General features: G+C 39.8%; 1 protein-coding gene across 1 annotated transcript; it reads left to right on the top strand.

The window, feature by feature from the left end:
* Window positions 1–8,019: 8,019 nt before the first annotated feature.
* Window positions 8,020–110,563, top strand: LOC126234359 (uncharacterized). The gene is made up of 9 exons (XM_049943047.1): window positions 8,020–8,087; window positions 17,444–17,569; window positions 18,829–18,955; window positions 33,803–33,924; window positions 50,482–50,622; window positions 93,885–94,016; window positions 94,129–94,182; window positions 109,610–109,749; window positions 110,256–110,563. Exons 1-9 carry the CDS (start codon window positions 8,033–8,035, stop codon window positions 110,280–110,282), a joined length of 924 nt encoding a protein of 307 aa, XP_049799004.1. The 5' UTR covers window positions 8,020–8,032; the 3' UTR covers window positions 110,283–110,563.
* Window positions 110,564–121,896: the final 11,333 nt, after the last annotated feature.

The raw sequence follows: 121,896 nt of genomic DNA, 5'->3' as shown, positions 1-121,896 counted from the left end.
ATGGTAAACACTATCAGTGACTGGTTTTCTGTAAATGGTTGCACCATCAGTTTTCAAAGCACACACGATATTCAGTTCTGCACAACTGGGGGTACAACACCAATGATAAGTGTAACACAGGGTGAGGAAATAAGAAATAGGGTGGAAACTTCAAAATTGTTAGGTGTCCATATTCATGAGAAACGGAAAAAGCACATTTTAGAATGCCTAAAACAATTTTCAGCCACATTTGCACTTAGGTTCATTTCAAATCTTCAGAAGAGACAAATCAGTAAGTTGACATATTTTCGTTCAATAATGTCATATGGAATAATTTTACAGGGTAACTCGTCTTCGAATAATAAAGTCAGAAATGTGCTGTAACAATAACATACGGTGCCCACCCAGAATAATTTTATAGGCATTTGTTTAATGAGTTGAGCATTCTGACTATTGCTGCAAAATATATTTATCCTGTCATGAAGTTTGTTGTATATATTCCACAGCATTTTAAGAGGAATGATGAACTATATAGTTAAATTACCAGAAGGAAAAGTGACATTCATTACTCCATATTCATGTTGTCTTAGCACAAAAATGGGTCCACAATGTTACAACTAAAATTTTTTATCACTTACCCACTGATGTAAAATGCCTGAAAGACAGCAAAGTAAAATTTGAAAACAAACTGAAATAGTTTCTTCTTGACAACTCCTTCTATTCTGTAGAAGAATTTCTGTCGTTACAACTCAGATCTGTATTTTAAAAAAATCTTACAGATTTTTCAACATGTAGCTATGTTTAAAAATTAATTTGCAAATGTAAAATGCCCCACATCATTATGATTTATCATGCAAAATGATCCATAGAACAGGAAACTAACTAACTAACTCATTTGTAATGCAATCACTCTTAACAAAATATCATCAGGAATTGATGGTGTACCAATTATGTCATAAAACAATACATTAACAACATTTCAGTTCATCTTGTAATTGTAGTAAATTCAACTTTTCTGAAAGGAATATTTCCTGACTGTCGCTTTATTAAGAAAGGAGACAAATGTAATATAGGAAACTATACACCAGTCACCTACTTATCTGGTTTTAGTAAACTCATAAAAAGTATTATAACTGGTTAATGAAATTTTAGACAAAAACAAAATCCTCACTGATACTCAATACGGAATTAGGAAAAATATATCAACAACCAGTGGCATCTACGATTTTACACAAAATGATTTAGAAACAGTGGACAAAAACAAAACCCCAATGAGAATTTTTTGGACTTAAATAAGGCTTTCAGCATTGTGGAGAACAGTACGCTGTGGGAGAAGCCCCAAGTATAAGGCATGAGAGGCATGGTACTAAAATGGTTCCACATCATATTTGACAAACAGGAAATAGAAAATGCAAATACATGTGAACCAGAGGAAAATACTAGGACATGTTTTTCAGATGCAGAAGTGATGAAAAAAAGTCTCTCAAGGATCCATTATTGGGCCAGTTCTCTTTCACCCATATATATAAATGTCCTAAACCTGAATATTGAGTCAGACACAAATCCGTTTTTTGCAAATGACATAAGCATCTTTACTGCAAGAAATACCTCAAATAAACTGTAAGCAGTTACAAATAAAACTACAGTGCACCTAACTGGATGGTTTGAGGGGAGTAAGGTTCTGAAGCATACATAAGAACAACATTCCTAAATTTCTGTTCAACAGGCACTGATGTTACACCAGTGTGACAATAAACTCCAACAAAATTACATCTTCTTTGGAAACGAAGACTTTAGGCGTTTAGCTGCAAAAATATTTCAAATGGCATATATATATAAACAAAACGATTCAGATGCCATATAAAATTTGTAGTAGCGTACTTCTACTCTCTGTTAAAACAAGTTTTCACACTGTCTGAATTGCCTACTTTTCTCAATTCCAGAACATCCAACGGCTGTAACAGCAATGTAACATGCTTGACAAACATATTCTTACAAAGCCATCTTTCAAACGTCATCAAACCACACACTTCCCAGTATATATACACTACAACTTTATAATTCAGTTACAAAGGATTCAAAAGACATAACAATTTATTACGCATGTGCATGATACAAGGCAAAAGGAAAAGCTGAATCTCCAGTCACTAAGGATATCAGCTTTTGAAGCTTCCACTACAAAACAGTGCAATGCAAATGTACATTAGCCTTTTACATATGGTAAAAATTGTTTCATCATTCTCAGTTTTTTGTAAAATTTTAAGTGTATTATTATTAAATCATTGTGTCCAATCAGTAGCACAGTTTTCAGAACATCTGTTTTTCAAGGAGCTCCTTGTGGGTTGGGGGACAGGCTATGTATGTAAAAAAGAGTATTCCATTTGAGTCCATAGGTGTATCACAGCACTGCACTGAACACATATTTGAATGTTGTGCAGGGGCAGTTGAATTTAGTGAAACTAAACTTCTAATTGTTGTTGTTTATAGGTCCCCTAACTCTGACTGCAGAGCATTTCTGCTCAAGCTATAGAGGATTCATGATTCACTTTGTAGGAAGTAACAGAAATTAGTTATATGTGGTGACTTCAATATAAATTTTGTATATGATGGTGCAAGAAAAAGAATGTTGGTAGATCTCATAAATTCATATGATCTGATGCAGACTGTGTTGATCCAACTAGGCTGCAGGAGAGCAGTAGCACAGCCATTGACAATATTTTTATTCATTCTTCATTACTAGATGGGCATTCTGTTAGTAAAAGTGTGAATGGCCTTTCAGACCATGATGCACAAATTTTAACACTAAAAGGCTTTAGTACTCAAACAAATGTCACATTTAATTGCAAACTATGTAGGAAAGTTAATCCGGCAGTAATAGAGGGTTTCTTTAAACCCTGTCAAGGAACAAGAGTGTCAGGATGTTTATAGTTCTGATAACATAGATGATGCATATAATGCTTTCCTTAAAGCATTTCTCAAGCTCTTTTAGAGTTGCTTTCCATTAGAACTTTCTAAACGGGCCACTAGCAGCAATAGCCAGCCTGGGTGCCTGACTAGTGGGATAAAGGTATCATGTGGAACAAAGTGGGAATTATATCAAAGTTACTGAAATTGTAAAAGTTGTGTATGTAGGATAATTGATCATCTAATATCACATAATTTGTTATCAAATATACAGTTCGGCTTTAGAAGTCGTTTTAACAGCTAAAAATGCCACATTCTCTTTTGTGTTTGAGGTACTTGATGGGATAAACAAAAGGTTTCGAATGCCAGGCATATTTTTTGATTGAACTAAGACATTTGATTGTGTTGGTCATGAAATATTGCTCCAGAAGTTGGACCATTACGGGATATGGGGAGTAGCTCACAATTGGTTCACCTGTTACTTTAGCAACAGACAGCAAAAGGTCATTATTTACAATGTCGAGAATGGCTGTGATGTGGATCTGAGTCAACTCAAGTGGGGGGGGGGGTGCCCCAGGGATCAGTGTCGGGGCCACTCCTGTTCCTTATTTATATAAATGATATGCCCTCTAGTATTATGGGTAACTTTAAAATATTTCTGTTTGCTGATGACACTAGCTTGGTAGTAAAAGATGTTGTGTGCAACATTCGCTCGGTATCAAATAGTGCAGTTGATGACCTAAGTTCATGGCTTGTAGAAAATAAACTAACGCTAAATCAAAGTTACACTCAATTTTTACAGTTTCTAAAATGTAATTCAACAAAACCTGACGTTTTAATTTCACAGACTGGGCATCTTATTAGTGAAATTGAACAGTTCAAATTTCTAGGTGTTCAGATAGATAGTATACTGTCTTGGAAAGCCCATATTCAGGATCTTGTTGAAAAACTTAATGCTGCCATTTTTACTATATGACGTGAGTGATCGTTCGACACGAAAATTAGTCTACTTCGCTTATTTTCATTCGCTTATGTCGTATGGTATTATATTTTGGGGTAACTCTTCTTATTCTAAAAGCATATTTTTGGCTCAGAAATGGGCGGTTCGGACAATAAGTGGTGTAAGTTCACGAATCACTTGTCGACCCCTGTTCGCGAGTCGGATATTTTGACATTGGCCTCTCAATACATACAGTGCTTGCTGTCATTTCTTGTTAACAATATTAGCTTATACCCCAAGAATAAGCAACTTTCACTCAGTTAATACTCGACAGAAATCAAACCTGCATTTGGATCGGACTTCCGTAAGTCTTGTGCAGAAGGTGTGTAGTATAGTGCTGCATCCATTTTCAATAAACTACCAGTCGAATTCAAAAAACTTAGCAATAATCCATGCACATTCAAATCGAAACTGAAGAGTTTCCTCATGGGTCACTTCTATTCTGTCTAGGATTTCCTTTAAAAATTAAGGTGATTCTTGTTGTATAGTTGTTTGCGTTTACTTAAACTTGTGGACTGACTTTTACGTTGTAATTTCATGTACTGAGCGCGTTCCATGACCTGGGAGATTTTCTCCTCAATTTTCTCCTATGGAACTTGACGTGTAAATAAAATAAAACAAACAAGAGACCTGAAACAAGTCAGTGCTGTTACTGCAAGTACTACAAGTTATTTTCTTGATAAATACGAAATTCACTTATTTTTGGAAATATTAGTGATTCTGTAGATTTTGTAAAAGTAAGTGTGTCCATGATGAAAAAATAGAAAAATTGGGATGGCCTAACGCTTTGAAAACTACTTTAAACAATTCCTGTTCCATGTGTTTACATGTTAGGAACGTTGCGTTTATCTAATAACACACAATCCCAAATCACAGTCTCATGCGGAAAATTAGTGATACTCATCATTATAATGCAATATGTTAAACGAACTTCTGTTTCAGATTGATGAATATCGTGTTTTGTTGTGTCAGAACATTGCGTCCTTGGTAAAATAAAAAGCTATCCAAGAAATTAAATAAGTAATTATTTAAAACGGATAAGAAGTATTACAAAGGCGCACTTAGCACGTCTGACTTCCTCATAAATCAAAAAGTAAACATCTTCATGTTTCTTAATAGGGAAAATTTAAAACATCTTTAATTGCAATATATAAAAATAACCAATTTAATCGATTAATTCTTTAGTTCGGTACCTTTCACCAGAACAACTTTCTAATCACTGTCTCAATGATTCGCCACAAAGAAGTACGCTCTTTTCTTAACAGAAATGAACGGTAAGTGACGCTTGATTCATCATGCGTTTTCCTCCAGGGGTATAAACGAAGTGCAAAAGCTGTGTAGATCACATTTATTGCGAACTGTACCGAAACTCATGTACAGTTCACACTTCCCGTACTGTTAACATTACATAAAGATTTATTCCACTAGTTGCAAGAGCTGTTCTGCTGTTTCACTTACAGCATTCTTAGCTTCAGCAGGTTTTCTTGGGGCAAACTTCTAGCTTTGCGAGGAATTTGCTAACGTATATGAAATTAGAATGAATGGGAAACAATATGCCAATCCTTCTGCATAAAATTTTATCACTGTGGGTGCGTTTTTCGTCATATTTTCCGTATATTAGTACGATTATCCAATCCTTCTATAGCAAAAAACGTTGTAGAACTAAAATTAATTTACGAATTTATAACGATTCGGAAAACCAAATGTTTCACTAACTACATATCGTAAAACTGGTGAATCATTTTGCTGGTTTTGGAATTCTGTTAAAGTAATATAGTCTATTTGCTATCATCTTTCATTTGTTACTGGTATGAAATTAATCAAGAAAACACAGTCAACATTTCTATTGTGCTTAGAAGCAGCGCAAAGTAATATGTTTTCCACCATCCTGAATGAAAATCTCATAATTTACAGCGTTGAAATATCCATGGCTAAAATTTAAATTTCGTTAGGATAGTATCGTATCCACTTACCTTTATATGACTCAGAAACGTAGGTCCCAGCATGGCAAATTAGACATTGTGCTCCATGTTCCTTTTTTCATGATTGAAACATTTTGAACCTGTTTGATAAAATATCACAGAATTTACGTTTCCTTTTAGGTATGCTTCGAAATGAGACGTCTCAGTATTGAGAGAAACGATAAGCAAATGAACATTTCAAGTAATCTTCGTTCTCCATAACCCACGAGCAACGATGTGACTCAAAATTTGTCATTGTCGGCCTTGAACAATGAGAATGGCCGTCGATAACTCTATACAAGTTACCGAATCACAGAGTAGGAATATTTGTGGCTTGGCATAACGTACTACGTATGTCGCCAATATAAAATCAGAATTGTTGCACTACCTCAATACAGCGTTGTATGTTCGCATTTTGGAAACTCTAGACATACACTTTTTTGCCCTGTATTTACTCATTTATTAGTAACTTAAACGTAAATTCCTTCTAGAGACACTGGTGGGCCCATCGCGTCCGACCGACCATCGTGTCATCCTGTGCCAATGACGTCATGCGGTATAGAGGTATAGAGGGGCGTGAGATGAGGACACCACTCTCCCGGCCGTTATCAGTTTTCGTGACCTGAAGTCGCTGCTGCTCTCCTCAGTTGGCTTTATAAGCCCGACTACACGCCTTTCCAGTCCTCCCAGCAAGGAAAAGACCCTGGCAGTACCAGGAATCGAACCGGGGTCTTCTACATGGCACTTAGCCATGGTGACCACTCAGCTATGGAGCCGAACATTTATTCGTAACAGCAACGGTAAATAATTATTTCTGCTATGGATGCAAATCGAAAAATCGAAACACAAAAAAGAAGGAAAAGTTGTTGTCAAATGACTGTTATCGTATTAATAAGGAGCGCTCTATGTGTTGTAAAATATCGAGAGACAACACAACTAGTTGATATCGTGTATCTAATTTATGTGACTGTATTTATGACGGAACAACTTTTAGGCAAACCTGTTAATTTAAGAGTGTGCTGCCAGTCAATTCCTTGAATTGTGTGAACATTCGCCCCATTGTATTATAGACCTACAGCTCTCCAAACCATTGTGCTTATTTTAACGTAGTCACAATAGAAACCTACAGCACTAGTACCTACGACGTGGGGAACGAGTACGTGCGATTAAGACGTTAGTTCATCAAGGATGTTGTTGTTGTGGTCTTCAGTCCCGAGACTGGTTTGATGCAGCTCTCCATGCTACTCTATCCTGTGCAAGCTTCTTCATCTCCCAGTACTTACTGCAACCTACATCCTTCTGAATCTGCTTAGTGTGTTCATCTCTTGGTCTCCCTCTACGATTTTACCCTCCACGATGCCCTCCAATGCTAAATTTGTGATCCCTTCACAGCTCCAAATCGATGTTTTCCTCTTCAGCGTACTAGGAAGTCAATTTGCAATGCCGTCACATTATTATTTTTTTTTTTCTAAACGGAAACTCGACAATACCGTGATATCCAACACAGAACCAAAAAACTAGCGATAGTCGTTCTTTCTTTTCCTGCGAGAAAGAAAATTACTTCTCTCAGCTGTGACATTTATGACAAAGAGTCGAAACGCACTTGCGTTTATCTCAACAAAGCTTTAAGCCAAGTACATTTCGGATAATAAATGCAAATTATTTGTATGGCTATGACACTCCTGCACAAAATCCATGGCAGTTTTGAACGAGATCTGTTGGCACGAGCGATGTAATGACAGTCAAAATATACACAGCGCTTACTGGAAAACCTTTGACCGTGCCGAAGCCACTTGCGTTTGAAGAAAAATGTAGATTGTGGACACAAATTCTGTTCTTCACATCTGCACATAAATTCATCCCCTGTGGACCAAACACTCACTGGTCGTGGTTTGTACGTATAACCACCATAAGTAGAGTTTTTCAAATTTCTCCCGGACAGCGGACATAATGCTAAGATTTAGGATATGTTTGTTATCTTCTGGACTTCTGGCAAACCTACCCCTGGCCCATTCGCTACTTCAAAACGAAGGAACCAATATGTGAACGTCTCAGTAATTTGTACAATACGGACAGAGTCGCCGACACAGCGTGACGAAACCGTGCCGCTCTGAAGGGCCGAGTTGAGAATCATATAAGGCGACGAGCTGAAAATTAGCGCTCAGTTGTCGCGGGCGACACGCTAGAGATGCATACGAGGCACGTTGTGGCCGTCTTCCTGCTGGCTGCTACTGAACTATCAGGTAAGTCAAGCTGTAGAGCGGAAAACTACGCTTATTACGGTCAGTTCAGTTCTTCCGAATACAGTCCAGCTTATTGCGTTGTGACATCATCCATCGCAACACGCCAATTTCTTGGACAACGGCTATTTACAACTATGAACCCTACTGAAGTGTACAGTCGTCCCAAAACATATCATGCATATTGTTTTCCTTTATTTCCCAACCAACCGCATGGCGATAATAATAACAATACTGTCGTTAAGCCATTACAACAATAGACGTTTAACACATAGTACGTTAGTTCCATTAATAAAAACAAAAGTACGATGGCTTACCTACTGAAATTACACTACTATATTGCAGATAATTAATCATTTCCTGCCCTGTCCTTCCTTTTAAATACAGAAACAATTTCGCTGCGTAACTACAATTACTGCGTGACTTTAAAGATTCGGTCAGTATTCTTTGTTTTCTCGGAAAAAAGTAAGTTGCCAGTCCTCGAATTCGACATGTGATATCGATTCCGTCGAATACTAATTCGCTTCACGATATCGTAAACAACGTCACGAGTTCGTGCTTTCGTAATTGCATGGACTCGTAGAAAAAAAATAGAGTTAGAAATCGTAAAATCTCTGACAATAACAAAAACTACTTTTCTTAGACTGTCTTCTATGGATTTTTATAATTTGACAATTATAAGAAGTTTCAAGAACTAATATGCACTAAATAGTACGCATTAAAAAGACCACGACGTCGATTTCGATTTAAAATATGAAACATTGATGTTTACATCTAACCTCCTGCCAGTATTGCCAAATATTTCCTCAGAATAAAGAAGCACTGTCCCTGCACGAATAAAAATTTTATCATGATCTGATTTCTGATTACACGTCTGATTACATATTTCTAAAACTCCCAAATTTTTCTTAATATGATTCGGAAACCCTTTTCTTAGGTTTTCTAACCGTACTTTGTAGTGGAACTCTATTTGACGAACTTCCATTCATTGCATTACGTCGACCAATAAGTGATTTAACAATGGCAATAAATGATCCGCCGTTAAGGAGTGCCTTTCTGCGAATGGAAAATGTGCTGTAGTTTCGCTGCCGCGGACTCGCTACCTTCTTGTGTCACGTGTACCTTCCTTTATCATCAAAACAGCGCTTTATTAATTAACTCAGGCATCGTGTTCAACTAGCTTGACCGCACGCTTCTGTTTCTCAGCAGAGTGATCTTTACAGCCAATATTTAATCGATGATTTCAGTAAAACGAAAGAGTTGCAATATTAAGATACAGAGGACAATTACACGCTGTTTATTTATGTAGCACATGCTGTGCAATCGGTGCTGTCAAAGGACCATCATCCTCATTATGTAGCTTTTCAGGGGAAAATTAAACGCCAACAGTTTTGATTTGAAAATAATAATTGTGATTAGGATTATGTGCGCTTGATTTTGCCGTTAACTTCAAAGCACCGGAAATAATAGATCATTTAAGTAATTTTTTAAGGTTTTACTTCTACATCTACATCCATACTCTGCAAACCACTAGCAAGTGCATAGCAGAGGGTACTTCCCATTGTCCCACATATTATGATTTCTACCGTTGCATTTGCTTAAGGGGTGCGACTTCTCAAATACCTCTGTGGTTAGTACAGTGTGTTCTTCAAATCTCTGTACCTCTTGGTCAAAAGAGGATCTTGTGCATTGGAGTCTTCAAAAGTAAAAGCTATGTCTCGAGCGAAATAGTGTGTGTACCATCGTGATTTACAAAGAGACCTGTACGTCTCTATCTCGTCCTCAACATCTTGTAGATCGTCTCAGCATCGAAAGGCTCCACAGTTTCGCGCAATTCATCACTAGTATTCTAGCTACGTTGGGCCATATGGTACTAATTTTTCCACATGTGTCATCTATATCTATACTCAACAAATCATCCTGAGGTGCATGGCAGAGGGCATGTCCCATTGTACCAGTTATTAGGGTCTCTTCCTGCTCGATTCACGTATGGTGCACAGAACGAATGAATGAATGCGTCTGTGCGTGCAGTAATTATTCTAATCGTATCTTCACGATCCCTATGTGGTCGATACTTAGAGGGTTGTAGTATACTCCTAGAGTAATCATTTAAAGCCGGTTCTTGAAACTCTCGGTTAATAGATTTTCTCCGTATAGTTCACGTCTATCTTCAATAGTCTTCCAGTTCAGTGCCTTCAGTTCTATGTGATACTTTCCTAACGATTAAACAAACCTGTGACCATTCGTGCTGTCCTCTATATATGTTCAATATCTCCTGTTAGGCCTATCTGGTAAAGGTCCCACATACTTGAACTATATTCTAGAACCGGTCGCACGATCGATTTGTAAGCAATCCCGTTTGTGGACTGATTGCACTTCGCCAGAATTCTACCAAATAACCGAAATCTAACACCTGCTTTACTCACGACTAAGGTATGTGATCGTTCCACTTCATATCCCTATAAAGGGTTACACCCAGGTATTTGTATGAGTTGACTGACTTAAACAGTGATTAATTCGTAGTGTAGTCATAGGAAACTGCGTTTTTTTTTTTTTTTTTCATTTTCTGAAATGCAAAATTTTACATTTATGAACATTTACAGCAAGTTGCCAATCTCTGGACCACTTTGTAATCTTATCAAGATCTGACTAAATATTTATGCAGCTTCTTTCAGATAGTACTTCATTAGAGCCAACTACATCTGCAAAAAGCCTGATTTTACTATGAGTATTGTCTGCGCGGTCATTAATATACAACATAACAGCGGGAGTCCCAAAACACTTCCCTGGGTCACACCTGAAGTTACTTCTACATCTAACGATGACTCTCCATCCAAGATAATAGGTTTCGCCCTCCTTACCAAAAAGTCCTCAGTCCAGTCACCAATTTCACTAGATACTTGACAACAAGCTGATGTGTGGTACTGAGTCAAATGATTTTTGGAAATTCAAGAAATACGGAATCTACCTGACTGCCTTGATCCAAAGCTTTCCTTGTGTCATATGGCAAAAGTGCGAGTTGGGTCTCCATGATCGATGTTTTCGAAATCTATGCTAGTTGGCATTGAGTAGTTCATTCTGTCCAAGATACCTCTTTATGTTTGAGCTCAGAATATGTTCGAAGATTCTACAACAAATAGACGTCAAGGATATTGGACGGTGGTTTTTTTAAATCACTTCTACTATTCTTACTGCAGGTGGGTGTGAGCAGTGCCTATTTCCAAGAACTGGGCACGGTTTTTTGCTCAAGGGATGTATGACAGATTATAGTTAGTAGAGGGGCTAATTCAGCTTCAAATTTAGTATAGAATCTGACAAGGATTCCATCAGGCCTTGCAGCTTAGTTGAATTTTAACGAGTTCACCTGTTTTTCACTGACACTAATACTTCATTCTACTTTTCAGTGGTACTAGCATTAAATTGGGGTAGTTCTCCTGGGTTTTCCTTTGTAAAAGAACATTTGGAAATGGAATGATGCAGTTTAGCTCGCGATTTGCTACCCTCAATTTCAGTTCCTGTCACATTCACTAGGGACTGGACAATGACATTGGTGCCACAAACAGTCTTTACGTAAGACCTGAATTTCTTTGAGTTCTGTGAAAGATCGTTTGACAATATTCTGCTGTGGTAGTCACTGAAGGCATCTCTCATTGCCCTCTTGACAGCCAAACACGTTTCATTCCTAGCAGCTTTCAACCTATAGCCCTACGCTTTGTTTTACACCTACTATGAGGTAATCCCTGTTTCTTTATAAGCTCCTTTACAGTGACTATATACCATGGAGGTTCCCTCCCCGTATGAACTTTTCTACTGGGTACATTTCTATCCAGTGTAAGGTCAACTATTCTTTTAAACTTGAGCCAGAGTTCCTCTACATGCCCCTGCCCTTTGCTGAAAGTTTCGAGATCACCATTGAGATATGATGGTATTTGAGATATGATGCTATTGATTTTTTATCTAGTTTACTGAACACACACACACACACACACACACACACACACATATATATATATATATATATATATATATATTGTTTTAATTGTCGTTTGAACTTTGGTAATTTTGTCACAACCGCATGATGGTCACTGGTACCAGTTTCGGTGCGGGCATCCTCAAGGATGTTAGGACTATTTGTGACCATTACATCCAATATATTTCCTTTGTGAGTGGGGTTCCCAATTATTTATTCTAAGTAGTTTTCAGGGAAGGCATTTAGTAAAGTCAATAAGGAAGCCTTATCACGCCCATCACTAACAAAACGGTAATTTTCCCACATAATTGTTGGATGATTTAAGTCTCCACCGACGATTACAGTATGATTGAGGAACTTATGTACAAGTGGACTGAGGTTTTCTTTAAAGTTTTCGGCTACTTCAGAAGGTGAGTTTGGTGAGCGTTAGAACGATCCAATTATCATTTTACGCCCACCCTTGATATTGAGTCTTGCCCATACAGTCTCGCATGCAGCTTCAATTTCTTCCTGGGTGGATCTGAGTTTCTCGTCTACTCTGAGAAGTATACCACCTCCATTTCCCATTTGCCTTTCGAAATACGCTTAAATTTTCCCGAAAAATCTCACTACTATCAGTTTCAGGTAGCAGCCAGCTTTCCGTGCATGGTATTATGTGAGCTTTCTACGCTTTTCATGTGGGCGTTTGGCACCATAAAAACTGTATTACTCTCGCTTGTGGGTGGAATTTCCTGGTTTCTACCGCTGTCGTTATCTGGATTGGATGGAGACTCGCCTAATCTTAAAAAAAGAAAAGAAGAACCTTCTGTGCACCCCCGAGTTGCAACCTCCGATGCGTAGTGCACACCTGACCCATTTAGGGGGACCCTTCAGTTCTCAACCCTATGGCAGAAGCCCAGGAAGTCGCAACCTAGCTTGTCACAGAACTTTCAAAGTCTCTGGTTCAGTCCTTCCATATGGCCAAAGGGCCACGACCAGATATAGGAACAATGCTGCAACATGTGAGCTTCGTTGAAACTCTATACACAAGCTTAGTCTTCACAACCTTCTCTGCCAGTCGCTGGAATGACCCAAGAATGACCTCCGAGCCCAGATGACAGGCATCATTTGTTCCAGCGTGTGCCACAATCTGCATTTGATTGCATCCTGTTCCCTCCATGCCTGCTGCAATAGCCTCTTCATATAGCGTGATGAAGTTCAGACTTCTTTGTGACCATTTCAGTGGGACTGAAAGTGCTGAATCATGCCCAATGCAACAACCTCGAAATTATTCATCAAGGAACTCAAGCACCTGAATGGCAAAGTGTGCTGAATCACGGCCCTGCCATAACCAAATAAGGTCCCTGATTTCCTTGTCTTCAAGCTGGGGCATCAACGTCGGAACATGTCAAAATACTGTGGCCAGTTTTTAGGACATTGGGTAAATGCAGTCACTTTAGATAGGAGATAGCTTAAAAAATTCTTGTCCAATTTATCTTAGAATATTGCTCAAGCATGTGGGACCCATACAAGACAGATACAAGTTGTTAGCATGAATGACGACAGGTTTGCTTGATTCCTGGGAGAGTGTCATGCAAACACTGGAAAACCAGAACTGTGAGAAGCGTGAAGAGGTATGCCAGGTGCCTCACCAGAGCCTACTTACAAAGATTAAATAACAAGTATTAACCGAAGAATCTACAAATGTACTTCAGTGTAATAAGTATCGCTCTCGTAAGGACTGGGTAGAAAGGATTATACAAGGGTGTCTAGGAAGACCCTGTACCTGTCCTGACTTTGGACTAATGGAACGAATGGAATCCCTGCTTAGAAGACGCCAAAAAGCATTGTTATCTGTAGTGTATAGTTTTGTTTCAGAACTACATTTTACACTGCTGCAACTGTGGAGCTATGGCTGTTGTGAGTTCGTACAGTTCCACTGCTGAAAACTGTTAAGTGTCATTTGTGTAGGTGCACGAATGCCTGTAGACAGTGCAAAAGATGACTTAGGTAGTCAGTCTGGTTAGCAATCACTTTTGCAAGGCCCCGTCTCGTAAAGCAACCCTACTTGATAGTGAGGAATGTGCAGGAAACGTCTAAGACAGGTACACAGTGAACAGAAGGAAGCATGTACCACCAATGCAGTCTCCAATAAAATAATAAATTAAAAAATAAATTTTACTGTCATTCAACTGATTACAGCTATAGACAACGTCAGGATTACAAAAACATAAACAAAGTATCTTACATAACAGCATTAGAGAAATTATGGTACACCCTCCAACAGTTACTTCTATGACATCAAATTTTCACATTCATAAAATTCATTAATTGAGTAAAAAGGATTAATCAATAACCAACTGTACAATCGGTGCTTAAATAAGTCGAGTGTAGTTTCTACCCATTCTACAGGCAGTTTGTACAACATTTTCATACCAATAACTTCACAGCTCTTCAATGTTTTCGATCATCTACAGTAAGGTATGTCAATATTCCTATTATTTCTAGTGCAGTAGGAGTGTATATTCTGTCTAAGCTGCTATTCTGGTAAGTTATTTTTTTGTAGATAAGAAAACAGTGTAAATGTATAACTTTATTACAGTTAATATTTTTAGGTCAATAAACAATGGCCTGCAGTGGGCATGATTTTCTGAGTTTGCAATAATCCTAATAACTTTCTTTTGTACTACCAAAATATCCTGAATGTGCGTACTATTACCCCAAAATAAAAGTCCATACGATATGATACTGTGAAAAAAGCAAAATAGGCTGTTCTTACATAAACCAAAGGTACATGATATTTTAAATTTCTTAACATGTACACCACTCGAGACAACCTTGCACTAACATACTTAATGTGTGGCTCCCAAGACAATTTACTATCAATGACAATACCTAATAACTTTACACTACCTAGACAATCTTCTACTGGCAAATCTCTTAAACTAAATACTGTTTACTGAGATGTACTCCCATTGAGCAAAACTCCATTAGCTTGGAACCAGATGCTGCTTGCAATAGTGTGTCTTTGGTCATATTTTGAAGGGCATCAAAGTCTGAATCAATATTGAAAAAAGTAGTATCATCAGCATAGAGGATGGAGTCAGTATTTATATAAAATGGTAAATCATTTATCATTAGAAAGAATAACAAAGGTCCCAAAACTGAACCTTGTGGCACACCCCACTTAACGTCAGCTATCTGCGATCTCTCATTCTCAATACACGCCATTTGTTTACGGTTATTAAGAAATGATTCAAATATGTTATCTACATTATTGTTAATGATTCTATAATGAACTAATTTGTTGAGAAGTGAACTGTGCTCTACATAGTCGAAGGCTTTGCTAAGGTCAGAAAGAGTAGCCTGAGCAAAGTTCTTCTCCTCATACGCACTAGGCACCTTTTTTATCAAAGAGTCAATAGCATGAACAGTACATTTGCCCTTCCTAAAGCCAAATTGTGGAGCAGAAAGAATGTTGTTATGCTCCAAGTAATCAAATAACTGGTAGTAGATAATGGATTCTAAAACCTTAGGAAAAACTGGTGTCAGAGATACTGCATTCAGAGATAATGCATTCACAAAAGTGCAGTTGAACTCCAAGAACTGTGGTCAACAGTGTGTGACCATGTATTAACAAACAGGAAACGAAAGTATTTGCACCAATGTTTGTGAATGTATTATGTGACATCTTAGAGCAGGGGGCTTATGGTCTTATATAATTTGTTGTCACAATTTCCAAATGCCGTGTCTTGCTCAAGAGTGATATTTCTTATGCATGTGCAAGATATCACTGTTCACACAGATCTAATGTGGTTTTCTGCTCTAAGGAAAATCTCTGTTATGTGCAAAAGTTGGACAGGAACCCACCTCATGTTACAGTTTGGGTCAGGCTGACATCACAATACCTATTCTGACCATCTTTTTTTGAAGAGCATTTAAATGGAAATGCTTTGCCTACATCTGAACCAGTCTGATTATTTCACTCCATATCCCCCAAAACTTGTTGGACCCAGGTTTTGTATGAACTAACTAACTTCAGTTGTGACTCATAGATATTATAGTCATAGAATACTACACTTTCTCATTTTGTGACGTGCAAAATTATACATTGGTGAGCATTTTAAGCATGTTGTCAATCTTTGCACCATGATGAAGTCTGATTGAGATGTACTTGAACGTTTTGCAGCTTATTTGAGATTGTGCTTCATCATGTTGCGTGTTTCAGATAAGGTATTTCAATCTGTAACTTACAAAATATTAAGTGAAAAGAAAGACAGGCATATGTAAGAAACATTACTCCTCCTGTGGAGTTATGAACACAGTTTATTTAGTTATTTTACAGAGAGTTACAGCAACAAATTGTAATTTTTTAAACAGAACACAGTTTTATACCATGTCTATGATGGATTTAAACCAACTGTGTGCAAGTTGTATCAGATCTAATTCCTGTCAATTTTAGTTAGGGTACATTCAAAGTTTTGGTTGGTAGATGCACCTTGCTGTACACAATTGAGTGTCTTTAGATGGATCTTCTAGTGGTGAGAAGTACATTTAAGATGGGCGTGAAATCAAATGCTCATTTAGACATTTCCCTGAACGCGCAACTCAAAGTGTCTCCTAAATGACGTACAGATGAAATGGAAAGTTGCAAGTATGTCCTCTCTTAGACACATAATGATTCATTCATTCAGGCACCAATCCCATAGAAGGAAAAGTTTTTTCAGAGGGGTTTTTTTCTTTTTTTTTACCAGTCTGGAAATCCAATTCTGTACGACAAATGCTGTGATGTTTTTGTAAAGATAGCGCTCCTTGTATTATTCATATAACTAAAATTTCTGCTTAATAAATAAGATATTTATCAATATCGTCAATGAAGTATTTGATGTGTGGATTTCACTTGTGCTATGACACAGGTATCTGAACCCTGTTCCTCTCAGCATCATGTTACTACTTCTGTAATTTGCGAATCGTCCCTCTACTGCTCTCTCTAGTACCATGAAAGTTTTCCCCAGCTGTCTTAACAGATATATTTAGAAAGTTAAAAAGTATCTCGGACATGCAATGGATCCATGGACCTCCAACTGTGGGCAACGAATGATCATATGTTGAATTAATCCACAGGAGTTTTGTTTTTGGGCTTCTGCACTCTTAGTTGTGGCCATTTGAAATAAATATCTCATTACAACCGATATTTTTGAAATTCATGCTTGTTGCCTTGAAAGAGGTAATTTTGTTTGAGATGCCTCATTCTGTCTGAGCTTAGGATATGTCTGAGATGCTACAACAAATGGATGTCTGTTTTGTGGATCAATTTCATTATCCTCCTTGTATAGGGGTATGAGCAATGATCTCTTCAGTTAAGATTGTTTGTGGATCCATCTATACAAAATACATGTTTATGTTACAGTTTCACAGAACAAAGAATGTTTTCCTGACAAGTGTCACAACTATGCCATGTTGAGGTACTACCGGGAACTGACTTGCCATCCTTATAACAACAGTGATGCCTGTTGTCCAGCTGCCTTTGACTGTAGTAAGTAATTACTCATTAATAAGGGGGAATTTGTGATAATAAGAGCAATTGTATTATAATGTTTGTGTCTATTTGTGATAAATGCACTGAAACGGTAAACAAAACGTGCATCCAGTTCCTAATGGTGCCCAGTTATATGGACATAACTAAGTGTGGTTTCTCTCTCTATCTATCTCTCTGTCTCCATGTGCTCTACCCCATTTCCTTCCTCCCCCTCCAATCATTTCTCTTTTTACATTCAGCGGCCATTTGCACTGTAATTACATTATAGCCACTAATCCTAAGTTATTTATTGGCTTACTTGCGTCTGTTGTGAGAGTTCTAAAATATTTCTGTCATGCCTAGGTAGTTGCCCTAGGTCAAGGCAGTTATCAGAGAGTGTATTCAATATTGCTTCACAAGATGTTTTCTCTATATTGTTAGAGGTTACCGAATAATAGCCTCAGTCTATACTCAGTAGTCAACTTCAGGTATTATGGACTAAATATGGTATTTCCTTGTAATTCAAGTTAAACTGTCCTTCATTGATTCTGCACCTTTTATAATTGAATCTGAAAGCCAATAAAACATTCAGTTACTAATCTTAGTCCATCTTCTCTATATCTCAAAAAAGACAAAATTTGCTAGTTCTGTCAACATAAGGATATATAGACTGTCGTCTAAACCTAAAGTGGCTGAGAGCATACACACCAATATACAGGGTGTTTTATTATTAATATAAATGGGTCAAAGGAATATAATAATAGAAGCAAAAATGTCTAGTAAACATAGGTCTGCAGATGAGCCATTTGCAAGATAATTGTGAAGGTATGGTTATAAGAATGAATTATTGTCCTAGTTAGTAAAAATGTGTTTGAAATTTAAAGTTTCTGATTAGGTCCCCATCTGAGTGAGCTTGTATGTAAGACCAGAACTACAGTTTTCAATGATCTCGTAAATAGCTCACTTGAAAACTCATGTCCGACAGAATGTTTTTGCCTCAGCAATCTATACTTTCACCTGTGTCAGTTTTTCTAATAATTATGATTCGCTTCTAACCTCATATCTGTGTGCAATAGACTCGATTTAAAATTTCATGCTCCATCTGCATAACTCTGTAAAATTACTGTTTTATGTAACAAATCGATATGTTACCACATTTTATTGGTGTTGTGGAACACAAATTATTTTGAACAAAAAAATCATTTGACTTAATTTAGCCTGTGCCTATCCAACAGCATTTATGTTTAACAACATTCTCACACTTTTTTCTGTTCCAGGTTTTCTTGATGTAATAGATGACAAAAAGTGCCAGTACAAAGGAATAGTTTATGAGAAAGGAACAGTTCTTTATGATGAAGTTGAAGATCCATGTGCTGCAGAATGCCGCTGTACAGAAACACTGAAGTATGTAATAACAAGACAACAAAGTGCCTGTTCTTTATCATTTATATTTGTATATCTCATCAATACACTTACCAGACAATGAAGTAAGAACAGTTACAGCAGTACTCACCAACACACAAACTGCATATGAGGATTTCTTTTTTTCCCATTACTCAGAAAATTATTGTTGTTGTTGTTGTGGTCTTCAGTCCTGAGACTGGTTTGATGCAGCTCTCCATGCTACTCTATCCTATGCAAGCTTCTTCATCTCCCAGTACCTACTGCAACCTACATCCTTCTGAATCTGCTTAGTGTATTCAACTCTTGGTCTCCCTCTACGATTTTTACCCTCCACACTGCCCTCCACTGCTAAATTTGTGATCCCTTGATGCCTCAAAACATGTCCTACCAACCGATCCCTTCTTCTAGTCAAGTTGTGCCACAAACTTCTCTTCTCCCCAATCCTATTCAATACCTCCTTATTAGTTACGTGATCTACCCACCTTATCTTCAGCATTCTTCTGTAACACCACATTTCGAAAGCTTCTATTCTCTTCTTGTCCAAACTAGTTATCGTCCATGTTTCACTTCCATACATGGCTACACTCCATACAAATACTTTCAGAAACGACTTCCTGACACTTAAATCTATACTCGATGTTAACAAATTTCTCTTCTTCAGAAACGAATTCCTTGCCATTGCCAGTCTACATTTTATATCCTCTCTACTTCGACCATCATCAGTTATTTTACTCCCTAAATAGCAAAACTCCTTTACTACTTTAAGTGTCTCATTTCCTAATCTAATTCCCTCAGCATCACCCGATTTAATTTGACTACATTCCATTATCCTTGTTTTGCTTTTGTTGATGTTCAACTTATACCCTCCTTTCAAGACACTGTTCATTCCGTTCAACTGCTCTTCCAAGTCCTTTGCTGTCTCTGACAGAATTACAATGTCATCGGCGAACCTCAAAGTTTTTACTTCTTCTCCATGAATTTTAATACCTACTCCGAATTTTTCTTTTGCTTCCTTTACTGCTTGCTCAATATACAGATTGAATAACATCGGGGAGAGGCTACAACCCTGTCTCACTCCTTTCCCAACCACTGTATTTTGTGTATGCCAAATCATAGAATCCAATCCAAGATAGCATTGTGTGATAACAATAACATATCTGTTTAACACATCATTCAGATGCTCTGGCCACACATCTTTATCCATTCACTCCCATTCATGATGGGAATGGGAAATAGGGCATGCAGGTTGTGAAGTAGATGATAATGCATGCCAGTCTCCAGAACTATATCTAGTACTATATACATATCAGCTCCCATAATTACATACCTGCACTATATGCTGAAGTCCAAAAGTCCAAGAATAAAGACCTGTGATATTCATATCCCTTACTTCAATGTTATTTCCAAAATTTATAATCCCAGTCACCACAGGCATAGTGTCATTTCTGTTTTCAAATCCTTCACTGAATGCACTTTTTACTCAGTTCACCAGTAGGCCTACCTAAAATGTGCTATCCAAAGACTACCATCATTTTTCCCAGAACACAAAATACTTTCCTACTCGCCTGAAATCAGATCGTTAATCTAACACTAATGAGTGTTATGAATACCATCTGAATTTGCATCAGAGTTGTGCTCAAGCATGATTGTACAATGGTTTAGGCAAATACAGAAGAATATAGGATGATGGTGATGATGATGATGTTTGGATTGTTGGGCACTCCACCGCGCGGTCATCAGCGTTCTTACAAAGTCCCAGTGTTGACAAGTCCATTTTTTTCACAGTCCAATCTAGCCATTGTCACGAATGATGATGATGATGACGATGGTGAAATCAGCAAGTTGCAACTGTACTATTCATATTTAGGTTTTTCATGATATCAGTAGATTTGCTTAGAATGGACAGTGAGATTTTACTTTTCAAAAGGCGACAGCCAATTTTGTTCCCAGCTTTGTCCAATGCAGTCATGTTTTACACCTCTAATGACTTCATTGTGTATGTGACATTGGACATCAGCCTTCCTTATTTATCTAAATTGTTTTCAGTTACCTTTTTGACTGCCATAAATTTTGTTAAAGTAACAGAATATCCCATTTTGAGGTACAGTCTTGATAACAAAAGTAATTTCTTCCCCTCTGGACCTGTTTATGGATTGCCTGTAATGGATTTCTTGAGAACCTAGACTGAAGATAAAATTCCACTCAGTGTGAGAATGGAAGTGAGGAGGTGGTTAGGTAAACTGATTCCATGACATTATACAAACAAGTAATATATTTGGTGTGTATGCCAAATCATAGAATCCAATCCAAGACAGCATTGTGTGATAACAATAACATATCTCTTTAACACATCATTCAGATGCTCTGGTCACACATTTTTATCCATTCACTCCCATTCATTTATTCATTCTTCCACCATATTCCATGAGTCCCACCATGAAAGATAAACTTCAAGGAGGCAGAACAAATCTTGCCATACATTAACAAAAATGAAACAGCCGTTAAAAGCTGTATCAATACATTGTATCACCAACAATTAATATTATTAATAACATTTAATATCATTATTAACAATAAACTATCACTATACTGTCATATGCTGTTCTCTTTACATAGTTAATTATAGTTGTTGGTGACTTCCATCTATCTACAACATTTTGGCAAAAAAAGTATTTAAAGCCATCAGTAGGCATAAAACAAAATTCCAAAATAGTACTGAATGCTTTCTCAGAAAATAATTTTTAGCATGAAGATCAAACATCCAAACCTAACAAAAATAAATGCAAAATTCTTCTTTTTAGAAAAGTAGATAATAATTTACTCAAAGCCTTTCTAAGAGTAGGTCTTCACTCCTTCCAAACTGACTATGTAAGCATAGACCAGATATTGTTTGAATTCAAAGAAATAGTATCAATGGTAGTTGAGAGATATATACCAAATAAATTAATAGGAGATGGTACTGATCCCCTGTGGTACACAAAATGTGTCAGAACACCATTGCAGAAGCAACAAAAAAGCATGCCAAATTTAAAAGAACACAAAATACTCAAAATTGGCTAAGTTTTATGAAACATTGAAATTTATTGGGAACTTCAATGCCAGATGCTTTTAACAGTTTCCAAAATGAAAAATCTTTCCCAAAATCTGGCAGAAAATCCATTAATTATTATCATTACTATTATGATTACTATTAAAGAGATTCTGGTCATATGTAAAGTACACAAACGGCATGATGCAATCAATATCTTCACTGCATGATAACAATAGTGATGTCACTGATGACAGTGCCATTAAAGCTGAGTTACTAAACAAAGTTTTCTGAAACACCTCCAGCACAGAAGATGAAATAATTATTCCAGAATCTGAATCTAGAACAACTTGTTAATATGAGTAAATTAGAAGTAGACATCCTCAGTGTATTGAAGCAGCTTAAATCATTTAATAAGAGTCCAGACTGCATACCAGCCAGGTTCCTTTCAGGGTATGATACAATAGTTCCACACTTAGCAGTCATATACAACCACTCGTTCATTGAAAGATCTGTACCTCAAGACGGGAAAGTTTCGAAAGTCTCACCACTACCCAAGAAAGGAAATAATCCACTGAATTACAGACCCATATTGCTAATGTCAATTTACAGTAGTATTTTGGAACATATACTGTGCTCAAACATTATGAATTACCTCAAAGAAAACAAACTATTTATTTATTTATTTAGCATCTGTGTCAAAGTACAACGATATTGGACTTGTCTTACATAGAAATTAACAATATGGAATATACAAAATGAAATTGTCTACAATTGGATTTCCCATACACAGAAATTAAAATATAGAATGTACAAAATGAAATTGTTTATAATAAATGACAGCAAACACAGTTTCTTTCCACATAAATGGTTTATAGTAATTTGTTTCTCAGTAACAATATATAACTAGTACTCTAGATGGTAAAGTATAATAAAATCTGAAACAAACAAAGGTAGAAAATTTTGGAGGTTAGTTTGTAAAGTCGTTTTCTTGGTCTTCAAGATATTCATATATTGAGTAGCAACATTTATCAATTAAAAATTTTCTAAGTTCCAATTTAAAATTTGTATTGTCCTTTAAATCTGTAATGTACTGAGGCAGTGCATTATAGAGCTTAATTCCCATGCAGCTTCAGTGCTTCTGACTTCATGTTCTAGTTGCGACAGTCTGCATTTGCGTGGAGAGTACTTAGATTAGCTTTGGTTAAGAGTACACATTTAGGTATATAGACTGATGGCAGAGTAAGTATTCCTAACTTTTTGAAAAGAGGCCTGCAGTGAGTTTGTGTTGGACTGTGGGTAATTATTCGAACAGCCCGCTTTTATAAAATAAAAATGTCTTCCAAAATAGATTTTGAGCTGGCACAGAACACTGTTCCAAATGAGGCAAAAGAATGAAAGTATCCAAAGTATGCCATTCTGATGCCTTCTAGAGTGCAAACGTTTGCAATAACTCTCAGTGCAAAGCAGGCTGCGTTAAGTCTGTGTGTAAGAAATTTTACATGGTGTTTCCAATTCATAGCTTCATCTATATGCATTCATAACACTTTTGCAAAATGCACTCTCTCTATTAGTCTGTCATCCAGTTCTAGATTAATGTCTTCATCATTAATCATTTTACCAAACTGTACGTAATTTGTTTTCTTTGGATTGAGTGTAAGTTTATTTGCACTGAACCAAGTCTCAATACTTCTTAGGATTTTGACGGTAGTTGACTGTAACGAGTTTTTAAAGTCACTCACTATCAGACTTGTGTCATCTGGTTTGATTTGATCTATTATTGGTCCTGTAGTTCATACAATTTGTACAGCAAAGCACATCACGATATGTTGTTGTTGTTGTGGTCTTCATTCCTAAGACTGGTTTGATGCAGCTCTCCATGCTACTCTATCCTATGCAAGCTTCTTCATCTCCCAGTACCTACTACAACCTACATCCTTCTGAATCTGCTTAGTGTATTGATCTCTTGGTCTCCCTCTACGATTTTTACCCTCCACGCTGCCCTCCAATGCTAAATTTGTGATCCCTTGATGCCTCAAAACATGTCCTACCAACCAATCCCTTCTTCTAGTCAAATTGTGCCACAAACTTCTCTTCTCCCCAATCCTATTCAATCCCTCCTCATTAGTTACATGATCTACCCACCTTATCTTCAGCATTCTTCTGTAGCACCACATTTCGAAAGCTTCTATTCTCTTCTTGTCCAAACTGGTTATCGTCCATGTTTCACTTCCATACATGGCTACACTCCATACAAATACTTTCAGAAACGACTTCCTGACACTTAAATCTATACTCGATGTTAACAAATTTCTCTTCTTCAGAAACGAATTCCTTGCCATTGCCAGTCTACATTTTATATCCTCTCTACTTCGACCATCATCAGTTATTTTGCTCCATAAATAGCAAAACTCCTTTACTACTTTAAGTGTCTCATTTCCTAATCTAATCCCCTCAGCATCACCCGATTTAATTTGACTACATTCCATTATCCTCATTTTGCTTTTGTTGATGTTCATCTTATATCCTCCTTTCAAGACACTGTCCATTCCGTTCAACTGCTCTTCCAAGTCCTTTGCTGTCTCTGACAGAATTACAATGTCATCGGCGAACCTCAAAGTTTTTACTTCTTCTCCATGAATTTTAATACCTACTCCGAATTTTTCTTTTGTTTCCTTTACTGCTTGCTCAATATACAGACTGAATAACATTGGGGAGAGGCTACAACCCTGTCTCACTCCTTTCCCAACCACTGCTTCCCTTTCATGCCCCTCAACTCTTATAACTGCCATCTGGTTTCTGTACAAATTGTAAATAGCCTTTCGCTCCCTGTATTTTACCACTGCCACCTTCAGAATTTGAAAGAGAGTATTCCAGTCAACATTGTCAAAAGCTTTCTCTAAGTCTACAAATGCTAGAAACGTAGGTTTTCCTTTTCTTAATCTTTCTTCTAAGATAAGTCGTAAGGTTAGTATTGCCTGACGTGTTCCAACATTTCTACGGAATCCAAACTGATCTTCCCCGAGGTCCGCTTCTACCAGTTTTTCCATTCGTCTGTAAAGAATTCGCGTTAGTATTTTGCAGCTGTGACTTATTAAACTGATAGTTCGGTAATTTTCACATCTATCAACACCTGCTTTCTTTGGGATTGGAATTATTATATTCTTCTTGAAGTCTGTGGGTATTTCGCCTGTCTCATACATCTTGCTCACCAGATGGTAGAGTTTTGTCATGACTGGCTCTCCCAAGGCCATCAGTAGTTCTAATGGAATGTTGTCTACTCCCGGGGCCTTGTTTCGACTCAGGTCTTTCAGTGCTCTGTCAAACTCTTCACGCAGTATCTTATCTCCCATTTCATCTTCATCTACATCCTCTTCCATTTCCATAATATTGTCCTCAAGTACATAGCCCTTGTATAGACCCTCTATATACTCCTTCCACCTTTCTGCCTTCCCTTCTTTGCTTAGAACTGGGTTGCCATCTGAGCTCTTGATATTCATACAAGTGGTTCTCTTCCCTCCAAAGGTCTCTTTAATTTTCCTGTAGGCAGTATCTATCTTACACCTAGTGAGACAAGCCTCTACATCCTTACATTTGTCCTCTAGCCATCCCTGCTTAGCCATTTTGCACTTTCAGTCGATCTCATTTTTGAGACGTTTGTATTCCTTTTTGCCTGCTTCATTTACTGCATTTTTATATTTTCTCCTTTCATCAATTAAATTTAATATTTCTTCTGTTACCCAAGGATTTCTATTAGCCCTCGTCTTTTTACCTACTTGATCCTCTGCTGCCTTCACTACTTCATCCCTCAGAGATACCCATTCTTCTTCTACTGTATTTCTTTCCCCCATTCCTGTCAATTGTTCCCTTATGCTCTCCCTGAAATTCTCTACAACCTCTGGTTCTTTCAGTTTATCCAGGTCCCATCTCCTTAAATTCCCACCTTTTTGCAGTTTCTTCAGTTTCAATCTGCAGTTCATAACCAATAGATTGTGGTCAGAATCCACATCTGCCCCTGGAAATGTCTTACAATTTAAAACCTGGTTCCTAACTCTCTGTCTTACCATTATATAATCTATCTGATACCTTTTAGTATCTCTAGGATTCTTCCAGGTATACAACCTTCTTTTATGATTCTTGAACCAAGTGTTAGCTATGATTAAGTTATGCTCTGTGCAAAATTCTACAAGGCGGCTTCCTCTTTCATTTCTTCCCCCCAATCCATATTCACCTACTATGTTTCCTTCTCTCCCTTTTCCTACTGACGAATTCCAGTCACCCATGACTATTAAATTTTCGTCTCCCTTCACTACCTGAATAATTTCTTTTATCTCGTCATACATTTCATCAATTTCTTCATCATCTGCAGAGCTAGTTGGCATATAAACTTGTACTACTGTAGTAGGCATGGGCTTTGTGTCTATCTTGGCCACAATAATGCGTTCACTATGCTGTTTGTAGTAGCTAACCCGCACTCCTATTTTTTTATTCATTATTAAACCTACTCCTGCATTACGCCTATTTGATTGAGTATTTATAACCCTGTAATCACCTGACCAAAAGTCTTGTTCCTCCTGCCACCGAACTTCACTAATTCCCACTATATCTAACTTTAACCTATCCATTTCCCTTTTTAAATTTTCTAACCTACCTGCCCGATAATGGATCTGACATTCCATGCTCCAATCCGTAGAATGCCAGTTTTCTTTCTCCTGATAACGACGTCCTCTTGAGTAGTCCCCGCCCGGAGATCCGAATGGGGGACTATTTTACCTCCGGAATATTTTATCCAAGAGGATGCCATCATCATTTAATCATACAGTAAAGCTGCATGTCCTCGGGAAAGATTACGGCTGTAGTTTCCCCTTGCTTTCAGCCGTTCGCAGTACCAGCACAGCAAGGCCGTTTTGGTTAATGTTACAAGGCCAGATCAGTCAATCATCCAGACTGTTGCCCCTGCAACTACTGAAAAGGCTGCTGCCCCTCTTCAGGAACCACATGTTTGTCTGGCCTCTCAACAGATACCCTTCCGTTGTACTTGCACCTACGGTACGGCCATCTGTATCGCTGAGGTATGCAAGCCTCCCCACCAACGGCAAGGTCCATGGTTCATGGGGGGATCATGATATAGGACAAGTCCGTTTGAAAAATTATGTTAAGATGGTATATGACGAGAGATGACAGTAGTGACACATAACTCACATAGCAGAATACATACAGGATATATAGACAAAATATAAAAAAGGGTAGTGTGTGATGAGAGATGATGGTGATGCATACTGCACATAGCAGAATACATATAAGAGATATAGACAGAATATGAGTAAAAAAAACAATAATTAAATTATCTTACTAAGTTGAAATATCTACAAGTGAATATACAGCTTATTACAAGTAATTAAAATATTTTGGTTCATAGTTCACATAGCAGAATACATACATGAGATACAGACAGAATATAGATAAGATACAATAATTAAATTATCTTACTAAGTAGAAACATCTACAGCAGAATAAACAGCTCATTGTAAGTAATTAAAATTTTGTTTCAAGAAATTCATGTACGGAATAGAAACAGTGATTTAGTAGCATATAGTACAATTTTGGCTGTATCATATTGTAACTGTAAATCATTGACATATAAGGGAAAGAGTAGTGGCCCTAAGATGCTGCCCTGGGGTATTCCTAAAGGAACTATGTTTGCTTCTGAAACTAACCTTTTTTTTTTTTTTTTTTTTTTTTGAATTTACAGTGGTGAGCTCTACAATCTGAGATCTGTTTTTGAGATATGACTCAAACCACATTTTAACTCTTCCTCTAATACCTACTGCTTCCATCTTATCAAGGAGGATTTCATGGCAGACCGTATAGAAAGGTTTAGATAGATCTAAATTGATTCCTACTACACTTTTGTTTTTCTCCAAAATTTTAATTATTTCTTGGGTGTAGTCTATGACTGCAGTTTCTGTGCTTCATTTTGCGTGGAAACCATTTTGATTACTATTCCAAAGTTTATTATTGTCTAGGTAACTAGTGATTCTCAATTTCATCAGTTTCTCGAATATTTTGGGGGAAGCAGGAAGAAGTGATATGGGATGGTAGTTTTCTATTTTATGTCTGTCTCCATTTTTAAATAGTGTCCTCACTTTTGAGAGCTTCAGTCGCTGAGGAAACACACCTTCACTAAACAATAAATTTGCAATATGTGCTAAAGGTTTTGCAGTCTGCACTGCAGTCCTTATTATGATTGAAACTGGTACATCATCAACACCTGCTACCATTTTTGGTTTTAAGCTTCTAATCACTCTAATTACTTCCTGTTCATTTGTTGAAGGAATATTAATGCTGCAGGCAACCCTTGGAGCATGTTTAATTTTTTGTTTTGTGAAGTTTAAGTTTAGTGAACGTGGTACATTTAAAAAATAGTTATTAATACAGTTTGACATTTCCTTCTTTTCTATATTGCAATTTTCACTGCTTTTGAGTATAATTTCTTTCTCTTCTCCCAAGGTATTATAGACAAATAGTCAGCACAAATTCAGTAAATAACATTCTTGTGAAACATAACTAGTTCTTTATCCTCGTGAAGTAATGAGTGCTATCAACAGCAGATGTCACACTGAGCACACATTCCATAAGGCTTTTAACACTGTTCCTCACAAGCAAATTCTAATCAAATTGTGTGTTTTTGGAGTATCATCTTGGTTGTGCGACTGGATTTGTGAGTGCCTGTAAGAAAAGTCTCAGTTCCTAATAACTGACGGAAAGTCATCGAGTAAAACAGAAGTAATACCTGGTGCTCCCTAAGGAAGAGTTATGGGCCCTCTGCTGTTCCTGATCTACATAAAGGATATAGGAGACAGTCTGAAGAGCCCTCTTAGACTGTTTGCAGATGATGCTGTCATTTACCATCTTGTAAAGTCAGCAGATGATCAAAACAAATTACAAAATTATTTAAATGAGATATCTGTATCACATGAAAAGTGGCAATTGAATCTAGATAATGAAAAGTGTGAAGTCACCCACATGAGTACTAACAGAAATCCAGTACATTTTGGTTACATAATAAACCAGATGAATCTAAAGACTGTTAATTCAACTAAATATTTAGAGATTACAGTTATGAATAACTTAAGTTGGAACAGCCACATAGACAATGTTGTGGGGAAAGCAAACCAAGGCTGCAGTTTATTGGCAGAATGCTAGAGTGCTTACACCACACTTGTCTGTCCTCTTCTGGAGTATTGCTGTGCAGTGTAGCATCCACATAATATGGGACTGATGGTGGAAGCTCAAAGAAGGGCAGATCATTTTCTCTTATCATGAAACAGGGGAGAGTTCCATGGGCATGATACATTAATTGGGGTGGCAATCATTTAAAAAAAGGCATTTTTCATTGCGCCAGGAACTTCTCATGAAATATGAATCATCAGCTTTCTCATCCAATTACGAAAATATTTTATTGGCATCCAGCTACATAGCGAGAAATTTTCAGCATAATAAAATAAGAGAAATCAGAGCTCACACAGAATGATTTAAGCACTTGTTTTTCCTGCTTGCTGCTCAAGAATGGAACAGCAGAGAAATAGCTTGAAGATGGTTTGATGAACCCTCTTTCAGGCACTTAATTGTGAATTCCAGAGTAATCATGTAGATGTAATGTAGGAAAGGAACAGGAAATTATTGCTTTAAATGAAGCCAATGATTTTTTTCACTTAGGCCTACATTAAATTGCTGCTGTTAATGTACTTCTGTTTGCTTATTTTTTACACAGTTTCACTTCCGTTCTTCTAGAATAACATTTATCAACAAACCACAAAGATAGAGATGGGTTTACAATAGATACTGACACTTGCAGGAAACAGTAATCTTGTTTTATGCATGATTGTAGCTATACTTTGTTTTTAAATGTTCTTTTACAATGGAAAACTCAGGAGCATATTCCCAATTTAATTCTCATACCACTGAACAGATGAGTGAAATAATAGTGTCGGTAGCACTGAGAAACAGCTGCAAACTGAACAAAGTTCCTGGACCCAACGGAATCCCTATTAGTTTCTATACTAATTTAGTGGCTGAGTTAGCCTCCCTTTTAGATATAATCTATCCCAGATCCCATTAACAAACAACCATGCTCAGTAGTAAAAACATAGTATCCTATGACTATATTATCAATGAGTTACTGTTGGAATCAGCTAACTCATACAAATACGGCCATAACACTTTGTTGGGATATGAAATGGAGTGATCACATAAGTTCAGTCATGGGTGAGGCAAGTGATAGACTATGGTTAATTGGTAGAATACTGGGGAAGTGCAATCACTCTACAAAGGAGATTGCTTACAAATCACTTGTGTGACCAGTTCTAAAATAATGCTCAAGTGTGTGGGACCCATTCCAGATAGGACTGACAGGGGATATTGAATGTATACAGAGAAGGGAAGCACAAATGGTCAGAGGTTTGTTTAATACGAAGGAGAGTGTCAAAGAGGTACTGACAGAACTGAACTAGAAGACTCTTGAAGGTGGATGTAAACTATTCCCAGAAAGTCTTTTAACAAAGTTTCAAGAAATGGCTTTAAATGATGGCTCTATGAATATACTACAACCCACTATGTATTGCTCACATAGGTATTATGAGGATAAGATTAGAATAATTGCTGCATGCACAGAGGCACTTAGACAATCATTCTTTCCACACTCTGTATGTGAATGGTACAGAAGGAACCCTAACAACTGGTACAATGGGATGGACCCTCTGTCATGCACCTCACAGTGATTTGCAGAGTATACATGTAGATGTAGTTAGAAGAAAGCAGAGGTCACACTTTGCCAAGAAGAGCATGAAAGTGATCTACAGAACCACTGTCTAATGAGTGTATGGAGTATCAAGCACTATTCAAGACTGAATTGAGGATTTTTTGGTATGGAGGTTGCAGAAAATTATTCTGGATGAAGAATTATCCCTCGATCCAGAAGTAACTTTGGGTATTCCCCAGGGAAGTGTGTTGGGACCCTTACTGTTCATGTTGTATATTAATGACCTTGTAGGCAACATTAATGTGCACCTAAGACTTTTCACAGACGTTGGAGTTTTCTTTAATGAAGTACTATCTGAAAGAAACTGCATAAATACTCAGTCAGAGCATGAAGATTTCAAAGTGGTGCAAAGATTGGCAGCTTGCTTTACATGTTGAGAAATGTAAAATTATGCACTTCACAAAATGAAAAACTGTCATATAGGAATTATTACAATTTCTGTGAGTCACTGTTGAAACTGGCAAACTCATACAAATACCTGGGTGTAGCACTCTGTAGAGATATGAAATCAAATGATCACATAACCTCTCTCATGCATAAAGCACATGGCAAACTTTGGTTTATTGGTAGAATACTGGGGAGATGCAGTCAGTCTACAAAGGAGATAGCCTACATATCAAGTACTGACCCATCCTAGGTCTCTTTTTGGTCAGACTAAACTTTAGACATCTGTACTTTTCCTGCTTTGTTTGCAGAATTTTTATTTCTCCTTTTGTCAATTAAATTTATTATTTCAGGTGTTATTTATAGATTCCCACTTGCTTTTTTTCTGTCTCACTATTTTTTCTTCTGCCTACTTCATTATTTCATCTCTCAAAGCTACTTATTCATATTCTGTTTTGTTCCTTACCCCTAGTTCAGTCAGTAGTTGGTTAATACTTGCTTTGAAAGTCTCAACAAACTTGGGTTGTTTCAACATACCCAGGTCCCATCTCCATGATTTTCTACCTTTCTGCAAGTTCTTCAGTTTCAAACTGTAATTCATGTATGATAAATTATGACAAGAATTCACACATGCTCCTGGAAATGTTTTGCAGTTTAAAATCTAGTTTCCAAATTTCATGTTTTCCTTAATTCATTCTGCATATTACATAGACTTCATCATGAAACAGGGCTTTCAAGAAACAGAACTTTCAAGGATATCAAACAAGGCAGATTAAACACTAATGAAAAAAGGAAGTATTATAAACTGCATTAATAATTAACATTCTGTGTACTGTTTAGCTTATTCATGCTAAATTCAACCAAGTAAAATAAGAAAGAAAGCTTTTACTTTTTAAAAAAAAATAAAATTTAAATTTAAAAAAAATTATAAAGTAATTAAAAAAGCACAGGTCCTTCTTTTTCGTTAACTAGCTACAGTTATTCTACTACTTCTTGCATATTGTTTACATAGTTACACTAATATTAATTCACCTATTCATCCATGAGGATGTTATCAGTTGACAGAGGCCTGTTTGCAATGAATATTACTACTTGCTATGCAACTGAAATTGAGCTTCAGTTCTAGAATCAATAAAATGTGTGATCAAAAAAATACAGTGAATAATTTTATTAGAAACAAAGTAATAAACTTACCTGGAATTTGACTTACTCTATTTTAAAATATTGTTCTTGGCTAGTAATACACTTATCCCAGTGATGAATGCATGACCGTAAGCATTTCTGGAAGGCTTCTTTTAGAAGGGCATTCATCTGCTCTGTCATGGTCCTCTCAATGTCAGTAATGGTGTAGAAATGTTTCCCTTTAAGCACAGTTTTAATTTTTGCGAAAAGCCAGAAGTTGCATGACGCTAAATGTGGTGAGTAAGGTGGATGTGGACAGACGGGAGCACTTTTTCCAGAAAAAAACTCAAGATGTGGCACAGCATTTTGTGATGAAGAAGGAAACCATTGTCCCATTTTTCTTGTGTCTTTCTTTGCCCATCATTTTGAAAATGTTGCTGTACACCCCTGTAAAATTTGGCATTTATAATTGTTCCCCTTGGACCAAACTCTGATCACACTATGCCCTCAATATAAAAAAAGAAAAACACTGAGCATGACTTTGATATTTGATTTTGACTGACATACCTTTTTAGGACAAATAGGGTCCCATCTCCAGTGACAGTTTTGGAAATGAAGTCCAAATCTGGATGAAGATGATCCATCAACTCCATGAAAACTGACACATGATTTTCCTTCTGTTCATCACTCAAAAGTCTGGGAACACATTTTACACTAACTCATTTCATTTGCAAACCATCAGTTAAAATGCTTTGCACAGACGTATATGTGATGCTAAGTTCTTTAGTAACCTCTCAGATAGTTATTCACTTCTTTGAACAAACAATTTTTGAAAATTTTTTGCATGTTTTCTCCTGTTTTTTGAGATCGATGGACGTCCTACTGACTCATTTCCATTTTTAAATTGCCTATACCAACTACAAACAATCTTCAGAGTTACAGTATTATCACTATACACCAATTTCAACATTTCATAAGTTTCATTGGCACTTTTTGCAAACTGAAACAGAACTTGATATCCGCACATTGTTTGAAATCCATGATGCACAACAGACAGGGTAAACTCAACCTCACTATAGCATATCTGGACCTTTATTGACAACTGAGAACATATTCCAACTTGCACCTCTCTGTGTGACAACCTGTTTCTCAGCGTTCCCCCTACATGGTCAGTGATTGTCCTTTCTCATGTCATTTTTTATATTCCACCTAAGATTTTCTCTCATAAAATAAGACTGGTTTTTCTTACTTGGCAGAAACTTGTTAAAGATTAAAAGCATCAGTGTATTACTTCATGAAAAGTAGCAGCACTGAGAAGTAAGGGAATACCAGTACACGAGTTTAGTCAGTTTTGTATTCTCTGGTTATCCTTTATGATATCATCATTACTAAGTTAACTGGTCATGCATTTTTTAATTATTGTGTATACCCATACCCAAACCCTAATTTACTCATCATGCTAAGTACTTACAGATAAATTATTGTTTTACAGTGGTGTTTCTTTTGAGTGTACAGGAGTTGTATGTCCAGAAGCTGAAGTTTATGGACAGCTACCACCCAACTGTTTTCTGAAATTTGATGCAACTCATTGCTGTGCTACAGGATTTCACTGTTGTAAGTAGTAAGTTAGCAGTTTGTTCAGAAAGGAAAATTATAATTGGAGGCAATGACAGTGGTAATGTAGTAAGAAATTCACTTAAAATAATGAATGATGTCCATCTAATTTTTCTTTGTTTTACAACAAACTGTAGGAATGTCAGTCAAAAAGGAATTTATAATATTTAAAAAGTAATATATACTACCTAAACAAAGATGTTGAAAGAACATGATGAAGCAAAGATATGAAACAGAATAGGTCATTACTCACCATATAGAGGAGGCACTGAGGGGTGGGGGGTAGAAAGCACATATGCAGCTGGAGTGGAACAGGGAAGGGGATGAAGCAGAAGGAGGAAAAGAAGTCCCTTCCATACAGCATAGCCACCCCTGGTTGTCACATCTGCAGTGACAAGCAGTCACCTCTAAATATGCCAAGGGTCTCGCTGAGGCCTCCACAGACTGATATTACCTTCACCACCTTGTCCAGATACAGATCTCCTGTGCCTTGTCTCCCCACTCATTTATCATACACCCAAGGACCAGCCAGTGCAAGTTAGGGATGCTAATGCAAAGAGCAATATGTTGGCGGACATGGCTTCGGTCGCACATGCAAACAACTCTGTCCATAACACAGTGAGTGTAGTGGGCAGAAGCTTGCTCCCAGACACCACAGCACACACTTTTGATGTAGGGGAGAAGCCACTGACATACACTAGCTGTTTTCTCTTGGTACCTGCCCCCTACACTGCCAGTGCAAGCAAAAGCTGCGTCGTGGATGAGACACCTGTCTCACGTGAATGTCACAGTTACTAGCTGCAATGGGGCTCCTGAGGCTGCTGTGATCACAGCTGTGGTGAGTAAAAGTCTGGCATTCCTGAAGGGGGGTATCAGACAGTGATGGAGATGGAGGCAGCCACGAGGGGACAATGTGACGCAGACGCATCCTCTGGGAAGCGACCTGAAGCGTCTTCCAAGGAAATCTCCATCAAGAAGCCTGCCACCCCAAAAACCAAAGCACCTAAGGTGTACTGAAAGAAGAAGGGCTCTGCTATGAACATGAGGCAGCCAAGGGTGACCTCGCCACTGAGGATGGCTTCCAAGTGCGACCAGGAAGCACACTGCCAGGACAGCTGTGCTCACACAGACACACCAACAGATGATAGTAACATACAACTAAGTAGACCAAAGATGGCCACTCCTCCTCCTATTGTTATTAAATGGTCAAGTGATTTTATGAATTTCCAGCAGCTCTTAAAAAATGTAGTCCAGTCCAAGTCTCTTGTCACAGTTAAAACAGTGTACCGAGATACTTGTAAGGTCACTGTTAAATCTAGAGAGCATTACCATGTGGTCATGGGTGTGGCTGAGGCCCAAGGTCTGCTATACTATGCGCGTTTGTCATAACCACTCAAACTGCTCAAACTTTTGCAAACTACCTTTTGAAATGGGCCCAGCCCAGCTCAAAGAGAAGCTGGAAAAATTAGGTTTTGGCATCAGATCGGTCTCCCATTTGTTGACACATTGTGCAAATAAACGGACTCTGCTGTTTATGATAATTCTAATAGATAATATTGAAAACAGGAAAGTATTCCACTGCAAAAGCATTGCAAAAATCACTGGAATACAAGTAGAAAACTTTTGCAGCAAGGGCCAAAGAACACAATGTCTTTGGTGCCAAGGCCTGAATCATGTAGCAAGATTTTGCACTTGCTGCCCAAATGCATGAAATGTGCTGGATCACATGAAAATCATGAATGCAAAGCAAAACCAGAGGAAATGCCTCAGTGCTGCATTTGCACCCAAATGCATCTTACTAGCTATTGCGGGTGTGACGCATTCCAATAGGCTGATACTAAACAGTGCACCACTAAGGCTCTGGCCTTAGTTTTAGTAATGTTGCGTGTGGAAAGTGTGCCAACCATCCCCCTCTTCCCCCCAACCCCCACCCCCCCCACCCCACTCAGGCTGTACCAGCACAGTCATATATGGAAAAGCATGCTAATGGTCATGGCTCACACACCACCGTAAAAAACACAGGTCAGCAGGTTGGAATCAATGCCGCACATTTTGCTCCCCCTTTCTGGTAGGATCTTCACGGTATCCTTTAGTTTGAAGTACCAATGTGTTGCATTTTGCCTTTGGTTTCAGGAGTTTCTTGTTACTTTGGTCTTGGCTGTTTATAATCTCTTGACGGTTTGGGATGTTTTCCTTTCCTTGAGTATATCATTTGGTATGTCAGTGTTCTTACCAATCAGTGCTGCTTGAGTTTTTCTTCATGTAACAGATCAGGTCATTTTGTACTTGGCATCCAGCACAATTGCTAACCAAGGGAGCTGATGTTTTCATTATTTGATCGTGCATAATTATCATAAAAAGAATGTGCTGCCTTGATTCTTTGTTTAAGAGGTTGCCCTTCAGCTGGATCATGCAACTGCTGCACTGGATAATCCATCTGGAGTTGTAGTGCTGCACAGAGGGCTCTTTTTTGAAGACACTGGAGTGTGTTGATGTGGTTATCCATATGTAGTGGCACCACCATTCAGGATAGAGAAAGTTAGTTCTGTGCAATATTCTGAACACAAGTTACAGCCAGGTGCGGGCCAGATTGTAGTTGCATGGTGCAATCTAACGAGATTCATTCAAGTGTGGCAACTCTCCTGGACGGCGGGGCATGTCACACTAATGGCTACACACAGCAGCAGATGGGGCACCAGCGTTCCAGTCCACGGCGGGTCGTTGGTTCTACCCCCTGATGCCGATGCGGGGTCCGTGGCCAGCCAGCCAGCGGCAAGCCACTCCATGGCTCATTACCACGGGCAGTCGTCCTGGCTTCCAACACACTGGAGACATCCCGAGGTGAGAGCCGCAGATTTGGACACTGGATCATGGGCGCTTGTCTTCGCTGCGTCCTAAGCCATGCCGGCTAGAGAACACGGCAAGGACTATCTTGCAGTTGTCAGTGGGCCGCTCGGCAGCTCCTTGGAGTGGCACGGAGGCAATGAGGATGGGGACAGCTGAGTCAGCAGGGACACAGACCGCCAAGTCAGTTGTGGCATCCTGACGACGACGCAACTCTGCTGGTGTACAAGGCCAGCTTGACACAGCATTGCATTGCACGGGCCACTGGGGTGCTTCCTCAGCATTGCGGGCCCTGTCACACAGACCGAGGTGTACGAGGGCACTGTGGTTTGAAACAATAAATCATTTGGATAGTTCTCACCATTTAATTACTTTTGTATTGGTTTATGATGATACTGAGTGTGATGATACTGAGCTGTAGGAAGTCAGGTTGTTCTTGTACTTAAATGTTTTGTTTCGGGACTAACTGGGAACGAAAGCAACACAATGGCAGAGCCAAGGAAGCAAGGTGTGTCAGAAGCAGAAGCGGTACAGATTTTGTTGGAAACAGTAGCATAATTGACAGCAGACAATACGCAGTTGAGAAATGAATTAAAATCTAGAAGTGAACGGGAAACCGCATCTGATCAGTCGTTGTTGCCTAGGGTGCAGGAGATTGATCCAGCTGCCGCGAGTTTGATTATTCTGTTTTCTGGCAAGGCATCTGAGGATGTGTGTTCGTTTGTGGAGGACTTGGAAATTTCAGTGGTGGTGAATGGTTGGTCTGATGAGCAGTTGTTACATATAGCCAAGAATAGATTAATGCCTGAAGCGAAGACATATGTAAGGTGTTCTGAGGCCTTAAGGAAGGCAGGACAGTTTAAGCTGTTAAAGGAATGGATTTTACGAAGGTACAAAAAACAGAATAGCGCTCGGTACTTTAGAGAGAGGTTAAGTACAATGACAAAGAGACAGGGGGAGATAATGGAGAAATTTGCGGACAGGATAAGGGAAATTAATGAGTATACTTACGAGTTGGGTCAGAGCGATGAAGCAAATAGTGTCCTGTTGCAGGAGGCCAAGCAGAGGGCACTTGATGTATTTTTGAGAGGGTTACCGGCACATATGTCACGGAAAGTGCGTGAAGGGACTCCAAAAGATTTGTATTCAACCATTCAGCTAGCAATTCAATGTGAGGAAATAGACATGGCAACAGGGGCACTCGAGAGGCAAACAGCAGTGGTAGGATCCATAGGAACTAAAAAGTTTAAGATTCTGTTGGATACAGGGGCGCAAGTGTCAGTGGCTACTGAGAATATAATGGGACGAAGGAAGCTTGACCCACCACGTTATACGTTGCGTGGAGAGGTCACGCGTTTAGAGTCGGTGACAGTTGACCTTCGAATAGAAAAAGTCCGATTTAATGCATGCATGGAGGTAGTACCATGGGTAAGCGAGGAATACGACATGATCCTAGGAGTAGACTTCTTGCATCAACATCTTGCCAAAATTGACCTTGGACAACGAACTTTGGAATTTGTTGGAATGTTATTTCAGCTAGGGGAAACTGTTGTCAATGCAGAGCTGTCACAAGGGACGTTCAACATAATGAACAAACCAACTGAAGCGTGTACATTAGCATTAAGTCTTAATTCACAAGCCAGCCAGTGTGGCCAAGCGGTTCTAGGTGCTTCAGTCTGGAACCACACGACCACTACGGCCGCAGGTTCGCTTCCTGCCTCGGGCATGGATGTGTTTGATATCCTTAGGTTAGTTAGGTTTAAGTAGTTCTAAGTTCTAGGGGACTGATGACCTCAGATGTTAGTCCCATAGTGCTCAGAGCCATCTGAAGCTTAATTCGCATGAGTGTGTGTCTAGTAGCACTGGGAAGTCGCTTTGGGTAAGTGTGGAGTCAAATCTACCTGTGGGTACAGAAAGTGTTATTGAACCACTGGAGGATAATGAAGTTTTGGGTTCACTGGGTTGTTTTGTGAAATGTAGTGTTGTACACGTACAAGAGGGGAACGACGGGCGAGTGGTTTCCCTGAATGTGGATAATTTTAGCGCTGCAGATGCGAATTTGTGGAAAAGAGTTTTAGTAGCAAATTTGGATGTGCCAGATGATAAAGAATGGTGTTCGAGAGGTAGGCGAAGCGATCAACCACTAACTGCCGATAGAATTGCAGTGCATGTCAAAATTAAGCATTTGAAAGGAGCAGAAAGAGAACATATGGAAGAATTATTGTGGGAATTTGAGGATTTGTTATTTCCACAAGTTCCGTTACCAGCAACTCCATTAGTTCAACACAGGATACCAACAGGGAATGAAGCACTTAGAATACCGAGGTATTTGCAGCCGATTGTGGAGGATTTGATTGATCAGCAGCTTGCGGACGGTATTATAGAGCATAGTAATAGTTGCTGGGGAGCAGACATTGTCGTTGTGCCTAAAAAATCTACAGATGGAACTAAGAAATACAGGTTCTGTTGTGACTACTGATACCTCAATAATAAGACTGTAACGTACGCATACCCCATTCCAAACATAACGGAGACTTAGGATCACTTAGGACAGTGCCAGTACTTTTCTATGATGGATTTGAGAAGTGGTTACATCAGTTACAGGTGGCTCCAGAGGATCGTCCAAAAACTGCTTTCTCTACACCTGGAGACCATTACCAGTACATTAGAATGCCATTCGGTTTGAAAAACGCTCTGGCAACGTTTCAGAGGTTGCTAGATAGTGTCTTGAGGGGTTTGAAAGCCAGCAGTGTGTGGTCTATTTGGATGACATTATAGTGTTTTGAAGTAGTATGGAGCAACACAGACAGCGGTTAGGGGAAGTCTTTATGAGGTTAAGATCAGCTCGTTTGATGTTGAGCCTGGAGAAGTGTCATTTAGCATTAGAAGAAGTAAAATATTTGGATCATATTATCAGTAAGGACGGAGTGCGAACAGATCCGAGATTGGTACAGGCTGTAAGGGATTTTCGGGAACCGAAAACAGTTAAGGAAGTGCAGTCATTCATCGGAATCCGCAATTTCTATCGAAAGTTCATGAAGGGTTTTGCAGATTTAGCACAGCCGTTGATGCGATTGTTATGGAAGGGTGTGAAATTTGAATGAACAGAAGAGTGTCAGAAAGTGTTTGATAAACTGAAAGAACTGTTAACATCAAGTCCGATTCTTGTGCTTCCAGATTTTGAAAAGGAGTTTATACTAGCATGCGATGCATCGAATCAAGCATTAGGGTGTGTTCTTGGTCAGGAAGTTGATGGGAAAGAACATCCTGTAGCCTATGCGTCTAGGCAATTGAATGCAGCAGAGAGGAATTACTCAACAACTGAGAGGGAGATTGTAGGGAAGCAGCCTACTCACGCTGTAGTAAATTCACATCAGTCTTTCCATTGTGTGCCAGCCAGTCCGCTGTAACTAGCTCTGACGTCATAAATGTTGCGCAGTACTTTAAAAATCAAGCAAATAACCTAAAACATTTCTAGCGTGTCAGGAGTAATACTAAATTAATATGTGTTAAATATCAGTTCGATAACTTTAGCCATTTTCGAAATTTGGACGTTTTTCTGTCAAAATCATTGGCGCAACAGAAAAGAGCTAGAAAATTAAAAATTTTATATTTAGATTCATCTTTCATAATAATTTAATAAAAACAGTACTTTGGGTTTCACAAATTAAAATTTTAGTGGAAATTCATGATTTTCTGGTTTTCGTCTTAAAACTTAAGGAAGCAAGATAGATTAAGTAGGCTAATAAATAAGGCTAGGATGTTTATATTTAAGTAGGTTGGAGATCCGCTATAACTATGAAGATGTGAGAAGTTTCATTTGAATACCTATAAAACTATAGCGATAGCGTATTTCCAAAGGGCCAGTTCAGAGCTCGTCTACTGCGTGCAGTGTAAATAAATTAATTCTCTCGCCCAAAATATTTAACTTGGCCACGTCAAAATTTTATTATCAATACTTACCTGCGTGCTGAATGCACATTTAAATTAAGAGCTTCATCGGCTATCAGCAAGAGAAGCTATGATTTATTCGGTAACTTAAAGTGGTGCATTACTAGCCCAGCGGCTAGTCGGGAGAGCCAATTTGATCAGGCGTTCCCTTAGCCGTCCGCACCGTGGCTTTATATATAAGAACGCTGCGCGAGGAAGGAAGGCCCCAGTTCTCTCCAGACGCTGAATAGCACGCCATATGTGTCGGGAATCGCGTCGCGTCGGTATCATTGCTACAAACAGTCTCGGATGCCGTATTAAGTTACTCGAGATCGCGTAACCATGAAATCATTTTCGAGTGAAGTGTTAATTCTGGGTTGACTTTAATTATCGATCTTCTGTTTACGTATGTCGTATTTTCACGTGCCGTCGCGGGACAAACATTCTACCATTATTTAGCGTGGCGTTTGATGAACCTTATCATCAAATTATGGCGAGCATTCATTTAAATATTCAATTTGGACAGTTATAGTTGCATCAGCGCATTAGACTCTGAACTGCTCTGTTAGTTAGGTTGTGTGGATTCTTTTGTTTTTCATCTGTGACTTTCAGAATATACTCAACTATTTTAGAAAATCGTTTTTGATTATAAATCCCGAACAATCTCCTAATTCCTCAGAGCTATGAGCTGTAACTATAAGTGTATTTTCAGATGAAGTGGGCACTAGGAATTATAATTATAGGCTTCACGTTTTGCTAATCACTTTCTGGTAGCCAATATTGTAGTTAGAGAGCCAGTGTTGAGAACGGCGAAAGACAGCATAAATAACATTCTAAATAATAGGAACATTTTTAAGAACAATAATTTCACTCGCCGCCGCACATATGGTTAATCGGCCGGGAAGTGTTTCTACATTCAAACATATTTATTTATATATAACAAAATAAATTTCCACCACCGCCCCACAAGATGCTTAGCGTAATCTATAGAATCACATATTTTAAATGTTATTTAAAGGGAGAAGATTTCGGGTAGTGACAGATCATGCTGCATTGAAGTGGTTGTTGAGGTTGAAGGATCCATCCACTAGATTCGCTCGATGGGCTGTGAGGCTTGGTGAATTCGACTAAGAGGTGGTGCACAAGCCTGGGAAGAAGCACGGTAATGCAGATGCACTAAGTAGGAAGGTGGCGAAAGTAGAAGTCATAGGTTATGACCTAGCGGCATGGCAAGAATTACAGGACACTGACAACAATTGTAAATTGTATCGGACACAGCCACAATTTAACATGTACGACGGTCTTCTGTGCAGGGAAACGAAGTTAGGGCCAAGGGTAGTAGTGCCAGCGAAGTTGAGGGATGAGGTTTTAAAGGAAGCACATGATCACGTGTTATGTGGTCATGGAGGGTGTAGAGCGTCTGATAGGAGAGTGGCAGAGAGGCATTGGTGGAAAGGTAGAATAGGAGATGTAGATCAGTATGTCAAGAATTGTATACCATGTGCGCAGAGAGCAGATTTGACTCGGAAACAGATACAGCTACAACGATTACCGGAAGCGACATGTCCATTCTCTTTGCTGGGGATTGATGGCTTAGGACCTTTTAGGCGAACACCATTGGAACAGATTCGTTCTCACAATAACAGACCATTTTTCGAGGTATGTGGAGATGGTGGCTATGCCAAATCAACAGACAGCAATGGTTGCGCAAGCGTTAGTAAACAACTGGATTTTAAGTTTGGTGCACTGGAAACAATAATTACTGACCAAGGGACCAACTTCATGTCAGATTTAATGAAGGAACTGTGTAAACTGTTGAATGTAAAGAAGTTGAGGATGAGCGCATTGCATCCACAGGCCAACGGAAGGACAGAATGGGTCCACAGAACAATCGGGAAGATGCTGAGTTCTTAAGCGCATTCTCATCACCATCAGTGGGACGAGTATTTGAAGCATATTGTATGCGCATACAATGCAAAATCCCATACAAATACCGGTTTGTCTCCATATGAGGTAGTGTACAGGCGAAAAATGCCATCACCGTTTGATTTAGTGAAGCTACAGAAAGGAAGGACTGGTGAATCTGTAGGTCAATTTGCAAGGACAATTCGGGATGTTTGGAAACGAGTACAAAAGGCGAATACAAAGGCTTTGCAAAGGCAGGAAGACGCAGTGAAGCGGAAAGGAAGTTTACCGCAGTATAGAGTGGGGCAATGAGTAATGCTGTCCCATACCTATACGCAAAAAGGGAAAACGAAGAAGTTCCTCACAATGTATCAAGAGCCATACCAAGTTGTTGAAACCACATCCCCTGTTAATGTTAAGCTTCAGCTGCCAACTGGAACGACGACAGTACACATTGGGCGGTTACGGCCATTTAAGGGTTGCCTGGATGTGATGCCAGGCGTGTCACAGGAAGGAAAGAGGAAGAAAGAGAGAGTGAAGAGAGGTGCTAAGTACAGAGAAAACCAGGACTATAGAGTACAGCATGAAGTACAGTATGCTTTGCGATCCAGAAAGTAGTAGAGTATTCATAGTTTTTGTTGTTTTTCTGGTTATGTATCACTGGGTTTGCATAGATTAATTAGGCATTGTGTTTTATAAATGTTTTCGTGTATTGTGAGTCTGCTAGGGATATTAGTCTTTTGACGAGGGAGGAAGGGTGATGGTGATCCCTGTCTCAGGTCACTGAAAAGGGAAGTGTGGCGTCTGACGTATGTGGACTGTGGTTGGAGGAGAAATCAAACGCAGTTCTGGATAGATAAATGCGTCGGAGTAAATTTTGCGGCAAAGCCATAATAAATGTGTTGAACGGTGTTTAAATTTTTAGTTATCGACAGTGCTGGGTCAGGAAAGTCATGTTTATTGCACCAGTTCATATAATGTAAATTTGAGGATGAAAGTAGTCACACAATTGGTGTTGAGTTTGGATTAAAAATAGTGAATGTTGGAGGAAAATCTATGAAGCTACAAATATGGGACTTGCGCATGGTGCAGTTATTTTTAGCCAGGGGAAAATGAATTGACTGTCCAAGGGACATCGTGGAGCCAAAATTGAGCTTACAATGGGTCGGAATGCACTGGATCTTCTCCATGTATGAGAATTTAGTAGTAGTAGCAAGTTCTTTTGAGCGGGGAGCATTTTCAGAAGCAAAACGTATAGAGCTCGAGGGGAGCAGAAATTTAACCAGTGGAACTAAGGGGAACATAATAGGACCAACCTTCCACCTGCCAGTGTCAATTTCAGGAGTCATCCAATTGAATATTATGAAGCCACCACTGTACTGGCCAGAAGCCACTTTAGAGTTTTGCCAAGGCAGAATCTGACCTTGTTAAATCAAACTCTGGAGCCAGATCTGTTGAGATCCCTAAGCCAGTTCATTTTAGAGCAAGAGGGGCACATATCAGCAGAACAGCTTGTTCAACATGTCGCTCAGTACAAAGAAAGGCAACGGCAAATAACAATCATTTTGAGCACCTCTGTTCCAAGTATCATCGCAGCCTTAACTCTGTTATGTGTTGTTTTCTTTCTGATCAGGCGGAGAGCTAATTCCAAAAGGGAACCAAGGGTAGTCCAAGTCCCAGTGGATTGAGACGAGTAGGTAAGGGCCTGATCGATCAGTGGTCGTCCAGTAAGGAATTTTTACATTTGGTTTCATGTCATGGTTTTAAGAGGGCACTAGACCACATTTAAGTTTTCTAGTAGTAGGGAAGTATGCCATAGGTGCCAATCCAAACAAGTTAAGAGCTAGTTAATGGTCGACCCGGGAACCGGATCTTTCCGAAGAGGGGAATAATGTAGCGGCACCACCGTTTAGGACATGGAAAGTTAGCTTTGTGCAATATTCTGAGCACACGTTACAGCCAGATGTTGGCCGGATTGCAGTGGGTTATGCATATCAGCAGTTGCGAAGCAAATAGAGGCCACAGGGGCGTAGAACTGCTGGAGAAGGCACACGCAGCAGTTTGCATGGCTCAAGTTGCAGGCAGAAGGGGCCCACTGGCCAACCTAGCGTGTTATGAGTACGTGACGCGAAGCGGCGCAATTGGTAAAACAGAGGTGCACAGCCGAGTATAAATCGGTGCTGTTTTCTAACGAGATTCATTCAAGTGTGGCAGCTCTCCTGGATGGCGGGGCATGTCACACCACCGGCTACACACAGCAGCAGATGGGGTGCCAGCATTCCAGTTCACGACCGGTCATTGGTTCGACCCCCTGAGGGCGACGTGGTTCCATAGCCAGCCAGCCAGTGGTGGGCCACTCCATGGCTCGCTACCATGGTCAGTCGTCCTGGCTGCCAACACATGCCAGAGGCATCCCGAGGCAAGGGCCACAGATTTGGACGCCGGATCATGGGCGCTTGTCATCACCGCGTCCTAAGCCATGCTGGCTAGGGAACACGGCGCGGACCATGTTGCAGTTGTCAGTAGGCCGCTCAGTGGCTCCTTGGTGCAGCGCGAAGGCAACGAGGATGGGGACAGCTCAGTTGGCAGGGATGCAGACCACTGAGTCAACTGCGGCATCCTGATTATGCCACAACTCCGCCGGCGTACAAGGCCAGCTCGACACAGCATTGCATTGCATGGGCCACTGAGGTGCTGCCTCAGCATTGCAGGGCCCTGTGAAATAGACCGAAGTGTATGAGGGCACTGTGGTTGGAAACAATAAATCATTTGGAAAGTTCTCGCCGAGTTTTAATACGGCACCTCCTGGCACCCATCCACTACACATAGCATTGCCTTACACTACAGCCGTTTATTCCAGAATTGGTCAGATGAGGCACAATGCTGCACACACCTCCACTAGAGAAGTTGTTGTCGGGTGTGGACTGAATAGGGAACGTGTGGCTGCCCAACAGACTGTGGTAGACATTCATGGAAATGGATTGGGGACGGAACACTCATGAAATGTAAATGCCTCTACAAATGAGGAAACTGGCGCAAATCACGATTATTTAAGAGATGAGATTTACTCTCTCCTGAAAACCATCAAAGAGCTGCTCCAAAATCTTCCAACCATCCTTGTGACAGCAGTGCAGACGATCCTTGCAGCCACCCACTAACAGGCAACACAGGCACACCAAGTCTAAGATGGTTCATGGCCTAACCATATGCACATGGAATGCATACAGCATACGTTCCCAAGTAGGAGAGTTCCAGCAGTTCCTACGTGACGAGGCAATTGATATCTGCCTTGTCCAGGAAACCTTCCTAAAATCTGGCATCCATGTGTGGTAGCAAATTTCATTTGTCACTGCACTAATAGGCTTACAGTGGCAGATGGTACTACCGTCTACATTAAGACCTCACTCAAACTGTATTTTGTGCAGCTCCCACAACTAGCAACAATCGAGACCGCTGCTATTGCAGTAGAAATGACGTCAGGTTGGATTGTGTTCATTGCAGTTTATAGGTCTCCTGGAAGACCACTAGAATCCAGAGGTTTTGCAGTTACTGTCTCTGCACAGTAAACTTTTGATTGTGAAAGACTTTAGTGCAAAACTCGCTGAGTGGCACTCCAGGGTAACAAGCAACAGTGGTTGCCATTTACTGTGTGTAATTTGGCAGCACAACGCGATAGTTCTAGGGCCGTATGACCTGATGCATTAGCCAAACAACGCACGCGTCTGCCCTAACATGCTCGACATTGCAGTGGTGAGGGGAGTCAGACACCTCACTACTACCACAAGTCGAGCGGCTCTCTCGTCTGACTATCTTAAATTCATTTTCGATATAGAAAATGATGGTGTGGAGCCATCAGAATTATGGTGGCAACTAGGAAGAGTAAATTGGGAACAGTAGAGAGGACCTGCAAGGCTCTCTTGCTGCCATCCCAGACACGGATATCATCAGTACAAACGAGACATTGAGGCAGCTTACAGTGGAAACACTCCGGGCTGTAGATGCTGCCACACCTAGGGGTACACAAAGGCCTCCTCACAGATCACACCAGTTCCCACCTGAAGTGTTACAAGCCATTTCAGACAAGAATAGGTTTTTTTGTGAGTGACAAATTACACGCCATTCTGCCACCAAATGCCACCTAAATCAGCTGTGCCACGAAATAATGGTGGCAGTGGAAAACCACCAAAATCATGATTAGGCTGGCAAAGTAACCATGCTTCGTACTGAAGATGACTCTGCCTGGCTACTAACTAAACAATTCTTACCAAAAGGGCACTTTCTTCCTCCTCTGAAAGCCGGCGGAGCAGTTGTTTGTGAACCTGATGCAAAAGCCAATGTCCAGGCTGATTGCTTTGTGGACAACTTTACTCCAATAGCGGATGATTTAAATGAGCAGCACATGCAACTTGTACAACAACGGCTGTCCATTTTTCTTGCAGGTAATGCCATCAAACCTGTCACTGTGGAGGAAGTTGATGCCCAACTTCACTCTTTAAATACTAGGAAGGCCTGCGGCTGTGACCAGGTGGAAGCTCTTAAGTTGAAACAACTCCCACCTGGTGCACTGTGACCTACCTCAAACGCTTTCAATTACGTTCTGTGGACTGTCATCTACCCCTACGCATGGAAACATACAGAGGTGGATGTCATTCCCATGCAAGGCAAAGACGTGAGGCTTCCTCAAAACTATCGGCTGATCACTCTGCTCCCTGTTCTGTCTAAAGCATTCGAATGAACTTATATCAAATGGCTCATGGAGCATGTGAACAGGGAGGGGGCTGATTCTCTCAGAGCAGTTCGGCTTCTGGCACAGCCACAGCACACAACACCAATTACTGCATGTTTTTGAGGCCACGATGGAAGGCCTAGAGCATCGGAAATACTCAGGGGCAATACTTCTTGATGTCTCCAAGGCCTTTGACTGCACATTGGCACGACACGAGGGCCTCCTCTGCAAACTTTTTGTACAGGAGTTTCTGATGCTGCACGTCAGGCACATCACGTCTTATCTGCATGACCGGACTTACCCTGTTTTTGCCGAAGATGGCATCTCAAGTAATATGCCTATATGTGCTGGAGTGTTGCATGGGTCAGTTCTCGGCCCCCTGCTGTACTCTCTGTATACAGCTGAGTACTCTCTGTATACAGCCAAGTACTCTCTGTATACAGCTGATGTACTGCACTCAGACAGAATATCCTTAGCATTGTATGCAGATGACACGACACTCTACACACATTCCCAGACAATCGACATCACTCATTGCCATTCACAGGTGACATGCGATATCCTAGGAGCCTGGGCTATGAAATGGCATCGCAAGTTCAATGCCATGAAAAGCCGGGCTGTCACAATAACGTGATGTAGATTGCTCGTGGACCTTCAACTGTTGCAAATCATGAGAGGCTCCATCCCCTAGTCTTGCATGGCTAAGTATCTAGGGGTAACTCTTGATAGGCATCTGAACTGGAAGCCACATATTCGTGAGGTCTGAGGTAAGCTCATACTTTCCCCGTATTAAGTCTGGAATAAATACATCCTCCACACTGTGGAATTACGCTATATCTAGCATAATTACACAGTCTGGAGGAAGCATTGCTGTATCTAGCACTGATCTGACCAGTGCTAGAATATGCATCCGCAATGTGGAGAAATATACCTGATACCCATATTCATCAGCTCCAAGGGGTGACTCACCTTGTACTTGCTGCGAGACTACCTGACAAGGACCTTGCATGAGGAATCAGGAATCCCCATGATAAGGGATCACATAAAACAGATTGCCCATCAGCTCTGTGAAACACTGCAGCAGTCTGACAATTGGCTAGTTTCAAGTCTAGGAAACCAGCAGCCCAGACAACGGACCACCAGGTGGTCCGACATGCTTTGGCAGTGAGGCAGACTCAAGACACACACATCAGTGCTCACAACACAGAGATAACAAACAAAACAGTTAGCCGCAAACAAAATACACTTCGAGGGAATGAAGGAACACTTTTACAAAACTTAGCCTGTGCAAAACTAACAGTTAGAAATGCCTCTTAGGAAAGGGGCAGGTCAAGGACCAACCACAAGGGAGCACCCCCTCCATGGTCCAGTACTAAGTAGGACTGGAATAACTGAATCATGTTCTCCACCACGGTTTTGACTACCTATCACCCTGCTCTGAAATGAGAAATATGCTTCCCCTCCCACAGTGGTATTCTGTTACCCACCAAATCTACCAATATCCTTGTCCATCTCTGTTCCAGCTCTGATCCCAACCCCTTGCCTCATGTCTCATATCTCCAATCCCTTTAAAACACCTGGTTGCAAACCCTTCCCATACATCCCCCTACTACCACCTACTCCAGTTCTGCCATAGGCATCTCCTACCCTCTCAAAGGCAGGACCATCTGCAAAAGAGCCATGTGATCTAGCAACTTAGCTGACACGGTTCTGCAGCATTCTACACGAGCATGACTACCTACAAGCTGTTCGTCCACATGAATGGCCAGTATCAAGCTGTGAAGAACACAATCGCCAACAACCTCATTGTCAATGGTATGTTAAACTTTAATCTTCATTCCTTCTTTTTTGTGAAGAAGAGACAGATGATGACCTAGTTGCCAAACGTGCCACTCAACACGATGTGCTTGCATTCAGCTACTGCCACATCTGAATCCTTCTCGCCAACACCAGCTTTTCTGAACTGTGCAGCTGAGAACCCTCCCTGCAAGACATCCTCCATGGCCTCAGCTGTCACTAGTCCCTGTGCTCCACCTGCCTAGTTGCCTTCCCTGTTCAAGTTCCAGCCACTTGCAGGTCTCCCTAGTGCATCTTCACAGTTATTTCTCCTTCTCAGCTTCTCTCCCCTCCCAACTCACTCTCAGTGCAGCCTCATGATACTGCACCTAGCAGCCCACCATACTTCATATAATCTTCATATAATAATTTATTCTGTCAGGGTAACCTAATTACTGGAATATTCCTATTACCAGTTTCACCAGTTTGTCACCATCTTAAGAGGTGGTAGTTAATCCACAAATAGTTCCGTTGTAACATTTAAAACTCAAGTTATATGCATTCTGACAGTCATGGAACAGTATAAAATATCTCAGTGAAATATGTATGTCATCACATGGTAAAAGAGACTACTGATACATTTTATAATTTTCATGATGCTCAGAACATATATAACTTGAGTTCTTATGTATTATGATGAAACTGTTTGTGGATGAAGTATCACATCTGAAGAGAGCAATAAATTGCCAAAACCAGTAATGTGAATATTGTAGTAATTTGATGGTTTTGGCATGGTAACTTGTTATATAAACATTTATAAGGTCATGTGCTTCCTGTCAACAATACGTGAATTCTTAAAAAAAAGCCCATCATCCTTTTCCCGACATATCCGCTTGCACCCACAGGCAACACTATTGTTTAATAATCATATACTAATGAGAAATGGTGTTACAAATTTAGCACAACTTGGCTGTACATTTTGTTAGAAGTTTAACACAATTTTAAAGTTGCATAGTGGTTTTTGTTACACATCAAGTGAACTCTACTGTGATAACAATTCATTGGTGTGATCTGTTTACCGTTACAAGGCGAGAACAAGGAAAAAAGTTATTAAAATTTCTAATGCATTAGTGAATAAGATAACATTAAGTTCTTTGAATATTCAGTCTGATAATGTGAATAAATGATAACTGTAGTGAGTTATGATTCACCAGTGACTCAGAACATGAGAAACTTTCACATGACATTTGAACTCCGCATTGACCAATCTGTTTAGCACTGACCATTCTTTGTTTAAAAAGATATGTGATCTACACATTAATTGATAATTTTTTCAGAAGTTGTCTTCTAAAACAGAAAATTCTTTAATGTTAAAGTGCCAGATGGCAATGAAGAAGAATTACAAACTGAGCCAACAATGAAGTGCATTTATAATGGATATGAACGTACAGAAGGACAGTACCTATCAGTTGACTATCCTCTCTGTGTAGTGTGTGTTTGTGAAAAGGGCTTTGATGGTAAGCAAATCCATGTTTATTTTTTTGTTACTCACTAAGTGATATAACAGTATTCAGATAAGATTACATATACAACTAACAGAAAAGAAAGACATTTTGGCAACATCTTGGAAATTCATTGATTGTACTTGAAATAAGAATAAATAGTAACTGTCCAATAACCCTTCAAAATATGACTGATTACATAATCAGCTGGGCCTTGAAGTGGGCCTGTCTTTTAATGCAAACAAGAGGCAACCATTATTATCAGCTGTGGGAACAATCTGGTCAATCTACAATCCATCCTCACTCACAAACAAACTGCACATTACTTTGGTGTCACTCTACTGCAGGTAACCTGTTTCAGTTATAATAAATCTCATCAAACTGAAACCACAGACAACATAAGAAGTCGATACTCTGTGCTGCGTAATACCGTAAGGTATCTATGATGCAGTCAATGCTCATAGCTGCTGTGTAGCACTGTAATGTACCCATGCTGGATATCTTATGTTATTTCTGGGCACCAGCTTCTCATGCCATCTGTAATCTCAGTCTGATGATGGTTAGTATGATTGGAACAATTTCTGTTTTGGCCTGTTACTTTTTATCTTATTAGACACTATACATATTTTTTATGTATGTGTAAGCTGTGAAAACAGGAGCAATGGGGCTGGGACTGATACCACACACACCAGTGAATAACATCAGAACTTATTACTTCTTTATCATTCTTTTCAAGTTGTACCTTTCTTGTTCCATGGTTTGCCCTAGTACCATCAATATTGCAAAGACTGATCAGTGTGAAGAAGACTAGATACTTCTCTACCATATCATTATCATCATAGGTGCAGCAACATAGCATCTCTCAAAACCAATAACCAGCCTACTAAGACGTTACTTAGCAAATCGTGACAGTACTCATGTAATTCTAAGAATTCTGTATCCTCTCTGAAGCAGCTTGAGCTCAGTGACTCGAATGTCTTGGTCAACTTCAATACAGTCTTTTGCTCAACCATGTCATGCTATGTGAGTCACAGCAATCTATCAGTAAGAAATTCAAGAGCAGGATAGTAGACATCCTCATAAATGTATTAGCTTCCATCTGCTGCCTATTCACTGAATAATACTATGAAGATACAGATAGTATCAATATGGGAAGCCTCTCTTCAGCAGGTGCACCTGATCTCTTAATGGAGGAAACTGAAGAGAAGATACTGAAGTCATTAATACTGATTCCAGTTTGATCCTTGAGAAATTTTCATAGCATATTTGGATGGGATACATTACAAGAGAACCTTTGCCACTTTTAACTCCCTTCACCCTATTCCTAATTGTATTTGCTCCCATATTGTTGTCATCAGCAACTGCAGTATGAGGTAGGACAGGGAGTAACTAATCACATGGCTCTCACCATTTTGGATAAAAATGCCTTGTCAATAAGTTACAGTACATACACCACTTTTCTTTAGAAATGGATACTCTAAACTTGAAATGGAAAAATTGGTAGAAGCTGACCTTGTGGATGATCAATTTGGGTACCAGAGATATGTAGGAAAATGAGGCAATACTGACCTTACGATTGGTATTAGTAGATAGGATACAGAAAGATATACCTACTTTATAATCTGTAGATTTAACAAAGCTTTCAACAAAGTTGATTGGACTACACTCTTTGAAATTCTGAGGGCAGCAGGGATAAAATACAAGGAGCAATGGTTTATTTACTATTTGTACAGAAACCAGCATGCAGTTATATGAGTCAAAGAACATGAAATGGAAGCAGCATGTAACATTATCCTATCTACCTGTGCTAATATACCTCTAGTAGCTGCACCTCCATTGAATCTAGCTGAAAAGTAAATGGCGACAGTAGGCTATATCAAATGATGTTGTCCACACCAGAGTGTGCTTTGATGTTAAATAACCTATTGTTTATTGCCTTATCAAGTCTCATTTACTAAAATTTATGTGCAGATAAAGAGCAAGACACATACTATACTCAACTTCCAGCATTGCAGTAGTTGTCTAGTTATTTTGATTATTTATAAACACTTTTGTTCTATTTCATCTAAAAGTTAGCAATTGGATATCTGTTTACATAGGAAAAATGATAGCAAAATTTTATATCACTGGTATTTTGCAATTAGCACAGTTTCTGAATAATAAAGTTAAGCTGGCTAAGCCCTGAGTTGATATTCAAGCTTTTTGGTACAGTGCACATCATAAAATAACACTATTGAAGATATTTGGAAAAAAATGGGGAACTGGAAAGAATCCATTTGCTTTGTCACAAGTGGTTGAAAAGGGAATGACACAGGCTTGTAACTTATCCCCAATGTTATTTCATCTATACAATGAGCAAGCGGTAAAGGAAACCAAGGGGATACGAGGAGATGGAATTAAAGTTCAAGGAGAACAAATTAAATCTTCAAGGTTTGCCGGTGACACTGTAATTCAGTCAGAGGTGACAATTGATTTGGAAGAGCAGTTGAACAGAATGGACAGTGTCTTGAAAAGAGGTTATAAGATGGGCATCAACAAAAGTAAATCAACAAAAGTAAAATACATGTAGTGGAATGTAGCCAAATTAAATCAGGTGAAGCTGAGCACTTAGATTAGGAAATAGACATTAAAATTAGTAGATGAGTTTTGCTATTTGGGTAAGAAAACAACATGATGGCCAAAGTAGAGAGGTCATGAAATACAGACTGTCAATAGTAAGAAAGATGTTTGAAAAATAGGAATTTTTTAAAATCTAATACAAATTTCAACAATGTTAAGAAAAGGAGAGATTGTTATTTTCTGTAAAGATGACATATTGAGTTACAGACAGTCACAATAAAAAGACTGTTAAACATAGAGCTTTTGGACAACATCCCTCACACCCATTGTCTTGACTCTATTGAACATGACCTCTACCACTGTCCTTCTGACTCCAAACCCACTACCTCAATCCTCATACACCCTACTAAATGAAGGGAAGTATTCAAATTCACGGCACAGCCATGAGCACCCACATGGCACCCTCAGATGCTATCTTGTGTACGGGCCATCTAGAGGAAATCCTCCTAGCTTTCCAAAACGCCAAACTGCTGGTATGCTTAAGATTCATTGGTGATATATTTACCATCTGGACTCAGGGCCAAGACACCCTGTCCTCATTTCTTCACAACTTCAACAAGTTTTCTCCCATTCACTTCACTTGTTCCTCTTAACCCAGTATACCAGCTCCAGGGATGGCATACCAGCAGTGACAAGAACTCCCTTGCCCAGTATTCTGACGTTCTCATAAAGTCCTCCATAGATAGGCACTATCCCCCAGAATTAGTCATCAGACAGATTTCCCTTGTTGTATCCCCACAAACCCCAATCTTCCCACCACCACTAAGATTCAGCTTTGTCACACAATACCACCCTGAACAAGAACAACTGAACCACATCTTCCATCAGGGCTTTGATTACCTATCACCGTGCCCTGAAATGAGCGACATCCTATCAAAGTTTCTTCCCACTCCTCCTGAAGTGGTGCTCTATCGCCCACCCAATCTCCACAACATCCTAGTCCACTTCTAAAGCACTCACAATCCCAACCCCTTGCCACAGTGACCATGTTCCTGTGGAAGAACCAGGTAAAAAACCTTCCCAGCCACCCACCCAGCACTTCCTAATCTAGTTTATCACAGTCTTATCCTACCCCATCACAGGCCAGGCCACCTGTGAACACAGCTATGTCATACACCAGCTATGGTGCAGTTGTCACACACTTTTTATGTTGATACAACTACCAATCAGCTGTTCACCAGGATGAATGTCCTCTGCAACACTGTTGCCGAGAAACAAAAGTGGACCACCTTGGGTACAACATGCAGCTGAACATAACATGCTTGACTTCAAAGGTTGCTTCACAACCCAAGCCATCTGGATTCTCCCCACCACCACCACCACCAGCTTTTCTGAACTGTGCAGGTGGGAATTATCCATAAGATATATTCTCCACTCCCACAGTTATCCCAGCCTCAGCCTATGGTAACCAACTGTCACCACACCCTTGCTTATGTGTATGGGTGTTTTTTCTTTTCTGGAGAAGGCTTTGGCCAAAAGCTCACTGTGTAACAGCCTTTTCATTGTGCCTATCTACAGCTCAGTGGTCATCTTTTACAGTGAGTAGCAGTCTATCCTTTTCTTAACACTGCTGATACTCCTTTGAAAGCCTTTACTGAAGGTATTTGACAGAAGTGTAGACTTGTATGTAAGTTAAATGTGGATAGCAACTAGTACAGATGGGAAGAGAATACAGGCTTTTGAAATTTGATGTTAAAAAAGAATACTGATGACTAGATGGGTATATCAACTAACTAATCAGGGTTTACTGAATCAAAAAAAGAAATTTCTGGCACAACTTGATTACCAAAAGGGATCAGCTTATAGGTCATATCCTGTGACATCAATGAATAGTCAGTTTGGTAATGTAGGGAAATAAGGGGGGACAATAAAACTCGTAGAGGCCAATACATTAAGCAGATTGATATGGGTGTAGACTGCAGCAGTTATTCAGAGATGAAGAAGCTTGTGCAGGACAGTTAGCATAGAGAGCTGCACGAAACAATTCTCCATACTAAAGACCTTAACAACATGAAGCATGAAACCAAGTGTATTTCATATCTACATCTACATCTACACTCTGCAATTTTAGGGTTTCTTCCTGTTCCATTCACTTATGGAGTGCAGGAAGAATGATTGTTTGAATGCCTCTGCGAGAACTGTAATTATTCTAATTTTATGCACACAATTCCTATGTAAGCGATACATAGGGGATTGTAGTATACCACTAGCATCATCATTTAAAGCCGATTCTTGAAATTTTTTTAAAGACTTTCTTGAGATAGTTTACATTATCTTCAAAAGTCTTCCAGTTCAGTCCCTTCAATATCTCCGTGACTCTTCCATGGATCAAACAAACCTGTGACCATTCATGCTGCCCTTCTCTGTATATGTTCAATCTCCCCTGTTAGTGCTATTTGGTTCGGGTCCCACACACTTGAGCAATGTTCTGGAATCAGTCACACAAGTGATTTGTAAGCAATCTCTTTTGTAGACTGATTGCGTTTCCCAAATATTCTACCAATAAACCGAGGTCTACCACCTGCTTTACCTATGACTGAACCTATGTGATCATTCCATTTCATATCCCTATGAAGTCCTACACTTAGGTATTTGTATGAGTTGGCCAATTCCAACAGTGGCACAGTGATATTATAGTCATAGGATATTATATTTTCTCATTTTGTAAAGTGCATGATTTTACATTTATGAACATTTGAAGCAAGTTGTCAACCTTTGCAGCACTTTGAAAACTCTGAAATCTTATCAAGATCTGACTGAATATTTATTTGGCTTCTTTCTGATAGTTCTTCATTATAGATAAATGCTTCATCTGCAAAAAGTATGAGGTTACTATTAATATTGTCTGCAAGATCATTAACATACAACATGGACAGCAAGGGTCCCAACACATTTCCCTGGAGAACATCTCAAGTTACTTCTATATCTGACAATGACTGTCCATCCAAGATAACATGCCGCATCCTCCCTACTAAAAAGTCCTCAATCCAGTCACAAATTGCCCTTGATACCGCAGTGTGATTGTACTTTTGACAATAATCGTAGGCATGGTACTGAGTCAAATGCTTTCTGGAAATCAAGAAATACTGCAACTACCTGACTGCCTTGATCCAGTGCTTTCAGTATGTCATGTGAGAGAAGTGTGAAATGGATTTCACATTATCGATGTTTTCGGAAACCATGCTGGTTGGCAGTGAGGAGGTCAGTCTGTTCAAGATACCTCATTATGTTTGAGTTCATAATATGTTCTAAGATTCTACAACAAATTGATGTCCAGGATATTAGATGGTAATTTGCGAATTACTTCTACAATCCCTCTTGTAGATGGGTGTGACCTGTGCTTTTTTCCGAGAACTTGGCACAATTTTTTGTTCAAGTGATCTATAATAGATTACAGTTATAAGAGGGACTAACTCAGCCACAAATTCAGAATATAATCTGACACGAATTGCATTGTGCCCCAGAACTTTGCTCAGTTTTAATTGACACTAATACTTATTTCATTCATCTTTCAAGAGATATGAGAATTTGGGTAATTTTCCGGGGTTTTCCTTTGTAAAGGAACAGAGCTAAGCATTTCAGATTTTGCTTTGCTACCCTCAGTTTCAGTTCCTGTGTCATTCACTAGGGACTCGACACTAATTATGTTGCCACTAACAGTCTCTATATATAACCAGAATTTCTTTGGGTTTTCAGAAGTATCATTTGACAATATTCTGCTATGGTAGTCACTGAAGGCATCATGTATTGCTCTCTTGACAGCTCATCTCTCCATAGTCCTATACTTTGTTTTACACATATTATGCAGTAATCTCTATTTCTTTAAAAGTTTCTCTACACAGTGACTGTATACCATGAAGGTTACATCCCATTATGAAATGTTCTACTGGGTAAATATCTATCCAGTGCTTGGTCAACTGTTCTTTTGAACTTGGCGCATAGATCCTCTTCATGCTTCTGCCCTGTGCTGAAAGTTTCAAGTTCCTCACTGAGAAATGATACTACTGATTTTTTTTTCTAGTTTACTGAATGTATCTATTTTTCTGCCTGTTTTAGTTGTCCTTTGTACTTTGTTAATCATTGTTGCCACAATTGTGTCATGGACACTGGTATCAGATTCAATGTGGACATCCATAATGGGGCCAGGTCTATTTGTTGCCATTAGATCCAGTATATTTCCATCATGTTCTAGGTAGTTTTCAGAAAAGGCATTTAGTAATGTTTCACATGATAGAACACTGGTTAAGTGAGGGAAAGATAAAAGGCAAGAAGAGAACCTGGAAGTCAAGTTTTTATACTTTGCTAGCACTACATCCTCTAAAGTTGCCAGAATATAACATAAGGGGAATAAAAGCATGCTTCTGGCCCCAGCTAACCACATGCAAGCACAACACATTATCTTAGAAGAGCAGTTTGGGTTTTGATACAGGAATTCCATGAGATGTAACTTCTTTGGCTAATGGAGAAAGTGGTGTGTGTAACAGAGTGCCCGAAATTCGTCAGAGATCTTCCTTCAACATCTCCCATGCTTTTGACAGCATGAAACATGATAGTCCTCTCTTCATAGTCTTTAATCATGGTGGGGTCTGTGTGTCATCCATCCCTCTCCCCCAAACATACCAGCAAGGATGAACATTCCATATGCATGCCTAGTATGGGGTTCCTCAGATACATCAGTGCAGGTGTGTTGCAAAGATCAGTGCAGAGCTGATCCTCTTCTCTATTTTTATCATCGATAAGGCAGCTGCAAACTGCATGCAACTTGGACTGTATGCAGATGATATGGAGCATGAACATCCAACAGCTCAGTCAAAGCCTCCAGGATGTGATTGATTACATAATTGGGTGAGTCTTAAATTGGACTTGGCTTTCAATGCAAACGAAAGTCAAACCTTAGTATCAACTGTGGGAACAACCTGGCAAACCTATATTCCATCCACATACATAAAAACCCAATGTGATGAAGCAGAGGTGCACATTACTTCAGCATCACAATGGATACCTAGTTGATGTTGCAGCAGCATGTCCACGAACTGCAACAGAAAGATTGGATCACCTATATACACTGACAGCCCCAACACACACAGTACCAAACACCTAAGTGATCCTCCACAATCCATGGTGAATACTGTGGATTTTTATATCCATCTCTTACAATGGGCAGAGAACCAAAGTACTGCAGTTGGCTCATCAAGGAACTTCCACACTACACAACTGTAGCAACTCATAGATTTTTAATACCTAAGGAAGCATTTTCAGGAGACTGCACAGTTCTCAGAACTACAAAATTCCACCACATGGCCACAAAAACCATTGTAACAGCAATACCAGATATGCATACCTGCTGACATGATATTCAGTGTCTGAAGAATAATGAAAATTAAAGGAATCATAATAAAATGGAAACAAATGTAAAGCATAAATCACCACATAAATGAAATGGGAAGAAAAATCATAAAGTTGTAGTGACCAACACAACTTGAACACACTAACAAAGAGGGATCCAGTGCTCCAGCCAAAATCCACGTCTTGTTCTACTCAATTAGAGTCTTTGGCTTTGCTGAATGGACATTTATCACCCCCCTTGGAAATGTGATAAGGCACACAATAGCCAAACAACAGACACAGTCGAGGAGCACCTGTTGTATCCACATGTCTCACAACAACAAAAATCTGCCACGATTGGACACTGGCTCTCTGAAAGACATCAAATGAATTAATATGCCACAAATTTGTTTACCCAGACAAAAACTTAATGTGCATGTGTTATGAAAGATTCTGCGGAGATTCATGTTACAGCCAATTTAATAAACTGAGCCACGAGATCCTTGTTGAGCAACACTTGGAAATCTGGCTTAGGTCTTCTTAAAGCAGGACTACAGGCAACAGAATCTGGTGCAAATGTGACAGCCATGGGAACATTCTAGAAGTGATCTTATTGTCAAGATCTGCAAGTGCTGTCATCTTGAATGTGGTTGAACCACAAGATACGTGGGTTGTACCAAAAGTATAGCTCCCAATGAGCTACAGCCTCCAGGGAAGGCGCTAGGCTAAATCCGGCAACAGTGCTGTGGGCAGTGGTTCGCCCACTCTTGAGCCCGCCCATCCGTGATTCACTACGTCGCTCAGTGTTGACTTGGCAGCCGTCAGAGATGGAAGTGTTGATTGCCGCTCCCACCAAGTGCAAGGTTCAAGCAGTAATCCGGTTTCTCCACGCAAGGAAGTTACCGCCCGTGGAGATTCATTGGCAACTGACTGAGGTTTATGGTGAAGAGTGCATGTCCATTCAGCTTGTCCACAAATGGTGCAGGGCTTTTGCTGAGGGTTGCACGGAAGTTCACGATGAAGAATGGAGTGGAAGACCGCCAGTTTTGGATGCAATTGTCCAGAAGATCAACAGTGAGCTACTCAAGGATTGGAGGGTCACTGACTGTGAACTTGTTGAAAGCACTTCTGAAGCTTCTCATGGCATAATTGAAAGAACTTTAACAGAAGAATTGGGCTATTGCAAAGTGTGTACTTACTGGGACCCCGGATGCTGACTGATGGACACAAGGAGCAACGCCATGACTGTGCTCACAAGTTTCTTCAACAATGTGAGGGAGGAGGCAACAAGGAGAAGTTGTTGGACTCTATCATCATGGGAGATGAAATGTGGGTGTTTCATTGCATCCCAGAAACAAAACAACAATCTTGTCAGTGGCGTCACTCCAGTTCACCACCACCAAAGAAACTCAAACAAACGCAGTCGGCAGGAAAGATTATGGTGGCTGTGTTTTGGGATCGGAAGGGGTATTTCTCATCAATTTCATGCAGCTTGGGGCGACAATAAACTCAGACAGATACGGTAAAACACAGACCACACTCCAGCGAGCAATCCAGAATCACTGGAGAGGACAAGTGACACAAGGGGTCGTGCTTCTTCACAACATCGCTGGACCCCACGGAGCTTTTGAAAAATTTCGGTGAACTGTTATGCCCAATCCCCCGTACATCCCGGACTTATCCTGCAGTGATTATCGCCTCTTCCCCAAGCTAAAGGAACACTTAGGTGGCAAACACTTCAAGAGCAACAATGAAGTCCGAGCAGAGGTCACATGCTTACTAAACAGTTAGGCAGGAGACTGGTTTGACTTAGGGATACAAAAACTGGAGCACCGCCTTCAAAAGTGTGTCGAAAAAAATGGAGACATCTACATCTACATTTATACTCCGCAAGCCACCCAACGGTGTGTGGCGGAGGGCACTTTACGTGCCACTGTCATTAACTCCCTTTCCTGTTCCAGTCGCGTATGGTTCGCGGGAAGAACGACTGTCTGAAAGCCTCCGTGCGTGCTCGAATCTCTCTAATTTTACATTCGTGATCTCCTCGGGAGGTATAAGTAGGGGGAAGCAATATATTCGATGCCTCATCCAGAAAAGCACCCTCTCGAAACCTGGCGAGCAAGCTACACCGCGATGCAGAGCGCCTCTCTTGCAGAGTCTGCCACTTGAGTTTATTAAACATCTCCGTAATGCTATCATGGTTACCAAATAACCCTGTGACGAAACGCGCCGCTCTTCTTTGGATCTTCTCTATCTCCTCCGTCAACCCGATCTGGTACGGATCCCACACTGATGAGCAATACTCAAGTATAGGTCGAACGAGTGTTTTGTAAGCCACCTCCTTTGTTGATGGACTACATTTTCTAAGCACTCTCCCAATGAATCTCAACCTGGTACCCGCCTTACCAACAATTAATTTTATATGATCATTCCACTTCAAATTGTTCCGCACGCATACTCCCAGATATTTTACAGAAGTAACTGCTACCAGTGTTTGTTCCGCTATCATATAATCATACAATAAAGGATCCTTCTTTCTATGTATTCGCAATACATTACATTTGTCTATGTTTAGGGACAGTTGCCACTCCCTGCACCAAGTGCCTATCCGCTGCAGATCTTCCTGCATTTCGCTACAATTTTCTAATGCTGCAACTTCTCTGTATACTACAGTATCATCCGCGAAAAGCCGCATGGAACTTCCGACACTATCTACTAGGTCATTTATATATATTGTGAATATATACACTCCTGGAAATTGAAATAAGAACACCGTGAATTCATTGTCCCAGGAAGGGGAAACTTTATTGACACATTCCTGGGGTCAGATACATCACATGATCACACTGACAGAACCACAGGCACATAGACACAGGCAACAGAGCATGCACAATGTCGGCACTAGTACAGTGTATATCCACCTTTTGCAGCAATGCAGGCTGCTATTCTCCCATGGAGACGATCGTAGAGATGCTGGATGTAGTCCTGTGGAACGGCTTGCCATGCCATTTCCACCTGGCGCCTCAGTTGGACCAGCGTTCGTGCTGGACGTGCAGACCGCGTGAGACGACGCTTCATCCAGTCCCAAACATGCTCAATGGGGGACAGATCCGGAGATCTTGCTGGCCAGGGTAGTTGACTTACACCTTCTAGAGCACGTTGGGTGGCACGGGATACATGCGGACGTGCATTGTCCTGTTGGAACAGCAAGTTCCCTTGCCGGTCTAGGAATGGTAGAACGATGGGTTCGATGACGGTTTGGATGTACCGTGCACTATTCAGTGTCCCCTCGACGATCACCAGTGGTGTACGGTCAGTGTAGGAGATCGCTCCCCACACCATGATGCCGGGTGTTGGCCCTGTGTGCCTCGGTCGTATGCAGTCCTGATTGTGGCGCTCACCTGCACGGCGCCAAACACGCATACGACCATCATTGGCACCAAGGCAGAAGCGACTCTCATCGCTGAAGACGACACGTCTCCATTTGTCCCTCCATTCACGCCTGTCGCGACACCACTGGAGGCGGGCTGCATGATGTTGGGGCGTGAGCGGAAGATGGCCTAACGGTGTGCGGGACCGTAGCCCAGCTTCATGGAGATGGTTGCGAATGGTCCTCGCCGATACCCCAGGAGCAACAGTGTCCCTAATTTGCTGGGAAGTGGCGGTGCGGTCCCCTACGGCACTGCGTAGGATCCTACGGTCTTGGCGTGCATCCGTGCGTCGCTGCGGTCCGGTCCCAGGTCGACGGGCACGTGCACCTTCCGCCGACCACTGGCGACAACATCGATGTACTGTGGAGACCTCACGCCCCACGTGTTGAGCAATTCGGCGGTACGTCCACCCGGCCTCCCGCATGCCCACTATATGCCCTCGCTCAAAGTCTGTCAACTGCACATACGGTTCACGTCCACGCTGTCGCGGCATGCTGCCAGTGTTAAAGACTGCGATGGAGCTCCGTATGCCACGGCAAACTGGCTGACACTGACGGAGGCGGTGCACAAATGCTGCGCAGCTAGCGCCATTCGACGGCCAACACCGCAGTTCCTGGTGTGTCCGATGTGCCGTGCGTGTGATCATTGCTTGTACAGCCCTCTCGCAGTGTCCGGAGCAAGTATGGTGGGTCTGACACACCGGTGTCAATGTGTTCTTTTTTCCATTTCCAGGAGTGTATATTGTGAAAATTAGACAAAAGTGTAAGCTTTTCAATTATGTATAAATTAATAACAATAAATAATGTTTTCTGTTTGTAAAAAATATGGGAACCTTACTTTCGGTATAACCCTCAGAATACAAAGTTATATAAACTAAAAATACAATACTGGCCATTAAAATGCTACACCAAGAAGAAATGCATATGATAAACAGGTATTCATTGTACAGATATATTATACTAGAACTGACATGTGATTACATTTTCGCACAGTTTGGGTGCATAGATACTGAGAAATCAGTACCCAGAGCAACCACCTCTGGCCATAATAAAGGCCTGGGCATTGAGTGAAACAGAGTTCGGATGGCATATACAGGTACAGCTGCCCATGCAGCTTCAACACGATACCACAGTTCGTCAAGAGTAGTGAGTGGCGTATTGTGATGAGCCAGTTGCTCGGCCACCATTGACCAAATGTTTCCAATTGGTGAGAGATCTGGAGAATGTGCTGGCCAGGGCAGCAGTCGAACATTTTCTGTATCCAGAAAGGCCCGTACAGGACCTGCAACATGCGGTCATGCATTATCCTGCTGAAATGTAGGGTTTTGCAGGGATCGAATGAAGGGTAGAGCCATGGGTCGTAACACATCTGAAATGTAACATCCACTGTTAAAAGTGCCGTCAATGCGAACAAGAGTTGTAACCAATGGCATCCCATACCATCACGCCGGGTGATACGCTAGTATGGCGATGACAAATACACACTTCCAATGTGCGTTCACCGCGATGTCACCAAACATGGATTCGAGCAGCATGATGCTGTAAACAGAACCTGGATTTATCCAAAAAATGACGTTTTGCCATTCGTGCATCCCCGTTCGTCATTGAGTACACCATCGCAGGTGTTCCTGTCTGTCATGCAGCGTCAAGGGTAACCGCAGCCATGGTCTCCGAGCTGATAGTCCATGCTGCTGAAAACGTCGTCGAACTGTTCGTGCAGATGGTTGTTGTCTTGCAAATGTCCCCATCTGTTGACTCAGGGATTGAGACGTGGCTGCACAGCCATGTGGATAAGGTGCCTGTCATCTTGACTGCTAGTGATACGAGGCTGTTGGGACCCAGCACGGCATTCTGTCCTGAACCCACCAATTCCACAGTCTGCTAACAGTCATTGGATCTCAACCAATGTGAGCAGCAATGTCACGATACGATAAACCGCAATTGCGATAGGCTACAATCCGACCTTTATCAAAGTCGTAAACGTGATGGTACGCATTTCTCCTCCTTACACGAGGCATCACAACAATGTTTCACCAGGCAACGTCAGTCCACTGCTGTTTGTGTATGAGAAATCGGTTGGAAACTTTCCTCATGTCAGCACGTTGTAGGTGTCGCCACCGGCGCCAACCTTGTGTGAATGCTCTGAAAAACTAATCATTTGCATATCACAGAATCTTCTTCCTGTCAGTTAAATTTTGTGTCTGTAGCACATCATCTTCATCGTGTAGCAATTTTAATGTCCGGTAGTGTATATACAAAGTCAAACAATGTAAAATTCGGGATGGAATGTAGCAATATTATGAAAAGGATAGTTGTTACTCACAGAGATGCCGAGTCACAGATGGGCACAACAAAAAGACTGCCAGAAAGTGGGCTTTCAGCCAACAAGAGCTTCGTCAAAAATAGACAACATACAAACACACACACACACACACACACACTCATGCAGAAGCAACTCACACACCCATGACCACAATCTCTAGCAGTTGAGAGTCTGTGATCGTGCATATATATATCTGTGTGTGTGTGTGTGTGTGTGTGTGTGTGTGTGTGTGTGTGTGTGTGTGTGTGTGGTTGGCCAAGAGCTCACTTTCTGATATTGTTTTTGTTGTGCCTATCTGCAACACAGCATCTCTCCTATATGGCTAGTAGCAACTATCCTTTTCACAATATTGCTAAAAATATATACAAGATCTCAGCTGATGATGACAACATATCAGCATTTGCATCTTCAGGAAATACTTTTGAATATGAGAACATTTCTCATGGACCTTCTTAGAGAAATAAAAATTAATTCTCAGTGGCCATTGTTACAGTTGATAGTATCCCTAGCAACAAACTTGTAAATAGGAGCAAACCAGTGTTTACCAGCTATGGTTCTGTCTATCTTAGGACCATCAGTCATAACAATGAAACAAATTTGGTACTGCCCCAAGCAGTGCTGTTATACTTCTGTTGCTTACTCTGTCATCATACTCTTACAATGCTCAGGACGCAATCTGTCATAACTTGAGGGAAGATAAGAGAGTCATAAGAGATATTTGATCCCACATGTCCATTTCATTTAATTTTTTTGGTCCAGTTTTATCATACGACACAACTTATACAAAAAAAAAATGGAAATGAGCGTACAGCATTGTGGGCCAAGAGTCCCCCATTTGGGGGAGTTTGGCCGCTGAGGGCAAGTACTTATTGCATTTGATGCCACATTGGGCGACTTGCGTGTTGGAGATGGGGATGAAATGATGATGAGGACAACACAACACCCAGACCCTGAGTGGAGAAAATCCCCTGCCCCAGCCAGGAATCGAACCGGGCTCCTTGGCATGGCATTCTGTCGTGCTGACCACTCAGCTAATGGGGGCAGACACAACTTGTACAGTTGATATTGGACAGGTCAAAATGAACATAAAGTTATATTTAGTATCAGCAAAGAAGATGTTAACAGAAGCAGGTAGATATTTTTATAATCTAAATTTATCAGGATGCAATGATACATAGTATCAGCAAAATTGTAGGCAAATTAAAATTTGATGCCCATTCTTACAACCTAATTTTTAAAGTAACATTCATTTTATGTATTCAGAAATTGTTTTAAGGAATAGAAACAGTGCTTTATTAGAAATGCCTTCAGCTTCATTTTAAATATTGAGAGGCTGGCAATTTTTATTTTGTGTGGTTTTTACTGTGTAGTTTGACATCAATGTTAATTATGCTCCTCTGATCGGATGTTGTGCTGGATATGATTCATTTATATTTCATTTCCTCTGATATAGTAGTTGTGTACATTCTTGTTCTGTAGTAGTTCCTTGTTTTCAAGAGACATTTCCAAGAGAAAAAGACAGTTTTATAAATGCATAAGTCTGGAACATTCAGAACACTGATATCAGTAAAGTGAAATTTACAGGTCTCCATCTTTTTAAGCCAACTAATTACTGGTATTCAAAAGATATTATTGGTAGTGGTAATATCTTAACAGTAACTCCATTATACTGCATATGTATACAGTAACTTGATTAGGATACTCCCTAACGATTGGATCTGGGAACACTATATATGAATGAAAGAATGGTTATCAACGCATATCATTCTCTACATATATACTCTGCAAATTACTGCAGAATGCTTGGCAGAGAGTGCTTTTTATCTATGTTAGTATCTACCTATTTCATTCTATTTGCACATGGAATTGGAGAAAAATGACTGCACGTACATGTGCACACATCCTAATCCCTCATCTCATCTTCATGATCCCTGTGTGAGACATATGATGGAAGCACAATAGTACTGCATCGTTTACTCTTGTGACCACATCCTGGTTATCAGTCGACAATGCGGTATTATGACAAACACTTCCTAGAAATTTGGGAAGCAAGAAACTATCTGTTCACCTTGTAAGTTTACAGAGATGTCTGAACAGTGCCTCATATGCCTTCTTCTTAATCCAAACTCCAGTTTATAATTAATAGCTACTTCAGGTGAACATCAGATAACTTAACACAACACCATCAAAGTAAATTTTCATTTTATACAGGGACGAAGAGAGGAACTGAATGCTTTTTAAACCTGTAGTACTTGGCAGGAGGTGGGGTATTGACCTTGGATGACCTCTGTTGGATGGATCAGTTGCATGGAGTGATTGAGATAGAACATGCAAGTTTCATGTTGAGCAGTTTTTCAAAAATAATAATTCTGTAGTCACTGTTTAATGTCTTTTTCATTGAAATTTTAATGTCGAATGTTGAGATGCAGTTCCTATCAAAACACCCTACTCTGATGTGTCCAGTCATTTAGAAGTATTGGATTTGTCATGAAGGAAAATGCCACCTGATCTTCCCCATTCAGTCCAACCTCTGGAAAATGTAGACAGAGTGATAATGGCAGTTCTTGCTAGTCCGAAATGATCTGTTAGGCAACAGGCTTAGTGCTGGATTTTTGACATAATTCACTTCATCATATCTTACATGATGAGCTCACATTTCACCCATACAAAATACTGATCATCAAGCAGCTAAGTGAAAGGACTTTTGTGCAGTGCAAAAAATTTCGTGGTATAATGGATACCACTCTTACGGAAGATGTAGACATCCTATTAATGAAGAGTGTCAAAGCCCATTTCCATCTGGATTGTTATGTTAATGAACATAACTGTTGGCACTGTGAATCAAAGAACCCACATGAACAGCACCAAAAACCTCTCCACAGCTCAAAAGTACCAATGTGATGCAGGGATTGTTGGTCCCTACTTCTTTGAAGAGGGGGGGAAACATAGTTACTGTGACATCAGCAGACTACATCACTATGTGTTTAGAACTGGGTGAACATGAGACAGATGTGGTTCTGGCAGGATCATGCCACAGCCTACAATGTAAGAGCATCCATGCAAGTGGTTTGACAAATGTTTCCTGGACATGACATTTCATAGTTGGGTTTACATTTCTTGGCCCGGTTGCCCTCCCAATCTATCAATTTGTGATTTCCTTTTGTTGGGCTGCCTGAAATCTAGAGTGCATGTGAACAAGTCCCACACATTTGATGATATGAAAATTTTTGTTTTGTCGAGAAGTTGAAGCTGTGTTGCATGAAAAGTTGGAGAAAGCTGTGCAGAGTGTTGAGTAGAGGCTCCAAATTTGCATCCAACAAGAAGGACATAATCTTAATGACATTATACTCTGGAACTATTTAATGTATGTTGATTACAAAACTAAAAATATTATTATTTCATGTAAACCTTTTTTTTACCTAAAACAGTTTAAGTTATTCTGCATTGAAAAACATGTGTTTCCTTTGCTCCACCCTGCACATAATGATCAACTTCTAACTTCATACTTGTAACACAGCACATCAGTAAACCTCATAGACTTTGAGGAGTCTAACAAAACGTAACAAGTGATAATAATATAGTGTCCATTCTAAATAAATGCTTATTTGAATATTTACAAAAGTGACTGTTCTTACAGTAAGAGTTATATGTAGTGTAAACTCAAGAACATCTTGCAGAGGCCTGTTTGGGGAACTAGGGATACTAACTACTGCTTCACAATATATTTATTCCTTAATGAAATTTGTCATTAAAAACACGCCACTTTCTCAAACCAACAGCTCAGTTCAAGGAATCAATACTAGAAATAAGAATAATCTTCACAAGGATTTTAAGTCACTTACTCTTGTACAAAAGGTGTACATTATTCAGGAACATACATTTTCAATAACTTGCCAGCAGCTATAAAAAGCTTAACCAATTAAATTCAGTTTAAGAGAAGCCTAAAGGATTTGTTGGTGGCCAACTCCTTCTACTCCATTGATGAATTTCTCATTAGAACTGATTTTTGTGTGTGTGTGTGTGTGTGTGGGTGTGGGTGTGTGTGTGGGTGTGTGTGTGTACGTGTAGTACAATCTACTTCTGCACTATTTCAGTGCAGTAATGTGTTCGTTGTAAATATGTATTATGTTTGTTACCTTATAAATATTTTTTTTTATTTTAAATTCAGTGCATTAATGTGATCTTAGTAAATGAGCATTGTAAAATGATCCTTTCATATAGTGTTCATTCCAGTTGGGACCTGTGGAAGGTACATTAGCTTATTTGTTTTAGTTGTAAATATTTTTCGTCTATTACTGTTTTTCTGACATGTTCTGCATCCTGGAGGACCTCCTCATTACAGATCAATTGGAATGAAAGTAAATCTAATCTAATCTAAACAAACACCTGCTGCTCTGTTCTCATGTCTATTCAAAGATGTGCATACTATGGTTTTCATAACATGTTAATATATATAGTTGTTATATTTTCAATACTAACAAAAAAAGAGAGGAACATTAAAAATAGGCCTACCTATATACCTTAGGCAGTGATGTTAGTTTGTTCACCGGTTTGCTAAATATCCTTAGAATGGTACAACTGATGGGTTTCGTTTATGTAGCAGAATTTTACGCATTCCCTTTGCTCCCTGGTATTTATCAAAGCCAGTCAAGAAACTTATGGAAACTTGACTTATCTAATTGAAATATTTCGTTAAGTAACATGTAATCATAGTAACATCATGCAATTTTGGAAGCAGAAAAATTAGGCCTACTACTCAGTGACATTATATTTCCAAAGGGATTACATTTTAAGACTTCAACATTCTCAAATACATAGGATAACTCTAATTTTGAATAGAGATAACTTTTGAATTATGTAGTTTTCTGAAAAAAGTAGGGGGATACTCAAAAGAAAGAGAACTTTTTTTAACTTATTTATTCACATTTTAAGCACAAATGTTCAATACCCTTCAAAGTACTCTCCATTTGCGCTAATAACTTGCCTAATCTCTTATTCCATTTTTCAAGCATTGTTTAAATTCATCTTTCATAATGCCTGACAGCATTTTTTTCTTCACCTCAGCAACATAAGCAAAACACTTTCTTGTATCTTTTCATTCGAGGAAACAAAAAAAAGTTATACAAGGCAGGGCTGGACGAGTATGTGAGGTGAGGGATAGGGGCCATACTATTTTTGTCAAGAACTGTCATACACACAGAGCTACGTGAGTAGGACCATTTGTCATGATGAAAGAAAACAGTCACCCGACTACCACAAATCTGGCCACTTCAACCGCACACTGTTGTGGAATCTTTCCAAAACTCCCAATTAGAAAGCCTGGTTAACTGTCTGATCCTGTGGAACAAAGTCTGAATGTATGTCTCCTCTCACACTGAAAAAACAAACCAGCATTGTTGCAATGTTTGGTTTTACCTTATGGATTTTCTTGGGGCAAGGTGAAATTGACATATTCCACTATCTTGATTTTTGCTTTGATTCAGGGTCGTAAGCATAGAACCAAGTTTCATCAGCTGTAATAATTTTTGAAAAAAGTTTCGATAATTTTGGGACTCTTCTTTCAAAGCACAGCATGCTTCTATGCAACTTTGTTTTCGTTCTGCAGTCTGCAATCACGTCACAAACTTGGCAGCCACTTTTTCATTCCAAAATCCTCTGCCACAACTTGCTGCATTGAACTCCAAGTCACTCCTGACAGCTCCACAATTTCTTTAATGATCTGCCATCGATCTTCGTTGATGATTGCACAATTGCACAAATTTTTTCAACATTTTCATGTTTTTGGGCCACGGAAGGATGACCGGAATGAGGTCCGGCCTGAGATGCTGGAGTTGGCAGTCATGTGTGCATGAGGTGTGCTTGCGTGTGTGTGTGTGTGTGTGTGTGTGTGTGTGTGTGTGTGTGTGTGTGTGTGTGTCTTTTACTGACGAAGGCTGTGGCTGAAAGCTATATGTGAGTGTCTTTTAATTGTGCCTGTCTGCAACTTTATGTGTTTTCTCTATGGTTAGTAGCAATCTGTCTTTTCCAACACTGCACAATGAGGTTTGTCATCAATTGACATTTCACCATTTTTGAAATGAGAAAACTACCCAAACACTGAAGTTTTCCACAGCAACATACTTGAATGCCATTTTTAACACTGAAAAAGTTTCTGTTCCACTCTTTTTGAGCAAAAACCAGAATTACACCACCACATACTGTTCATGAAAGTCAGGCATTGCCAAAATGATAATTACACAAAACAATTGTCATATAAACTCTGTAAAAACTAGTCCTGACCTTCTTCAGTGACAATACTTGGCTTACTGACTCTGAAATGTTCACTCTATGTGCTCCTAGTGGCAAAACACAGTATTAAAAAATTTCTGCCTACAAAAATGTAGGTCAGTTTCTTTTGAGTATTCCCTCAAGTATGATAATTTTTAGAAGAGCTGAAACAGAAGCAAGAGGGGTGAAGGAAAAGTACTGGATAGGTTTAGGAAATAGAGAAAGTTTGGAAAAGTTGCATGGGTCACCGGATCAGGGGAGAATTAACAGACAGGCGAGGACAGACTGATTTTTGGGGACTGCACCAGACAAGGTTTGAAAAATTGAAAGCTTAAAGGTGGAAGATAGGGTAATATGCAAGAGAGGAACGATTGTTAGAAGAGCTGAAAGGAAGAAAATGGGTGAAGGAAAAGTGCTGGTGAGGCTTAGAAAATTGGAAAAGTTCGGAAAAGTTGCATGGAACCCCATATCAGCAGAGAATTTACCACAGGGGCTGAGAAGGAAAGACTGATTTTTGGGGACTGCATTCAATGAAATTTGATAACCTGGGAACTTAAAGGCAGATGATACGATACTACACAAGACAGAGATGAATGACAAAACATCATGCATGAGTTAATAAATGTGGAACTCTAAGTGCATTGTGTGTGGTTCTGGGTGACTATTCTGAACTCTCCTCATTCCTTAAACCTCTTCCGTACTTTTCCTTCACCTCTGTTCCTTCCCTTACATCCCTTCCACTAGAAGGAGTCACCAGCCCTGAAAACTTGCAAATTTCAATACCTTTAAATGTGTTTCCTCATGCTTCCATTTGGTGAGTACATTCTGTAATCAATCCAATCACATTATATTTTAAAAAAATTGATTATTTTTGTTGCTATATTAGAGAATGTGTAAGCTCCTAGTCAGGCTTTGTTGTCATATATCTTGTTCAAACTGGCATCTGCTTTCGATCTTATGTACTAGTTGGCTTGTTTACATATATGTATCACCTATATTGACCAACATCTTGCCCATACATATTTTCTAGTAGGCCTACTGATTTCTGTGCACTTTGGAGGGGCCACTGTTATTTACAGATTTGCATACCTTTGTTTATGGCTCATTACACTTCAGGGCCTTCTTCTGATCATTTTTCAACAATTTATTGATAAACTTGACAGCAGTTTTATCTTCCACCCCCCTTCTACATGAGTCTTTCGCTTTTTGTTTGTTTATTTTCCGCCAAACCAAACTGATCGACTTTTACTGCCATCTCCTGCATAACTTTATTTGCCAAATACAGTAGATTATGTTTTCTCCAATGTCTTCTACTTTCTGTTTGCCCTATTTTCTCTCTCTCTCTTTTTTTTTTTTTTTTTTTTTTTTTTGGTTAGTTATCATGAATTTCCCAAGTGCAATTTTTTCACATCAAAATTCTTTTGTATCATGTATACCACTTTTCTGGTGATAAATTCTCACCCTTGTCTGTCCTCATGATTTTCATGTGAATTTAACTGATTTTATCTATCTCTTTCCTCACTCTTCCTCCTTTTTTCTCTCTCTTTTTCCCCCTCTGCTTGTTTTCTGCTGCACCCATTATCTTTAACACTTCAGATCATCTGCCTTGCCATGAAGAATCCCATCATATATTAGATTTGCTCGTTCCAAAAATATGCTTTTGCATTATCAAAACTAAGTTTCAATATTGTATTTCTTGAAATATGCTATTCCTAGAAGTTACCCCCAAAGGCATAGCATCGAAATTCCCTGTTTCTGCATGTAATTCTACTCTACACCAGCCCCTTTTACAGTTTCAAATACAGAAATCTCCTGCACTTACCTGGCTAATCTGTGTCTATATGCCTCATTTGCTAACTTCCATGCCGTCAGACATCTCTCCTTCTACAGAATCCTGCAGTTGTCTCCCCTTCATGTTCCCTTGGATGGTATTGTTGCAACATGCCAAAAGAAACATTCTATAGCAAGAGAAAGCAATCCATAAAGGTTGATAAAAAGGGGAAAATGTAGGTTCCACCCAAGCAAGGTGAAGACTGAGGGGAGCTCTTTGGTTTATTCTAGTGGGATTTGTGGGATTCTGGTGAGTAAGTCAAGTTATGTGATGTGTACAAAGTGGCAACAAAGTAGTTGATGAGCTAAATTGGGACTGCCAACTTTTTATTATCGACCCTCAGTGACCTGTTAACTATAGTATCATCCACCAAGCCAACTTCAGATAGCAACAACAGGCCAAATTTCACCTTAAAAAGCTAGCCTGCCTTCTCTTAAGCTTCCTCAACTGTGATTTTTCCTTTCCAGTCCCTCTCCTGCTCCCTAAATAGCCACACCATCAACCACCACTCCTCGCTTTCAAACCGAGCTTTGTCAACCTTCTTAACAACCCCCAGTCTTCACCACAGCCTCCCAGAGCATTGGTACTTCATGAGCACAGGAACCAGTCACAACGATATAGTGTTCTCAACCTCTCATCTAAGATACTTTCCCCTCCTGTATTACATGTATTGTCCAAGGGTCTCTCTTTCAGTCCTAAACCTGTATTTAGTCATACTGCTTTGATGAAGACTTACTTTCCTTTGCACATAACATCGAAACACTGTCACTGAACCTTACTTTGAACAGTTATGACCATGATCCCAACTTGATTCACCACCACTACATCAAAACCATCCCTTACAAGCTTTCCAAGAATTCCTAATATCCAGCATTGATTCACAATCCTTCCTCAGGTCGATACAACATTTCCCTAATCTGCCCTCTGCTGAACTTCTCTAAAAACTGATCACTCCATCATTATCCTCCCAGCAGAGAAGGGATCTACCACTGTGGTGCTTGACGGATGGGAGTATATAAGCAAGGATCTAAACGAGATGTTTGACACCTCTACATACAGAATCTGCCATCAAGATTCCATCCCTGTGATACAAACTGACCTACAGTCTTTCCTTAAAACCTCAGGCCCTTCACAAGGACTAACACCTCAGTCCACAAAACCTCTTACTTCACTCAAACCAAGCACCCCCACCTTTACCTTCTTCCTAATATCCGTAGACCCAGTTGCCCTGGCTGTCCCATAGTTGCTGGCTTCAATGCACTGAGCTTATATCTCTCATAGCTGATCAACATCGGCAACAAAGTACTAAGACTCCCCTCCTATATTAAAGAGACCAACCATTTCCTAGGTCATCTTAAATCCATACCTATCCTACTCCCAGCACACACTTTGCTTGTCACCATTGATACCACCTCTCTCTGTACCAACATCCCCCATGTACATGGTTGGTCTGCTGCTGAACACTTCCTCAGTCAGTGCCCACCTGATTCCAAACCAATGGTTTCCTTCCTACTCACCTTAATCAACGTTATACTTGCCAAAAAACACTTTACCTTTTAGGGACAAGCATGTAAACAGATCAGGGGCATAGCCATGGGAATCCAGGTGGCTCCTTCCTGTGCCAGCCAGCCTTTTCATGGGTCATTTGGAGGGGGCTTTCCCGGGATTAATAAACCTTCAGGTTCTGGTTATGTTTAGATACATTTGCTATATGGACTCATGTTGAAGCTGACCTGTTAAAATTTTTGGAATCTCTACCCACATTCTCCTGATTGAAGTTCACATGGTCCTATTCCCAGTCTGTGCCACTTTCCTTGATGTTGATCTCAACCTTACTGGGGGTAATCCATACACTTCTGTTCACATTAAACCTCCCCCCCCCCCCCAAAAAAAAAGCCTTGTCAACCAGTGTTATACTGGTCTTTAATGTATTAATCAGCTACTTTCACAAGGCTATGACTTCCTAAAATCATGCCATGAAATGAGATCCATTCGGTCTGACATTTTTCCCACTACATCTGCAATAGTTTTTCATCATCATCCCAATCTCTGCAATATCCTCGTCAGACATAATGCTCCTTTCACTGCACCCCAGAGAAAGAAGTTTAACAGTGTCACTTCAGGAGACCTGGCTGGCCAGCTCACAGGAGCTCCCTGTCTTATCCACCTATCTGCAAACATTGCATCTGCAACTTCCCTAGAAACATGTGCTTGGAGTGTCGGCCATCCATCATGCTGGAACCACACTGATAGATATGTATTACAATACCATGTCCTTCATGAGAAGGGGTAGTGTGTCTTGCAGAAATGATGCATATCACCATTTGGTTAACGTTCCCTGGTAAAAATAGGAACCTACAATACGGGTATCGATGATACTGTACCAAACATTGACATCCCACTATACTTGATGAGCAACCACACGAAGTCAGTGGTGATTTTGCATGGACCCATAGCCCATGTTTCACAGATTCACATGATCTTGATTTGTGAATGAAGCTTTATTCATACAGAGTAAACAGGGGTGGGGAGAGGTCTAGTAAAAGGGGTAGATTTTGGGAAACTCGCCCAGAACTGCAGGGGATGAGAATGGAAGACTGATTGTTGGGTAGGTAGGTTCCTACGTATAGTGGTACATCAGTAAGATGGCGTCGCATGTAGAAGTGTGTATAAATAGTTCCACGGTAAACGTCTACATATCGAGTATAAATTGTATAAAGTGCAATAACTACATCGCCAAAGGTATCAGGTTATGTGCAGTGTCACAAAAATGGAGTCATGCAAAGTGTTTCGTGGGAACGGATGAATGGGACGCGAAATGTGACTGTGGCATGGAATGCTGCGATCTACTAACGGTAGCTTTGTCAAGATACGATAACTGCATAGAAGAAAGTGCTACTGCATCGCTTCAGCAAGACCTTGTGCTTGCAAATCATTACGTAAATAAGTTAGAGGAACTGATAAAGCAGCGGAATTATGACGATTTAAAAAACGAGTGTAATGAAAACATACCGGCAATTTTCGTTTCAAACAAAACTTCTGCTAGTAGTAAACGAAATCTTTCTGGCGGTATGATATCGTCAGTAAATAGAGCGCAAAGAAAAATGGGTAATAAAGACACGACAGGCCGAAATGTGAACTCAAAAAATAAGACGAGTGAATCTAGATCATCTGTGTGTTCTAACGAGAGAAATGTTTCTTCAAAGTGTACTATAAAAATGACGGAACGAGGGCACCTGGAGAACAAAAATATCAGGTCTGTGTATTAGGTGATAGTCATGCAAAGGGTGTGGCACAAATAATAAATGATGGGCAGTCCCAATTCAGAGTAACAGCCATTGTAAAACCTGGTGCTCCCCTTAATGAAATAGTAAATAATTGTGAAAACTTAGTTAAGACGGGAACATGCTGTGTGCTAATATGTGGAGCAGATGACATATACAAAAATGAAAGCCAACTAGCGAAGAGGGAACTTCAAACAACTCTAAAAAAGCTGTCAGATCTAAATTTAAAGGTTCTCGTTGTAAGTGTGCCACATAGACATGATCTATTCGAGGAATCATGTGTAAACAAAGAAATATAGTCAACAAATAATAAATTCAGGAAGATCTGCTGTGCTTTTAAGTGTGCAACTTTTGTGGATGCAAACAGCTCAGTGAGAAATCATTTCACGAGGCATGGACAGCACAGGAACTATTATGGAAAAAAGATGATGGGTGAAAAGATACTAGAAGAAATAGGCCGTATAACAGTAGAAAAGTTCCCTAAAATCCCACTCCAAATGAGGGCAGAAGCAGAAGAAATGAAAACCTTAACAAGAGCAACATTTGCTGAAGCAAGAAAAGCAATAGAAACAAGAAACCTGTGGTGCAACAGGGTTTTTGGTATCCAGCCATAATGAAAACTCCAAGACAACAGTGTTAAACGAAAGGAGAAATACCATCAGTGCTCACTCCCCTGTTCTAAAGATTATGACTCTAAATGTGCAGTGCCTCAAGAACAAATATTGTGAACTTGAAATAGCAGTATGTAACACCCAGCCTGATGTCTTGTGTATTACTGAACATTGGTGTAAGGATCAAGAAATTAATAGTATTCATATTAATCCATTTAAACTGGCAAATAATTATAGTAGGAAAATTCCAAAAGGTGGTGGAGTCGGTATTTACCTTAGACAAGAGTTAGAATTTAAAAAGAGATGTGAAGCAGAGAACTTAAGTATTGAAAAGTTTTTTGAAGCAGGTGCTGTCCAGCTATATGGCCTGATGAAAAAAGTCATAGTCATAACAGTGTATAGGTCACCATGTGGAAACATAGAAGTCTTTTTTGATAAATTAGAATTGTTGCTAAATACTATTTACAAAAAAGAAACTGTGATTATTCTTTATGGTGATTTCAATATTAATCTTCTAGTTGAAAGTCAACAAAAAAGGCAATTTTTGGACATATTAAAGAGTTTCAACATGTCACCACACATAAACAATTCAACTAGAATAACAAACACCTCCAATAGCCTCATAGATAACATTTTCTCAAATATGTCAGCAACTGACATAGAGGTAACAAACATAGATTTAGGATTGTCTGACCACAATGCTCTCACCATTGAAATCCCTTTAAGATCAAAGGAAGATAAAGGTGTAAATAATATTTACAAAAGAAACTTCTCTGCGGACAGCTGTCATCAGCTCATAAGCATCTTAGAAAATGAAAATTGGTTAGATGTTATGAAACAGTCAAGTACAGATGAGGCATATAGTGTATTTGCATCGATTTATATGATGAACTTTGAGATGTGTTTTCCAAAGAAACTGACCAGAATCAAGTCTACTGGACACATAAAGTCAAGTTCTTGGATGACTCTTGGCATTAAGAAATCATGTGAAAACATGAAAAAACTGAATTCAGAGTTGAGGGAGTGTACAGATATTGATTTTATAGAATATGTAAAAAGGTATAGGAAAATATACCGCAGTGTAATTGCAAATGCAAAGTAAGTAATAATACGGAAATAAAACAGTCCAAAAATAAAAATAAAATAGCACGGGAAATTGTGAGAAAAGAAACTGGGGTACCTATTAAAGACAAGGAAATTATTCTAAAAGATGAGGAGAATAAAATGGTAGATAAATATGCCATCCCTAATTATATAAATAATTACTTTTTAAATGTACCCCAGACATTAAGCAGGAATTTTGGGGAGCAGATTAAGATGGAAGCACCCAAGGCAGCCAGCAGTATGATGGCAGTTCCAACAAACGAAAAGGAAGTTTTAAAAGTGATTAAAAGTCTCAAGTCCAAGATGTCAGCTGGAGTAGATGAGGTGCCAATAATATTAGTAAAGAAAACATCTAATCAGATAGCAAACCATTGGCGCACATAGCAAACTTGTCAATGGCTGAGGGCGTGTTTCCACAAAAACTGAAAATTTCTAAAGTCATTCCCCTGTTGAAAAAGGGTGATAAACTTAAAATAGAAAACTACAGACCTGTCTCACTCCCAACTTTCTCTAAAGTTTTAGAGATACTAATGAAATATAGAGTCACACATTATCTTAATATGCACAATCTGATAAACAGTAATCAGCATGGATTTCAAGCTGGGAGAAGTACCGAAACAGCTGTACTAGAATACACAAAAGAAATAATCACTAAATTGGAAGAGGGAAAAAGTGTAGTTGGGATAAATCTAGATTTTTCGAAAGCCTTTGACACTGTTGACCACAGCATACTTTTGGAAAAGCTTGAAGCTATAGGTATCAGAGGACCGGTAAAAAAGTGGTTTGAGTCTTATCTGGAAAAGAGGATGCAGGTGGTTGAAATTACAGCACCAAATATTAATCAAAAAATTAAACTAAGATCAGATCCAAGGGAGGTCACAGTAGGAGTACTGCAAGGAAGTGTATTAGGCCCCTTGCTGTTCCTCATTTACATTAATGATATTCAGGTGTCAGAGAGAAAAGCTAGAATAATGTTATTTGCTGATGATACTAGTTTAATAGTTAGTGATATAAAGCAGTCATTGCACAGCACTGTGGACCATGTCCTACAAGATATACAAAAATGGTTTAGTGCTAACAAGCTAACACTGAATGCAAAAAAAACTAATTATGTGCAATATGGAAAAATAAGTGAACAGGATGACCTAAATCCCACCATGGAGGGCAAACAACTTGAAAGAGTACAGTGTGCAAAATTCCTGGGTATGCACATTGATGAGAAGATTAATTGGAAGGACCATGTGGTGAGCTTAGCACTAAAACTAAATTCAGCATGTTTTGTGCTTAGAATAATTTCAAGAGTTTGTAGTAATGACTGTACCAGATTAGCATATTTTGGCTATTTTCAGTCCATTGCATCCTATGGGATAGTATTCTGGGGAAAAACAAATTGTCGTCTAAATGAGATTTTCAAATTACAAAAACGTGCTATTTGGATAATGACCCACAGCCCACCTCAAATACATTGTAGGCCCCTTTTTAAAGCATTGAAAATTTTAACAATTCCATCGTTATACATTCTGAAATGTCTGTTGGTGATCAAAAGAAATCAGGACAAAATGAAAACCAATACAGACTTCCATAATTACGATACACGGCAATGTAAAGATCTCCACATACAAGCTGTAACAAGGACCCGAAGCCAGAAACATGTATGTAATCAAGGCATCAAACTTTTTAATGCACTACCAAAACATATCAAAGAGCTGGAAAATGAGGACAAATTTAAAACTGTTATAAAGAACCAAATGCTTGACAAATGTTATTACAGCATAAGTGAATATCTCTGCGCAACTGTATAACAATATATGTTTAAGTTAATATGACAAATGAAACTACATCAGTGCATAATAAATTATGTTATAAAAACACTTATTAGTTGTATATTGTATTAAACATAAGATAGATTAATATGAATTCAGCACAGATACAAATTTTGTAAAGATATTATATAGTTGTTAAAATGTACCCTGACAAATCCTATATCACATATGTTATCATTGGGATGATAATAAATAAATAAATAAAATAAATCATATGAGATTTGAAAACCTGAGAGCTTAAACATGGAAGACAGGATAATATGCAGACAGAGATTACTGCTTGAACATCATGCATGAGTTAATAAGACTGAAAAGCTAAGTGCATTGTATGTAACAGGGTTAGGAGGTGGGGGGGGGGGGGGGGGGGGCACCGAAAAATAAATTGGTGTGTGTGTGTGTGGGGGGGGGGGGGGGGGGAGCAGCGAAAAATAGATGGGTAAGAGAATGAAAGATGCAGTAAACTAAAATGGAGTGGAACAAAGAGTAGTTACTGTGAAGAAATGCCTGAGACAGAAGAAATTCATAAATTAGGCCAGATGGGCGGCGAGAACCAAGGGCATGTTATAGTGCTAGTTCTCACCTGCGGAGTTCTGAGAAACCTGCTGTCTGGGGGAAGAACCCAGATGACACATGTGGTAAAACAGATGCCGAGGTCACAATTGTCATGTTGTATAGCATGCTCTGCAACAGGGTATTGTGAGTTGCCAGTATAAACCCTCTTCCTATGACCATTCATCCTAATTGATAATTTGGTGGTAGTCACGTCAATGTAGAAGGCTTAACAGTGTTTACAAAACAGCTGGTACATGACATGTGTCGTTTCATAGGTGGCTCTCCCTTTGGTACTATATATTTTCCCAGTTACAGGGCTGCTATAGGTGGTGTTAGGATGGTGGACAGGGCCAGTCTTGCAGTGGGGATGGTCACAGGTTCAAATGGTTCAAATGGCTCTGAGCACTATGGGACTCAACTTCTGAGGTCATTAGTCCCCTAGAACTTAGAACTAGTTAAACCTAACTAACCTAAGGACATCACACACATCCATGCCCGAGGCAGGATTCGAACCTGCGACCGTAGCGGTCTCGCGGTTCCAGACTGCAGCGCCTAGAACCGCACGGCCACTTCGGCCGGTGATGGTCACAGGGGTAGGAGCCATAGGGTAGGGATGGGTGCAGAAGGAGCATAGGGTCTGACAAGAAAATTGTGGAGATTGGAAAGGCGATGAAAAACTATTTTATGTGTGGTGGGCAAAAGTCAGTCTGAAATTTTTCCCACCACACCCAGAATAGTTTTTTGTTGCCCTCCCAATCTCCACAATATTCTTGTCAGACCGTATGCTCTTGCACCCAAGTTTTGGTAACAGCGTTGTCCAATCGGTGCCTTCTTTGCAATCGAACATGAGCTCATTAGGAGTGTACGGAGTTTCATAAACATTGAGCTTGTTGTGTACCTCTTAAAATAAAGACAAATATGTTACCCATTTAGCATATTTGGTAGAAACATAGGTTCTGATAAATCTGTTAACCTCAGGGAACACACGTTCAGTGGGATTAGACTATGGACTATACCTTGAGATAAAAACACTCTGAATGCTATTTATTGTCTTTGAGAAATTTACCCCACTTGTACCCAGTATAGTATGCAGCATTGTCGGATAAAATAGCTTTTGGTTTTCCCATGTGAGGAATGTTGTCACATGAGAAAGGATGAATGATGGCAATGGCAGTAGCAGATCTTATAGCATACAGTTTAACATGCTTGGAAAATAAATCATAAAATTCAAGAATACATTTCACACCACCACTGATTGTCAGATGTGGACCACTTACAATTTCTAGAGGTTTACCGGGTAAAACAGAATGCAAATCAGTCTTCGTAGACAAGTTCAGCAGTTTACATTTTTGACAAATCGCACGCTTTGAGTATACTGTGGATCTTACATCTCATATTTCTAAAGTAACATTAGGTACAAAGCTTCGCTAGGCACTTCTTGGTACCATAATGACCCCAAACAAAATGTGTGTACCAAATTAAGTTGCATTCAGAATCCTTAGGAATAGAAACACACCAAGTAGTGGCTTCAGGATGACAGCGATAAAATGACACATTATTATGTATCAAATGTCGGTTAGACAGAGAATGGTCAGGTTGATTTGTGAGTAAAACTCTTACCTTATTCCAGTGAGGATCAGATTTCTGCGATGTTGGCGTATTTCTACATAAGTCAGTATAATACTGGTGATATATCTTATCCTGCGTAAGAAGTGTTCAGTAATCATTCACATTCTCCAGGTCAGAGTTACATTCATTCAAGCCTGAGTTACACTCATCCAAGCCTTGAGGCAGACGAGACAAATCATTGGCAATGATGTTGTCTTTACCCTTAATATATACAATTTCAAAAGAATAGTTTTGCACAGATAAAGCCAAACGTGATAATCTGGGATGTACAAGCTTACAAGTTAACAGAAATGTGAGAGCTTGGTGGTCAGTATAAATTTTAGTGTGCTTACCATATAAACAGTATGTGGTAGAGTATGTGTTTTCAAATTCACTAAGTGTGCGACTCGCAAAACTAATAATTTTCACATGTTCTTGTCCTCCATTCTTTAGAACTTGAAACAAACAACAGTCTAAGCCATAGGATGAGGCATCACATGTCATAAAAAAATCTAAATTAAAATCAGGGTGATCCAAAATGTCTGCGTTAACCAAAGCACGCTTAATACTATCAGAGTCTTTCAGACACTGGTCAGACAATATCCATATCTGATTCTTTTTGAGTAGGTTCCATAGATGTTTGCTGTTTCAAAGTTGGTGTGGTAAAAATCGTTGAAAGGAATAACAAAGTCCAGGGAACAATTTCAATTGCTTTGTAGTCCATGGACTAGGAAAATTCCTGATTGCATCTAACTAACTTGGGTCAGGTCATACACCTTGAGCATTAATAATATGTCCAAGATACAACCTCGGGGAAGATCAGTTTGGATTCCGTAGAAACACTGGAACACATGAGGCAATACTGACCTTATGACTTATCTTAGAAGAAAGATTAAGGAAAGGCAAACCTACGTTTCTAGCATTTGTAGACTTAGAGAAAGCTTTTGACAATGTTGACTGGAATACTCTCTTTCAAATTCTAAAGGTAGCAGGGGTAAAATACAGGGAGCGAAAGGCTATTTACAATTTGTACAGAAACCAGATGGCAGTTATAAGAGTCAAGGGACATGAAAGGGAAGCAGTGGTTGGGAAGGGAGTAAGACAGGGTTGTAGCCTCTCCCCGATGTTGTTCAATCTGTATATTGAGCAAGCAGTAAAGGAAACAAAAGAAAAATTTGGAGTAGGTATTAAAATTCATGGAGAAGAAATAAAAACTTTGAGGTTTGCCGGTAACATTGTAATTCTGTCAGAGACAGCAAAGGACTTGGAAGAGCAGTTGAATGGAATGGACAGTGTCTTGAAAGGAGGATATAAGATGAACATCAACAAAAGCAAAACAAGGATAATGGAATGTAGTCTAATTAAGTCGGGTGATGCTGAGGGAATTAGATTAGGAAATGAGACACTTAAAGTAGTAAAGGAGATTTGCTATTTGGGGAGCAAAATAACTGATGATGGTCGAAGTAGAGAGGATATAAAATGTAGACTGGCAATGGCAAGGAAAGCGTTTCTGAAGAAGAGAAATTTGTTAACATCGAGTATAGATTTAAGTGTCAGGAAGTCATTTCTGAAAGTATTTGTATGGAGTGTAGCCATGTATAGAAGTGAAACATGGACGATAAATAGTTTGGACAAGAAGAGAATAGAAGCTTTCGAAATGTGGTGCTACAGAAGAATGTTGAAGATTAGATGGGTAGATCACATAACTAATGAGGAAGTATTGAATAGGATTGGGGAGAAGAGAAGTTTGTGGCACAACTTGACCAGAAGAAGGGATCGGTTGGTAGGACATGTTCTGAGGCATCAAGGGATCACCAAGTTAGTATTGGAGGGCAGCCTGGAGGGTAAAAATCGTAGAGGGAGACCAAGAGATGAATACACTAAGCAGATTCAGAAGGATGTAGGTTGCAGTAGGTACTGGGAGATGAAAAAGCTTGCACAGGATAGAGTAGCATGGAGAGCTGCATCAAACCAATCTCAGGACTGAAGACCACAACAACAACAACAACAACTTAATTACACTGCAAGGAAATTCAACTTTTTGAGATTAGCTGTCACTCTAGCTTGTGCAAATTTATCCAGCTTGTGCGAATTTATGCAGAATCTTTTGCAAAGTATCAATATGTTCAGACCAAGTCTTACTACCTACAAGCAGGTCATCAATGTAGTGAGTAACTAATTCAACCAATTCGCCATCAAATACAGTCTCCAATGCAGTGATAAACATGCCCGAACTGATGTTCAAACCGAAGAGAAGGACACAAAATTGATAGGTTCGCCCCCGAATATAAATGCAGCATATCTGGTGTGATAGCAACTTGAGAGAATGAATTGGTCAGATCTCTCATTGAAAAATACTTAGACTCTAAAAATTTCTGGAGTTGCTCCTCTAAATTCTCGGCTTTCGTGCGAACAGGTAAAATAATCTCATAATTGCACAAGCATCCAAATAATTTTGATATTCCCCTTTGGGTTTCTTTATAACAAGAGAGAGCTGCAGTAAGGTGACGTGGAAGGATCGATGATTTTCCACTCTAACGTTTCTTTCAACTCGTGCCACACAGCAGGTCGCTGGGATAGTGGCACATTATAGGTTTCGTGGAAGAAAATCTGGTGAGGCTTAACTTCTATTTTAGACACATACGTGTTGATCACACCTGGTCATTTGCTAAATACTTGTATATACTTGGACAAAACATCATAAAGTTCATTATGTTCTTCATGTGTGACAGCTGTGGCTTCTGATAACTTATTACTAATTACAGTTTTCAAGTCCTCAAACTCAGCATTAGGTGCATGTGTCTGTGTGTCACCATCATCAGTCCTGTATTAACTGAATCTTGTACCCAGTACAATATTTATCGTGCTTCAGAGTCCTGGTATCCAGGTCAATTGAAATTTCACTGTCCTTATCTCTCAGGATACATTTACGCTGGGAGAAGTCAATAGTGCTGTCCTTCTCGCACAATATATCTAAACCTAAAATACAATTAGTGGCCAGATTTTGGACGATGAGGAATGGCCAATGTTGTATTCTATTACCGATTCTATTACCGGTACCTACCTTGACTGTCGCTAATACCTGTTTCTTAACCCTAGAAGAACTTGTGACCGGCGCGTTGCAACTGCCTACAGCAGTTAAAATTTTACAGTTCTGGACAGGATACTCTGGTGCGGGTTCAAACTCACACATTTTCTTGTAAAAATCATAGGACAAGACACTAACAGCCTCTCCTGTGTCCAGAGTAATAGTAGTGGGAAAACCACCCACAACACCAGTAGTTGATGCCAAAACAATTTCACTGGGTGATAAACGACATTGTGTGATCTCATGTAATAGTTTATCAGACAAGTTTCCGTCATGATTATACATTATGAATAATAATGGTTGCTGTATAGGCCTCTGTCAGATACATGAGCATTGTGCCGTTGCAAAGTGAGTGTGTCAAATAATAAATTTAAAGTGAAGTCGCCCCCCAATTCTTCCACAGCCACGACCTGCGGTATAGTAGTGACTGAGTTTAGTTTGATGTTATCACATTTGTAGTGGGTGCAGGCACAGGCTGAGGTGGAGTATCACTAGTTACTTCGATAATATTTACATTTGGGTATTGTTTATTCCATTCTCCGAACTGTGTTGGTCGTTGTGTTTTCACATTATGGCTCACCTGCGCGTTCGTAGATGCATTCCAGTTTTGAGTTTGCACTTGCAGTGGCGGGAATTGCCACTGGCAGAAGTTTTTCTTTGATATTAAATGGCAGTCTTGCCCTCAATGCGTGGAGGAGGTCACGCGTTGCAACCGGCTCGTCAAGGAAATGTCCCATATTTCAAATATTTCTCAAAATACCAGTGCAAATTGCCGTGCTTAGGATTGAACGGTTCAGAATTAACAATCTGCCTACTAAGTCACTCCTGTGCAGATTGATTGTGACCAAAATTTAGAAAAAAAGTCTCTCTCAAATTGTTAGTATGTGATGCATATGTCGGCTTCATTATATGCCCATACAGCTGCGTCACCTTGGATATAACCGACAACATAAGATATGCTTTTATGTTTACTCCACTTACAAGGAAATGCATTTATGAAGGCTTTAAGAAAGATGACAGGATGTTCGGTTCTTTTTTCAGGTATAAATGGCTGAAATGGTCCGTGTTTTATGAGGCCCTCCTTGTCCTTGGTATTATAGTAATGTTTAGTTTCAGAATGATTACTGTGAGGATCAACTAGCGAATAGGAAGGAAAATGTTGTTAATAATTATCACAACTGCAATGCAGTGTGTCATGTCGAGGTGTGTACTGTTGTTGTTTTGAGTATATAGTGTTACGTGTGTATGCATCATAAATGTAGGCTACTTGTATTCATTGCCAAACTGTGTGTTTTGGTTGCTGTTACCGTCATTGCACACTGGTTGTACGTAATTGTCAAATTGTTTCGATTGTACTGCTTGACTGATTACGTGTTTGTTGTTATTTATAAATTCCGCGACAGTGTCGTGGACAACAGCAGGCAATTTTTCTTGTAAGCACTTGTCAAAATATTTGTCTTTTTGCTCTATCCTACTATGAAATTCTCCATTGATGCATGAGAAATGGTTGTCAGTGCGTAGTCTTACTTTATCAGCAAGTTGTTTGTCAATTGTGTCAACCTTGTTTTCGTCATCGGTAATATGCGTTTTTATATCATCATGCACTGCCGGATAAGATTTAACCTGAGTAGCTACAGACTCGCTTGTTTTACTGAGATAATTTACTTGTGCTTGGATATCTGTCACATCATTATGTGTGTTTTCTTGTAGTAATGGAAGCTCTGAAAATTTCTCGTTGAAGTTGGACACTTGTCTAGTCAGTCTATTATTTATCTCCTCAACACTGCTACTCAAAAGTTTCGTTTGACGTTTTAAGTGCAGCTAAATCTGATTTCATTTCATTGTGTCGTGTTTTCATCTCATCGTGAGCTGTTTTCAAAGTGGGGCGTATAGACGTCGTCTGTTGGTCGTTACGTGCATTAATGTTCTGTTTATGTTGTGTCATTTGTTTCATAATAGCATCGAACATTCTGGCAATACTAGTGATATACAACTGTTCGGTACCCGCCACATCGTTAGACATGAAGTCAGACACCAAAATGGGTTATGAACTAGTTTTAGGCATATTACTGTTAAACGGTCTGTTTTCTAAATTTATGTTGCACATTACCTACTTTAGCAGCATTGCAACGAACTTACAGAAAAATTTTCCGGTGCTAATTAACCAATACAGAAGCATATAGCAAACTGAATGGTATTGCTTCCAACTACTAAGGAGGAACTGTGCAATGTTGTAAGGCAATTAAAGAACAAAAACTCGGCAGGTTTAGATGAAATCCCAATGTGTGTGCTGAAAAAGTTCATAAACGGTATCAAAGCTCCAACTAACAGAAATCATAAATGAATCCTTCAAAACTGATTGCTTCCCTGACTATCTGAGGGATGCCCAAATTTTACCAGTTTCACAAGAAAGAGATGAAAAACAGGCTTTTGATCTATCTAAGTAAATTCGAACTCCTCTGCAATGACCAGCATGGTTTCAGGCCTGGTAGAGGTACAGAATCTGCAATAGCACAATTTACAAAAAAAGTTTTAGAAGCACTAGATGAGAACAGCTATGTAACTGGCCTTTTCCTAGACCTGTCTAAGGCATTTGATACAGTTGACCACCAGAAGCTGTTGCATAAATTATAGGCACTAGGAGTAAGGGGAGCAGTTCTCAAATGGTTTCGTTCATATCTAGAAAACAGAGTACAGTCAGTAGAGATCACACGTCTCCAGTGGATCAAAGTACATTTGGAAACATATATCTGATCCACAAAATATCAATATTGGGGTCCCTCAAGGAAGTGTACTAGGCCCTGTATTATTTCTGGTGTATATAAATGATATCCCACAGCATATCAGCCATGGAGAGAAAATATTGTTTGTGGATGACAGCAACATAGTAATCACCAGTAAGACACCAGCACAAATGTTGGAAAATTCTACTGAAGTTTTGAGGGATGAAGTCTCAACATAAAGAAAACAAATACAATATGCTTTAGAATGAACAGTCCCTTAAATTTAAAACCAGATAACATCTACATAGATGATGTACCTACAACACAATTCTTAGGGTTGCACATTGACAGCCAAATGAAGTGGAATGAACATGCTATGAAACTCTAAAAAAGATATCCACAACATGTTATGCACTTAGAGTCCTTGTACCCGCACGCAGTAGTGAATATTTGAGAACTGTATACTTTAGTTATGTTCATTCAGTAATCAGTTATGATATTATTTTCTGGGGAAACAGTGCTCAGAATTTACAAACGGTATTTAAAATGCAAAAGAGAGCAGTAAGAATTATAACAAAAAGCAGTAAGTGGGCCCACTGCAGAGAACTTTTCAAATTGTTAGAAATTCTAACTGTTCCTTGTGAATTTATATTCCAAACCATAGTGTACATCAAAAAATATAGAAAATTATAGCAGAAATAGCAGTTTTCATAACTATAGTACAACTATAACTAACTGTAGTACCTAGAGAGGAAGAATAAACATAAGACTCAAAATAGCTTCTTGTATGAAGGTGTAAAACTGTATAATAAACTGCCGCAGAAAATAAAAGAAGCAGATAACATGTACCGCTTTAGAAAAAATCTTAAATTGTTTTAGCAGGAACACTGCTTTTACATTATAAGTGAATTCCTTAGTACAAAATGATTGTAAATAGCTTTTGTTTCACATATTTTGATAAGGAGCAAAAATGATTGTAAATAACTTATATGTCACAATGTTTAACTACATGTAACAACAAACTGTGTAAATATATGAATGTACGCAACTGACAACATCCATACATTTTAAAATGTCCACGGATGGCTAAATAAATAAATAACAGTCAATAATATGTCGCTCGTTAGTATTCAAGTCAACCGTAACGTCACTTTCATTATTTAATGGTATGACTGAGTCGGATTGCTTCTGTGTTTGCCGTCTCTGGTTCTCCATTTTACTAATTGTTTTCTGGTCAATACCACACCACGCGTAATGTATGATAAAATAAAAATTTTAACCCGTATGTGTAATCAGAAAAGTGTAAAAATTAATCTCGCTGTGCGACAGTGTCTGAAGAAGAATTAATTGTCGAAAGTAATGGTGGAATTTTTGAACACTAATGACTGCACGCCATATTACGTCGCACAGAACTAAAGTCGGCCATGTTTTGAACTGATAGAACTGTATTGTTGCACTGTATGAATAATGAAAATAATTTTGGAAACCGCGATGTAATTCATAATCACTGCAACGGAAACGGAAAATTGTGATGGAGCTACCAAGTAGGGGACAATAATACAAAGCGTGTAGGCAAGATTGCTGTTGTAAAGATGTAGTGCCTTACCTTGCATCCGCGATTGCAGCGTAATTTCAGGTGTTGACATACAATGCGTCTTACTTCAATGTATTCCGGTCTCATATCCAGTTTGTGGTGACCAACAAACACGTAAGAAAAGGAAGACAATATAGTACATGTAACAATGCGTCCAGACCCGATTTTTTTTTTTTTTGGGGGGGGGGGGGATCGAGACAATACAAAGAACTGAATATCAAAAGATTTCATGCAAACTCTCGGCTCTTGGGCATGGCTTTTTTTGTTTAAGGTCCATTCATGTATTTTTAACCGTGTTTCTTCCCTCTGTGGTAAATCGGACTTCCTGAAAAAAACAGCACCCGAAAATGATGGTGGATGAAGCTGGGCAACTTTTTGCTTAAAACTGCAAAACCTTTTGCCATGCCGAGTCACCCAACAATCATATTCTGAAATAAAAACACAATTTAAAGTAGGACACTTACAATATGCAATTACGAGTGCTGTTTGGTTGCAACTCGTGAGTTTATAAACAAAATAATGTAGTATTAGTGGGAGTGAGGCACATACGTCCGATCTGGACAAGACCTAGAAAACAAAATGTGACTCTTCTTCTTGCGCCAATTATATGACAATCAAAAATCTTCAAATGTTTCCAGCGGCTGCATACAATATTTATACAGCTGAGGACTATATCTATGGCTCAAATTATTTCTTTATTTCATTATTTACTATTACGTTTTCTGCTAGTAAAAGCTCAGCATGCAAATGTACCCTTAAAAAGCGTAAAATTACAGAATTCGTTGAAGGCCTCAAAGTCATATCCGTAGAGTTCTTGGTGGAGTGAGATATGATACAGACGAAACATATGCCTATGCAAATTTCCCCACACACTACTGCAACTTATTCCAGAACCACGTGGAATCTGTTGTACACTTACCTCATAATTGTGTGCTATAGCAGCCAGAACAGCAATTTCATTACCATTGTTAGTTGTTGCATTTTTTTGCATTAATGCTTTCTGGGCTCCTAGCTGCCTGTTTTGATAAGACTTGTGCACATGTTGTAAACGGCGCACCATGGAGAATGCCATCGATCTGGATAGTATTCTGCATACACTGATACAACTGTGGTTGCATTTCTGTGACATTCATTGTAAATTAACATCATATATAGTTTTTCTTTGTTTCTGAAAACCAGCATATCGATGATATGACCAGACGTGTCACAAACCACACACAAAAAAGGGAAAGTAGATCTACTGTCCAAAACATACATGAAGTGCATCACAGTGTATTTTCGTTTTTGACACCGACAGCAGTGTAGCAAGCCCAAGCATGGGACAATAATGTACTGAACAATTTAAGTAGAACATGCTTACTGATAGTGGTCTGTTTGCAGCAGGCTGGAGAACAGTGCATGCAACCCTTGCCCAGTACATAACGGCAGATACTGCGGCATTCTTGCCGTCCTTTAAAGTCTATTATTTCAGAATGTATCAGATTTAGAACAGTGAACCCAAGTCTGCCTTCACTAATTGTGTCTCTAGTTTTCATTTCTGTAGAAAAAAAAAAACATACAAGTGCCTTAAAAAAACTTACTTTGTTTTGAAAATGCTGTTCTTTGATCTTCATGGATTATGCTTTCCAGCCCATTGTGTGAGCCACTGACACAGGTACATCCCTGGCTGCTTGCATTTTTCACTTTTTGTTTCTTTTCATAAATATATGAGGTAGTAGAGTTAGGTGAGATAACCTGTATATTATCGAAGGAGAGCCAACTATGAACTGACACATGTCGTGTACCAGCTGTTATGAAACACCGTTTGACCATTTACATTGGCATGACTACCATCAAGCTATCAGTTGGGATGAATGACCGTAGGCAGAGAGTGTATCCTTGCAACGTACAATAACCTATATCCTTGCAACATACAATAACCTGCTGTGGAGCATGCTCTACAACATGACAGCGTGACCTCAGTACCTGTTTCACCACATTTGCCATCTGGATTCTTCCCGCAGACACCAGTTTCTCAGAACTCTGCTAGTGGGAAATGACGTTACAACATCTCCTTGGTTCTGACCGTAATTAATGTTAATTTCTTCAGTCTCAGCATTTCCTCCCAGTAACTATTCCTTTATTCATTCCTTTTCATTTTCTGTGTCTTTTATTTTCTGACCTGTCTACTTTTCCCCACCCCAACCTCTACCACTTAGAATCTACTTAGCTGTCTGCTCTTATTAACTCATGAACATAATGTAGTCAGTAATCTCTGTCTTGTGTATTACTCTATCTTCCAGCTTTAAGTTCTCAGGTTTTCAAAACTCATCCGGTGCAGTCCTCAGCAGTCAGTTTTTCCTTCTCATCATGTCTAGTAAGTCTCCCCTGATCCAGGGCTCTGGGTGACTTTTCTGAACTCTCCCCATTTACTAAACCTCACAAACACTTTTTCTTCACTCATGTTGTATCTCCTCCAACCCTTCTGGCAGAAGAAGGAGCCACTGGCTCCAAAAGCTTGCAAACTTCAATATCTTTATAAGTGGGTTCTCCTGCTACTGCTTAGTGACTAGATTGAATAGATACTCCAATTACATTATATTTTGAAAACCTGATTATTTTCTGTGATAAGATTTTTGTTAGAATGGAGGTCTTCAAATTAAGAGAGGACATTCTTAACCCATTAGCACCTGATTTACTTTTAGTAGTTTTTGTACATTTATTACAGGTACCTTATCTGCTACATCAGAAAAGAATCATTTAAAGTGAAAAAGTCATTTTTACATTTATAGTTTTAAAATAATGCCTCATACCACATATGTAATGCTAAACACTATTGAGAGCAAAACATATATTTTTATGGATAGATTACACATTTTTGTACTGAAATAAAAAAATTAAACATGTATACAAATTACAAATCAAAAACAAGAAAAACAAGTTACTTCATATGATAAGCAGCAAAACATTCAACACGCAGTGCCACATTACATTTCGTGCATGTGCTATTTGCTGATGTCTTACAATTTACCCCAACACATGGTCTGCTTTTCAGTTCCTATATTTTCACAATCAGGGGTTTCATTCCATCAAAGCAGAGCTCACCTGCTGCAGTACTGGTGTGCGGGGTTTGTCCAGGCCCTTCAGTGGTGCCACATGCCTGCTCAAGTATACCTGCATAATTTATCTTTAAAAATTTATACGAGAGATTGTATTTCCATTTGTGCAGTAGAGTATCCAGAAACTGTGTACGTTAATATCCAATGACCAGCTGAAAAGAGGCCAGCACCATTTCCTGGTACATATATTTATTCTGTGCTGATTCACATTTTGACCTATTTGATCAGTTCCACTCCTACTTGCTTTACTCTGACAGAACGTTCAAAGAGCTACTCTGTGTTTCCTTGATAGCTTAGGATATTTCCATGCCATTCTGCCTGTCCTGTTTGGTATGATTCAACTCATGCCAAACAGGTGGATGTAGCTCTCAATGAAACCTGCAGAATTATAACAGGTTACTTGAAATCCACTCCAGTCGAATGGCTTTACCACCTCACAGAAATCGCATCACCACATGTTCAAAGAGAGATAGCTGCAGACAAGGAAAGATAGGTAGTGGAACAGGAAATAACCCATCCTCTGTATGGGCATGAACCACATCTGCAACTACTGAAGTCAAGGAAGAGTTTCCTTAGAACATCAAAGGAGCTTAGAACCACTGCTGAAAAATCTAAGTTACAACTATGGAGGGCTATGACCTACCTCCCCCCTGGTTGGAAAAGAGTTGTTGAAGCTTTACCTCCAGGCCATGACAGGGAATGGACAACTTGGAAGTCCCTAAATAGACAGAGATACGGAGTTGGAAGATCAAAAGTTAACTTGGCAGGATGGGAATACACTGATCCAAATGATATTCAATATAACTGTGGAGATCAGACAGTTCTGCACATGCTTCGGTGTCACTTGTGCCCTGTCTCCTATACAGAAGATGATCTTCAACAAGCAACAGAAAATGCACTGCAAGTGGCCAAGTTTCGGTCAAAAGTAATTTAATCATATCTGTATAAAATGTATGTACATGTACCTGTATGTTTCTGAAACCAGAATAATAATAGTCTCTTAAAATCTGTTATTGTGTTTACACCAGGTGTATTTGATGCTGCAGAAACAACCAAAACATCATGTCTTTTACCTGGAAACAGACCATTTTCCTTTTGTAGGCCAGAATGAATAATACCTCTTTCATCTTTCTCCATTTCCTTTCTCTTTAGAAGGGGGAAATTTTGGGGGATTTGATTTTCCCTCGCAGTCCCAATGCCTCCAGAATGATACAAAAATACAACAGCAATAGGCATAATGGAATAATGTGCAAAAATTGTTAAAGTGCTCACATTATTGTTTAGTGTTTTTTTATGTAATGCTGAAACTGTAGTGTATGTCCCTATGATACAAATAATGTTGCATGAATTCAAATAAATGGAATTGATTGTTGGCATATTAAGTGATTGTTTACAGCTCTTTTGAATGCACATGATCAAATATTTTAATTGTTATACTTACTGTATATCCATTCAGGCCACAGAAAAAATGTTTAAATTCAATTGCCAACTGTAAATGAAATGGGTAAATGAACAAATGTGTAATGGTATTGCTTTATAATAAGTACCGATTCCCAACAGTGTATTGAGCTGATACAGTATAATTTGTATGGGATGTAAACATGCAGTATTTCTGTCAAGCAGATAACGTTCAGATGCACATGAATACTTTCTATGTACTACACTATGGGAAGCTTTTAGAACCCAGTAGGATCTGGTATTTTCAAGTGCAAAGAGAATAGTGGTGACTAGCAAAACAGTTTTGAGATTTTTAAAAATAATAAACGGCTCTGGGTACAAGTCTGACTAGTCAGTAACTGTCACATGTTCTGGCTTTCTTGAAACTGATATGCATGTCTGTGTGACAGGGTACAATGTGAGTTCAGATTATGATGATCACTATGTTTTATGGTTTGATATAGCTGCCATCTCCTGCTCCTTGCTGGCTACACACTTGTCAACAAGTACTCCTTCACAAATGGAATTTGTGTAAACCAGACCCAGTTCATTTTTCACAGGAACACTGAATGGACCATGGTGCCATAAGTACACCTGTGACATGATGATTCGGTTCAAAGTTGCTCATCTGAAACGTTGTGCTCCCATTTTTGCAAAGGAATTCAGCTGTTGCCCTCATGCACTTCATTGTCGTAAGTACAATAATGTGACATATTCATTCTGTTGTGGTGCTTAAACTAACAAAAATTTATTGAAGAATATATAAAATTTTACTTTTCACTAACTTTGCATTCTATGTTACAGCTGTAGGCTCAGATTATGTTCTTCAGTCCTCGAATCATACATCTTCAGCAGATGGTAAGTCAGAAACATTATTTTTCATTATGTGCATAAATTTTCCCAACTGTGATTTCCTATGTTAATGACCAACTATTTTACTTCACTGTTCCGTGGAATTTTGGGTGAACTGCTGGATGTCTGTAACCTGTTGCACAATATTTCGGTGCAGTGTCTTGTGGCCATGTTCAAGTGAATACTGGCGAAAATACACTGATCTCTCCTACATAACACCCCCAGGTACACGCATGATGTGCCCCGTTGTCGCTGCATGCATGCAGCTCGAGTGCAAGCACTTCTGCTGCAAGTCGGTGCACTACACTGCACACCCTCTGTGATGAAAGTTCTCATCAATATCAGATCGACTTTCTTCACATGGCAAAATTAGAGAATGATGCTGGCTATATAAAGAATGAAGTTTTCCTATGGCAGGATTCCTTGCAGAAATTAGCTGGAACCCACTGTCTTCATCGATAAGGGCCTCAGCTAGTCATTGATGATGGTGCTCCAATGTGTTTTACGTATGGACCACAATTTTTGTCTCATTGTTTTTCATTGAATGGGCTATGGAAATACAGTGTTTGGTGACGGCAGACTTGTTAGCTTGGAGAAGCAAGTATGCTACTGGTGTTCCATGATATCCTGAACAGTCAGTGCCATTTGCCCTGTATAAGATGTGCACCACTCACTCAGAATCCTATAAACACTTGCCTTCCACAACACCAAGCCAACTTTAACAGATTGCAATGTGTGGCAGGGTCTGAAATAGGAGATCTCTGGGCTTTATTGGCAGTATTCACCCGAAGATGGCCTGAAGAGTCTGTGCTGAAATATTGTAGTAGAAAGTTACAGACAACTGGCAGTTGACCCAAAATGTCGTGAACAATCTACATGCCAGGAAAGTTGTAAATTTCACATACTTTATAAAATTATGTAAGTATCACTTGAAGGTTTTTGTTTATGTCAGCATGCCCAAGAAAAAAATCAGCTCAAGAAGATTGAATCATGTTGTAATGGAACTATATTATGAATCGCCTAAAATATCCAAAAATAATTTCATTATCAACCATGATTAGACAAATATAGTATATATAATGCAGTGTTTACTTTGCTGTTGACTTTTGCTACTCTCCATTCATCCCCAGTTCTGGAATCATGAAGAATTTGCTGAATAATTCTATTTCTTTATATCTTCTCCTCTCTTTCATTGGATGAAGAACTCAGTGGACTGAAGGCTATAATGATCATAGTTCATTTTGGATAAAACTAAATGTGCTTTAGTGGGTACAGGTTTCATTTTCCCAAGCAACATTTAGCTTTCTAGCATGAAACACAACTTGTGAGGTGCTTTGCAGTTTGCAGTTTTCATTCCATACATATAAAGTGTGTATACCCCTTTATTCCTCCCCCCATGAACCATGGACATTGCCGTTGGTGGGGAGGCTTGCGTGCCTCAACGATACAGATAGCCGTACCGTAGGTGCAACCACAATAGAGGGGTATCTGTTGAGAGGCCAGACAAACGTGTGGTTCCTGAAGAGGGACAGCAGCCTTTTCAGTAGTTGCAGGGGCAATAGTCTGGATGATTGGCTGATTTGGCCTTGTAACACTAACCAAAACGGCCTTGCTGTTGTGGTACTGCGAACGGCTGAAAGCAAGGGAAAACTACAGCCGTAATTTTTCCCGAGGGCATGCAGCTAACTGTATCGTTAAATGATGATGGCGTCCTCTTGGGTAAAATATTCCGGAGGTAAAATAGTCCCCCATTCGGATCTCTGGGTGGGGACTACTCAGGAGGACATCGTTATCAGGAGAAAGAAAACTGGCATTCTACGGATCGGAGCGTGGAATGTCAGATCCCTTAATCAGGCAGGTAGGTTAGAAAATTTAAAAAGGGAAATGGATAGGTTAAAGTTAGATATAGTGGGAATTAGTGAAGTTCGGTGGCAGGAGCAACAAGACTTTTGGTCAGGTGATTACAGGGTTATAAATACAAAATCAAATAGGGGTAATGCAGGAGTAGGTTTAATAATGAATTAAAAAAAGTAGGAGTGCGGGTAAGCTACTACAAACAGCATAGTGAACGTATTATAGTGGCCAAGATAGACATGAAGCCCATGCCTACTACAGTAGTACAAGTTTATATGCCAACTAGCTCTGCAGATGATGAAGAAATTGATGAAATGTATGACGAGATAAAAGTAATTATTCAGGTAGTGAAGGGAGACGAAAATTTAATAGTCATGGGTGACTGGAATTCGTCAGTAGGAAAAGGGAGAGAAGGAAACGTAGTAGGTGAATATGGATTGGGGGGAAGAAATGAAAGAGGAAGCCGCCTTGTAGAATTTTGCACAGAGCATGACTTAATTATAGCTAACACTTGGTTCAAGAATCATAAAAGAAGGTTGTATACCTGGAAGAATCCTGGAGATACTAAAAGGTATCAGATAGATTATATAATGGTAAGACAGAGATTTAGGAACCACGTTTTAAATTGTAGGACATTTCCAGGAGCAGATGTGGACTCTGACCACAATCTATTGGTTATGAACTGTAGATTAAAACTCAAGAAATTGCAAAAAGGTGGGAATTTAAGGAGGTGGGACCTGGATAAACTGACTAAACCAGAGGTTGTAGAGAGTTTCAGGGATAGCATAAGGGAACAATTGACAGGAATGGGGGAAAGAAATACAGTAGAAGAAGAGTGGGTAGCTCTGAGGGATGAAGTAGTGAAGGCAGCAGAGGATCAAGTAGGTAAAAAGACGAGGGCTAGTAGAAATCCTTGGATAACAGAAGAAATATTGAATTTAATTGATGAAAGGAGAAAATATAAAAATGCAGTAAATGAAGCAGGCAAAAAGGAATACAAACGTCTCAAAAATGAGATCGACAGGAAGTGCAAAATGGCTAAGCACGGATTGCTAGAGGACAAATGTAAGGATGTAGAGGCTTATCTCACTAGGGGTAAGATAGATACTGCGTACAGGAAAATTAAAGAGACCTTTGGAGAAAAGAGAACCACTTGTATGAATATCAAGAGCTCAGATGGAAACCCAGTTCTAAGCAAAGAGGGGAAAGCAGAAAGGTGGAAGGAGTAAATAGAGGGTCTATACAAGAGCGATGTACTTGAGGACAATATTATGGAAATGGAAGAGGATGTAGATGAAGATGAAATGGGAGATACGATACTGCATGAAGAGTTTGACAGAGCACTGAAAGAACTGAGTCGAAACAAGGCCCCGGGAGTAGACAACATTCCATTAGAACTACTGATGGCCTTGGGAGAGCCAGTCCTGACAAAACTCTACCATCTGGTGAGCAAGATGTATGAGACAGGCGAAATACCCTCAGACTTCAAGAAGAGTATAATAATTCCAATCCCAAAGAAAGCAGGTGTTGACAGATGTGAAAATTACCGAACTATCAGTTTAATAAGTCACAGCTGCAAAATACTAACGCGAATTATTTACTGACGAATGGAAAAATTGGTAGAAGCCGACCTCGGGGAAGATCAGTTTGGATTCCATAGAAATGTTGGAACACGTGAGGCAATACTGACCTTTTATCTTAGAAGAAAGATTAAGGAAAGGCAGACCTACGTTTCTAGCATTTGTAGACTTAGAGAAAGCGTTTGACAATGTTGACTGGAATACTCTCTTTCAAATTCTAGAGGTGTTGTTGTTGTTGTGGTCTTCAGTCCTGAGACTGGTTTGATGCAGCTCTCCATGCTACTCTATCCTGTGCAAGCTTCTTTATCTCCCAGTACCTACTGCAACCTACATCCTTCTGAATCTGCTTAGTGTATTCATCTCTTGGTCTCCCTCTACGATTTTTACCCTCCACGCTGCCCTCCAATGCTAAATTTGTGATCCCTTGATGCCTCAAAACATGTCCTACCAACCGATCCCTTCTTCTAGTCAAGTTGTGCCACAAACTTCTCTTCTCCCCAATCCTATTCAATACCTCCTCATTAGTTACGTGATCTACCCACCTTATCTTCAGCATTCTTCTGTAGCACCACATTTCGAAAGCTTCTATTCTCTTCTTGTCCAAACTAGTTATCGTCCATGTCTCACTTCCATACATGGCTACACTCCATACAAATACTTTCAGAAACGACTTCCTGACACCTAAATCTATACTCGATGTTAACAAATTTCTCTTCTTGAGAAACGATTTCCTTGCCATTGCCAGTCTACATTTTATATCCTCTCTGCTTCGACCATCATCGGTTATTTTACTCCCTAAATAGCAAAACTCCTTTACTACTTTAAGTGTCTCATTTCCTAATCTAATTCCCTCAGCATCACCCGACTTAATTCGACCACATTCCATTATCCTTGTTTTGCTTTTGTTGATGTTCATCTTATATCCTCCTTTCAAGACACTGTCCATTCCGTTCAACTGCTCTTCCAAGTCCTTTGCTGTCTCTGACAGAATTACAATGTCATCGGCGAACCTCAAAGTTTTTACTTCTTCTCCATGGATTTTAATACCTACTCCGAATTTTTCTTTTGTTTCCTTTACTGCTTGCTCAATATACAGATTGAATAACATCGGGGGGAGGCTACAACCCTGTCTCACTCCTTTCCCAACCACTGCTTCCCTTTCATGCCCCTCGACTCTTATAACTGCCATCTGGTTTCTGTACAAATTGTAAATAGCCTTTCGCTCCCTGTATTTTACCCCTGCCACCTTCAGAACTTGAAAGAGAGTATTCCAGTCGACATTGTCAAAAGCTTTCTCTAAGTCTACAAATGCTAGAAACGTAGGTTTGCCTTTTCTTAATCTTTCTTCCAAGATAAGTCGTAAGGTCAGTATTGCCTCACGTGTTCCAACATTTCTACGGAATCCAAACTGATCTTCCCCGAGGTCGGCTTCTACCAGTTTTTCCATTCGTCTGTAAATAATTCGCGTTAGTATTTTGCAGCTGTGACTTATTAAACTGATAGTTCGGTAATTTTCACATCTGTCAACACCTGCTTTCTTTGGGATTGGAATTATTATATTCTTCTTGAAGTCTGTGGGTATTTCTCCTGTCTCATACATCTTGCTCACCAGATGGTAGAGTTTTGTCATGACTGGCTCTCCCAAGGCCATCAGTAGTTCTAATAGAATGTTGTCTACTCCCGGGGCCTTGTTTCGACTCAGGTCTTTCAGTGCTCTGTCAAACTCTTCACGCAGTATCTTATCTCCCATTTTGTCTTCATCTACATCCTCTTCCATTTCCATAATATTGTCCTCAAGTACATCGCCCTTGTATAAACCCTCTATATACTCCTTCCACCTTTCTGCCTTCCCTTCTTTGCTTAGAACTGGGTTGCCATCTGAGCTCTTGATATTCATACAAGTGGTTCTCTTCTCTCCAAATGTCTCTTTAATTTTCCTGTAGGCAGCATCTATCTTACCCCTAGTGAGACAAGCCTCTACATCCTTACATTTGTCCTCTAGCCATCCCTGCTTAGCCATTTTGCACTTCCTGTCGATTTCATTTTTGAGACGTTTGTATTCCTTTTTGCCTGCTTCATTTACTGCATTTTTATACTTTCTCCTTTCATCAATTAAATTCAATATTTCTTCTGTTATCCAAGGATTTCTATTAGCCCTCGTCTTTTTACCTACTTGATCGTCTGCTGCCTTCACCACTTCATCCCTCAGAGCTACCCATTCTTCTTCTACTGTATTTCTTTCCCCCATTCCTGTCAATTGTTCCCTTATGCTCTCCCTGAAACTCTCTACAACCTCTGGTTCTTTCAGTTTATCCAGGTCCCATCTCCTTAAATTCCCACCTTTTTGCAGTTTCTTCAGTTTCAATCTGCAGTTCATAACCAATAGATTGTGGTCAGAATCCACATCTGCCCCAGGAAATGTCTTACAATTTAAAACCTGGTTCCTAAATCTCTGTCTTACCATTATATAATCTATCTGAAACCTGTCAGTATCTCCAGGCTTCTTCCATGTATACAGCCTCCTTTCATGATTCTTGAACCAAGTGTTAGCTATGATTAAGCTATGCTCTGTGCAAAATTCTACAAGGCGGCTTCCTCTTTCATTCCTTCCCCCCAATCCATATTCACCTACTATGTTTCCTTCTCTCCCTTTTCCTACTGATGAATTCCAGTCACCCATGACTATTAAATTTTCGTCTCCCTTCACTACCTGAATAATTTCTTTTATCTCGTCATACATTTCATCAATTTCTTCATCATCTGCAGAGCTAGTTGGCATATAAACTTGTACTACTGTAGTAGGCATGGGCTTTGTGTCTATCTTGGCCACAATAATGCGTTCACTATGCTGTTTGTAGTAGCTAACCCGCACTCCTATTTTTTTATTCATTATTAAACCTACTCCTGCATTACCCCTATTTGATTTTGTATTTATAACCCTGTAATCACCTGACCAAAAGTCTTGTTCCTCCTGCCACCGAACTTCACTAATTCCCACTATATCTAACTTTAACCTATCCATTTCCCTTTTCAAATTTTCTAACCTACCTGCCCGATTAAGTGATCTGACATTCCACGCTCCGATCCGCAGAACGCCAGTTTTCTTTCTCCTGATAACGACGTCCTCTTGAGTAGTCCCCGCCCGGAGATCCGAATGGGGGACTATTTTACCTCCGGAATATTTTACCCAAGAGGACGCCATCATCATTTAATCATACAGTAGAGCTGCATGTCCTCGGGAAAAATTACGGCTGTAGTTTCCCCTTGCTTTCAGCCGTTCGCAGTACCAGCACAGCAAGGCCATTTTGGTTAATGTTACAAGGCCAGATCAGTCAATCATCCAGACTGTTGCCCCTGCAACTACTGGAAAGGCTGCTGCCCCTCTTCAGGAACCACATGTTTGTCTGGCCTCTCAACAGATACCCCTCCGTTGTGGTTGCACCTACGGTACGGCCATCTATATCGCTGAGGCACGCAAGCCTCCCCACCAACGGCAAGGTCCATGGTTCATGGGGGGATTCTAGAGGTGTCAGGGGTAAAATACAGGGAGCGAAAGGCTATTTATAATTTGTACAGAAACCAGATGGCAGTTATAAGAGTCGAGGGGCATGAAAGGGAAGCAGTGGTTGGGAAGGGAGTGAGACAGGGTTGTAGCCTTTCCCCGATGTTATTCAATCTGTATATTGAGCAAGCAATAAAGGAAACAAAAGAAAAATTTGGAGTAGGTATTAAAATCCAGGGAGAAGAAATAAAAGCTTTGAGGTTCGCCAATGACATTGTAATTCTGTCAGAGACAGCAAAGGACTTGGAAGAGCAGTTGAATGGAATGGACAGTGTCTTGAAAGGAGGATATAAGATGAACATCAACAAAAGCAAAACGAGAATAATGGAATGTAGTCGAATTAAGTCGGGTGATGCTGAGGGAATTAGATTAGGAAATGAGACACTTAAAGTAGTAAAGGAGTTTTGCTATTTGGGGAGCAAAGTAACTGATGACGGTCGTAGTAGAGAGGATATAAAATGTAGACTGGCAATGGCAAGGAAAGCGTTTCTGAAGAAGAGAAATTTGTTAACATCGAGTATAGATTTGAATGTCAGGAAGTCGTTCCTGAAAGTATTTGTATGGAGTGTAGCCATGTATGGAAGTGAAACATGGACAATAAATAGTTTGGACAAGAAGAGAATAGAAGCTTTCGAAATGTGGTGCTACAGAAGAATGTTGAAGATTAGGTGGGTAGATCACGTAACTAATGAGGAAGTATTGAATAGGATTGGGGAGAAGAGAAGTTTGTGGCACAACTTGAGTAGAAGAAGGGATCGGTTGGTAGGACATGTTCTGAGGCGTCAAGGGATCACAAATTTAGCATTGGAGGGCAGCGTGGAAGGTGAAAATCGTAGAGGGAGACCAAGAGATGAGTACACTAAGCAGATTCAGAAGGATGTAGGTTGTAGTAGGTACTGGGAGATGAAGGAGCTTGCACAGGATAGATTAGCATGGAGAGCTGCATCAAACAAGTCTCAGGACTGAAGACCACAACAACAACAACAACCCCTTTATTACCCCTAAACATTTGGCATGGTCATAGTTGAGTTGATAAGCTACACTTGTGTGGACTCTGGCGTGCACAGCGTCCACTCTTCATTGTTTTGTTGACAATGATACAATATGTCTCCCACAATTTTTTAGTATCTCAATAGCAATTTGCTCATGCTATTTCCTAGTGTTTTGTCCCAAATAATAATTTGCTATTATCAGATTGGTATGGAGCACCCTACCTAAGCTTCCTTTCCATTGCCATACTCCCTTGTACATTCTGATTCAGAAGTACATCTCTTTCTTTACTATTTGGGTTGTCCAGATTTTCATCTGTCATACTGAGCAATAGATAATCTAGGATAGAATGTAACAATATTAGAGAAGGAAGGTTGCTACTTACCATACAGCAGAGATGTTGAGTCGCGATAAGCACAACAAAAAGATTCACACAATTATAGCTTTTGGCCATTAAGGCTTTTGTCAGCAGTAGACACACATACACGCACGCACACACACACACTCACGCAAATGCAACTTGCACACATGTCTGCAGTCTCAGACAACTGAAACCACACTCAAGCTATAATTGTGTGAATCTTTTTGTTGTGCCTTTTGCAACTCAGCATCTCCACTATATGGTGAGTATCAACTTTCTGTTTCCAATATTGATACTGAGCAATAGGAAAGAAAAGCATCCACCACTACATTGTCTCTCATTGGGGTGATGAAGAACTTTCGAATACCTGTGACGAAGATCTAGGTCAGAAGAGTGAGAGTGAGAGTGCGAGTGGATCAGAATCTGCAACAGCAGGTTCTCTGTTTTACATACTAGTTTAACTACTGAACAGTCTTTGTTGTACACTGCTTGGTTGCAATTATCTCCTTGGTTCAGTACTTGCCAAGTGTTAGCTTCTATTGACTGCACAGTCCTGAAGTTATTCTCTGAGTTACGCTGCTGCTGCACATTCAGTCAGGCCATTTGCTATATTACGATATGTTTATTACAATAAATCGAGTTGTATCAGAAATTTCCCTCAGTTAGTGAACTGTATGCTACCACATAAGTTCTGGGCGTATGTGAATTATTATTAATTTGTATATTATGTATCTCATATTTTTTGATATTCGTAAAGTTTTGCCAGTCATTGAGTGCAGTTTCTCTGTAAATATAATTTTCCTTTTATATTGTCATATATTCTAAAACTTGAATCCTACACTATGAAAATTAGGTGGCAAATAATTACTCCAAGTACTCTAAAAGCAAATCTACATCAGTCTTGCTATTTTTACCATTCAGTTTTACCTGCTGACAAAGCATACCTTTCTATCTACAACGTTATTTATTTTACTTTTGATATAACATCTATGGAAGGTTGCAAACTGATTATACAATGGTAAAACAGAGATTTTGGAACTAGATTTTAAATTGTAAGATATTTCCAGAGGCAAAATGTACTCTGACCACAATTTATTGTTTATGAACTATAGATTAAAACTGAATAAACTGCAAAAAGGTAGGAATTTAGGGAGGTGGGACTGGATAAACTGAAAAAACCAGAGGTTGTTGAGAGTTTCAGAAGGAGCCTTAGGGAACAATTGAAAAGAACAGAGGAAAGGAAAACAGTAGAAGAATGTGTAGCTTTGAGAGCTGAAATATTGAAGACAGCAGAGGATCAAGTAGATAAAAGATGAGGGCTATTAGAAATCCTTAGGTAACACAAGAGATATTGAATTGAATTGATGAAAGGAGAAAAGATAAAAATGCAGTAAATGAAGCAGGTGAAAGGTATTACAAGCATCTAAAAAATGAGATTGACAGGAAGTGCAAAATGGCTAAGCAGGAATGGCTATAAGACAAATGTAAGGATTTAGAAGACCTTTGGAGAAAAGAGAACCATATGTACGAATATTAAGAGCTCAGATGGAAAACCAGTCGTAAGCAAAGAAGGACAACATGAAAGGTGAAAGGAGTATATAGAGGATCTATGCAGGGGAGATGCACTTGAGGGCAGTATTATTGAAATGGAAGAGGACGTAGATGAAGATGAGATGGAAAATACAATACTGAATGAAGAATTTGACAGAGCACTGAAAGACCTCAGTCAAAACAAGGCCCTGGGAATAGACAGCATTCCGTTAGAACTACTGATAGCCCTGGGAGAGCCAGCCATGACAAAAATCTTCCATCTGGTGAGAAAGATGTTTGAGACAGGTAAAATACCTTCAGACTTCAAGAAGAATACAGTAATTCTAGTTCCAAAGAAAGCAGGTACTGACAGGTGTGAAAATTAAAACTATTTGTTTAGTAAGTCATGGTTGCAAAATACTAACACGAATTCTTTACAGAAGAATGGACAAACTGGTAGAAGCCAACCTGAGGGAAGATCACATTGGATTCTGGAGAAATGTAGGAACGCATGAGGCAATGCTGACCCTACAACTTCTCATAGAAGATAGGTTAAGGAATGGCAAAGCTATGTTTATAGCCTTTGTAGACTTTCTCTAAGCCTTTAACAATGTTGACTGAAATATGCTGTTTGAAATTCTGAGGGTGGCAGGGTAAAATAAAGGGAGCAAAAAGCTATTTGCAACTTGTACAGAAACCAGACGGCAGGTATAAGAGTTGAGGTGCATGAAAGAGATGCAGTGTTTGAAAAGGGTGTTAGATAGGGCTGTAGCCTATCCCTGATGATAAAATCTGTGCATTGAACAAGCAGTAAAGGGAACTAAAGAAAAATTTGGAGTAGGAATTGAAGGGAGAATAAATAAAATCTTTGAGATTTGATGATGACATTGTAATTCTGTCAGAGACAGCAAAGGACTTGGAAGAGCGGTTGAATGACATGGACAGTGTCTTGAAAGGAGGATACAAGATGAACATCAACAAAAGCAAAACATGGATAGTGGAATGTAGTCAAATAAAATCAGGTGATGCTGAAGGAATTATATTAGGAAGTGAGACACTCAAAGTTGTAGATGAGGTTTGCTATTTGGCCAGAAAAATAACTGATGATGGCTGAAGTAGAGAGGCTATAAAAGGTAGACTGGCAACAGCAAGAAAAGCATTTATGAAGAAGAGAAATTTGTTAAAATCAAGTATAGATTTAAAAAAAAAGTGTCAGGAAGTCCTCTCTGGAAGTATTTTTATGGATTGTAGCCATCTATGAAAGTGAAATATGGAGAGTAAACAGTTTAGACAAGAAGAGAGTAGAAGCTTTTTTAAATGTGCTACAGAAGAATGCTGAAGATTAGATGGGTAGATCATGTAACTACTGAGGAGGCACTGAATAGAATTGGTGAGAAAAGAAATTTGTGGCACAACCTGACTAGAAGAAGGGATCAGTTGGTAGAACACATTCTGAGACATCAAGGGCTCACCAATTTAGTACTGGAGGAAAGTTTAGGTGGGGTTGGGGATTAAAATTGTAGAGGGAAACTAAGTGATGAATACACTAAGCAGATTCAGAAGGATGTAGGTTGCAGTAGTTACTTGGAGATGAAGAGGGTTGCACAGTATAGAGTAACATGGAGAGCAGCATCAAACCAGTCTTTGGACTGAAGACCACAACAACAACATTATATCTGAATTACAACATAACAGGCTTCAAATGGCTCTGAGCACTATGGGACTTAACTTCTAAGGTCATCAGTCCCCCAGAACTTAGAACTAATTAAACCTAACTAACCTAAGGACATCACACACGTCCATGCCCGAGGCAGGATTCGAACCTGCGACGTAGCGGTCACGCGGTTCCAGACTGAAGCGCCTTTAACCGCATGGCCACATCGGCCGGCATCAAGGGATCACCAATTTAGTATTGGAGGGCAGCATGGAGGGTAAAAATCATAGAGGAAGATCAAGAGATGAATACACTAAGCAAATTCAGAAGGATGTAAGGTGCAGTAGGTACTGGGAGATGAAGAAGCTTGCACAGGATAGAGTAACATGGAGAGCTGCATCAAACCAGTCTCAGAACTGAAGACCACAACAAAAACATCATTTTTTCCTCTGTAGTTTTTTGCAAATAAAATATTTTTGCATTCAGAGGAGAAATTTGTCATAGAAATTTCATGAAAATATCTTGCCACAGAAGAAAATGCCACTGTTTTAATGAATACAATCCCAACTCACATCCATGGCACTCTCTCCCCTATTTCGTGATGATACAAAACAAGCTTTCCTTCTTTGGACTTTTCCAGTGTCCTCTGTCAGTTCTATCTGGCAAGGAACCCAAACCACACAGCAGTATTCCAGAAGAGGACAGACAAGAAAAGTGTTGGCAAACTATTTCTCAGACCTGTTGCAATAAAATATAGCCTTTCCTTTATTTTGCCACAACACTATCTATGTGTTCATTCTGATTTGAATTGTTTGTAATAGTAAGTCATAGGTATTTAGTTGAACTGATGACCTTTGGATCTGTGTGCTTTATCATGTAATCGAAATTTAACCATTTCCTTTTAGTACTCGTGTAGATTATCTCACACTTATCCTTATTTAGAGTGAGTTGCCACTTTTTGCACCATACAGATATCATGTCTAAGTCATTTTTCAAATTGGTTTTGATGATCTTATGACTTGGAGATGAAGAAGCTTGCACAGGATAGAGTAGCATGGAGAGCTGCATCAAATCAGTCTCAGTACTGAAGACCACAACAACAACATGACTTTTGTGGCTGGTAAATGGCGGCATCATCAGCAAACAAAGGGGACTGCTCACATTGCCTCTTAAATCATTTATGTAGATTAGGAACATCAGAGTGCCTATAACAGTCCATCGGGGAATGACAGATATCACTTCTCATTTACTCAATGACTTTCCATCAATCACTACAAACTGTGACCTTTCTGACAGGTAACCACGAATCCAGTTACACACAACTGAGGCAAAACTCCATAGGCACGCAATTTGATTAGAAGTTTCATGTAAAGATTGGTGTTGGAATCCTTCGGGGAACCTAGAAATGTGGAATAAATTTGAGGCTCATGTCAGTAGCATTCATTACTTTATACAAATAAAGAACTAGTTGTATTTCACAAGAACACTATTTTCTGAATTAATGCTGACTATGTCAACAGAGAATTGTCTTTGAGGTAAGACATAATGTTCAAACACAATATACACTCCTGGAAATGGAAAAAAGAACACATTGACACCGGTGTGTCAGACCCACCATACTTGCTCCGGACACTGCGAGAGGGCTGTACAAGCAATGATCACACGCACGGCACAGCGGACACACCAGGAACCGCGGTGTTGGCGTCGAATGGCGCTAGCTGCGCAGCATTTGTGCACCGCCGCCGTTAGTGTCAGCCAGTTTGCCGTGGCATACGGAGCTCCATCGCAGTCTTTAACACTGGTAGCATGCCGCGACAGCGTGGACGTGGACCGTATGTGCAGTTGACGGACTTTGAGCGAGGGCGTATAGTGGGCATGCGGGAGGCCGGGTGGACGTACCACCGAATTGCTCAACATGTGGGGCGTGAGGTCTCCACAGTACATCGATGTTGTCGCCAGTGGTCGGCGGAAGGTGCACGTGCCCGTCGACCTGGGACCGGACCGCAGCGACGCACGGATGCACGCCAAGACCGTAGGATCCTACGCAGTGCCGTAGGGGACCGCACCGCCACTTCCCAGCAAATTAGGGACACTGTTGCTCCTGGGGTATCGGCGAGGACCATTCGCAACCGTCTCCATGAAGCGGGGCTACGGTTCCGCACACCGTTAGGCCGTCTTCCGCTCACGCCCCAACATCGTGCAGCCCGCCTCCAGTGGTGTCGCGACAGGCGTGAATGGAGGGACGAATGGAGACGTGTCGTCTTCAGCGATGAGAGTCGCTTCTGCCTTGGTGCCAATGATGGTCGTATGCGTGTTTGGCGCCGTGCAGGTGAGCGCCACAATCAGGACTGCATACGACCGAGGCACACAGGGCCAACACCCGGCATCATGGTGTGGGGAGCGATCTCCTACACTGGCCGTACACCACTGGTGATCGTCGAGGGGACACTGAATAGTGCACGGTACATCCAAACCGTCATCGAACCCATCGTTCTACCATTCCTAGACCGGCAAGGGAACTTGCTGTTCCAACAGGACAATGCACGTCCGCATGTATCCCGTGCCACCCAACGTGCTCTAGAAGGTGTAAGTCAACTACCCTGGCCAGCAAGATCTCCGGATCTGTCCCCCATTGAGCATGTTTGGGACTGGATGAAGCGTCGTCTCACGCGGTCTGCACGTCCAGCACGAACGCTGATCCAACTGAGGCGCCAGGTGGAAATGGCATGGCAAGCCGTTCCACAGGACTACATCCAGCATCTCTACGATCGTCTCCATGGGAGAATAGCAGCCTGCATTGCTGCGAAAGGTGGATATACACTGTACTAGTGCCGACATTGTGCATGCTCTGTTGCCTGTGTCTATGTGCCTGTGGTTCTGTCAGTGTGATCATGTGATGTATCTGACCCCAGGAATGTGTCAATAAAGTTTCCCCTTCCTGGGACAATGAATTCACGGTGTTCTTATTTCAATTTCCAGGAGTGTATGTTCCAAGATCCTACTGGAAAGTGAGGTCAGTGATATGTGTCCATAATTCATCAGATTACTTCTATTTCTTTTCTTGAGTATTGCTTTGACCTGTACAACTTTCCGGTCTTAAGGTATGGATCTTTTGTTGAGAGAGCAGTTGTATGTGACTGTTAAGTGTGGAGCTGTTTTGTCAGTGTACTCTGGAAGAAACCCAACCTGGTATACAAACTTCACCACAAGACTTGCCTTTATCAAGTGCCTTAAGCTGTTTTGGTACATTGAGGAATAGCTGCTTCTAAGTCACTCACCTTGATAGCTGTTCTTGATTTAAATATTCTGGAATATTTACTTCATCATCTTTGATTAAGGAATTTTAGAAAACTGTGTAACTCTGCTTTAGTGGTACCATAATTGGTAATATCACTACTGGTGTGGTAAAGGTACTGATTGTATCTTGCCACTGGTGTACTTTACATGTGACCAGAATCTCTTTGGATTTAGTGACAGAGTTTAATTGTGGAAGTATACAGATAATATACATATCTGAGGAAGTAATTCTTACCCAGCAACTTTTACATACTACAATAACAGAAGTTCTTCTGTGGAATAGAAGATTTGTCAAGGAGAAACTTTTACAGTTTGTTACTTTGCTGACTGCCAGACGTTTCATATCACTGGATAAGTGATCAAAACTTTTGGTTGCAGCATTGTGCTCATCTTTTTGTGCTAAAGAGAACATTACTGTGGAGTGACGACTACAATTTTTCTTCTCATAGTGTAGTTATTCCTTTTGAATTGCAGTTGATTATTTACAACAAACTTCATTAGGGAATAAGTCTACTGTAATTCATGCTCATGTCTAAGTTAAGATATTATATAAGTTCCTGTTGCAAAGTGTTGTAATCATAACATGTTATTTATTTACATTTAAGAACTGCACTGCTCTTTTGGACATCTAAAACTCAGACGAGGAGATCATCTCGTGAGCCCTGGTATTTGCGTGAAGTGCAGATGTGATGTACCACCATTTGTAACTTGTTATTGGCATAGATACGAAGGTTGCAAATTTCCAGTAAGTAACAACATCTGCATGATAACAATAATTAGTTAAAATATTTTTATGAGTTGGATTCTTATTATGTTTATACCGTTCTTGGTTGCAAAAGTAAGGAATGAAAAGTAGAGGATTCTGTGCTGTGAGATTTATGTGAAGGAACACAGTAAAGACTAAATTATACTCTTTATTAACTCAAGAGAAGTGGAAGAGTATGCAGGGCACAAGAGAGAGAGAGAGAGAGAAAGCAGAGTGTGTGTGTGTGTGTGTGTGTGTGTGCAACGCATGCGAGTTCATTAAAATTCTACCGGAACTTTCCTGCTATAATAATATTGTTGTTATTTAGTCCCTGATTTTCCATTGTTTAGTGATGACACATGGGTACAGAGGTATTTTCCCTTGATTTTACACACACACACACACACACACACACACACACACACACACACACATGACGAAATAATGGGGATGGTTTTAATTTGTGCTTTGTTAGTAAATGGAAATACTGTTTGGCTTTATTTCAGAATGCTAATATGTATGGAGCCAGGTGATGGATCTGTGACAGAGAAGTGATTAGCAGCCAGTAACCTATGCTTACTGTAATATCATCTTATATTAATTTATGTTGTAAAGAAGAAATAAAATAGAAAGAACATCAAAAATCACTTTCTATATTACTATTATTATTATTATTATTATTATTATTATTATTATTATTATTATTATTATTATTATTTCCCAAGCAAATGGTGTTTACACCAAGCAAATGTCAAATAAAATTTTCCTTCTATAAAAGTTGATTGTCTCTACTTTACAACACAGTATAAATAAATTATAGAGAAAATATTAAGGGCTATACTTTTTTTAACCAAGTAACTCAACCTCCAAGCCAAATGATATTGAAATTTTTGTGTGTGACTGGATGTTAACATTAATGGGGCCATGAAAACTGACTGGTGTGCATGATAAGAAATGCTACTGCAGAAAGTGCATTACCTAGCATTTTGACTTGTGATTAAATGGCTATAGCAAAATAACTTGGTAGAAAAGCTCATACCCCCCATTGTTGAAAGCCACAGATCTGTTTGGATTGAAACATCAATTATGTAACTGAGGACAACATTGGACACAATTCTGAAAATTCTTCTCACACACAGAACAAGAGCTGAAGTTTTCAGTGGACCATATTGATTTGTAGCTCAGAGTGTTATCAGAGACAGGGACTTCTACATATGCCATGAGTGCTGTACTGACCTTAATTTCACAATATGGTTTGCATGTGGATCTACTTGCACAGTCACACTGAGGTGACAAAAGTCATGGGATACCAGTACCTCCTGATATTGTACCTCCTTCTTCCTGGTGTGGTGCAGCAACTTGATGTGACATGGATTCAACAGGTAATTGGAAGTCCCCTACAGAAATATTGAACTATAGCTGTCCACAGTTTTGAAAGTTTGCTGCTGATGCAGGATTTTGTGCATGAACTGAGGTCTTGGTTAGACCTCTACGGTCGCAGGTTCAAATCCTGCCTCGGGCATGAGTGTGTTTGATGTCCTTAGGTTAGTTAGGTTTAAGTAGTTCTAAGTTCTAGGGGACTGATGACCTCAGAAGTTAAGCCTCATAGTGCTCAGAGCCATTTGAACCCATTTGATGTCTTGGTTATGTCCTGTAAATGTTTGATGGGATTGATGTCAGGCAACATGTTGGCCAGATCATTTACTTAAACTGTTCAGAACATTCTTCGAACCAATCATGAACAATTGTGGCATGGTGCATTGTCATCCTTAAAAATGTCATCATTGTTTGGGAACGTGAAGTCCATGAATGGATGTTAATGGTCTTCAAGTATCCAAAAATAACCATTTCCAGTCAATGATTGGTTCAGTTGGACCATAGGAGCCAGTAAACATCGCCTACACTATTATGGAGCCACCGGCAGCTTGCACAGTGCCTTGATAACTTGGGTCCATGGCTTTGTGAAGTCTGCACCACACTCAAGCCCTATCACCAGCTCTTACCAACTCATCTGACCAGGCCATGGTTTTCCAGTCATCCAGTGTCCAACCGATATGGTCATGAGCTCAAGGAAGGTGCTGCAGATGATGTTGGTCCTGCAGACGATGTTGTGCTATTTGCCAGTTGTCTGCTGCCATAGCCTATTAACAACAAATTTCATGGCACTGTTATAATGGTTAAATTCATCATATGTCCCACATTGATCTCTTCAGTTATTTTATGCAGTGATGCTTGCCTGTTAGCACTGACAACTCTATGCAAACGCTGTTGCTCTCAGTCGTCAAGTGGAGGCCGTCAGCCACTGTGTAGTCTGTGGTGAGAGATGATGCCTGAAATTTGGTATTCTTGGCACACTCTTGGCACTGTTGACCTCATAATATTGAATTCCCTAACGATTTCTGAAATGGAATGCCCCTTTTTTGTGGCTCCAACTACAATTTCGCATTCAATGTCTGTTAATTCCTGTCATGTTGGAAACCTTTTCACACGATTCACCTGAGTACAAATGACAGCTCTCCCATTGCACTGTGTGATGTTCGCCTGCTTTATTTCTTCATTGATTGTCCTGGGTGCTGACGTACTGTGTTGCTATTCTGACTGAGAAATAGTAGCCGACAGGTGTGAAGTTGTATTTCATAGTTCTTTACTTTCACTGTTCACACCCCCACAATATTATACAGTCAATATGGACAGATAACTATTGACAAATTTTGATAAGCCTTGTTAATAGGTTGCAGGCAAACATCAGCATACTGCTACAATAGTTTACTGTTGAATACCTATGAGCAGGAAAAATCAAACCACACAGTTCACAGTTCTTGCAGAATAATATGGTATGTATTGAACAGATGTATTAACACATGGCCTAATTGTGTTACACTTATTCCACTGTTTACTTGATGCATTGTTGTTGACCTAACCAGCACGGGTTTCTCATCTGAAAATTGGCTGTGGACTGACTGTCTCAGGACCAAAAATCGGGCCTTTATATATCATCACAATAGTAGGTACTGAAACTATACTTTGTTTGATGTTTAATTTACAGAAATTACAATTAAAACATAACTCATTAAATTAACTGAATACATCAAAAAATTGGTTCCTTTTAACAGTTTCTTCTACTACAAGGGTTAGCCCAAATTATTTGTTTAAATCATGAAATTAACAAATATTGAAACACAAAGTATACCCTGGCTTTGCTAACATGTTCTTGAATAGGGCCAAACAGATCCTTTAAGAATACTATTAGCTGTTCATCCAAATGGTTATAATTATTATAGAATTTATATTTATATTTGTTTATATTTCAACAATAGAATAATATTGATGACCAACCTTTCTCTTTTATGAAAAATGCAGATAATACTCACATATGTTAATGGTAATTAATTAAAAATGAAAAAAACAAAAATGGCAAAACAAGAGAGGAAGTAAAAAAAATCCCAGCTTGGTTTGTCATACCTTCCCCTTTATACTTATACATCTGCTTATTGCTATCTCATGACTCTTGTTACCCAAGTGTAATTGACAGAAGAATTCAGTCTGACCAAAGCAATGTTTTCCAATCCTGGTGATTTCTTGAGTTTTTGCTAGACTTTTTAATGTAAACTAACTGATTATTTAGCATTGCCAGCTACATATTTATATTGCTCCCCAGTTAGTTATAACAACGAAAATAATCAATTATTGATGAAATTATTTAATTGGAGAGAGAAAAAAATCTATTCACCAAGTGACGGCAGAACACACACATAAAAGACTGTTGTGACTGGCAAGCTTTCAGAGCCAGTGGTTCCTTCTTCAGGAAGAAGGGTGAAGGAAAAGGACTGGAGAGGCCTAGGACAAGGGTAAGATTTTGGGAAAGTCACCCAGAACTGTGGGTCAGGGGAGAGTCACCATACTGGATGAGAAGGAAAGACTGATTCCTGTTAGTTGTTTAGTTAGTGTCATATTCCATGGACCATTTTGTACAATAAATCATGATGTGGAACGAATCATTGGGCTTTAAATAGTGAAAGGAATTAAATGTATATATAGGGTGGCAAAAAATTGTGTCACAAAATTTTAACCCTGGATAGCTGATGCCACTAGGAACCAAAGTTACTAATGTTGTGTAGATTGACAACGCACAATTTTTAAACTCCGATTGGCCGTAGGATTGCCCTGTTGCTGGATGCTCTGTACAATTCATGACCGTGAATGGTTTGCCTACCGGAGATTACTAGGTATCCGAGGCAGCCCACATGCCGGCCGGAGTAGCCATGCGGTTCTAGGCGCTACAGTCTGGAACCGAGCGACCGCTAACGTTGCAGGTTCGAATCCTGCCCCGGGCATGGATGTGTGTGATGTACTTAGGTTAGTTAGGTTTAATTAGTTCTAAGTTCTAGGCAACTGATGACCTCAGAAGTTAAGTCGCATAGTGCTCAGAGCCATTTGAACCACTTTTGAGCAGCCCACATACTCAGTGGTAGCACACCAGCCATCCACTCTGGGTGCGAATCTGCCAGGGTCCCCAGCCATCCAGTGTAGTTTCATGATAAGACGTACCAGGAACAAACTTGCCAACAGATTCTAGTTCGTGTACAGAAAGTCTTTTACAAATGGTGTTGGCTCTGAAAGGGGCTTTTTTTTGTAACTAGGACATTGTTTACTTAAAGCAGGTGCTCGAAGTGGCAACCCTTTGTTGTGACACAGGCTTGGTAATGCTGAACAGTGTCTTGCTGAACTCTTTCAAAGATTCCTGACATTGCCCTGGTGCAACTGGCGGCACGATGAATGCAATCCATTAATTCCTATCCGTTTCTAGGTGGTGCGCATCCAGGTGGGTGAACTAGAACCTTGAAGACTCCCCACAGGAAAAAGTCCAGTGGCGTGAGGTCTGGTGATAGTGGGGGCCATGTCCTATGAGCACCTCTGCCAATTATCTGGCCATCGAAGGGTTCATTTAAATATCTGCCCACAGCATGACTTATGTGTGGGCACCCCATCATGCTGCAGCCACATGCATTGCCGTATGTCCAGGGGAAGATCTTCCAGCAGGCCGGGTAGAGTTTCTTGCAAAAAGTGAAGGTAATTTGCCCCGGTAAGCTGAGGAGGTAGACAGACTGGCCCAATCACATGGTCACCCACAATGCTTACCCAAATGTTGAACGAAATTCGTTTCTGGTGTCCCCAGACATACATGTCACGAGGATTTCCCCTAATGAAAGCTTTTAGTGTTGTAAAGGCCATCCTGCTGGAAGGTGCACTGCCAGTAAACAACACAATGGCAGGGAAGTGGGGATCTTGTGTAACATGTTGCAGGAACCACTGGGAAAACCCTAGACTGTGTTCATAGTCCGCTACAGGATGTAGGTCTTGGGCAGGGTGGAAACTAAATGGACGCTGTCTGTCATCCCTCAAAACTTCCCAGACTAAGTGATGAATGACACCCATGTCATGTCCAACTGCTCAAATACTTGTCATAGGTGCATCCTTGAAGTGCTCGAGAACAGTCTCTTCAAATGCAGCATCCATTGTGTTCAAGGTCTTCCAGCATTACCATGATATCCCGCTAACGAGCCTGTTTTGCCAAGTCGCCAGTGAATTGGTGTAAACATTTTCAGGTGTGGGTGGCATCTTGCTGGATACCGCTCCTCATACAACCGTAGAGCTTCATGTGCATTACCGTTGGCTAGTCCATGAATAAAAACCATATCTCATTGTTCTTCAAATGAATACTGTGCTGCCATGCTTACTGTATGACTAAATCACACGTGATGTGTGTGGGCTCTGAATTTAAGCTTACATGGGAATTCCTCTGACATGAGGTGGAGACAAACAGCAAGACCTATACAACATGTTTGCGTATCACATTGGGGCAGTGACTGGGTGAGGGGTGTTTGCATGTGTGAACTGACAACCATAGCGCTGTCCGTAAACTGATGAACAGCAAAAGGGCAATCCCACGGCCAATCGGAGCATGTGGTGCCAAGTTTCCATAGTTTAAAAATGGTGCATTGTCGACCTACACAGCATTAGTAAGTTTGGTTCCTACTGGCATCAGCTACCCAGGGTTAAAATTTTGTAACACAATTTGTCTCCATCCTCTATACTGTAAATTGAAAGTGATCAGAAGAAGTAGTATAATGGGTCTATCACATTCATTGGAATATGTTAAAGAGGCAGACTTGTTAAGTCCCTTCACATACAACTCTCCACAATACCAACAATTTTTTTGCCAGGAGTCCAAGTTCAGACTGAATGAGATAAATTTGCAATAATGAGATTTATTTGAAGACAATATGTTTGATATACACATGCAGTACTTCAGGACAAAAATAAACTAAATAAATTTTCTGCAATGTATTTGATAGTCTTATACAGTACTTGAGGCCAAAAATAAATTGAATAACTATACTGCAATGATACAGTAATTAACATGCCAATTCTATGAAGATACATGAGAATGGCAAAAGAAAAAAAATGAAGCAGAGTCTTTGACTTTTTTGGAAAGTACACCATATTTGGAAAGTTAGTATCATTTGTAAAGTTAGTGTCATCTTTCCTGTCATGCAAGTTTATGGGCAGACTTCTTAGTGACTTGATATGCAAGAACTAAGAGGCCCTTTTTCAAGAATATTCAGTCAGTACGGACTGCTTCATATCTTGTTCTTCCTCCATGTGTTGTAGGCATATACAGAAACATTTGTAATAAAGTCTAAAGTACCATTTCTGAAACTTAAGATATGTAGACTTTTGAAGCAGTGTCTGCTGTTTCATAAGACTGTCTTCTTAAATTGAGCATAACTGTTTTTTTCCTGTTAGTTAGTCTGCATATTGTTATAGCAGCTTCATTATGAATATGACAAGAGGTGATTTTCTTACATGCAGAATTAATACACTCTTTTCATTTCAACTCGTACAAAGCACTTACCATCTAGCTGAGTCTGCTTCTTCCTCTTTTGTTTATCCACTTCTAAGTCCTTAAGCTCGGACTTCACTTTGTTTCTGAACACTGCTTACATAGTCTTTTTAAAGGTTATAACCAGTTCATTTTTCATTAGCCATTTGGCTGCAGTATTTTACAGAAATATATTCACTTCTCTCAGGCTGTTCCATATTTTGCTCACTGTTCAGTATCATCTGCATACTATATTTTCTTTTTTTTTCTTTTCACTGCCTTGATCACTTATAGATGGATTAAACAGGAATGGCCCCATTCTCAGGTACCTCAGCTTAGTTCCTGACTGGTATTTGTTCCTTACTGACACATACTGTTTCCTGTTGCACAGATGTGATTTTATGCACTTATGGGTATATCAGTAGTGAAGTGCATCACTATTGAGCAAAGAGAGGTGTATCTAAGGACAGAGCAAAGACTTCCGTGTGTTCTGAGCCATGATCAGATGTGGATGTCTCATTGTATTGTGCTTTGTAAATAAATCATTCACACAATGTACCATTTTGACTAAGTTATTGGGACATTGCTTGTCACCCGCTTGGAAATTCTTTGACACACACTACCATTTGTCCCTGAATGCCATAGTTTTCCAATTTTTGTATCAGTGTGTAAATTTGATCACCTGGTGCTTAACCTTCAGTAGCTTCCTAGTCTCACAATGATGATTGTATTCCAGCAGTTACAGGCTAGCAAAATAATGTACATCCACTGCGGGAATTTGGTTTTGATTTCATCATGTAATCAAAATTTTCTGCCTGACGATCACCTTTGTCACAAGTAATAGGTAGTCTAAACATTCATAATAGGTAGACAAAGTACATAAGGTAGCAAATTACAAAGTCCTCTAGTTGCAAGCTAACACAATAATGCTCACAACTCTTATAAACTGAGTGGATTCACATTTTACACTGTCTGGCATTGATGATTACATATTTCAATTGCAGTGGTCAAATTGAAGTTTTTGCTCATGGCGCCTCAAATAATTACAAAACACACATGAATGGCACATATATCTTGCAGGAAATCACCTGCTCTTTTCACTGCTATAGCCCAAATTTATGTATCTTTAATGACATTTAAATTAAGAACAAAACTACATAAAATTCTAATTAATTAATTAATTAAACCTAGTAATTATAGTGACACATAAAACTTATAACTGAAATGCTTGAAATTTGCCAACACACATTGCCATGCTGATCATGTATGATCTTTCATTAATTAACTTTGTACACCATGTAACATGCTGTAGAGTGAACTGCCTGTCCCAGTCACAGATACTCCAGTGTTTGTCGTTGTGCCCCCACAGAGCCCCCCCCCCCCGCCCCCACCCCCTCTTCCACATACAGAGTGTGGACATCTGGAGGGTCTCTTGTGAAGTCAACATTGTCAACCAGTGAGCATTTCTGGCACTCCATGATGGCTGTCACCGATCAAGTACAGATGGTACAGCATGAGTCATGGCAGGAGGCAATGAGGCTGGCCATAGTGTGAGATATTAGGGGCTTGAGGTAATTCAGCATCTGCCATCGACAGTGGTGGACCGCATGTGGGTGCTGCAGTAGCAGGGACATAGCTCCAGGTGGTGAGAGGTGCAGAGAGTTAGCCAGCAGTGTGATAGTATGCTTGCCTGCTGGAGAAAGCCAGGAGGACTCAGCAGTAAAATCCACAGCTGGCAGGAGGCAGAAGATATTGGTGAGTCAGGTAGTGACTGATTTAGAGGAGGAGCCCAGAGCAACATTTGTAGCTTCAACCAAAAGCTCTATTTTGTTCAGTTTGACCACGAGTTCATCCTGTCAAAAGTCATTGATGTCAACTGTAATCGCTGGCTCGGCAGGTCACGAGCCTGATTGGGGCACTCACAAGCTTTTCATCCTGAAGAGGAGGTGGATCATCCAAAGTGGAAAGGATCCATGCAGGTTTCAGCCTATTGATGGAGAACACTATAGAAGTGCCATTTTTGTCAATGTTGAGGGTTTTGACTATCCCATTTCAACTCCACAGTATAAGGCAGTTGTAAGGGTGGCTGTATATTGTTGTCACAGAGCACGAAGTTTGCACAGTATGAAACCCTTCTTGTGGAGAATGGCTTCAGGGCTGAGTGTGCATACAGGGGAGGCATAGCAAATTACACATGTGATTTTTGACATGCTGCACCAATGCATAGAGTTCCATTGAGTTAAATGTAGCAGTTGGTAGAACAAATTATCCCAGCAACATAAGAGTCTCACCATAAATGCACTCTCTCAGCAAGGCATGTAAATCATCTTTCAAGACCATATGGATGCTGAGAAGCACCCACAGGAGGGCCTCATTCCATGCACCCCCATGGCACAAGTTCCATCTTCATTGCACAGTGCCATCATTCAACAAGTCCATTTGTTCTGGGAGTTGTATGCTGTCATACATTGGTGAGAGATGCCGCAAAAGGGGCAGAGGTCATTGAAGAGTGAAGATTCGAACTGACAACCCTAATCAATGGTAATGGTGTTGGGGCAACAGAAATGGAATATCCAAACCACCCCAAAGGCTCAGGTCGTGGATTGTGCCATGATATGTGTAACTGGCACAGCTTCCACCCAGCACAAAATGCAATTAATAATGGAGAGTAGATATCCATACCCCTCCAACCCTGGTGGGGGTCCAACAAGGTCCAGGTGCACATGATGGAAGTGCCCACACAGTATGTTGAAGCTGTCTAGGGGTATTTGCATGTGGTGACCCATCTTATAGTGTTGTCACTTGAGGCATGCCTGAGTCCATGTAGGAAGTCATGACTGATGTGCTCAGTGATCAGCCAGATTGTCGGTCAAAGTCCTGGATGAGCAAGATCGTGTAGACAATCAAAGATTGACTGTCACGTTGATGTGGGGAGGAGCAGTTAAAGTCTGTACTGGGATACATCACAGAGGATGCTTTCATCTGAACTGGGAACTGATCAGATTAAATTTTGAGGTTAGAGGAACAGTCGTCAAATGAGGCAGAAATTTTTGTGTCTCACTCTATTTCTTCAGTCAATCTGCTGTAATGGAGACTGAGGGAGATCGTGTACATGCACGAGAGGTAATTGGCGACAACACAGTCCATTTCACTCACATAATGGATTTTGGTGGAGTACTGGGCAATGAGATCGAAATGGCAAAGTTGCCATTAGCTGTCAGTCGTCGTCGGGTGAAGTATGGCATCCACCAGTGATTTTTCGTCAGTGTAGATGATGAAATGATGACCCTTGATGTCTTCCCAGAATTAGTGTGTCATACATGGTGAGCAACTCGTGGGTGAATGCAGACAATTTCGTTTGAGACGCTGTAAGTTTCTTGGAGAAGGAATGGAGGGGCTGCACGTCACCTGCCACTTCTTGTTGGAGGACCACCCCTGTTCCCAAATCAATTGTGGCCATGGTGATGGTAAGTTGGGCATCCAGTATAGTGGATGGCAGCGAAAGAGTCATAATGAGACACTTCATGAAGCAGCCCAATGCCATTTGCAGTTCTGTAGAGAAGAAAAGATTCCATTTCCCTTGTGTGTGTGGGCCTGCAAAGGTGCCAGAAAAGGGTGCCTGATCATCTGCAGCATGTGGTAAGTGTCGGTGATAAAAACTGAGGATTTTCAGCTTATGGAACAGCTCAACATATCCCATTTTTCGCAAAGTATTGCAGATTACAGCATTACACAGGTTAAAGTAATGAACCTCCCAAAACACCACTAATGTGACACTTATTGTTTCCTATAATCGTTAAATATATTTATATCTTTTAGGAAATAATTTTGATCATATCAATACTTTTCACATATTGTTGATTGTAAATATCGATGTATTCAAATAGCTGTGAGCTGTGAGTGGTGGGATCTTTGTTGTTGATTTTTGTGTATCTGTACCAGACAGTCTGAATTTAGTCATGTTATGAGGCAATTGTGGTTGTGTGATGGCATAGTTGGTTGGACTGTGGAATCTAGTATGGTTCAGTTAAGATGGAAAGAGATGAATGCAAGCATGTTGAGCTGTATTGAATATTTTCTTTTTAACGTTTTCTTCTAATTATGCAAACTGTTAAAAGCCTGTGATGTGACTGAATCAACATACATTAAAAATCTTAAGCTAAATCTTAATACCTGTTTCATTATAACATTTCACCATACACATATGAAACCAACGGCCCATCCTCTTGTATAAAGTGAGATCATCGAACTAGACAACCTACAAAAGAAGAATACTGCATGAACAAGTCCAGAGTTAAGTAAATTTTATTGTTTTTAACAGTCACTTGCTCATAATCTGTTGTTACATAAATACACTGATGAGCCAAAACATTATTACCATTGCCTGCCGTGACGCTGGATGCCACCTGGTGGCATTGCGAGCACATCATGTGGTAACAAAAGTATGGAAGTGGAGCTGACGTGGACTGGGGTTCACCCCAGCAAAGATCTGGGTTGCAAATGGGGAAATCCTTTGAGATAAGAGACTTTGAGAAAGTGCGAATTATTATTACACAGAGCCTGTCAATGAGTATTTCAGAAATGGCAAAGCTGGTCAAATATTCATGTGCTGCTGTCGTGAACATCTACAGAAAGAGGTAGAAGGACAGTGAAACTGCCACTAGAAGCTAAATGATTGGACATCCATGACTTCACAGAATATGTGTTTCAGAGGCTTGTTTGCTCTGTAAAGTAGGATAGACAGTTATCTGTGGCATCTCTGCTGAAACAATACCGGTGCATCCACGAGTGTTTCAGAGCACACTGTTTATCATACATTGTTGAACATGGAACTCTGCAGCAGACCACTGCTACACATCCACATCTTGACCTAATGACATCGTCAATTACAATTGCAATGGATGTGGGGTCATTAGGATTTGACTGTCAATCAATGGATTCAGCGTACCATGGACGCAGGCTGGTGGGAACAGTGTTATGCTATGGGAGACATTCTCCTGTGCTTGCATGGAACCTATGATAGTAATTGAACACATGCTGATAGCTGCAAACCACTTACATCCCTTGATGCCTGATGTCTTAACCAACAGTGATGTCACCTTATAGCATTATAATTGACCATGTTTTGGAGCCAGAACTGTGCTACAGTGGTTTGAGGAGCATTATAGTAATTGAACATTGATGTCTTGGCAACCTAATTCGCCTGATGTAAATCCTATGGAACCCATCTAGGTCGCAATTGGGTTACCATCACTCCATACACA

This window comes from Schistocerca nitens, chromosome 2 (genome assembly GCF_023898315.1).
Source record: "Schistocerca nitens isolate TAMUIC-IGC-003100 chromosome 2, iqSchNite1.1, whole genome shotgun sequence".
Classification (NCBI taxonomy): domain Eukaryota; kingdom Metazoa; phylum Arthropoda; class Insecta; order Orthoptera; family Acrididae; genus Schistocerca; species Schistocerca nitens.
The sequence above is the reverse complement of the archived record's forward strand: the minus strand, read 5'-3'. Positions and strand labels throughout refer to the sequence as shown.

Excerpts from the sequence above, each read along its gene's own strand:
- LOC126234359 (XM_049943047.1), top strand. The coding sequence starts at position 8,033 with ATGCATACGAGGCACGTTGTGGCCGTCTTCCTGCTGGCTGCTACTGAA. Across the intron at positions 8,088-17,443 it reads GGCTGCTACTGAACTATCAG|TTTCACAGAACAAAGAATGT; the intron begins GTAAGTCAAGCT and ends TTTATGTTACAG. Across the intron at positions 33,925-50,481 it reads TGCTACAGGATTTCACTGTT|TGCCAGATGGCAATGAAGAA; the intron begins GTAAGTAGTAAG and ends TTAATGTTAAAG.